Source organism: Arvicola amphibius, chromosome 8 (assembly GCF_903992535.2).
Source record: "Arvicola amphibius chromosome 8, mArvAmp1.2, whole genome shotgun sequence".
Taxonomy (NCBI): domain Eukaryota; kingdom Metazoa; phylum Chordata; class Mammalia; order Rodentia; family Cricetidae; genus Arvicola; species Arvicola amphibius.
In genome coordinates, this window is record NC_052054.1 from 53,314,570 (window position 1) to 53,458,748 (window position 144,179).

Sequence of the window (144,179 nt, forward strand, 5' to 3'; positions counted from 1 at the left end):
CAAAGTAGAGAGTGCTCACAGTAGCAGATCTGACCAGGAGCGTGCTCACAGTAGAGAGTGCTCACAGTAGCAGATATGATCAGGAGAGTGCTCTCAATAGAGAGGTACTCAGTAGAAAGTGCTCACAGTAGAGAGTGCTCACCATCGCAGATCTGAGCAGGAGAGTGCTCACAGTAACAAATCTGATCAGGAGAGTGCTCTCAGTAGAGAGGGCTCGCAGTAGAAAGTGCTCACAGTAGCAGATCTGAGCAGGAGAGTGCTCTCAGAACACTAAAGCATGAACTGAGCCCATGAAGCTTATCATCATGTGGAAATCAGACAGAAATGGAACATTTAGTGAGTCAAAGTCATAAAAGAGTAGTTAGTAAAACTGATATTTCAGTGCTTCCTGGGAACTCAGGGCTTCTCTAAACACACAGAATTTCTAAGTTTTCTGTGTATTTTTCTTTTAAGTTTTCAAAATAACTAGGTAAAGAAGCTCATTCTACAGGCTGTCAAAGCCTCTTCACCAGAGGACTCTTTTTTTTAAGAGTCTTGAATGAGGTTCTAGGGTTCAAATTTTAAAATCTGATTTTTTTGGTAAAATTAGAGGATTTGTTTTCCCAGTACTTGACTATTGAACTCAGGGCTCAGACATGGTAGGCAGGCACCCAGGAGGAACTTTATTAGACCAGGCATAGCAAACTATAAATATGGATGGACCCTAGCCTCCGTGCTTGTCATGCTGAGGCTTAACTTCAAATATAACATATGATACTTTAGAAACCCAAGAACAAGTTTAACAATGTCAATAAATAAAATGTTGGGGAGGTACAGTTCCATCAAGATACTATTTCATCAAATCTATCCGCATGATTGTGTTGTGTGTGGAACAAGGCCACAGTTGGGGTCTGAGAGCAGCAGGGGCAGCAGGGTGGCCTCCTGGGGAGCTCCGTGCCTTCATGATGACCAGGTGACCCCCTCTGCACCTTGTGCCCTGTGACAGCAGGCATGCAGTACTACCCCAGGCAGGAGACGAAGTTAACGACAGCCGACCCAGCAGAGCCCTTTCCCAGCACAGCGAGAATGAAGGAAAATCTCCCAGAGCCTGCTGCTCGGGACAGAAAAAGCCCAGCCTCTGCCCAGGTCTGACTGCTGAGACTGCCTTTTTGTCTCACTTGGCTCAGCAGTAGTGGGGCTTGTTGGAGTTGTTGAGAGCAGCGGTTCTCAACATTCCTAATGCTGTGACCCTTTAATCCAGTTCCTCATGGTGCGGTGACTCCCGACCATAAAATTATTTCATTGCTACTTCAGAACTGTAATTTTGCTGTTATGAATCATAACTATCTGATAGGCAGGATATGTGACACCCCCTCCCAAAGGGGTCAATGACACTCTGGATGAGAACCACTGGTTTAGATGCTTCTGAAAATAGGTTGCGAGCCAGTTCACTAGAATAGCTCAGAGATGCAGTTCTGAGGGCAGGTACTGGGGGCAGCCAGAGAGTGCTGAGAAGGAGCAGAAAAGCTGCATGGCTCGGAGGGAAATGCAAGCAGTTCTAAGAACCACACAGACTGGGACAAAAGCCACACACACACACATTCTAGGGTCTTGACAAAGTCCAGAGCCTCCAGCCAAGTTGACTAATGGAGATTTTTCTGTACAAAGCCAGTCTATAAACAGTGTGAGAGAGGTAAAATGAGAGCCAAAGTTACATTTTAAGTTTTAATTACTAGGCCTAAGAGATCCATCAAACAAAAAAAAAATGTTTGTGATCTGGAAAAAATGTCTGTGATCTGGAAGCCCCTGCCCAGAGACAGATAGTTCCCGAAATGCTGGAGGCTATTGTTTATGGGAGATAAGCCGTGTGTTTTTCACTCCCTTAAACAAGTTCCTTTGACCCATCTGCACTGGATGTGCTTGATCACATGTGGGTGGGAGGTTCACAGGCAGGAAATATGTCAGGATGTACACGTGCTCCTGATTGAATGTAGGTTGGAGGTAAGTTGGGATGTGTGCTTGTCTCTCATTAGACCTGATGGAAATACTTAAACCACTGTAAACCCTGATTCGGGGCCATTTTCTGGAAACCCAGAGATGGACCTGGCCAGAGCCCATCCACCTGGCCGGTACTTTTAAAAATCTGCTTCACATCTGATACTAAACTGTGGTGCTGGCTTTATTCTTCATCAGTGGAGTAACAGTGGCCTCAATCTCAACAAAAACCTACAAGGCATACAGAGGAATAGAGAACCATGTGTTAATCAATGAAATATCTTCAAGACCCTAAGAAAGTGTTTTTCAGGCTGGGCATGTTGGGGCAAGCCTTTTATCCCAGCACAGCGAGGCAGAGGAAGGCAGATCTCTGCAAGGTCTGTCTGGTCAATAGAATGAGTTCCAGGTCAACCAGAGCTACATCGTGAGACCCTGTCTGAAAAAGAAAGAAATACAGTCTGTGTCAGGTAAGTAAATCCCTTATCAGGAACTAAAACATAAAGTAGACATAGGCTGGAAAATTATTTAAATGTTAGCAGAGAAAAACTGCGCAAAAGAACCCAACAAATTCTGGAGCTGAAAAATACCAAAGTTCATGAAAAGCTTATGAGCATAGCCTGTAATCCCACTACTTGGGGGTGATGCAGGAGCACGCTGAGTAAGTCTGAGGCCAGCATGAGGGACAGAGCAGAACAATTCCTGAAAGGAAGTGGAAAATTCCCAAGAGGGATTCAACAGCAGACCGGTGAGAACTGTTTGATGAATATAAAGAACAAGTCATGTGACACCAGGTCAGAGGGAAGAAATCATAGCAACAGTGAAGGGCTTAAAGAATACCTGGACAGCATGCAGCCTGCACACATGGGAGAAGTCTGAGACAGGAACCAGAGGGACAGCACTTCAGACAAAGATGCTGGTTTGTCACCTTGAATGGCGGCGCAGAGGGCCTCGGTCACACTGAGCAACGGCTCTGCCGCTGAGCTACAGTCTTCACTTCGTCTTTCTCACTCCAAATTTGAGGAATAAAATAGATAGAATAATTTAAGAAGCTCCGTGAACTACACGGAAGGATGAAGCCACAGACCTAGTAAGGAAGCAGAGGACTTGAATACCACTGTTCAGTCAAACTATTGGGAGTTCAAAACAGACGCCTAGAAGCAGTGAGAGAAAACCACCGGCCCTAGAATGGAATCCTTCAGCTGGAAGAGAAGCCACAGGAAAGCAGTGGTATCTTCAGTTCCAGGCCACATGAAGGCAAAGTGCATCAGGGAAGGTAAAGATGAACAAATACAGCAACTTGTAGTATGTACTTCTGCTTAAACTCACTAGTAATTCTAATACAGGGCTCAAAAATGACAGGCAGGAAATAACTTGATAGGAGTTATTATTAACAACGGAGTGTGTGTTTCCCATGGTAGCCACAAAGCAAACATCTAGAATATAGAAAGAAGGGAGTGAACAGATGATAAAAGCATGCTCACTAAAACAAAAATAAACAGTGAAACATTAGGAAAGCAGAGAGAAAACCCGGGCCAAGGGGCTACAAGACCTGTGCAAGACAGCTAGCTGGAGTAAGTGCTGCCCCATCCACAGCTATAAATGGATCCACAGACAGACTGGCCAGATGGATTTTTTAAAGTATCTATATGCTGCCTATAGGGAACTATCTTTATATCTAACGGGTGCACATATTAATATTCCATGCAAATGGAAGCCAGAGCACAGAGGCTATACTAACATCGGGCAAATAGATGTCAGTCAAAACCTGTCGTCAGAGTGAAAATGAGACTTATTATGTCATTATAGAACCACAGCAGATCAATTTAACAGAAGATTCACTAATTACAAACACACACACCACCAGCAGAGCTCTAAAACATAGAAAACACTAACAAAACCTTAGAAACAGACAGCAGTAGAACAGTAACATACATGGCACCAATGCCCCGTTTTCATTAATGAGAAGAACACGGGACCAAAGGCCAAGGAGCAGCAAAAGGGCCTGAATAGCACAGGAGGCCCTGCCGCACACACAGAACACTCCCTCCAGCTACAACAGAACCCGCTCTCTCCTACATACACGTGGAACATTCCCCAGGACTGAGCGAGTTAAGCCACAGACTGACAAGGTAGACATCCTATGATGTGTATTCGGATAAGAGGAGGAAGGAGTTAGAAATCAGCAGCAGGAAAATGGGAAAACCCACAAATGCGTAAAAATTAAACACAGTGTTGAACCACAGGGCCCGAAAGAAATCAAAGGAAATTTGCAAACATCTCATTTCAAAAGAAAATGAAATATGTTCTGCCTAAACTTACTGGATGCAGTAAAATCTGTTCTAAGAGTGGAAGCTTCAATGACATCTAAAAGGAGCCACGCTGAAGGAGGAGAGCAAGGCAGGACGGTGAGGCGAAAGGAGAGAAGAAAATGAGGAGGGAACCGGAGAAGAATCAATCTCATTTCAAGAAACTACAGCAAAAACTATGTTCAAAGCAAGGAAGGAAATGACCAGGAAAATGATAATGAGTATTAAACAGTATTAAAAGTCATCCATGTAAGCTGGGCAGTGGTGGCTCATGTCTTTAATCTCAGCTCGGGAGGCAGAGGCAGGTGTGGTCTACAGAGCAAGTTTCAGGTCATCCAGGGCTACACAGAGAGACCCTATCTCAAAAAAAAAAAAAAAAAAGAAAAAGAAAATAAATCCAAGTAAGAGTTGTTTTTTGCAACTCTGAGATTCCATCTTGCACCTGTAAGAATGACCAAGATTAAAAACACTGATGACAGTTTATGCTGGAGAGGATGTGGGATAAAGGGAACACTCCTGCATTGCTGGTGGGAGTGCAAACTGGTACGGCCCCTTTAATTATCAGTGTGGCAATTTCTGAGAAAATTAGGGAACAACCTTCCTCAAGACCCAGCAATACCACTTTTGGGTATATACCCAAAGGATTCTCAGTCATACCACAAGGACATGTGCTCAACTATGTTCATAGCAGCATTATTTGCCATAACCAGAACCTGGAAACAACTTAAATGCCCCTCAACCAAAGAATGGATAAGGAAAATGTGGTACATTTACACAATGGAGTACTACACAGCGGGGAAAAATGACATCTTGAAACTTGCAGGCAAAAACATATTGAGTGAGGAACCCAGACCCAGAAAGACAAATATAATATGTACTCACTTATAAGTGGCTTTTAGACATAAAGCAAAGAAAACCATCCTACAATTTACAACCCCAGAGAACCTAGACAACCCAGAGGACCCTACATGGGAAGTGGAAAAGGACGAGATCTCCTGAGTAAACTGGGAGTGTGGGGATTATGAGAGAGGGTTAGAAGGGAAAGGGAGAAACAGGGAGGTGAGTGAGAAAATGTATAGCTTAATAAAAACAATTTTAAAAAATCAAAAAGAGGCCAGGCGGTGGTGACGCACGCCTTTAATCCCAGCACTCGGGAGGCAGAGGCAGGCGGATCTCTGAGTTCGAGGCCAGCCTGGTCTACAAGAGCTAGTTCCAGGACAGACTCTAGAAACTACAGGGAAACCCTGTCTCGAAAAAAAAAATCAAAAAGAGTTGTTTTTTGAAAAGATTAACACAATTGATAAACCTTTAGCCAGGTTAACTAAGAAAAAAATCAAAAGTGGTAAAGGCACTTGGTGCCCTGCATGAGGACGTGGACTCCATCCCTAGAAGGCACCTGGTGCCCTGCATGAGACATGAGCTCCATCCCTAGAAGACACTTGGTGCCCTGCATGAGGACATGCGCTCCATCCCTAGAAGGCACCTGGTGCCCTGCATGAGAAACGAGCTCCATCCTGAGGACTCAGATGGTAGAGGGAGAGAACCGGCTTCTTAAAGATGTCCTCTCACCTCCACAGGCGTGACGTCAGTAGGGATGGGTATGCGTGAGCGTGCAATACACAATATATGTGCAATCTATATTATACATATATAGTGAATATTATATATACACATCCATACATGATGGAATAAGGCCTGCATCAGGACTGAAGCCCTGATTTTATACTCTGCAGCCTCCAGGACTGTGAGCAGTAAATAAATGTTCGGTGTCTGTGCTTTGTCTAGAGCAAGGCATTTTGCTATCACAGACTGAACAGATGTAGACAACGTGAAAAAGTTTCATACTGGAAATTATAAAACAAGATCAGAAATTAAACCCACGAGTAAATGCCAAGTGTGTCCCTGGGTGAGGACACTATAGTGTTCCTCCACAGAAAGCAATCCGCACGTTCGGTGCCGGTACTATTAAGCCTCACTGGTATTTCTTTGCAGGAAAGAAAGCTGTATTCTAAAATTTATATTTATATTTATAAAATATTTGTTATTTATATTCTAAAATTGTATCTTTTCAATTTCTTAAGTACAGAGATGAATTCTAGGGCCTCATACGGGCGAGACAAATATCTGGGGCTCATGTGTATGCCCAGCCCTCTGTCTACTCTTTATTTTGAGATGGCCTCATCTAGTCAAGGCTAGTAGCCCAGGCTGGCTTCCTGAGCAGGCCTGTGTCACTATGTCTGGATCTAAAATTCACCTTGAATCTCAAAGGGTCTCGAATAAACCAAACAAACTTGGGGGGGGCACAAAGCCGAGGTTCTGTATAAAGTAAGATCAGGCGGGGTAACATGCCCCTCTTGTAACACCAGGACAAACCAGAGAACATTTTATGTGGGATGTTCTTCTGTATATGTGTTACTTTTATTAGCAGAGTAAAGCCAGGTGGGAAGTCAGAACAGAGATATATAGAGGGAGTAGGTGGAGTCAAAGGAGCTGCCAAAGGAGAAAAATGCTCACTGGAACCTTACTAGTAGGCCACAGATGAATACAGATTACCACTCATGGTAATACACAGATGAATAGAAATGGGTTAATTTAAGATATAAGAGTTAGCCAGGAATAAGCCTGAGTCATCAGCCAAACAGAGCTGTAATTAATATAGTTTCTGTGTGATTATTCAGGTCTGGGTGGCCAGGAAATGAATGAACAAGCAGTCTCCATCTACAAACTGGAGCAGGGAGATGCTCTGTGGAGAAGCAGAAACACATGTGAATGTACATACAGACAAATGACCCTGACAAGTGGGGCAGGACCACCCCGTGAGGGCAGGACAGCCCCTTCAACAAATGATGTTGGGCAAAGTAGAGCTACCTGGAAGGAATGAAGTTGGGCCTTCCCCTTTCACCACACACAGAAAATAACTCAAGGCCAGGAGATGGCTTCGGTGCGGAAGAGGGCTGACTACCCAGGCCCCAGGACCCGTGCCGTGGAAGGGAGAACCAACTCCTCAAAGCTGTCCTCTGACCTTCATGAACACTGTGTTGGGCACCCCCACTGGCCACACACAGAAAAATGTTAAAAAAAAGAAAAATCACCCAAGTTTTAAATGTAAGAGCTCCCTCAACCCACCAAACTCCAGAAAACACCAGGGAAACTTGATGCTGGAGTTGGTTAGGGATTTTTCTGGGACTATGACACTCAAACCACAGGAAACGGAAGAAAAAAAAAACAAAAACCGGCAGAACTACATCAGACTTTAAATATGGAAATGCTAAAGATGCCAGAGAGAAAGGCAACTGGTAAAATGGTAGAAAATGTTTGTAAATCACGTGTAATCCATGATGTACAAAAAGGACCCTAAGAAGAGCCAAAGGAGGAACTGCAGTGGCCAACACAAGAGACTTCCCCGCCTCTATGAGAGACATACTTCTGCTGTCAACCCTGACAAACTATGGTGTTTTTGTTATTATAGTCTGAATTAAGACATCACTTCTCAGTAAGTATAAAAATAATTAAATAGGACATCAAAGCAACATTTGTGCACCCAAATTCTTAGAACAATCATTCAAAACAGCCACGGTTCAGAGGCAGTGAGGTTGTCACCCAGTGGGTGGATGGGCTATGTGTGATCTCTACACATGGAAGTACAGAGGTGTGTGTGTGTGTGTGTGTGTGTGTGTGTGTGTGTACAATGGAATATGACTGAGTCTTAAGAGAAAGGGAATTAATTCTGTTGCTTGCTGTGGCAGATGGACCGTGAGGACTATACCAGATGAAATAAGCCAGCCCCAAAAGACAAATACTATATGACACCATTTATATGAGACTATCCAATGTCACCAAACTATGGAATCAGAAGGGGGGGCAGGAGGAGGTATGGAAACTGTCTAATGGGTAAAAAGTTCCAGCGTACAGGATAAGTTTCTGGAGACCTGCTGCAGAATGAGGTGCGTGTACCTCACATTACTGAAGTGCTGCTTCAAAGCACTGCCATGCTGCCCGTGAGCCGGAAGGTGCCGTGAGGGTGTCATGAGGGCAGAAAGACCCTGCCTAGAGCAGTGCTCTTTAACCTTCCCAGTGCCGTGACCCGTTAACACGTTTCCTCGTGTCACGGTCATGAACCATAATGTAAATACCTGATACGTGACCTATGAAAGGGTTGTTGGACCCCAAAGGGGTGGTGGCCCACAGGTTGAGAGTTGGTCTAGGGAGCCTAGTGGGAGAGAAGAGGGGTGAGAAAGAAGGGAAGGGCGCTGGGGAAATATGTTCAACATATTACACACACACACACACACACACACACACACACACACACACATACACATATATGGAAACTTCAAAAAGAAAACAAGATGGGGTCTGAGGAGATGGCTCTCCATCTCTTAAGAGCCAGCTCCAAGTACTGGCTGCTCTTTCAGAGGACCTAGGTTTGATTCCCAGCACACACGGTGGCTCACAACCATATATACCTGCAGGCAAAACACCCACACTCATTAACTTCATAAAAAATGAAAATAAGGGAAGATTTTATGTTTTTATTTGCTCCCCTGCCCTGAAAAAACTCACACTTGTGAACAGATGGTGGGAAACAGGACTCCACAGGGAGCTGGTAGTTACAAGTACTGAGGGAGGATCTGTTTTGAGTGCAGAAGGACTTGCTTATTTTTACTGGAAGAATATGTAGCTTTCTGTGTGTTGTAAGGAGGTTGCTTGTTTGCTCCCAGCTGCTCAGCCCTGAAATAATCACACAGAAACTATATTTAAAATGCTGCTTGGCCCATTAGCTCTAGCTTCTTATTGGCTAACTCTTACATATTAATCCAACCCATTTCTATTAATCTGTGTATCGCCACGTGGCTGTGTTTACCAGTTAAAGTTTTGTCTCCAGTGGGGTTACATGGCTTCTCTCTGACTCCATCCTTCTTTCTCCCAGCATTCAGTTTAGTTTTCCCCGCCTAGCTCTGTTCCCCTATAGCTTGCTGTAGGCCCAAAGCAGTTCCTTCATTAGCCAATGATATCACAGAATACAGAGGGGAATCCCACATCATCTGTGGATAAAACAGACTTCCATCCTTAATGCTTGAAGAAGTGCTTGCCGAGGTTAGACCCTGGAGCTTACATGGATTCCATCTGTCAGGCTGAACCTACTGCATGTTTGGATGGATTACGACTAGCCCTTCCTCTGGAAACATACCAAGGAGCCTTCAGCAACCCCTTCAGTCTGGGGTGCCTACCTTAATCCCAAGGTCACATTTGGGGTCAAAAAGAAACTTTCTGTACCTTCTTTCTCCAAGCAGAACTGCACGTCTCCATTTGACTTTTATAGGCTAACCATTACGGTCACATTGCTTTGTCTTTTTAAAGTCAGAATTTACTCAGTCAAATTTGACCCCCTTGAGGGGAGCAAACAGACCCCCTCATAATAATTACAGAGAATCTTTAAAATCCACTGACTGGATGCTTTATTCAAAACTAAACTGTGTGTTAATGATGTAGTCAATCTGGAACCAACTAAGAGACCCGCTGTGCAAGTCTGCCTGCTGGGTATTTCCTGGAAAGCTCAATTGAGGGAGGTAAACCTTCCCTCACTGAGGTCAGCCATTCTCCCCCAGGCTGCCCAGACTCAAAGAGGTCTGAGGGAAACACAGGCTTCTGCCTTCCTGCCTTCACGCTGGCTGTCAAGTCCATGCACTTGGGTTTCGCCACCCTTGCTGCTGTCTTTCATTGCTTTGGGAATCCAGCTTCTTCGTCTCCAGCATGGACTGAAGACCCGACGCTCTCCAGGAATCCTCCAGCGTGGACTGAAGAGCAGATGCTCTCCAGGAATCCTCCAGCGTGGACTGAAGACCAGACGGACACTCTCCAGGAATCCTCCAGCATGGACTGAAGAGCAGACGCTCTCCAGGAATCCTCCAGACGCTCTCCAGGAACCCTCCAGGCCTTCAGCGCCGAGGCTGCGGAAGCCTTCAGTCTTCTGGACCAATCACAGTGTCCAAAATGCAGACAGCCATAGTTGGAGTTCCCAACCAGTAAGCCAACATAAGAAACATAAGAAATCTCCTTTGATCATATATTTATATTCATCCTATTGATTCTGCTCCTCTAAGAACCCTGACTCAGGCATACACTAAAATAATTCTGTTGTATGAGCCCAAAAATTTAGTTCACTGTTTAAGGCCCCCACAGCTAGAAGCAAGCTAAGAGTCAACCAGGAATGCCGCACAGCTAAGCATGTACTTTCTTATCTGTCACATCATCCCTCTTAGACACAGTCTAACGAGAAAAGAACATTTAATCTGGCCAGTGTATTGCAAAAGAAAAGAAAGGCAAAGTACTCTTTTTCATCTGTTTTACTAATTCAAGAAGTAGGTAGAGGGAGCTGGAGAGATGGCGCAGTGGTTAAGAGCACTGGCTGCTCTTGCAGAGGACCTGAGTTTTGCTCCCGGCACCTCCATACAGGAGCTCAAAACCATCTGTAGGGCGCTCGCAGGGGCCTCCATTTTGTCGGTAAAGCAGGAGGCTGGTAGAAGGCGAACTGTGCTCTGTGAGTCGCTCGTGGGCAGTGTTTGATCCGCGAATCGTTTCTCCCTGTTAAGGGAGGGAGGTTTGGAGGTCGAGAGGGAGTCGCCGCCACCGCCCGAACTCGAAGTCGCTAGGACTTCTCTCAAACTTGTGTGCTGAGGAGACTCGATGTTGGCCTCAGCTCCTAGGCTGAAATCAGCAGATTGGCTCATGAAAACTTATGTATTGAGACAAAGGAAAGGATCTAGCAGAAAGCAACATCTCTTATCCTGGGCTTGGCAGCAAGGAAGAGGACAAGTAGTGGAGATCCTGCAATCTGAGAAGCAGACTGAAAGGTGACAAAGAAGCTCAAGATGGGTGGTGGAGAGAGGTATAACATTCCAGCCCCTCAATCTAGAAATGTTAGTAAGAGCCAACAACAGCACAACAGACAGAAGACCAAGGATCAGAATTCCCAGATGAAGATCGTTCATAAGAAAAAAGAAAGAGGACATGGGTACAGTCCATCGGCAGCTGCATGGCAGGCCATGCAGAATGGGGGAAAGAACAAGAGTCTTTCTAATGACCCAAATTGGAATGGTAGCTTAACAAGTCCAAGCTTGCTTTTTAAGTCTCAGGCTAACCAGAACTATGCTGGAGCCAAATTTAGTGAACCACCATCACCAAGTGTTCTCCCCAAGCCACCAAGCCACTGGGTTCCTGTTTCATTGAACCCTTCAGATAAGGAAATGACATTTCAACTTAAAACCCTACTTAAAGTACAGGTTTAAATCTAAGTACTAATTTTAAATTTTGTGATGTTCATATGTAGCCATCAGTTGGTTTGACTTTAGGTAATTTTTATAAAACTAATTCACAACTATAAGCAGACATCTGATTTATGTCCTATGTACACTATATTATAATAGTGTCATAATTTAAGTAGCTATTTCCACTTGGTAGTTTTGCTAACCAAATTCAAGCTTAGATTTGGAGAACAGTAACCAGCTTTTTATTGTCTAGTAGGAAAACAAAAAGGAAATCAGAAAGTAAGCATTTAGCTAAGATATAAAGGCTGCAAACAAGGCGCACACAGTTCAATTACATGTTCTAGAAGCACCCAAACCCTACCACCACAGGCATCTTTTCAAATAGCTGTCTCTTATCGGAATGAGGTGAATTAGATAGTATAGTGGTCATTTCTTATGCACTGGATAGGCATCATATACCAAATCTTTTACATTTTTATTCAGTAGCATCCTACAAAGCTTGCTTATAGCAGGGAGTTGTGTATTTTGAAAATTAAATACCTAGGGAAGAAAAGAGCCATGTAAATACATGTAATAAGCTTGTAACATATGTAAAGTTTTCCTGGCCTTTATTCTGCAAAAAACAACTTATTTTTAATGTGAATTTGCTGGTGAATATAAGACTATGAACTGTTTTTATACTATGGCCTAATTTTAAAGGTCTGCAGTTTTCAAAAGATTACCCTTGTGCTTAAGTGCCAGTGTATCGATGTAATTGGTGTGATTGTAACCCATACAAAGTGAATCTGTTGTTTTTATATTGAAAGGCTTTAAACTGCCAAGACATTTCCTGTTTTTGGTTTTTCGAGACAGGGTTTCTCTGTGGCTTTGGAGCCTGTCCTGGAACTAGCTCTGTAGACCAGGCTGGTCTCGAACTCACAGAGATCCGCCTGCCTCTGCCTCCCGAGTGCTGGGATTAAAGGCGTGTGCCACCAAAAAAAAAAAAAAAACCATCTGTAGGTCCAGCTCCAGGGGATCTGACACCCTCTTCTGAATTCAGGGGAATCCACACACAGGGTATGCTTACACAGAAACATACATTCAACATAAATTAAAAAAAAATTAAATCTAATAAAAGAGAAAGAAGGATCTGGAGAGATGGTTCAGTGGTTTAGAGCACTGGCTGCTCTTGGCAAAGGACCTGAGTTTGATTCCCAGCACCCACAAGACAGCTCACAACCATTTAGAACTCCAGTCTCAGATCCAAAGCCCTCTGCTGGCCTCCCAAGGTACTGCATGCACAGGGTGCACAGATAACATGCAGGCCAAACATCCATACAAACAGAAGAAAAATTAAACTAAAAATCTAAAAAGATAGGTGACCTAAAGCAATATTTCCCCCTACTCCCGTGCTGGGATCAAACCCAGGGCCCGGAATCTGGCAATCAAGTGCTCTGTCTCTGAGCTCCATCCCCAGCCTTCCCAGCAGTCTTCTCTCTCCAGCTTAGTCTTTCTCTAACTATGAGAACAAGAAAATACTAGTCTGAGGCAAGGAACTTATTTTTAGATGAAGCAGGAGGTGAGAAAGATGCACATGCAGTCACGTGCCTTCCTGTAGACCGTTCCTCCCATGCACAAACTAAGTCTCCATTGCCGGGTTCCTTCACTAGTGAACCGGCAAGCGCGTTCATTCCAAAGTGGTCAGATGGGGATGTTTAAGGATATTTTCTAAGTGATTTAAAGGCAAATAGAAAGAGAAGTCTTAAAAATGTGTATATTTCCATCTCACATCTCTCAAAGCAGAAAATATATATATTCATTTTTCCTAGAAAAAGAAGAAGAAATGCTTATTTCTTTCAAAATACGAAGGCTATTCACTAAAGTCAGTATTCTCTAATTCTCCACTTGTGTTAGTACTGAGGAACAGTCATGCGTTTACCACTTCCCAAGAAGGAGGGAGACCTGACTTCCCACTTCTGCCTTTAGCCGCTGTCATGTTAGGAAGAAGGGATGGGCAGGGGCTCCAGGGCCGTGTGGTGACTCTGAATTCGCTTCAGGAGCTGCTGTGCCACCGGCTTGAACTCTGTTTCCCAGTGGAGTCGATGATAGCTTTTTAGGTCCTGGTCAAAGCTGCCGTCCAGGGCCAATTCTTCATCTGCATTAGAAAAGAAAATCAAAATCAGAGCAATTCTGTGGAGCATGATCACACTGAACGGTTCCCATTGGAGTGGGTGTGGAGGGGGAGGGGGGTAGTGGGATGGGGGTGTGGCAGGCTTTTCACTACGGGTTATCTGAAATATATACCATGACTGACGTGACTCGGTGACATACGATGTGGTCTGGGACTAAAAGACATGAATATATTTATTTATTTATTTATTTGGTCTGTGTGTTTTTGAGATAAGGTCTCCTATGTAGCCTAGGCTTATGCTAATCTGTAACTCCTGAACCCACATGATTCTCCTGTTTCAAATTTCCCAGCAGAGGAGACCACAGGCTCATACCACTGTACCCTGAGAAAGAAAGCTATTTTAATGGGCACTCTTTTTTTTTTTTTTTTTTTTTTTTGGTTTTTCGAGACAGGGTTTCTCTGTAGCTTTGAAGCCTATCCTGGAACTAGCTCTTGTAGACCAGGCTGGTCTCGAACTCACAGAGATCCGCCTGCCTCTGCCTCCCGAGTGCTGGGATTAAAGGCGTGCGCCACCACCGCCCGGCTATGGGCACTCTTTTAAACTTCACAAATAGTTGAGAACAGTGTGTGTGTGTGTGTGTGTGTGTGTGTGTTTAATTTACTTGGGTCTGTTTTGGTTATTTTCATATTATTTTATTATTATCATTATTAATATCTCTGGATGTTCCCCGATTGTAAGCCTGTGTACCATGCACATGTGTGGTGTCTCTGGCGATCAGAAGAGGGGACTGGATCCCCTGGAACTGATTGTGAGTGCTGGGAATCAGGACAGTGTCTTAGAATTTCAGAACCTCAGCATTCAGCCTCTGGAGTGCTAAGTGCTGGGACTGCTAGCAAGCACCCACAGGTTCCAGCAAGCCAGCATGCACCAGACCATCCCGGCAAGCCAGCATGAACCAGACTACCCCTGCAAGCCAGCATGCACCAGCATGTCTCTGTAAGTCAGTATGCACCAGCCTACCCCTGCAAGCTAGCATGTACCAGCATGCCCCTGCAAGCAAGCATGCACCAGCACATTCTTGTAAGCCAGCATGCACCAGCCCAACCCTGCAAGCCAGCATGCACCAGCACGCCCCTGCAAGTCAGCATGCACCAGCCCACCCCTGCAAACCAGCATGCACCAGCACACCCCTGCAAACCAGCATGCACCAGCACACCCCTGCAAGCCAGCATGCACCAGCACAGCCCTGCAAGCCAGCATGCACTAGCATACTCCTGCAAAACAAGTATATTTTAGAGTCTTAATTTTAAAGAACAATAATTTGTTGTTGTTGTTTTTTTTTAAAAAAAATCCTCTTAGATTGAAGTGAGTTTTTCTTCCAATAATTTCTGAAATTTCACACATCTGTTTGCGTCCAAAAGTCAATGACAATTTCTCAAAATAAGTAAGGAATAGATGATTTCGTTATATGTGCTGTAGAAAGGTTAATTACTCCAATGATTGAAAGATAGGAATCTCTTGGGAAAGTGGGCCAATTCGATACGAAGGGCACTCCCCACCCCACACTTCCTATGAAAAAACTTGCGGATGTGGAGAATCTTAAGGACTATCTGAGTCTCCAAAGAGAACACAAAAAATGCAGAAAAGCACTTGTAAAAATAAGATGAAAAATAAAAGTTTCATTTGTTTAACATAGAGCACACTGAATTCTGTGCACACACAAGTATCTTCACCCCACAGTCCTCACTAGCCACCGCCTCTTTGCTGTTCCCACTGGCCTCACCTCACCCCCGAGGTGACATTCAGGAACGTGCACTGGCTCTAGGAACATTCCTAGCTCTCGGGCCTAAGGTAGAGAACTCACATAGTGACCACTGAGTCCCAAGACGACCACAAATCTTGCTACTTACACGATGTGCAAGCATGATACAGGAGCAATTGGAGCCCTGATACAGGGCTTGCTCTGTTTACACTTTCTGCAGCAGACATCTGTCTGTTCAGGGTGTACTTTGCACCAAGGGTGTCAGTGGCACCAGCACTAGATAAGGAGTGTAGGATCCCCGTTTGGACTGTCCCCTCCCCTCCTCGGGAACAAGGCAGAGTTATGCGGCTCTGAGATAAGTTCTATACAGACACAAACACTCCAGCCAGGCCTCCATGGAGACCTTGTAAGCAAACCTGGCCCTCTCCACCGGTGAGATGACCCAGGCCTCGAGCGGGGAGGGCGCTGCTTGTGCTCCATGCCTCCAAAGGCCTTCCTGTTTGGACAAGAAGAGCCTGCTAGACTGAGTGACTCCAGATTTCTAGAACATCTTCCTGTTTGCTCTTTTCTAGATCTTTCTGAGCACTAAACATTTGCTGGCAAATTCTGTTTTCTGTGCTTTCGTAAGGTGTGTAGGTCCTAGCAGTGGGACCCTTTACAACTCGCCTCTGCTAGAGCCATGGATAAATTTGGTGGTTTGGCATATTCTCTGTTGGAGGGAGGGGTTGTTTGGTTGTTTGGTTGATTTGGTTTTTCAAGACAGGGTATCTCTGTGTAGCCCTGGAACTCACTCTGTAGACCAGGCTGGCCTCGAACTCACAGAGATCTGTCTGCCTCTGCCTCCCGAGTGCTGGGTGTAACATGTGCCACCACTGCCAGGTCTGGTTATGGTTTTTAATCTAATGTTAGCACTCTGTTGGCCTTAAGGCCCAGCCTATATGGAAATCAGTTCATCAGTAGCCAGACCATATTAGCTCTAAGTCAGGAGAGACGAGATAAAGATAGTTAAATAGCTACCAGTAAGTAAAATGCAGAAATAAAAAGTGCACTCAAAAGTGGCGCATTACACTAGGGTTAGCGTTCTGAGTGTGTGCTGCAAGGAGTGGCAGAGGCTGATCCACTTAAATGCAGCTCCATCAAATGTCCTGCGGCCTTCAGGAAGCAGTATTTTTTGTTCCATGACTCTCTACATACTTATTTATATAAATAACAAGCAAATACTACCTTTTCTGTGTGCGATGATATATCCTGGCATCTTCTTTACCACTTCAGTTTTTAAACATGTTGGTTCTAATCGACTCAATTGATGGCATAGCCACGGTGTAAACAGCACTGATCTTGATAACCAGTCATTATGTTCTCTCTGTGCACTGCACACTTCCAAATACTAAAACTTACGGTGAAGTATTACAAAGAATCGAATGACTTAAAGCAATCAATGCTCCAGGGCCACCGTGCGCAGTGAAGCCGTGTTCAGAGAAGCAGTGCTCCAGGGCCACGGTGCTCAGAGAAGTGGTGCTCCAGGGCCACCGTGCGCATGAAGCCGTGCTCCAGTGTCATGGTGCTCAGAGAAGCGGTGCTCCAGGGTCACCGTGCGCAGTGAAGCAGTGCTCCAGTGTCACAGTGCTCAGAGAAGCGGTGCTCCAGGGTCACCGTGCGCAGTGAAGCAGTGCTCCAGGGCTACTGTGCGCAGTGAAGCAGTGCTCCAGGGCTACTGTGCGCAGTGAAGCAGTGCTCCAGGGCTACTGTGTGCAGTGAAGCGGTGCTCCAGGGCCACGGTGCTCAGAGAAGTGGTGCTCCAGGGTCACCGTGCGCAGTGAAGCAGTGCTCCAGGGCTACTGTGCGCAGTGAAGCAGTGCTCCAGGGCTACTGTGTGCAGTGAAGCGGTGCTCCAGGGCCACGGTGCTCAGAGAAGCGGTGCTCCAGGGCTACTGTGTGCAGTGAAGCGGTGCTCCAGGGCTACTGTGTGCAGTGAAGCAGTGCTCCAGGGCTACTGTGTGCAGTGAAGCAGTGCTCCAGTGCCACTGTGCGCAGTGAAGCGGTGCTCCAGGGCCACGGTGCTCAGAGAAGTGGTGCTCCAGGGTCACCGTGTGCAGTGAAGCGGTGCTCCAGGGCCACCGTGCACAGTGAAGCGGTGCTCTAATGCCATCATGCCTGGTGGCACTTTGGTATTGTCCTCATGTTGTGATTCTCCCACTGGAATGCTAGGCCCCACTGTACTCTTGTCATAAAACCTGATGCCAGGACACAAGGACCTCAGGGTGAGTGTACAGGATGGCCTGGCAGAGTCACACAACCTGAGTGTGATCCCCAGAACTCACGTCCTCCCCACCGTTGTCTTCTGATCGTCATCCGGGTACCATGACATGCTCAAGTGCACACACACTTGTGTACACACACACACACACACACACCAACCACCACCACCAACAACAACAACCCCAACCTAGTGGTATAATAAACTACACACACAACTAATTGTCTCTAATTGGTGGACCCCCAAAATAAGCACTTCAATAAGAAGTTTGTAAAAAGTGATTTTGGGAGCTGGAGAGATGGCCCAGTGGTTAAAAATGCAGAGGGCCTAAGGTCAGTTCCTAGCACTCAAATCAGGCAGCTCCCAGCCACCTTAACTCCAGATCCAGGGGATCCAGCATCCTCTTCTGGTTTCTGTGTGACCTGCACCTCTCTCTCTCCTCTCTCTCTCTCTCTCTCTCTCTCTGTCTGTCTGTCTCTCTCTCTCTCTCTCTCTCTCACACACACACACACACACGTATGTATATATACATACGTATATAAGACATGGTACTAAGGAATTTCAGACTATATGGTTATGTTGAAGATCATCACTTTCTGGGTTTTATTTTACTTAGGTAACTTTCAGAGTTCTACTTTTCTTACATATATTCTCAAAACCAACACTTCTATCTTGAAACAGGCTTCTGTGATTTAACAGCATGTAATGTTTTTAAAACAGCCAGTCTCTTTAAGCTCCTTTTAAAAGAACTGAAATTCAAGTGCCCTGTCCCACACGCCAATGTGGTACAGTCTGGCACAGCAGGCATGGCCTTGCCTGAGTTCTGAGAGTCACAGTAGTGAGACAGGTCAAGCTGCAGCCCAGGCCACACAGCCTGCAGCACCCAGGCCTTAGGATTCTAAGGAGGGCTGGGGCAGAACCGGAACACCGTCCAAATCAGCCCACCAGTATCCCAGTCCTGTGAGATTCAACCGGGACATCCTCGGAGGACACTGGAGGGTGAGGTGACTGTCAACCTGACCTTTGGGCCTCCGAGCACACACACACACATACACACACACACACACACACACACACACACACACGCACGTGTGCTCACACACACGTAGAAACCTGTGTGGTTTGACCGGTGAGCTGGCTCCCTGGTCAAACTGAACTAGTTTGCTCCTTACACCACAGCGGCCCTCTGGAGATTGCTGGAGTCACGTGTGCTGGGCACACAACAGAGGAAGACAGCTTTTGCTGCAGTATCACCTTTGGCAAGTCATGTAACCTTTCTAGACTTACTTTCTCCTAAGTGACAGTACTTGGCTAACGACCTCAAAAACACCCTGGGAGTGTAGGGTGTTAGAAAAACAATAATACAGTAGACACGCTGACACGTGGGCTGAGGTTGGAGGATGGCAGATTTGCGGTTAGCCTGGACAACTAGATGGCCTGTCGCTACACCAGTCGAAAGGAACGAACTTCAATGAAAAGTGTGTAGCGGTACTTTTAACTTAAGGTAGCCAGCACCCCTCCTAGCCAATCCACAGCTTTCACCAAGCAAGTAATTATGCAATTTCCTTCCAGGGACTCAGGGAGAAAAGAAGTAAAGCGTATAAAGCCACCAGGATGGCGAAATCACACAGGTCATGCATTATGACTGACTGCTATGTTAGCAGCCGAGGGTTCCTGTGATGAGACCGTGACTGTGGGCGCTCAGAAGCCATGAAACCTCCAAGGGGATGAACAGCAGGTGTGGGCGCCGAAGGCTGGAGGAGCTCTGTGAAACTTGGGAAAGGAGTAGTAGGTGACAGACCAACGACAACCAAAAGCCTTCGGGGGTTCTGCCCTGCCCACAGCTTTTCTGGCTGTCCTTACAGTCTGTGTGGCCCCTGACCCCTTGTTATTCAGAGCTGATTGTCCCAAGCTTACACAACAATGACAGTCTTTTAGACACACCAAAGCCTCAGACTCCCTGGTGAGTGGCTCCCTAAGCCAGCCAGGTCTCCTCCCTGAAACGTGTCAACAGCAACAAACACTGGGTGTGGAAACACGAGGCAGCAGAATACCTGAGCAAGCATGAGATTAGAGGGCGCGAGGAGAGGCAGGGGAGCTAAATTGAGGCAGGGCTGGGTCTCCAGAACAGATCCAGAGCAGGGCCAGTCTCTGGAGCTGATGGATCCCAAACAGCCCCTGGGACACTGCACTACCTGGTTTCCTGGCTTCCTCCTTCCTCCACATCCCTCTCTGAATTGTCTTCATGAGCTAGAGCAGAGGTCCCCAGCTCTGGCTCCGTACCTCAGACTCATGAATTCTCAGGCTGGGCCCTGGAACTGAGAATTGCTGAGGCTGCGCCAGGCCAGCTGTCTTAACTCCACAGCTGATGTCTGAGCTCAGGCCCCATGGGAACTGAACTCAAGCAACCTGGGCAGACGTCCCTGCTTCCTGCCACCAGAGAAACCACACACAAGGACACTTAGAACTTGAATCATTTACAGCTAGGCTCGTTCTTTTCCGTAGTCTGAATTTTAACACGGGTACACCCAAAACTGCATGCGTCCTCATGACAAACTCCTTAATGGCCAAGCAGATCGGATTCTTTCAAGTAATTCCCGAGCCTCCGTTCCTGTCCGATGATAGCCTGCCACAACCCTTAGCATTCAGAAAGTGTATCAGCCCTCCTTGGGGTCTTGCCTGGCATCAGGCACAGTACTAAACTCTCGGTGTAAGTGCATACTTATTCCTAGACACCCTGAAGAGTAGGCTTCAATCTCCTAGACTACAGGGAATAACAATAGAGCTGAAAGAGGAGTTCGGATTGAATAGGAATGGCCCCCACAGGCTCACATAGCTGAATGCTTGGTGATCAGGGAGTGGTGCTAGTTGACAGGGATTAGGAGATGTGGACTTGTGGGAGGAAGTGTGTCATGGGGATGAACTTTGAGGTTTCAAAAGTCCCTCCAGACCCAGTCTCTCTCTCTTCCTGCTGCCTGAGGATCTGCGCGTAGAACCCTCAGCTTCTTCTCCAGCACCACACCTGCCTGGTGCCATGCTCCCTGACTAAGCCTCTGAAACTGTAAGCCAGACCCAATTAAATAATTTCATATGTGAGTGCCTTGGTGGTGGTGTGTCTTCACGGCAACAGTCCAGTGACCGAGACAAGAGGCTAAGTTAAAAAATTTATAAAGGATAAAGCGAGGACGGAAATTGGGAGCCATTTGCCTGGAAGACCGTGGCTCTTCTGCGTTTCTGTGTGATGCCTGTCTGAGCCTCACAATCAACTGTCTGGGACTGCACAGGGTTCATCACACTCCCATTTTGGAGCTAGGAAGGCAGGCAATAAAAAAGAGATTCACTATTTAAATAACACCGCAAACCCGATCTGGAGGAATTCAGGCCATGGCTTCTGAGTCTTCTGGGCCTCTCTCTCCGCATTGCCCACCATAACTGGATAATCTCGGGCCCTTACCTCTCAGTAGGGAATAGAATTTGTAAAAATCATTCACTCATTAACTGATCTCAATTACTGTTTTTTTTTAGACCAAAACCAGATTGGAAAAATTCTAAAAATAGAAAAAAAGTTCAAGTAGTAAACGCTCTTTGGTGTCTGTGCTTACCACCTTTCAAGTGCAGGAGCCCACCGTAATGTTACATGGTTTCACAGACCCTTCCCCATGACATAATCCACATCACTAATTAAAATATATTCAGCTGAGAACATGCCAATTCAAAATAGCTTTTAACCATGCTTTCTTAGTTATGACAGAGTAAACAGCAGAGGCACAAGGCTGCTGGTACGTGTGTAATCTAAGACGATTAAGGGGAAGCCACAGAAGAAACTGACATTTTCAGTTCCAGGAGTTAGGAATCCATCTGTACAGACTGGAACTAGTTCTCCGTCTCTCCCAGAGACTATCTGCAAGAGTTCACATTCTGCGGCTGCGTACCCATCGCTACCGCGCCAGGTCAGGTTGGAGAACGCTATTTTCTCGCCTGTGTGGTAAAGGTCACCGATCTGCAGCGAGGGCCCTTACCTAAAAACGATGACAAGAGGACAAGGAGCGTGTTGGTGTCTTCATCTCCGAAGCACGATGATGCACTTGTGATGTTTTCACTGAAGTTCCACAAGGTCTTGCACACCAAGCAGGCCAGCTGCCAGTCGCCTGGACCAAACTCTCTTAAGCAATCCACTAGCCTGAGGGAGGGAGGCCAAACTGAACCGTCAGTGGATCAGAATTTGGCTTGCAGTTTTGCATGTTGGTATGATGGCTAGCCTTCTGGATTCCATATAATCACCGTTAAGTTCATAGCTCCAAATTGAACTGACTACAAAGTTTCCACCTGGGCACCTCTGATGTGTGGCAAGTGTCCAGTAGATTCTCAGCCCTCGCTGGACCCCCACTGCTCTAGTGGAATGATCCAAGGGCCCGACCTCCCAGGACAAACACGTCCCCAGTATCCTGAGAGCTGGGAGTCCGTGCCTTACTTACTTTTTAATGCCTCCGCCTTCTTTCAGAATGGCCCGCTTCTCTTTATCCACGGTGAGGTTTAGGAGAACCCCACAGGCCGAGAAGCAAATGTCCTGGTGCCTGGCTTCCAGCAGGGTGATCAGGAACTTGTGTACTGGGAGAGCAGAGAACAGGCACAGACTGGTCAAAGCCTGCATCCCAGCCGTGGCTTGTTTTGTAAATGGGGTGGGGTTTGGGGGGGGGGGATGAGGGACAGAGCAGGGGTGGAAAAGTGGGAAGCTGTGGCTTGCAGCACCAGATCCTTGGCTGGTGTGCTGAACTCATTCCTAAGTTTTATCTGACTCCCACTGTGGACACAGCAATGCCCGCCGCGCTTGGAGCCCGTTTCTGCCTCTCACAGCCTCTGGCATTTACTGCTATCGCTGACCAAGCGCAGTCCCTTCTCCCGGGAGTCCCCACTGGCGACATTCTCCCTACTTCTGGTTGCTCTCAAAGGCCTCCAGTTGTCACTGCACAGCCTGGGGCAGCAGCGCCGGGTCCTGAAGCTTCCAGAACAGAGAGAGGCTTAGGATGCTGGGAACTAGCCTGCACAGGCCAGGACTGCTAGCGCAGGGACTGTGCAAGCCCGGTGGGCCCATCGTTCCCCCTTACTCCAGGAGATGAAAGTAGAGACCAAGAGTCCTGCTTTCCTGTCCCCAAGTAGACGCCCACTGGAGGGATCAGGAGTGGATGAGGTGTGACCACCACCAGGCTCCATTTACGAAGCACCTGAGTGGTGGACACCCTGCTGTCCATGCGGGCCTGTTGATCGGGTTGTATAGTGGGCTTGACAATGCACCCGCAAATGCTAGCTCTCTCAGGGCATGGGGATAAGGGGTTGCATATTGCTGGTGCTGCAGCTGTATTTGCATGTCTAGCTTTACTATCACCGACATGATTAGGCATTTTGTTTGTGGGGCAGGTTTGCTTTGTTTGAGAAAGGGTCTCGAGTATTCCACTGTACTGGATAGTTTTACAGCTCATCTCAACACAAACCTGGGGGCAGGGCATCAACTGAGAAACTGAGTCCATAAGATCTAGCTGTAGGCAAGCCTGTAGGGCATTTTCGTAATTAGTGATAAAGGAGGACCCAGCACCTTGTGGGTGGGTCCACCCCTGAGCTGGTCCTTGGTCCTGGGTACTATAAGGAAGCTGAAGCAGGCCAAACAAGCTGGCCTCTACATCAGCTTCTTCTGCATTGGCTTCCCTCAACAGATTGTGATTCAGGATATGGAAACCAAATAAACCCTTTCCTCTCTAAGTTGCTTTTGATCATGGTGTTCAATAACAGCACTAGTAATCTTGAGATACCAGGGCTGGCTCCGAACTTGCTATATAGCTGAGGTGATCTTAAAGGTTTTTGCTTTGGGGTTTTGTTTTTTTCTCCCTCTCTCTCTCTCTCTCTCTCTCTCTCTCTCTCTCTCTCTCTCTCTCTCTCTCTCTCTCTCTCTCGACAGGGTCTCTTTGTGTAGCCTTGGCTCTCCTGGAACTAGCTATGTAGACCAGGCTGGCCTCATACTCACAGAAGTCTGCTTGCCTTTGCCTCCTGAGTGCTGGATTTAAAGGCAGGCGCCACCCCCACAAACTGTCCCCCCCACCTTGAAGTTTTAATCTTCCTGACTCCACCTCCCAAGCACTGGGGTTGAAGGTTTCTACCAGCACTCCAGGTTTATGCCATCAGAATCGAACCCAGAGCCTTGTGCATACTAAGCAACCACTCAACTAACAGAGATCTCCAGCCCCTAGATCAATGGTTCTCAACCTTCCTAATGCTGCAACCATTTAACCCAGTTCCTTATGTTATGGTGACACCAACCATAAAATAATAATAAATTATTAAATAATAATAATTATTGGGTTTTCAAGACAGTGTTCCTCTGTAGTTTTGGAGCCTGTCCTAGAACTAGCTCTTGTAGACCAGGCTGGCCTTGAACTCACAGAGCTCTGACTGCCTCCCAAGTGCTGGGATTAAAGGCATATGCCACCACCTCCCATCTTATAAAATTATTTTCATTGCTACTTCATAATTGTGCCTTTGATACAGTTATGAATCATAATGTAAATATTTATGTTTTCAGATAGTCTTTTGACAACCCCAAGGGGTCTTAGCCCACCTGTTGAGCACCCTACCCTGGACAGCTTTGTAAGATTATTACTCTTACATGAAGAACACGAGACAATGAACAATGGATGGTTTGTATAAACATTTGGACACCTGCCACCCAACTAGTTTAAGAACCAGACCCTTGCATCCAAAACATGTTACATTCCATCAACATATACAATTCTCATTCTTCAATTCAAGCAAATCAATGAAATGAATCCAACATTGTATTTGACCCTTCTTCCCCTCCAAATGGTAAATCCCATCTTAAATACGGAGTCAATAATTTCCAAACACCATTTATATTCTCTATCATCACCATATAAATGACAGCCCTAGCTGGCCTGGAACTCACTCTACAGACCAGGATGTCTATGAACTCACAGAGGTCCCCCTGCCTCTGCTCCCTGAGTACTGGGGGTAGGGAGGTGAGGGAGGTATTTTAAAATTTATACTGGTGACAGTATTTTCTATTTCTTACTATAACCAGCTTTTTCACTTCCATATTATGTATTTTGGGTTAATCCATGTTGACCAATGCCTATCCATGAATGTCTATAATTTATTTTAATTGTTGTAGAACATTTTGTCGTATGGACATGCATATTTGTTTGGTTGAAGCCTCCAGGTTGTCCCTGCATGGTCCTGGAAGACCTGTCCCCTGCCTCTTCTAAACCCCAACCTCTCAGAGAGTCTCTGAAAAAGGAAAGGCATCTAAAGGACCAGTGCTGCCTTCCTGGAGACCACTGCAGCTTCCTCCCTGAAGCTGCCAGTCACCCAAGTCCCCACCTAAGTGCTCAGCTTTTTACCACACTTGGGCACAAGCTCAACTTGTGGCAGACATGTCATCAGCCCTCACCTACAACCTATCAAACTTTCCTGCCCTGGCCTCGATCTCTGGGACTGGAGAACTCGCCCAGGAGTTGCGTTGCTCAATAAACCTGTTGTTATTCTTCTTCAATTCGGCTTGATCTGGCTTACTGCATCAGCCAAGAGATATTATGGGGGTGGGGGAGTGGCAGAAAAACCTAATAATATTCACAAACCATAATACATTCTATTTACTGTAGCTGTCCTTTCGATTGTTGGACACTCAGTTTGGGCAATCACAATCAAATTTTAACATATTCTAGTATGTGAATGAGAAAGATCTCCAGTCTCTCCCCAGGGGAGACATAATGAGTGCAGATTCCATTAAACACACACACGCACACATGCGCATGCATACGTTCACACACCCACGCGCGCGCACACACGCACACACCCACGCACGCACTGCCTTACCCTACCACCTAAGAGGCTTGGAGAGCGAGAACACAATCGTGGTCTATTCCGGCATCCTGAGTGGTCCCCCATATGGGACGAATGTAAAGTATGGTTCATCTCAAAACAGAAACAAACCCCACGCTGAACCGTCTAAGCTCCAAGTCACTTAGCTGACTAATGGCAAGAACAAGAACCAGGTGCTTAGGATCTCAACTGTCGCTAACCCACCGTTTTTCTGCATGAGGAAATTGCAGACGTCGTGGTCCTGGGAGAGGTTCCCGAAGACCCGCACAGCCTCCAGGATGCCGTCCATGTTGTTACTCACCAGGAGCTTTAAGAGCACTGGGTATGGTGACCAGAGAGAGAAAATGAGGAAATTAAAAATAACTTCCAAATACCATATATACTCTCCTCCATTACTACATAAATGAATATACTTAACAGTAACAGAGTAATATTGTGTATGTGAGTTTTGTTTATGTGGGCTTGTGGTTAAGCTTTGTTTGGCACATCCCTGGCTGTCCTGGAACTCACTGTATGGACCAGGCTGGCCCTAACCTCACCGAGATCCACCTGTCTCTGCTTCTGGAGCTGAGTGTCTTGCACAACTTTAAACTGACGCTGGTGACATTATTCTCTACTTCTTATTATGACCGCATTTAAAGGTAAAAGAAAACTAATCTCCTAGCACACACATAGAACTCAGCATTTATTCATGGTGCTACAATACAAACCACGGGGCATTTCTTTTTTTTTTTTTTTTTGGCTGTTTTTTTTTTTCAAGACAGGGTTTCTCTGCAGCTTTAGAGCCTGTCCTGGAGCTAGCTCTTGTAGACCAGGCTGGTCTTGAACTCACAGAGATCCACCTGTCTCTGCCTCCCGAGTGCTGGGATTAAAGGCGTGCGCCACAACCACCCGGCCAACCACGGGGCATTTCAACAAGCACTAAGAAACACATTGTTCCCACGGGCAATGTTCTCAGCCCCATGGGGCAGCTTGCACAGTAACGCCTCCAGGTGTGTTTTAGGTACTAAAATCAGGACCTTAGCTGAGTGTCAGTGAAGCCATGCCCAACCGAGCCTTACGTTCAGCAACATACAGCTTTCTGTGTTGCAGGACAGAGCTCTTCACTTGATAGAAGGACAGGTTGTTGATGGCCGCTGTGGTGTTGATCACCAGCTCCTCGCAGTCACCCAGTGACTTGGATTCTGAAACCAAGGGATGGGGGAGTCAGATACGCTTGGCCCTGCAGATCCAGGGATGCCATATGCACAGCGACAGAGGCTGGGGCTGGGGAACAAGCTGGCTGTAGGAGCTGAAGAGTCGCTGCTTGAGAAAGCTTTGCTTCCTGTGACGTGATGGCCTGCCGGGAGATGCAGCAAGGTAGGCCGTGCTACCCCATTTCCCACAGCCAGGTCCAGAAAAGGCAGGTGGGGCCCTTGGTCTGCAGTGACCTGAGATGTCCCCTGACCCAACCCACATGCCGTGGTCTTAGGGACCCAACCTGGGTAGCTTACTCTAGTTCCTACATCCTGTCTCTCAAATGAGGTCCTCAGGCCATTGTCTAGCCTTTGCCATTGGCTCTGTCTTCCAAACACAACAGATGGCTTCCTGTTTCCTCTGTCACCCCCAAACTGCCCCCCTGCCTGCCTCCCCGTCCTGGGTGCCAGACTTACGAGTACACCCACCATGCCCAGTATTTTTTTTTTGAACCTAGTACTTGAACTTTTAAGTATTTACTAGGGCTCCGAGTAAATTTACACAGGCTGGAGATGCAGCTCCACTGGCAAAGGCTTGCCCAACATGCACAGAGCCCTGGTGACATTCCTAGACTTGCATAAACTGGGGACAGTGGTGTACACTTATTCATGTGGTAGAGGCAGGAAGATCAGAAGTTCAAGGTCATCTTTAGACATATCCTTAGATAGCCAAGCCTGGGCTATATGAAAAGAAAGAATGAGGAAAAAAAACCAAACACTTGGTGAGTATGAAAACAAATGAACAGATTTTCAGCTTAATGCATAAGGGGACCTTCTGTGAGTTTCTGTCCCTCTCTCTCACTCCACCACCAGACTCAACTCTTGATGCTATGGTCACCATGCAGAGGAGGATAGAGGCAGGTATGGAGTAGTTGGTGGCTCCTAATGGTATGACACCCCAAAGGCACGAGGTGGAGAATGGGTGTCATTGTGAAGGAGAGGGAAACTTTGAGAGACCCTCAGTTTGGGGCTTTCAGAACTGGCAAGGGATTGTTGTATGGTTTGGATGTGTCTTCTCAAGGCCCTTGTGTTCACCATTTTGTTGCCAGACTGTGGTGGCCAAAAGTGAGAGGCAGAGTCTATGGGAGAAATTTATGTCACTGGGACATGCCCTTAGAAAGGGTATCGAGAGTTTTGGACCCCCTCTTCTCTTTTTTTGACCCCAAAAATAGAAAAAGAGAGACAGACAGGCTTTTCCCATCTCAACGGTAGCTCCCACTAAAGAAAAACCAGGCAAGCACCCAGTGAATGAGAAGGTACTGGCTACATCCAGAGGAGGCGCTCTCTCCAGGGCCAGGATCAGCTGCCCCATTGACTGTGAACCTCAACCTCCAGAGGTGTGAGAAATAAACTTCCCCTGTGGGAGCCTGGAGAGGTGGCCGAGCAACCCAGAGTGTTTGCTGCTCTTTCAGAGGACCAGAGTTAAGATCCCAGCACCCAGATCTGGCAGCTCGCCGCCCTCCCCTGGCCTCTGTGAGCAGCTAGACATGAGATATACAATCACAGCACATGTATACACAGACCAACAGCGATTTGTTGTGCCGGAGTAAACTAGGAAGGTGGGCTGTGAAGAAGGGGGACATAATGACAGGTAACACAAGGACTGGAAAAGGAAATGAACCTTCTTCGTGGGGACCGCTCCTGGAAAAGCATGGACGTTTAAACTTCCGGCCAGTTTTTGCTCTTTGGATTGATAAAATTGTTTTAAACTGTGATATGATTCATCAGCCATAAAACTTAACTTTTTCATGTTTTACTTACTTATCTATCTCCTGACTGTGTGCCACAGCTCAGCGTGCATGTATTGAAGTCAGGAGGTGGAAGTTGGTTCCTTCCTTCCACTACGTGGAACCTGGGCTAGAACCCAGTTGTCAGGGCTGGCCACAGGCACCTTCACCTGGTGAGCCATCACAACAGCCCCAAATTCACCCGTTTAAAGGGCGTGTTTCGGTGGCTGTGCTCTTTGGGAAAGATCTGTGTCACTGCCAGTCTTCCTGTTTTGAAATCTGGGGTGCATCAAGGCACCTCCAGGGGAAAGGTTTTGTGGTGGTCTGTTTGGTTTTGTCTCATGTAGCCCAGGCTGGCCTTTAACTTCCTGAGTGTTGGGATCACAGGCATGTGCCACCCCACACAGTATAAACAGTGCTGGAGGTTGAAGCCCAGGGTATGTGTCTGTCAGTAAAGCACCACCGAGCCAAATCCCCCAAAGCGTTTTTCCTTTCCACAGCTAAGAAGGTTCCTTCGAGTGAGCCAAAACTCCCACCACAGCCCTCCCAAGGAACTGACCCAGGGCTATGGTTCTCACCCAGCGTGGTCAGCAAGAGGCCCACCACCCGAGGGTTGGCGGCCAGCACTGGGCCGATGCGTGGGTGAATGGCTATGTTGGCCAGGACGCGGGTCAGCTTGACCAGCACATCCTCTGTCTCCGCTGGCGGCCTGGCTCCCGAGAGCTCCGACCCTGGGGACTGCTGGTCAAGTTGGTAGAAGTTCTGGAACAGTGTGAGCAGAGTCTCGATGCTCCCTCGCTCTCTGGAGAAAAGTTCCCGGGCCTGGTTATTTTTTGCTGTCAGGTTGCCAAGGATAAAAACAATGCGAATTACTAAATCCTGCAATAAACAAAAGACGGAGTGTTACAAGCACAAAAGAGCTGGAACAGTTGTTGGCAAGAATGCAGTCTTATTTAATTTATTCACAACCTAACTAATAGTAAAATGGATCACATCTGGCTTTGGCAAAAGTCTTGCAGCATGTGGGTCCCAAGACGGGTGCAAAGTGACAGAAGAGATTAGGAGTGCTTGGTGGCCCTGGAGGAATGAAAGGGGCTGATGGGAGCCTTCATCTCAAAATCTGGGTGGTCTTTTAAGAAGTTCCCTGAGAACAATTAGCTGAGTGAGCTTTGTATGTCATGTCAATCAATGAAGCTCAGATTTCTTGAGCATCCAAATCCTTTACGAAAAAAACAAAAACAAAAACAAAAACAAAAACCAACAAAATCCCCTCCCCACCCTCAACACCCATTCTCCCCACTGGAGCACTGTTCTCAACAATCAAGCACCTAATAGAAGAATGGGTCACAGCAGGGCTTCCTGATTTTCACACTGTTGACACTTGCAGCAAGCGAAGTCTGATAGTCTGTCTGAGACAGGGTCTCCTCATGTAGCCCATGCCTGTGCTGCGGAGGAACCCCATATTCAAACAATGACTGTTAATTCTGAGCATGAGTGACGACTACATAAATGAAACTTTCAAAAAAGTGTTTGCTAGTTTATACACAGGTATAAATGTACTTTTCTATAATATGTTTTATTTATTGGCTTTTCTTGAGATATGGTCTCATGTATCCCAGACTGGCCTTGAGCTTACTATGGAGCCAAGCATGGCCTTAAACTCCTGGACCTTTGCCCCCACCCTTTGAGTGCTGGGCCTGCAGGTCGGTAGGACCAAACCTCGTTTATTTGGTAGTGGAAACTGGACAAAGAGCTTTGTATATAATAGGCAAGCGTTTATCAGTGCTTTGTTGTTGTTGTTTAAAGAACAGTAAAATTTAGAATGAGAGGCTGAAGAATTTCCGTGTGTTTAAGGCCAGAATGAGCTACATGATGAATTCCACATAGCCTGGATGAGGTGAGAGAGAGAGAGAGAGAGAGAGAGAGAGAGAGAGAGAGAGAGAGAGAGAGAGAGAGAGAGAGAGAGAGAGAGAGAAAGAGAGAGAGGAAGAGTGCTTGTTCGTTTCTCAGCTGCCCAGCCCTGAAATAATCACACAGAAGCCATATTAATTAAATCACACCATGGCCCATTAGCTCTTGCTTCTTATTGGCTAACCCATCTCCATTAATCTGTGAATCACCACGAGGTTGTGGCCTACCAGCAAAGTTTCAGCACATCTGTCTCCAGCCGCGGCTCCATGGCTTTTCCCTGACTCTGCCTGCTTTCTCCCAGCACTCAGTTTAGTCCCCCCCCCCCCTTAGCTCCATTCCCTTATAGCTCTGCTACAGGGCCAAAGCAGTTCCTTTACTAACCAATGATATTCACAACATACAGAGGGGAATCCCACATGGGGGGGGGAGAAGGAGGAAGAGGAAGGAGGAGGAGAAGGAGGAGACAGAGACGGAGACGGAGACGGAGAAGGAGAAGGAGGAGAAGGAGATGGAGACGAAATTGAAGACGAAGAAGAAGAGGAGGAGGAGGAGGTGGAGGAGGAGGAGGAGGAGGAGGAAGAGAAGAAGAAGAAGAAGAAGAAGAAGAAGAAGAAGAAGAAGAAGAAGAAGAAGAAGAAGAAGAAGAAGAAGAAGAGTGAATGAGTGGATAAGGTCACAAGGAAGGAAATGATAAAGGAATCCTTGCTAAGGGCTGTCACTAGGCTGGGTGTGGTACTTAGGGTACCGGCCACAAAGCCTTTTTATACTGGGTACTGCAGGATCTGTGCAGGTCCATGGCTATCAAAGTGGCACAGATCCTGGACTCAGTGATCCTCCCACGCAGGGAGGTTTCCCTCCTCTGCCCTGCAGGCTTTGCAGACAGTTAAGGACTTAGGACACCAGCCAGGGGGATTTCCACAATTCTGGCTTTGCTAATCAGATTAGCAGCTACATCAGCCTTAAGGTAGGGGGCGGGGCCAAGGGCCAGGCATAAAGGTTAACAGATGGGATCCTGAGGTTCAGCACGGGTGTGGCGAAGAGCTGGGAAGATCCAGGGCAAAGGACACCTTTTGACAAATCTGCCAACGCCAACTTCTTCCTGCTTGTTCTTGAAGAAATGTCCCTGACGTTGGCAGAGTAGCAGCAGGGCTGCCTCTGGCTGGTGCAGCTGACAGCTACTTGCCATTGTGAAGAAGTGGCAGAGTCCAGTGCTGTGGCAAGAACTGGAACCTGTCCAGGAGGGGGCAGTCATTTTCCGAGACTGTTCAACTCCCTGCAGGCAGCAGTCACCTGAGTCCCTGCTTCTGCTCTATCCCTGGAAAGAAAAAAATCATTCCCAATGCCGCTTAGACGGGGGTGGGGCTGGGGGGTGTGCACACGGAGACAGGATGGCAGCGTTCAGGAGTGCAGGAGAAAAAATGGATGCTGAAACCTGAGAGTAGGAGTGTATACCTGGAATCCTGGCACTCGCAGGACTGTGAGTTCAAAGCCAGCCTCTAAATTGCAGGGAGTGGGGAGGGAAAGAGAGAGGAAGAAAAGAAGGGACAGATGGAGAGAGAGGGGAGAAAAAAGGAAGGGGGAAGGAGGGAGAGGGAAAAGAAAGAATGGGGGAGATGGATGGAGAGACAGAGAGAGAGAGAGAGAGGCAGGTGAGATGACTCGGGATACAGGCACTGGCTGCCAGGCTTGAGGACCCGAGTTCAATCCCCGGAACCCACAGAGTAGGTGAAGAGAAGCTACTCCCCAGAATTAGCTTCTGACCTCCACATGTGTGCCATGGCATGCCTGTGCCTGCACACGTGCTCGAACACACACACACACACACACACACACACACACACACACACACACACACAAATTTTTTGAGAAAAAAAAGAGAAAGGAAGATAGTTGGGGGAAGAAGGGAGCCCCTGAGCAGCAGAATTATCACAAAGGGCTGGGCGGTAGCAGTGCACACCTTTAATGCCAGCACTAGGGAGGCAGAGACAGGCAGATCTCTGTGAGTTCAAAGACAACGTGGTCTACAAGAGCTAGTCAGTTCCAGGACAGCTAGGACTGTTAGACAGAGAAACCCTGTCTCAAAAAATTTTTAAAAAAATTATCACAAAGAAACGTGAGATGGGCATTGAAATGCCACGGACACTGGCTGTGTCGTCCGCCGTGTGGACAGGGCTGTGTGGACACGGCGGGGGGAATCTTTAAAAGGTCTCTGTGGGCAATCTCATGGAGCCTGCGGTGAAGTCAGCATTGCTTGGTCATTTGCATTCCGCAAAGGAGCTGATGCCTGCGGGCTTTAAATCTACAGTAAGCACAGGATTTCAATCCTTTGGCAATTCCCAATGCCAAAGGCCCTGGGCTCTGGAGACAGCGTTCCCAACACCCAGGCCAGGTGCCCTAGAACAGCAGGACCGAGGGGACTGCTAAGCACTAAGATCCTTGATAGAAAACTCTGCTTCCTATTTCCCAAGCCAATGGCTGTGAGCAGAATTGCTGCGGACGCTCCCATGTGCTCTCTGACTTTACACAGGCTCTGCTTTCTGTAACGATGAATACTGACCGTAGCAGGGGTGTAAGCCATCAACACACTGGCCTCCAGATGTGCTGGCCGGGTTCCCAAGTGTTCTAGGCAGGTCCCTCTCTGTTCTGATAAACACCATGACCTAAAGCGACTTGGGAAAGGAAGGCTTTACTTGGCTTATGCTTCCTACACCATAGCCTCTGGCAGAGGGAAATCAGGGCAGGACCCTGAGGCAGGAACTGAAGCTGAGGCCATGGAGGGATGCTGCTTTCTGGCTTGCTCTCAGCTTCACACCCAGCTGCTTTTCTGACACTTTCTAGGATCACCAGCCCAGGAGTGGCACCACCTATAGTGGACTGGACCCTCCCACATCCATTACCAATTAAGAACATGCCCCACAGGCTTGCCTACAGCTCAATCTGATGGAAGCGTGTTTTTTTTTTAAACCTCTTGCCAGATAACCCTAGCTTGTGTCCAGTTGACAAAACAACAAAACTCATCTGCAAACAAGGCTTCATCGACACACATGAACCACGTCACTCGCTGGCCACTATCTTTGCCATCTGAACAAAGCTGTTCCCAGCATCTTATCCCAGACAGCAAGCTCCTCCCCCCTCCCCCATTTCCCAATAGCAGCAGTAGTTTTCCCCTGTGGTGTTGGTCCCATCCCCACAAGGGACCGTTCAATGAGGCAGCAAAGGCCTCTTGAGTGATTTAAAATGTCGTCTGGGGAATTTAGCACACAGCTTTTCATCTTGCTAAATCATTGTCAGGACTAATCCATTTACTCCGTAAATGTCAGCCGCTGCACTGGGAAGAATTCTATGTGTGCTTCTTTCTCTTCTTCCTTCCCCCTCTTCCTGGGCTCCTCTGGCCCAGGTACTTCTGCCACTCATCCCTGCTCAGCTGCCAGAAGCATTGATTCCAGAGCCTGTGAATTCACCTGGACAGCCCAAAGACAGCTTTTCCTAAAACTGTCCCTGGGCCCTTGCCACGTCTAAATAATTTTAATTCTATCATCCATGTGGGTCGTGGCATGGTGTAGATGATACAGTTCAAAGTGGTCGTAGGGCGGGAAGGGTTAATACTGTCACAGTGCCTCTCTCCCTGCCTTCAGATGGAACAGGGAGGGGGTGGTTCCTGGCAGTGGCGGTGCCAACTGAAGGATGGTATGCAAGATCAACAAATGGGGGGAGACAGATTGTGCTGTTTGCAGCACCCAGCTTCCACCAACGACTCCCTCGCTGTTTCTGTCCTTTGACTGAGGCGTCTTTTCTTCCTACCTTTCTCAAATATGTTTTCCAAGAAGCCAGGAGCACAAAAGAGGCCAAAACAGAAGCAGTCTCCTGGAAGGCTGTTCTCCCCGCCCCCCCCCCCCCCACACACACAGCTTGTGTGGGTTCTCTTCAATCCTGAGACTGGAAGCTGAGCAAAGGTTTCTGCAAGGTCGTGGCCTTGCTGTAAGTAGCCAGGGCTCTCCTTGTTCCAGCCCAGTAAAGCATCCCCACCCCCAAAACCAGACCTGCACAGAAGTTACCCACTACTTCCCAGACCAACCCACCTGAAGCACATAAAGTTTTTCTTAGCTAAATGAACAAACAAAGGAAAAACCCATAAACACCTATAGAAAGTACACCAAGAATGACAGGTCAGCTCAGAGGCCCCCAATTTGACAACAGAAAACGATCCCCTCAACATGCTGCTCTCCACCCGTTCGCTCTTTCAGGGTCTCTGAGGACAGCACTCCCAGACCGTGATTGCGTGGTTCTGAGACGGCAAAATGAAGGTGAATCAGGCGAGGCTTTCACCCATGGAGTAGGCAGATAGTATAGCCAGTTCACACGGGCTTTCCAAGTTGCTGAAAATAGAATTAATTAACAACAGCCACAGCCAGCCAGTGCACAGAGAAGCGGTTGTAGTGACCGTGAGAGGCCTGATCCTCTTCAAACCTCCCAGGCCTGTCTTCTTCAGGCCAGCATGGCATGCCCTAATGCTCAGGGCATGCACTTGCTTAGACTTTATGGGCCCCACGAATTGTAAATAAATGACTTTAGCTGGGAGGGAACACAGACGCGAGCACTGCTAATGGTCTGTGACCAGCTCCAGCCTGAGCAGCAGCTGCTGTGGGAGTTCCCTTCCATGTGAGAGATCGTGGCCTAAAGCCAACAGGAGCTTGTCACCCTTTTCACCCTTACTCGGGGTACGGAAACTGGGGCTTCCAGAGACCCCACTGGTGAGGGACAAGACAGAGCCTGAATAAGTGCCCCGTGCACGTTGGAGGACTCCAATACCTCATTCGGGACTGCCCTCATTTCCCAATCACTCAGCCGTGAGGCATGTTTTTTCGGGGAGAGGATTCGAGACAGGATCTCTATACATAGCCTTGGCTGTCCTGGAACTCACCATAAAGACAGGCTCAAACTCAAACAGAGATCCGCCTGCTTCTGCCTTCTGAGTACTGGGATTTAAAGGTATGTACCACCACACTTGGCCCCTGAGGCATCTTGAATCCTTCACCAACCACAGCAGCTCACAATCTCTCTTCTCCTATGAAAGGTGCCCCTGGAGACCTGTCTGTGTATGGCAAGGCTTGGAACCACTTCTCCCTCTGGGGAGGGAGCCGAACATTTCTCTGCTCAAAAACATCCACTGCCTGTTACCTCACCGTGAAGTGGCATCCATGTGCCATCTGCCCTGCATGACCACCGGGGCTTCACCTCACAGTGCTCCCCACCCACTGGCAGCAGGAGTGAGCACATGATTCTCTCACCCTCCCCTTGGCACCCTAAAATAGCTGCTGTGCACGCTGCTGACCACAGGAGAAGGACCGCCAACAAGCTGTGCTCTGCAGACCCCACCTACCTAGAAGACGGCTCAGCCTAGGAAAAGAGTTTGGAAAGATCTTCAATAATGGGTTAACTTTAGCCGGGAGGTGGTGGTACACACCTTTAATCCCGGCAGACACAGGGGCATCTCTGTCGATTAGAAGCCAGTCTGGTCTACAGAGTAAATTCCAGGGCAGCCAAAGCTACATATACAAAAGAAACCATACCATGCAAAAAAAAAAAAAAAAAAAAAAAAAAAAAAAAAGGAAAACAAAACCAAACAAACAAAAACAGGGTTAAACTTAAAGGAGGGCATAAACGGACTGAAAGTTTGACCTTCCATCACACCCTTAATCATAAAATTAATCAAAACGCCCCGTTTTGGTCATGTTTTTAAACTCCGGGTAAAATTTCCTGCATCTTAGAGTCCAGTGAGGATCTCCTGTTTGCTTTGTTTATCTAGCTTCCCCCCTTGAAATAAAGCCCACCCATTCTGTGAGCTTACGGGTGTCGGAAGACAAGCTGTAGTCCACTGGGGAGATGCTCACTAACCCATCAGCACCCGAGGTGGATGCCAGCTGACCAGAGCAATTAACAAATGGATACAACAGTGCAATCCGAGACACCACAGCCTCAAAACCAAGGGTTTAAGGAGATCTTTGTTAAGGCAGAGCTGGCCACTCACCCGCCCACCCTATCAGCCCCCATACTCTATGCCTCTGAATGTGGCTGCCACTCAAAACTCCCAGGGCCACAGCAGAATTTTGCTGTGCTGGGCTCCTTGGCGAGCCACAGGTGTGAAGGCGTTTGGGTTCTCTGCTGAGTCGGGAAGAGCTGGTCCCACAAGGATGGGCAGCAAGAGTTGGAAGGAGTGAGCAAGCACGGGCCCACTGTGCCTGCAGGGTCAGGGTGCAGAACAAGGGCCAGACTGAACAAGGAGCAAGCCCAGCCAAATGCTCTCCAGGCCCCCACTGGAAATGCTGGAAATGCGCCTGCAGAGAGACCGGGAAGGCAGCCAAAGGGCACACTCCTGCCAGGGAGGAGGCAGAGAGCCAGGGGGAGCAAGTTGCCACACAAAGACACCAGGGGAAGGGGTGGAGGCACCTTCCTAACCAATCCTCCACAACTGCAAAGAGGCTGGGGGTAGGGGAAGTGGGCTATCTCTGCGCTGCTGAATGCCTGGGTAGCAACGGAGCTGGATAAGTGGGAAGGCTTTGGCTTCCAGCCCCCATCTCCAGCCATTCCAGGCCTCTCTTCCCACAACACAATGCCCACGCTGTCCAAATCAGGGCTCACCCTGGTTGGAGGGACCTCTTACGAGTCTAAATGGAACTACAGGGAACAAGAGGCTGACTTTAAACAGCTCAAACAACGACCAGTCTGGTGATTGCCAACAGAGTTTGCAAAACTCCATCGGTGATCCTGCATCTGCTAGTTCTGCTTAAAAAAGAAAAAAGAAAGTCACCCCATTTAAAAGTACAAAGAGCCAGAGGGATAGTGGATTAAGGTGACTAAATACTAATGTAGACGAGGGCTATCCTCTCGGAGCTGTGCATGACCTTTGTCACAGGCGGTCACCCTTATGTAAGTCCTATTCCAGGCGTTTTACCAGATCTCCTGCCCAGCAGATATTTACAGAAGAAATGGGGAAAATCCCTTCATGTTCTTCCAAAAATCAAACCCACGCGTATTTTGCTGAGCTTCTAAATGTAGTAGCACTGACATCAGAGGCGCCTCGGAAACCAGGCCTGCTTCAGCAACACGGCTTGCTCCTTTTCCCTTTATTAAGCCCATCTGTTTGCACATTTGGTTTGTACCAAATGCAATTTACACCATAAAGCAGACAATATGTGCCTATTTCTTAAGGGAGATTTGTCATTTAATTGGACCTTGATAGGAATTCTTACCTAACTGGAAAGCGTGGCTTTCAATCCGACTGATGGCAACTCTGTTTCTGTCTGTCTGTCTTGTGCCCACTGAGACCTGATGGTGTCTCAGAGCTTGAACAGGCTAATTACACATCTCTAAGTTGAAGTACTTCCCTTGTCCCTGTGGAAGTCCATGCTGAAGGCTTGGGGGAGAGCTTTTGTAGAGATGGTTGAACCAGATGCCCCCAGGGGTAGACCATAACCATCAACTGCAGACCGCGCCCGCTTCATCCAAGGCTGGGTATAAGATGTGCCATCAACAGGAATAAAAACACAACCCTCACACATGTCTGTTTCAAAGATGGGCCTATACCTTGCTCTCCCGAAAGGGAAAATCGGCATAAACACTGGATTGTTTTAATGACAGCAGGGTCTTGTTTCCTTCACAAGTCAACAAGTGGAGGCTGTGTGGCTGACTCCATGTACCCTCCCCTGGGCAGGTCATTCTCAGGGTCCCAAGGGCCCTCCTCTCATCCCTCCTGAGTGGGCTACTCTGATTGGTACTGCATGCCTGCCAAGGATGGCAGCTGGTCCCAGGACAACTTGTTTTGACAAAAGTCTGGCAGAGAAAATTGGAAGAGTCGTCTAACATAACACAATATAACATAACATAACATCTTGTTTTCCTGAAGAAACTGTCTCTAGCTGGGGATAAGCTCCATGCTGAAGCACTTGTTTAACATGCCCCCTCCCCCGGTACACACACAGGGAGCAAACAGACCAGAAACTGTCAGCTGCCCATGCAAAGGCAAATAAGACAATCTCAGCATTTTCTGGAGATGCTCACTTGGCTGGCTCGCCACTTGCTTCCTACTTTGGCACACTCACGTATGTCAGAATGATCTGAGGAAGCCTTTGCAGACCTCTGGAGGTCTACCTAAAAGTCTCTGTGCACCCACTGAAGAATGTGTGGTAGGGAGTGACCCCCCCCCACCCGCAACCATTCATGCTGCATGTTCTCCAAGCCCCTGCAGGAGTTCCTTAGAAATGGGAACTTGTGTCTCCTCAGACCTCAATCAGAACTACCCAAGGTGGGGCCCAGAAACCTGCATTTCCAAAGCTCCCCAAGAGAGCCATTCCAAGAATAAAGCAAGCGTGGAGCCTGGGATTAAGCTGAGGAACCACTGAACACTTCTCAGCTTTAACCCCTACAGCATCGCTTTACAAAAACATATGCACTCACACGCCTATTAAATCATTCTCACAGCACAGACGTATAGGAATTACAAGTGAAATCCAGCTGGGCCGTGGTGGCGCAGGCCTTTAATCCCAGTACTCCAGAGGCGGAGGCAGAGGAAGGCAGATCTCTGAGTAAACAACACAAGACATGAAATCCTACCTCTTCTTTAACTTGCAGTACACTTAGAACCTGTTCTGAAGGATGAGCTCAGACTTAGCAATCGGGCAAACACTTGCTTTTGGGACTTTCTCATATAATTTCTCTTATTTCCCTTTAACCAGAACAACAGCAGACGCGGAAGAGGTATTTTAGATCTCCCAACAGAAGTGAGCCCCAGTTCTAAACAGGATTTCCCTCTCAGTGTGCTGTGGAAGTGGCTGGCAGCAGCTTCGGGCACAGCTCCCTGCCCCCTTGCCCTCCACCCCCGTGTGTGCAGGTGACATTCGTCAGCATGAAGCTTCTTTTTGGTGGTGGTGAGGGGTTGTCCAGGGGACTCTCTCTGTAGCTCAGGCTGGTATCTAACTCATGATCCTCCTACCTCAGTTTCCCTAGTGCTAGGACTAGAGGTGTGTGTTTTGGTTTTCAGACTGTATGGTCTTTTAAATCATAACACACACTTGTAATTCCAACACTCTGGAGGGACAGGTAGGAAGATTACCTGCTCAATGCCAGCCTGGTGGGTTCCATGCTATCGAGGCTACATAGAAAGATCACGTATCAAAAAAAAAGACTTAAGCCATGAGGTGGTGGCCCATGTTTTTAATCCTCAGCACTCAGGAGGCAGAGGCAGGCCAACCTGGTCTGTAGAAAGAGTTCTAGAACAGCCAGAGAAACCCTGTCTCAAACAATAACAAAAAAAGTAAATAAACAAATAAATAAAAAAGTAAGAAAAGAAAAAGAAAAAAGATTTAAAAGCACACACAGCTAGAACAGTTATCTTGATCCATTTTAGCATGGCTCTTGGCGACAAGCCACATCGTAGCCAGCAGTGCAGAGTGCTTCGGAAGCACAGGCGACAGGCACGCAGGGCGTTCTCAGAGCAGCTACCAAGGATTAGCTAACTGTGTGTGTGTCACAGAGAATACAGTCCTGTCCAGTCAGATGAGGGGTGCAGATAAGAAATGGACACGGACGACAAGGGCCTGGAGCTTGGCTGTCCCTGGTTCTCCCTGCTGCTTCTGAGGACAGGACTGACGCAGCACCGTTCTCACACTGGACAGCCCCTCTCCCCTGCGTCACTCCCCAGGCCCACTGCGGGTCCCTTCCTTCATTTTATTCAACGTTAATTTTTAAATTACTTTATTGTGTGTGTATGGGTGTGTGTGCCTGGTGTCTGTAAAGACCAGGAGAGGGCAGGCATCAAATCCCCTGAACCCGGAGCTAACAGACACTTATAAGCCGCTAGGTGAATGCTGGGATCCAACCCAGGTCCTCTGCAAGAGCAGTCAGTGCTCGGAACCACTGAGCCATCTCTCCAGACCCTCAATATTAGTTTTTCAATATGCAAGAAAATTCCTAATTATATTGGGCCAATTAATACTAAATTATAAGTTGTCTAAATTCATGCTGTTGGGACAGCACAAAGATCCATCCTGAAGGAAATGAAGACTGCGCATAATTTCTGATGAATCCCTTTTCACTTGATGTCTTCACGAATTTGGATTAGAATTCTTCATAGGTTAAATTAACATTTGTTTTCTTTTTCTTTTTCAAGACAGTTATTTAGACAGGGTTTCTCTGTGTAGCCCTGGCAATCTGGAATTCTCTCTGAAGACGAGGCTGGACTTGAACCCAGCAATCTGCCTCCATGGCCTCTGCTTGAGTTCCTGCCCTCACTGCTTTAGATGATGAACTGCTATGTGGAACTGTTGCTTTTGGTCATGGTCTTTCATCACAGCAATGGCAGGTTACCCTTACTTAACCCCTAGCGAAGACATGAGAACATACGAAGTTGTGGTTTGCTTCAACTTACTGGCAACGAGCTCAGGAAGCTTTTAAGTTTTATGATTTAACTGATTCAACCTAAAAAGCAATGTTTACAAGTGCATGTGATCATCACAAGACTGAAATACCGTATAAAAATAAAACTTGGATGCGCAACACAAGAGTCTCCCACAGGTTTTATTACATTTTATTTGTGTTGCTGGGGACAGACACTTGGGGCCTTTCCCACAGCAGACGAGAGCTCTACCACTTGGCCCTGCCCATTTCCAGTCCTCTTCTAAGTATTTTCTTGAGACGGGGGTCTCACTAAGTTGATAGCACTCTGCTGTGGCCCAGGCAGGCCTTGAACTTGCAATTCTCCTTGTTCAGCCTCTTGTAGTTGAGTACAATAGCCTTCAGTATAGGCCAGAGTCATCAGAACTCTCCCAGGCTGGGGTTTGTGATGGTCACTGGAACGCAGGGTTTAGGGACTAAGTTCTTTTGTATTTATTTGCTGTCAGCGTTTGATTCAGCACACTTAGTGATTACAGTGGCATATGCACGATTTCATCTTCTGTACCACATTGTACTTGGGTATCTACTGAGAAAGCAAGCTCTCCTTCAGTTATCGGACTGTTCATTTTAATGTATTATATATGTGTTCTGTTCCAATGAAGGTCAAAACTGCTTTCCCAAACCACAGGGTTTTTGGTTTTTTTGTTTGTTTGATTGGTTTTGATTTTGGTTTTTCAGAACAGAGTTTCTCTGTGTAACCCTGGCAGTACTGGAACTTACTTTGTACTAACTACAGTTTCCATCAGCACCAAGCATCACCTGGGGCTCTGTAAAGAAATAAGGGTCTCCTATCCAAATACTGATTAAGAGGAACGAATAGTGCTTAGCTTCTGAGATAAACAAGATCAGGCATAGTTGAAATATAAAATGTGGGTTTCTAGAACCCTCTGAAGGTTAATTAGATAAATTTCTTGGGAATGTCTGGTGGGGGCACCTGACATAGAACGAAACAAAACTTTAAGGTGTAGCAGACCATTTCTGACGGCAAAGCACTTGCTACCATCTCTGTTCACTAAGAGACCACAATACTTTCAAATATATTTCTACAACCCAGGTTAATCTTGCAGAAACAGCTCATACAACACTATAATCACAGTCAGTAGTGATTCTGCTTAAGCTGCCATGGGGCTGAGTTCCATTTTGAAGTTTAGACTCTCAAGAAACTGGTTTTATTATCAGGGGTGGGGTGGGAATTTGGTCCGGGCTGTTCCCTGGGGCCTGTGCTGATCTGAAGTAATTTTCAACCCACCCTTTCTGTTTTGCTGTTTTTATGTATGAGAAGAAGGGGCGGTTATTAGTATGTCCTCCTCCAAACCAGGAGGAGAACATAAATATTTAGGGAGATACTGGAGTATTAGAAAAAAAATATTTTGTAATACTTTACAGGTTCCAAAGCATCTCACAGACTCTAAACTCATTCTTTCCACACCCAGAGTCACCGGTGTGAACCTCTCTCTCTCTCTCTCTCTCTCTCTCTCTCTCTCTTTCTTTCTCTCTCTCTCTTTCTCTCTCTCTCACACACACACACACGCAGAAACACACAGAGACACATACATACACAGACACACACATACCACACACACCACACACACCACACACACAGACACACACACCACACACACGGACACATACATACACACATCACACACACACACCATACACATAGACACACATACAGACACATACATACCACACACACCACACACACAGACACACACAGACACACACACCACACACACAGACACAACACCACACACACAGATGCATACATACACAGACACACAAATACATACACACACCACACACACAGACACACACACCACACACACCACACACACAGACACATACATACACAGACACACAAATACATACACACACCACACACAGAGAGACATACACACATAGACACACAGACATCACACACAGACACAAACACACATAGGCACACAGATAACACACACACACACACACACACACACACACACACACACCACATCATGGCCTGTGTCTCCTGGGGAACTCCTGGAAGTGGGCGAGGCATCTGCATGAATGATATCCTTGGTACAAGAATTATGGGCACTTTGGTTAATGACTTGAGGAAGTAATTGAGATGCATAATTACTTCCTTGTAGCCTGACTACTCTCCCTGCTCTTTTAAAATATTTTGCCTTGGAGGAAAGTATAAATTAGGTATTTTTCTTACCAGAAAAAAAAAAGCTCAAAACTGTTACATTACAATACTCAGGTAAAGACATAATAAGGGATACTTGTGAAAAAATAAATTTCATTTTTATATTTATTTATTTCATTGTATGTGTATCAGTGTTTAGCTTACACATATGTCACCATCTATGTGCTTGGTGCCTGAGGAGGTCAGAAAGAAGCATGGGATCTCCTGGAACTGGAGCTATCGATGGTTGTGAGCCACCATGTGGGTACTGGAAATTTACCCTGGGTTTTCTGTAAGAACAGGAACTCTTAACAACTGAGTCATCTCTCTAGTCCCACAGATACATTTTCAAAAGCTAAAAACAAAGTAAAAATTATTTCTCAGCTGGGTGTGGTGGAGTACACCTGCAATGTGGAGGCAGAATGATCAGGAGTTCCAGGTAATCCTGGCTGCCCAGTAAGTTGAAGGCCAGCCTAAGCTATATGAGACCTTATCTCAAGCTCTGCCCTACCCCCCACACCTTATTTATCTCATTAATGAGGAAGCCAATGAGATAATGAAGTTGTTTCTAGGAGCAATTGAAGACCTGAGCATTTATAAGCATTTAAAAAGATATTAGTGCTAAACATGGTAGTGCACACTTCTAGTTCCAGCACTCGGGAGGAGTAAGATCATCAGGAGCACAGCAAGTTCAAGGTCAACACAACAACCACAGCTGATGTATAATTCTACTCTGTATGTTGTGAATATTACCATTGGTTAATAAGAGAGCTGCTCTGGCCTATGGAAGAACTAGGTGGGAAAACTAAACTGAATGCAGGGAGAAAGAAGGCGTAGTCCGGCAGTTGCCATGTAGCTGCTGAAGGAGAAAGATGCCAGGACCTTACCAGTAGGCCACAACTCTATGGTAATACATAGATTAATAGAAATGGGTTAATTAAAGATGTAAGAACTAACTAGAAATACATCTGAACCATCGGCCAGTGTTGCAATTAATATAGTTTCTGTGTGATTATTTGGGTCTAGACAGCCGGAAAACAAATAAGTAGTCTCTGTTTACAAACAACAAACAAAAAACAAAGCAAGAATATTACAATAAGATTTTGGGGCTAGAAACTATGGTGGTTTGAATGAGAATAACCCTCATATGTATATATTTTAAACATTTGGTCCCCACTTGAAAGAATTTTTTGGGAAGGAATGGTAGTTTGAAAGAAAATAGCCACACAGGAAGTAACTATTAAGAGGTGTTGCGGGATATTTGACCACACTGTGTGTAAATGTGTTGCTGTTTCACCTTGGCTGCCTAGGCATCTTTTGATTGGTTTAATAAAGAGCTAAACAGCCAATAGCTAGGCAGGTGAGGATAAACAGGACTTCTGGGCAGAGATAGGAACTCTGGGAAGAATCTGAGGCATGGGACTCGCCAACGAATGAGACACGGAGGGAGTCAGGCATACAGTAGAGAGGAGGTAACAAGCCGTGTGGCAGAATGTAGATTAATATAAATGGTTTAATTTAAAAAATTAAAAGAGCTAGTTGGGGCCAAGCCTAAGCTAAGGCCAGTCTTTCATAATTAATAAGAAGTCTCTGTGTCATTATTTGGGAGCTGGTGGTTCAAAGAAAGACCGGGCTCTAAGGAGGTGTGGCTTTGTTGGAGTAGGTCATGGCCTTTTGGGAGGAAGTGTGTCACTGTGGGGGTGGGCTTTTGGTGTGGGAAGTCCTTCTGTATATGTGCTACTTTTATTGGTTATTGAATAAAGAAGCTTTCGGCCAATGGCTTAACAGAACATAGTCAGGCTGGAAAAGATATATACTGAGAATAGGTGGAGTCAGGGAGATGCCATGGAGCTGCCAGAGGAGAAAAATGCAAGCTGTTAGCTGGAACCTTGCCAGTAGGCCACAAGCCTCATGGTAAAATATAAAATAATAGAAATGGGTTAACCAAAGATATAGGAGCTAGCTAGTAATTGATTAGCCAAGCGGTGATTATTTCAGGAATCTGGGTGGCCTGGAAATGAACAAGTGGCCTCCAACCACAAGTTTTGAGGTCTCCCATGCTCAAACTATGCTTAGGGTGACACACAGTTACTTCTACAGCCTTTGGATGAAGATGTGAAACCCTCAGCTCCTTCTCCAGCACTGTGTCTGCCTGCATGTCACCAAGTCCCATCACGAAGATAATGGACTAAACCTCTGAAACTGTAAGCCAGCCCCAATTAAATGTTTTCCTGCAGTCATGGTGCCTCTGCAGTAATAGAAACCCTAACTAAGACAGGAGTAGGAGGCATGGCCTTGTTAGGGAAGGTATGTCACTGGGGGTGGGCTTTGAGGTTTGTGCCTCTCTCTACCTCCTGCTTATGGATTAAAATGTGAGGTCTTTAGCTGGTTCTGCCATCATACCTCCAGTCTGCCATGATGGAGTCTAACCCTCTGAAACTGGAAGCCCAAATTAAATGCTTTCTTTTATATGTGGCTTTAGAAAGTAACTGAAATACTTTTTACACCAGAAAAACAGCTTATAAGGTAATGGACCCGTAATTGTTGCCGTGACCCTGTCTACCATCTTAGACACCTACAAGTTAGGTGCAACTTCACAATGGCTAGGCTTCAGTCAGTCAACAGCCAATTCAAAGTGAGACGGCTCTGCTCAAGACTGAGGCCATTGTCAAGCCGTGCTTTCTCCCCGCACACCTTACTGGTGAGCTTTGAAATACTTTAGCTTTTCCTGAGGTAAGACGAGTTCATCCATGGCGCAATGCACAAGCGTTGAAGCACTGCACACCGTGGAGTTCCACTGAACTCTGGGAAGTCATTTCTCTGGCTTAAGGTGGGTAGTGAAGGGAAACCCATGAAAGGCCAGTGGGTGAGGCACAGGGCAACAGGCCTGCAGTTGTCGTCTTCCCGGGTGAGGGCACAGGCTCTGTCAGTCGGAGCACAGGCGGTACCGCTCCCGGGCTCCCACTCTCACCACGTCACTGTTCGCTCTGCAATAGTGTCTTCCCTTTGTTGGTCAGTTCCTGTTCCACCTTGTCTGAAGGTCCGAGAGTTTGAGCTGATTTCTGCTCTTTCAAAGTTGCTGCCAAAGGTGTGGTGTGGCACAAAACAAGATATTCTGACCTAGGGTGTGGTTACTCGCTGTTTTGGACATTAGGATGGCCCATAGAGGTAGATTTGTTCTACTCTGACTGAAGGTCAGAGAATTCAAGCATACTTCTGCTCCTTCTTTTGAAATAGGAGGTTTGACATAGGGAGTGGCTGCCTTCAGGATACTTGGTCTAGGGTAGGTTCACTGCCCCAGACATCAACTGTTCAAGCTAAGGGCTTGATGTCCCAAGTACTGGAGTAAGTACCTGTTCTGGTTGTCCTTTGGATCATGTTAAAGCAGGCTTTTACTTTTTTCTCGCCTTTTGTATTGGGGTATAAAAGTGTATGCAAAATTAAATATGGACAAACTCAGAATTCAAAACTCGAAATTCAGTATTTAATATCCACTAAGTTGCCCTCCCAGTACATCCTGTCTCTGTGTTTCTTTCTTATCTCTGTTCCTCCTACCTAACGTTTCTAAGCCTCAGGCCCCTGCCTTGGAACATATGAATCCGCCGTGGCTAGGGCTGCAGTAGGAGTCACCCCAAAAGTGTGGCTTTGGACATATGGCAGCTGCACATGGCACAAACCACAACATGGATATAGTTCAGGGTCATGTGTATATATGTGTGTGTGTCTGTGGTGTATGTGTGTGTGTGTTATGTGTGTGTGGTGTATGTGTGTGAGTGTGTGGTATGTGTGTGTATGAGTGTGTATGTGGTATTTGTGTGAGTGTATGTGGTGGGTGTGTATGGTGGGTGTGAATGTGTGTGGTACGTATGTGTGTCTGTGAGAGAATATGTGTGTGGTGTATATGTATGAATATGTGGTATGGGTGTGTATGAGTGTGTGTGGAATGTGTGTGTGTGAGTTTGTGGTATATGTACATGGTGTATGTATGGATGGATGTCTGTGAGAGAATGTGTGAGTTGTGTGTGTGTGGCATGGTGGTGAGTGTGTGTATGCATGTTCACAAGTGTGTGCGAATGTACAGGCGCATGTGTGGGCATACATGTGAAGGCTAGAGGGTGACATCCACCATGTTCCTCAATGACTCTCCGCCTTATATACCGAGGCAGGGTCTCTCACTTGAACTCAGAGGTCACCAATTTGGCTAGTCCAGGTAACCAGATTCACCTCAGGGATTCCTGTACTGGAACTGCGGGGCCACCATGCCACTGGCTGGCTTTTATGTGGGTACTGGAGGAGCCCCAGTTCTGGCGATTGTGCGGCAAGCTCATTCTCTTATGAGCCATCATGTCCCCAGCCCGTGAAAACCTTAACACAAGGCCCAAAGGGAACTTCTCCAGCTAAGCCATCTAGGCCGCACATCCAAAGCTCTGCAGTAGCCATAACAACGATGGTAGAGTAAAGTTACAAAGACCACAAAATTCAATCACAAGACAAAGTGTAGAAGACTCTTCTAACTATAACACCTAAAAATGTTCTTTCCAGGCTATTAAAAAAAACGTATTTTCTCTTTTCTTTTTCCTTAAAAAAGAAACTCCTGGGGCTTAGAAGATGGCTCCGAGGATAACCTGCTCGCTGCGCAGGAACGACCTCAGGTTCCCTAAGTTCAGATCCCAGCACACACACACAGACAGCTGCATGAGGCGGCACACGCCTGTAATTCCAGCACTGGAGAGATCTGGGTGGTGCCATGCTGGCAACCAGCCTGGCCAATCAGTGAGCTCTAGCTTCTGTGAATTCTCCTGTCTCAAAAGGTAAGGTGGCCAGTAGGAGAGGAGGATGGCCAATCCTGACCTTTGGCCTCCTTAGGCACATATGTGGGAGTGCATTTTTCACTCTCCAAAATACAGCCCTCAGACTCCCTCAAATGCAAAAGAAAAAAGTCCAAGATAACAAGGTTTATCCTTGGATTAATTCATTGTCAAAAGGTTACAGTCAGGCCGGGCGGTGGTGGCGCACGCCTTTAATCCCAGCACTTGGGAGGCAGAGGCAGGCAGATCTCTGTGAGTTCAAGACCAGCCTGGTCTACAAGAGCTAGTTCCAGGACAGGCTCTAGAAACTACAGGAAAACCCTGTCTCGAAAAACCAAAAAAAAAAAAAAAACCAAAAAAAAAAAAAAGATTACAGTCAGATTACAAAGATAATCTCATTTATAAAATCTAAATTAAGAAATGCTTGATGCTGGGTGGTGGCGGTGTACACATTTAATCCCAGAACATGGGAGGCAGAGGCAGGTGGATCTCAGTGAGTTTGAGGCCAGCCTGGTCTACAAAGCTAGCTCCAGGACAGCCAGGGCTACACAGAGAAATCTTGTCTCGAAAAAAACCAACCAAACAAATAAATTTTTAAAAAAAAGAAAGAAAGAAAAGGGAAGGAAGGAAGGGAGAGAGGGAGGGAGGGAGGGAGGGAGGGAGGGATAAAGGAGTGCTCAGTGGACAAGTGAACAGCAGGCTGTGAAAGCTTTAAAGTAGACTAAGCAAGTTCACTTATTGTGGGAAATGAGAAACTCTCTTATCTTGAAGTCTTTTAAAGGACACAGTTTGTAGAAAATGTAAAGCACTCATGTGAAGGGCTTGCAGCTTAGATACTCAGAGGAAAACTCACGTGCAGCTCAGAGTATTGTGGCACATGCCTGTAATTCCAGCACTTGGGGGGCTGAGGCAGGAGAATCTCAAGGACGGGTCAGCCTGGATTCCGAAGTGAGGCCAGGCCAGCCTGGGCTACCAGCAAGGCTCTGCCTGCCTCTGCTGTCTGCCCTCTGCCATCTGTTTCCTGTCCCACTGACTTCTGCCCCGTCTCTCTTATATGTGTACATACACAAATAAATATTTACAGATCATTTTTTGGCATAAGAACTTACCAGGACTCTCAGCAAGGTTTTATCTTTAAGTTGAAGCAATGACAGAAATTTCTCTATCACTAAAAGCACAATAATAAGTGGCTAAAAAATTGTAAGCTGACAAATGTAGTCCTTTTCCGCAGAAGTACTTGGCTGGAAAATTCAAATTCAGTTCCATTTGGTGGCAATAGGGTGTATGTTTTAAGGGTTTTGGGCCTGACATAAAGACAAAGTTTTGGATGAATGTCACCCAGGTTAACGTGTGACCTCAGCTACTGGCCTGAAGCTGCTGCAACTTAAGAGACTTTAAGAACTTGCTATAATGAAAATAAATATGTTTGAGTTTGTGTTTAAAACGTCTCTTTGGTCATTTACAAAGGTAAATAAAAGGAGACTCTATTTAACAGATAGTCGAAATGTTAGTATTTGTACCGAGTAGAAAAACCGTATCCGAGAAAAGTCATCTGTGAGGTTTGTCTTGTTAAGGCCGTCTCACATGTAACCCAGCTTGGCCTGTAACTACTTAAATTCCTCCCTCGCCTCTCAAGTACGGGATCACAGATGTGCCACCACATCTGGCCAAACTCATCCCTGAAAACAACTATACGGTCAGCAAGAATCCTCATTGGGTTATGGAACCCGAAGATTTACTGGGTCACGGAACTTGTTATCTAACATGATCTGATCTCAATTCCTGGTCCCATCTGGTAGAAAGGTGAGAAGTGTCCTCTCACCTCCACACATTGTGTGTGTGTGTGTGTGTGTGCGCGTGTAATAAATAAGTAAATGGATAAATGTAAGTTTGGGATGTAAAAAACATATTACACACCTTTCCTGATTCATTAAAGCTCCTGCTGCGCTGACCCAGGTTCAGTTCCCAGGACCCTCATCCGATGTCCTACAACTACCTATAACTCCAGTTCTAGGGGACCCAACACCTTCTTCTGGCTTCTTAGTGTCCCTGCATGCATGTGTTACACAGACACACACTCAGGCACACATATATACACATAAATAAATAAATCTTCAGTTGTTTTATCTTGAAATTCCATATTGTAAAATATAACAGGATCAAAGAATTAGTGAATTTAAAGGCTAAAAGACTATTCAAGCTACCTCCCATGTAGAGGATCCTAAACTTGCGCCTGCTCGTTAAATACCCCGTGGTTCTTGTAAAAATGCTGATGGGCAGGCCTTCTGCCCATCCTGAAATAGCCAGCGTCCTTCATACCCACACCAGGGCAACTCATGTAGGCACTGTGTAAATCCCCAAGATGAGTGGAACTCCTGCCGTCCACACCCTAGATCAGGAACTGCCCCTAACAACCATATCTCAGGGAGGCAGCTTCTGCCTTAGATTACTCTGTGTTTGAGCCTCACACATATCCACTGCCTCCTGGGGCTATTGTACCACTCATGGAAGCTTCTGGCAGGAACCAGCATGTTAAAAGCATAAACTCACGTAACATGGGCTTCCACAAGTACACCAGTACACAGGCATTGAGGACACCAAGGGAAGAAACGCACGACTGACCTGTTTCTCCTGGTATTTGTTCAACAGACTCAGAAACAAAGCGTAGCATCTGGAATAGCTGGCCAGGGCCACACAGCAGTCACGGTAAGAGGTCAGTTTGCTGTGGGTAAGGCCAAAGGGGAAAAGAAGAGTAAATTCTATCTTCTTTCATTCAAGTGCACATGGTAAAACTCTAAATGTGGACCATGCCAGCTCATGAAAACAAGTACAGAAATGCCTCAGATGGTCCAGAGAAATGGAGTGATTCACTGTCCAAAGACGTCAGTTAGATTACAAAGATAAAGTTTAGTTTACAAAGTCCAGAGGAAACGCAGAGAGACTTACTATCTGCTCTAGACACTGGGGGACAGAGTGAACTTTTTAAAGCCCCTTCCTTAGGGGGCTGAGGATCTAACTCTGTGGTAAACACTTGTCTAGCAGACATGAGCCTCTGGGTTTGCTTCCCAAAAGGGGCAGAGCGCTGGAGAGGGCAGCGTAGTGTCCGACTTTACTTTCTATTGCTGTGATAAACACCACGACCAAGAGCAACTTGGAGAGTGAAGGGTTAACAATTGGGCGCTGGAGAGGTGGCTCAGCTGTTAAGGGCACTCACTGCAGAGATGCAGGCTCAGTTTCCAGCACCCACAAGGTGGCTCAGCCTGTAATTCCAGTTCCAGTAGAGGAAGCAGCCTCTTCCGATCTCTGAGGGCACCAGGCACACACGTGGTATAGTACATACATGTAGGCATTCACAGGATACATATAATAAATCTTCACAAAAGCTAAAAAACTAATGACAATCAAGCTATTCGCAAGACAAACAAACAAACAAACAAAAACATAAAACATCAAACTAAACATGAAAACTAAACATCAAGCTAAACATGAAAAGCATTTTTTATAACCAAGAGGCCACATAATATGGAAGTAAAAGGTGTGAATTCTAGCCGGGGCGGTGGTGGCGCACCCCTTTAATTCCAGCACTTGGGAGGCAGAGGCTGGCAGATATCTGAGTTCAAGGACAGCCTGGTTTATTGAGTGAGTTCTACAGTCAGGGCTAGACAGAGAAATCCTGTCTCAATGGAGGAGTGGAGGAGGGGGGAGGGGGAGGGGAGGAGTGTGACCTCTACAGTCAAAATGCCTGACTTGAACTGCAGCGCTATAACCTACTGATTGTACGATGTTAGGAGAAACATCTCATCTCTCTGTGCCTCAGTTTCCTCCTAGGCTGGATGGAGATGGCAATCAAGTCACCTATTTGATTAGTTCTTGCACAGCCCTTAGAAGATTGCCTAGCATACAGCAAGTAAGGTATACACAGTTGCAAACAAGTCAAATAGCAATAATAATAATAATAATAATAATAATAAAGCTATCATTAGAGACAAAACTAATTAAAATGGACGTTGATTGACTGAGGCGCTAGAAACCGAAGCTAGGGCCTCTCGCGTGTTAGGCAAGCGCTCTAGCACAGAGCTACAGGGTACAGAGTTACACACCAGATTCATTTATTTACTGAAACAGGATCTTACTCCCGCCCAGGAACCAGAGCACCAGGCTACAGGTGCATGCTGTGAAAATGCCCTCGGCCTCAGAATGGTCAAACAAAAGCCACCACTTCTGCCATGCCGGCTCTTAGTTCCCTCTTCTGTGGCCCCACCTGCTGTGGACTATTAGTTTAAGATGTGTTCAGTTCATTCACACTGTGGAATATTTGTTTGCTGATGCAAAGTTATGTTGCATTCTTTTATGTTGCATTTGGTTAACTCTGAAAAGCTGTGGTACTTTGCCTGCCTAAAACGCCTGATTGGTCTAATAGAGAGCTGAATGGCCAATGGCTAGGCAGGAGAAAGGGTAGGCGGGGCTGGCGGGCAGGGAGAATAAATAGGAGGAGAAACCTATAGAAGAGAGGAGGAGGCCAGGAGCCAGAACAGCCAGTCACAGAGTAAGAAGGAAAGAAAGATATAGAGAATAGAGAAAGGTAAAAAGCCCAGAGGCAAAACGTAGTTAAAGAGAAATGGGGATAATTTATTTAGAAAAGCTGGTTAGAAACAAGCCAAGTTAAGTCTGGGCATTCATAAGTAATAATAAGTCTCCAAGTATTTGTTTGGGGTGGCAGGTCCCCAAAGAGTTAAAGAAATCCAACTACATCTATCATGCTCTGTCTGCCTTCCTGCGGCATTAATATCCTAACGACTCCACACTCCAGCAGTCTGTCTCAGGGCCCTCCTTGGGCCCCCACCAGAGACCTTTCAAAAACAACTATTACAACTTAAACCAGATCACATCTGAATCAGCCATCTCCTTTTTGAGATAAAGCCCTTGAGTGTTATTTCCAGTATGCCAAAAATTGTGATGTGTTTTGTGGTACATCGTTCTTTGTTCCAAGGGGCGAAGAAGACATCCAAGCAAAATAATGCACCCATGAGGCTGGTTACAGCCTTCCTAAGGGAGTGGCTGGCGGCAAGCAGAGCGTGACATTACATTACACTCACACAAGGGGTCAGCCTCAACTGGGCATTTTAAATTACACTCCCTCTGTAGATGAGCACAACGTGAAACAAAGCTCCTTCCTAGTCACACACACACACTAGAGGGAACTCAAGATGCGTGTTAACGTTTGCTCCAGCTGGCTTCTCTTCCTAGTCATACACACACACTAGAGGGAACTCAAGATGCGTGTTAACGTTTGCTCCAGCTGGCTTCTCTTTGCCGAGATAACACATTGATTGACTCAGACCAACTCGGGGTAGGAAAGGGCTGGTTGAGCTCCTGTTCCCTGCCACAGGCCATCGCTGAGGGACATTCAAGCAGGAACTGAATCTGAGGCCATGGAGAATGCAGTCCAGGGCTTGCCTCCCACAGCTTGCTCACCCAACCTTCTAGAGAGCCCAGGTCCACCCGTCCAGATGTGCTTCCCACAGCGGGCTGGGCCACACCCCACGTTAATCAAGAAATGTGCCACAGACATACCCACAGGCCGATCTGCTGGCGACCATTCCTCAGCTGAGGTTTCTTCTTCCCTGGTGACCTGACTTCATACCCGGGTCACAAAGACTAACCCGTGTGGCATCTTTAGTGAGGGGTCTTCGTTGGCTTGGTCTACCTACCTGAATATTCTGGCAATGTTGGTACAGACATCCTTGTCGTCCGTGTAGTATTCCAGCACCGTGCAGAGCTGGGGGAAGGCCCCGAGGCTCAGGAGCTTGCTCCTCGTCAGGGGTGAGTCGGCCAGGTTTCTCAGCGTGGCAGTTGTCTAAGAGAACGTGAGCTGTCGTTTTATTAAAACTTAAAACCAGGGCGACCACTAGGAAACCCATGCCTCCTAGGAGTGCCCTTGGGGGCGTGGGGTGGGGGAATGGTGGTGCTGGGCACAGGTAGTTGTGAAGAATGGGAGACCACTGGTGTGGACACACGTGACTATAGTCTCAGCACGCACAAGGAAGTTGAGACACAACAGCTACAAGTTCAAGGCCAGCCTGGGCTACAAGAGGGACCCTGTCTCAAACAAACAAATACAAAAGCATGTAGATGGAATATTAATATTTTAAGTAAACCATTTACCAAACCCTCACGTTAAACAATCACCATCTTGTCTTTGACTGACCCTGTCACAGTCATGAGAGTACTCCATATTCTGCATATTAGAACCTTCCCACTCCAAATACGTTTTTTTCTAATTTTTATTACATTTATTTATTATTTATTTATTTATTTATTTATTTTGTGTGTGTGTGTGTGTGTGTGTGTGTATGTGTGTGCGCGCGCGCACGCATGCACCCTGTGGGGAGAAGTACTCATATGCTGTGGCACTCATGCAGAAGTTAAGAGCAACTGTTCTCTGTTTCTACCATGTGTGTTCCGGGGGGCAGGCTAAGGTCATGGGGCTTGGTGGCAAGTGCCTTTACCCACTGAGCCATCTCAGAAGCCCCCACATTCTCTGTTGTTGCTGCTGTTGTTTTTGAGACAGGATCCTGTGTAGCCCAGTCTGGCCTCACACTTGCTATGTAGCGTCTGATCCCCCTGCCTCTTCCTCTCCAAGGCTGAGGTTCCAGGCGTGTGTCCCCCTCTAAAGTCTTCTGAGGAACACTGAATGATGAAGCCAGTCGTTACGGAAGACTTTCGGTCTCGTTTTAGTCAAGGAGGCAGATACTGAGTTCTGACGAATTTAGCACATTTTGTTAAAAGCTTTTTTTAAAGAATACTTTTTGCTTTGGGCTTTTGTCTTAGGGTCAAGGAGAAAGCAAGTTGGAAAATCTGTGACAGTAATTTTGCTGTCTAGCAGTTTTAGTCTCAGTGTGAGCTTTCCCCACGGGACCCACGGCAAAGCACTAGTGATGGTCACTCTGTCCCCGACTCCAGCCTGGCTTGCTTCCTTGCTCTCCCACATCACCTTGGTGGGTGGCACCAACAGGCTGTCTGGTCAGTGCGAGATGAGATGAGGAATGGGATGTGTGGATGGTGTTGCTGGTGTCCACTGCACAGGGTGGCTCTGTCCCCTTACTGAAGAGCTTCTCCCAGAAGTGGGGAGGGAGCATGGACCTGCAAGATGAAACTGACTCTCCCCACTGTGGTGTGATTAGGATCGTGGCTCACTCCTCAACCTCTTACATCCTCATCTGTGGGAAGCGGAATGGGCTTCCCGTGATCACATTCTGGGTGGTGGTGTGGGTGGACTGTAGGAGATGTGGAGATGGTTTCTGTACACTGTAAGGCTCTATGCGGAAGGAAGGCAGCGCTGTAGGCACCTAGGCTTCAGCGTGCACCTGGAACCTCAGTGTTTGGGGGTGGAGATGGGTGGCTCAGTGGCTCAAAGCCAGCCTTGACTACAAAAAGAGTTTGAACTCTGCCTGAGCTAGAAGATCGTGTCTCAAAATTAAAAACACAACAACAACAACAAAAATACAAACCAAGTAAACAACAAAAATTGTAATGACTGTTGCCCTTGCTTGGCTTTTCTTTGTATCAATGAAGTGAAGCTCCTCCCATCACCACCCCCCCGCAGAAATAGCCAGGCACCTGGGCTATTTCATTAGCCTAAAAGTGGTTCTCAGCCTTCCTACAGCTCCTCACAGCATGGTGAGCCCAACCATAAAATTATTTTTGTTGCGACTTCAAAACTGCAATTTTGCTGCTGTGAATCGTAGTGTAAATACCTGTGTTTTCTGATGGTCCTAGGCAATTCCCAGGAAAGGGTTGTTTGAGGGGTTGTGACCCAGCAGTTGGGAACCTCTGGTCTAAAGAATAGTTCAGTCACTCTGATCATCCCCCCGCCCCCCAGAGACTGGAGAACCAGTGTCCCAGTGATTCCTGTCTTTCCCCAGGGCAGACAGAGCCTATGGAAGCCAGGAACACACATGCCAACCATGCTATGAGGACAATTTCCTTTCTCTGTTCTCTGTCTGCCATAGCTGAGGAACTGTGGGGGTATTATATGATGTTCAGTCACCATGCCCCCTCACCAACCTCCCAAACTTTAGGATCCCTAGGAACTATTAGTTCTTACTTAAACCCTAATTTATCCCTCCCCACTCCCTTTTCTCATCTCATTAGAAAAAGTTAAAAGTTCTTCTGCACCAAACACACATTCTTTGTAAATGACACAGTAATATAAATATGAATAATTTGCATTGGTATGGACCTTGGTTTATTGATTAAAATGTAAGGTCAATTTTGTTATATTTCTGCTCTTGATTAAGGTAGTGTTTGTACAGCTAATTTAAAAATGTAATGTATAATAAAGAAATTTAGGTTAATAGAGAATCATCTATAATAGTCAAGCTTCTAGTCATGTTAGATTTTCTAGATGTACAGAGATGTATTTCAGACAGATAGGTATTCTTCAAATCTCTCAGAGACCTTCAGAATATGACATTTAAATGTTTTAAGAAATTAGGACTTTTCATGACAATGAGATATGTCTGCTCCTGGCAGCACCAGCTACTTCAAGAGGAAGATGGGCATCAAAGAGGCTCCTTATGGAGTTTGCTAGACATTTGGGCAAGAAACTGCTCTTGCCTGGACTGCTTACCTGAGCAGGCAGGACCCGCAGAGAGATGAATGCTAAATTTGCCTAAAGGTGAGATGGTCCTTCGGGGTTCCTGCTTCATAAAAGACCCCTCTGTGTGCTGTGATTACCATTAATGGATAAAGAAACTGCTTTGGACCTATGGCAAGGCAGAACTTAGGTAGGCAGGGAAAACTAAGCTGAATGCTGGGAGGAAGAAGGGTAGAGTCGGAGAGATGCCATGGAGCTGCTGCCAGAGATATACATGCTGAAACTTTGCTGGTAAGCCACGACCTTGTGGTGATACACAGACTAATAGAAAAGGGTTATATTAAGATGTAAGAGTTAGCCAATAAGAAGCTAGAGCTAATGGGGCAGCGGTGTTTTAATTAATACAGTTTCTGTGTGGTTATTTTGGTTCTGGGCAGCCAGGACAAACAAGCAGCCTCCCAGACCCAGTGGCTGGGCATAATGTCTCACACCTGTAATTCCAACACTCCAAAGGCTGAGTCAGGGGGATTGTGAGTTGATACCAAGGTGGGCTACATAAGTTAGAGCCAGCCTGGAGTGAGATCCTATCCCCTACTCTCAAAAAGGCCCACAACAGGAGTGGAGGCACACATGAATACATTCTATGTCATATGACTTAAATCCCTGTTTCTGCATATGATGTATAGCAGGGTGTGCACACATTAGAGGGGTAATTATGATATCTTATGCAGTTCCACACTTGTCACCTGTAGTGCTGGCAGGAAAAAATGCGTTAAGCTTATACACCTGCGTGAAAACTATCTAGGAATGCCTCAGCATGTAATGTCATAAGTCTGGGTGCCCGGGTCCACAAAGTTCCCCCTGCTCTCTGCTCTCTGTCACCTGAAGCCCTGGTGACTGTGTCCATTCGTCTCAAGATAAGACTTGGTGGCCCAACCGTGACCTTGGGATCTGGTTGTTCCCGATCACTCAAACGTCACCCCTACCACTGACCCCACAAGAACTCAGCCCTAAGCTCTCGCCGGCAGTTCTCGCCGCCTGTCTACTCTGGGCCAGGAGCTTCAGGGGGCAGGTGTTGTGTTTGTATTTTTGCCACTGAGCCCCCAGGTTCAAGGCTGGTGTGAACACATACAAAAGAAAGCTCCCCTGCTCAGTGCCTGCTCTGGCTTCCACCATCTCTCCCATAACTTCATCTCCTGCCAATCTCTATAGCCCCTGAGTAGACACCATCTGCCACTGCTCTGTTCTGCTCTCCCTACGGCCACTCACTGTGGTGAGGGGCTTTCAAAAACCTCCCCTCCCTTGACCTCCCAAAGCCAAGGGTTAACATCCACACCCTCCGTGCCCTCACAATCTCAGTCCGTGCCTCTAGATTCACCTCGGGTACCTGCCTCTTTCCTTCCCCCTCCATGTACCATGCTCACCCCCTCCTGACTCCTGCCTTCCAACATTTGTCCTCACTCAGCGTGTCTTCCTCAACTACCCCTGCTCACCTGCAGGGCCCAGCTAGCTCCACTTCTTTGCACAGATGGCGTGGTGACTATTCAGTGCCTCTTTTCTGTGGCAACACCACCTTGCAAGCTTCTCCCTCTGCAACCTTTTTATATGTGTGTGTGTGTGTGTGTGTGTGTGTGTGTGTATATATATATATATATACATATTCCTTTTTTATATGTATATATAATTTATATTATAAATATATGACATATATAAATTATATATACATATATATCATACACACACACACACACAAAATCATTGCTTTTGTGTACCTCTTCTCCCATGGAGAGACCCTCTGGTATACAATCCCTCCCTCCTTCCCTCCCTCCCTTCCTCCCTCTCTTCCTAGGGTTTATTTACTTTTTATGTGTTTGAGTGTTTGTGTGCATGTACACCATGTAAGTTCCTGGTGCCCACAGAGGCCAGAGGGGCATTGGGGTCCCTGGAACTAGAGTTACAGGCTGTTATGAGCCCTCACATGGGTGCTGGGAAGTGAACCTGGGTCTTCTACAAGTGCGACAAGTGTTTTTAACTTCTGAGACATCTCTCCAATCCAATAATCCAATTCTTAAAGCTTTTCAGTGTTTAGTCATTGGCAGCTGGGAGGATGAGACCTAGAAAGAAAAGGGAATGGAGGAGGAAGGGAAGAGTGGGGAGGAGGCAAACTTCCCCCATTTAAGAGACTTATTATTATTATTATTATTATTATTACAAATTTTCACCTCCTCCCCTCCTCCCATTCCCTCCCCCTTACCTCATTTCCCCTCCCCCTCCCTCTCCAGTCCAAAGAGCAGTCAGGGTTCCCTGCCCTGTGGGAAGTCCAAGGTCCTCCCACCTCCATCCAGGTCTAGGAAGGTGAGCATCCAAACAGACTAGGTTCCCACAAAGCCAGCACATGGAGTAGAATCAAAACCCAGTGCCATTGTCCTTGGCTTCTCAGTCAGCCCTCCATGTAAGCCACGTTCAGAGAGTCTGGTTTGATCACATGCTCCATCAGACCCAGTCCAGCTGGCCTTGGTGAGTTCCCATTAGATCGGCCCCACTGTCACAGTGGGTGGGTGCATCCCTCGCGGCCCTGACTTCCTTGCTCATGTTCTCTCTCCTTCTGCTCCTCATTTGGACCTTGGGAGCTCAGTCCTGTGCTCCAGTGTGGGGCTCTGTCTCTATCTCCATCCTTTGCCAGATGAAGGTTCTATGGTGATAATCAAAATATTCATCAGTGTGGCTATAGTATAGGGCCAGTTCAGGCACCCTCTCTTCAGCTGCTCAAGGAACAAGGTGGGGACAACTCCTTGGACACCTGGGAACCCCTCTAGAGTCCGGTTTCTTGCCAACCCTCAAATGGCTCCCTTAATTAAGATATATACTTCCCTGCTCCCATATCCATTCCTCCTCCATCCCAACTGTCCCATTCTCCCAAGTTCTCCCCATCTTCTCCTTCTCACCTCTCCCTCCCCATCTCCCCTTACCCCCATCCCACCCCCATCCCCGAGCTCTCCATTTTTTCCTGGAAATCTTGTCTATTTCCAATATCCAGGAGGATAACTACATGGTTTTTTTTTGGGGGGGGGTCACCTTCCTACTTAGCTTCTCTAGGATCATGAATTATAGACTCAATGTCCTTCATTTATGGCTAGAATCCACTAATGAGTGAGTACATACCATATTCATCTTTTTGGGTCTGGGTTACTTCACTCAGGATAGTGTTCTCTATTTCCATTCATTTGCATGCAAAATTCAAGATGTCATTGTTTTTTTACCGCTGAGTAGTAGTACTCTAATGCCTATATATTCCACACTTTCTTTATCCACTCTTCTATTGAGGGGCATCTAGGTTGTTTCCAGGTTCTGGCTATTACAAATAATGCTGCTATGAACATAGTTGAACAAATGCTTTTGTAGTATGATAGGGCATCTCTTGGGTATATGCACAGGAGTGGTATTGCTTGATCCTGGGGTAGGTTGATCCCGAATTTCCTGAGAAACCTCCACACTGCTTTCTAAAGTGGTTGCACAAGTGTGCATTCCCACCAGCAATGGATGAGTGTACCCTTTACCCCACAACCTCTCCAGCATAGGCTATCATTGGTTTTTATTTTAGCCATTCTTACAGGTGTAAGATGGTATGTCAAAATTGTTTTGATTTGCATTTCCCTGATTGCTAAGGAGGTTGAGCATGACCTTAAGTGTCTTTTGGCCATTTGAACTTCTTCAGTTGAGAATTCTCTGTTCAGATCAGTACCCCATTTTTAATTGGGTTAATTAGCATTTTGAAGTCTAGTTTCTTGAGTTCTTTATATATTTTGGAGATCAGACCTTTGTCTGTTACGGGGTTGGTGAAGATCTTCTCTCAATCAGTAGGTTGCCTTTTTGTCTTAATAACAGTGTCCTTTGCTTTACAGAAGCTTCTCAGTTTTAGGAGGTCCCATTTATTCAATGTTGCCCTTATTGTCTGTGCTACAGGGGTTATACGTAGGAAGTTGTCTCCTGTGCCCATATGTTGTAGACTATATCCCACTTTCTCTTCTATCAGGTTCAGTGTGCTCAGATTGATATTGAGATCTTTAATCCATCTGGACTTGAGTTAAAGGAGAGGTTAAAGTGGGCAGCTGGGGGAGGGGCCGCAGTGATCAGAAGGGCAAGTTCCACCCCTAACTCTGACCTTCACTCCAACTCTTGAGCTCCTTCCATGGAAGTGAAACTTAAATCCATGAAAAACTCACAGTTGACTAGCAAGGCATGGAGCTGAACCAGGATAGCTCCAGACCCGAGCTCTGTGGGTGGTTATCTGCTCAGGGCAGCCCTGAAGGCTGGAGCTGAGGGAGTCCCACACTTCTCTCAGAGATGTGTTTGCTCTCCTCTTATGCTCTCCCACTTCCCGATTCTCCTTAGTTATTGTTACTTCTTGTACATAATCTCTTGAACCATCTCAAATCCTTTCTTTAGGGAAAGCAGAGGTCAAATGATGCCCATTTAGCATCTAAAGGGCTTGCAGGAGACATCCTCTCACAACTCCCAATTGCCATTTCACCGGGAAACAAAGCAGAAAGCAGGAGCTGCAGTACTTCATCTGCAGCAAGGGAGGGGGTAGGCAGAGCCAGGAGGCAGCTGTCTATAGGGAAGAAAGGAGGAGAAAGAGAAGGAGGAAGAGGAGGAGGAGAAAGAAGAGGGGAAGTAGAAGAGGGAAAGGAAATAGAAGAGGAAGAGGAAGAAGAGTTCACTGTCTCTGCTTTTGTTAGACGGTGATTGGAACAAAGAGGGTCTAAATTTTTGCAGTTTATCAAGGGAGAAACATTCCATCTTGGCCATGGCTACTTATCCACTGCAACTCTATGCTCGCGTCTCTGCTGCACCCCAAGAGCCTGGCAATGCTGCCTGTCTTGCACTGAGCTTGCTGAGTCTTGAAGTCTCACTGTGCAGTCACCGTCAGGAGACCCATTCTTATTTTACTTTACTCTTTGGTGCTGGGGACTGAACCGAGGGCCTTGTACTTGCGAGGCAAGCACTCGATCATGAAACTAAACCCTCAATCCTAGGGAACCCATTTTAATGGAGAAAACAACATTAAGAAGAGATTAGATAATTTATAAAGGCTCAGACAGCCTTTTAAATGCTATATATATATATATATATATATATATATATATATATATATATCCAGAACCCCTAAAACTTAATATACTTCTTTTTTCAAATTGACTCTTGGTATATAATTATCAATTTTAAATTGTATTTTTGACGAGCAATGAACTAGAAAAGCCTTAGCAAACCAGGGAAAACTTTGTCTTAGACTCTGAGAACCCCGGTTTCAGCCACAGCAGAGGCCCAGCAGCTGGGTCCCCCTTGTTGTCAGTCTCTGCTCCAGTGGGGAGCAAAAAAGAAAGTTATGTGGTGGGCATGAGTCCCACTTCTCGCCCAGCACCCCAACTGTCTCCTCCCAGAGTGTCTCCTCCTTTCCTCCTCCCTGGTAGACAAGTTCCGTCCTGGAACTTGAGAGAGCAACTCAGTGAACAGGAACTTTTGTTTTGGTTTGGTTTTGGTTTTCGAGACAAGGATTCTCTGTGTTATCTCTGGCTGTCCTGGAACTCACTCTGTAGACCACGCAGGCCTCAAACTCATTGAGATTCGCCTGCCTCTGCCTCCCTGAGTGCTGGGATGTGAGTCGTGTGCCACCACCACCCGCCTCCCTACTAGTCTAAAAGCAGCAGCTACCATTTGGGAATATGGGGTGCCACAAATCTGAATGGCCCTAACATCCCATCTCAGAACTCTCCCTTAGGATTTGAGGTTAAGCAAGCTGGTGAGCACCCTAGGAACTTGGCCCTCATTCAGGACACTACCATGGGAGACTGATTTCCCCAATCTAAAAAGAATCCTTCAGAGAAACTTTTGCGTGCCATATGATTAAGGAGTCTGGGAACTATACCACGTTTCCTCAACCATAGTCCGTATCAAGATTCCATTTTATTCTTTGGGGTTGAGAAAGGTTTTGTGTTTACGATCTGACAAGCTACTCCATGGTGACAAAATTGCTTGTCTGCAGCATCTCATTTGCTGCTTGGAACAACCTGGAGCAGGCAGGAAAAACACGTTCCTTGTTACCGAGCCGGGGAAACTGGTGCGGGACACATGCAAGCATCCAGGTAGCCCAGAGTCCTGGACTTCAGACTCCTTGTCCATTGCTTCACCCATCCTACTTGGCATTTGTCTTGAAACACATTTATTTCATCTGTCAGTTGTCTAGGATATCCATGCCCCAAGTCCACCAAGTTTTATTTCAACTGCCAGTTGGAGGATGGTTTGCTTCCCACTGACGCCGTGAAAACATAAACAGAGTCACCGGAGACCACAAACGAGGCCCCATGGCTGAACCGCCAAGGCTACGCTGTTGCTAACCTCAGCTGAACCCACCTCCCTCCACTAATGAAAGTACACTCAGGCTTTGGACTTCTGCCCAACGGAGACCACATATGTGCCCGAATCCAAGCCTCTGCGGTAACCCACGGGGTTTCACATTGTCTCACATAGGGTGAATACAGTCTGGCGGAAATACAAGACACCAACCACACTGTCACTGCATATACCAAACTGTCAGAGCCAGAGTTTTCCAAGAATCTCACGGAAGTCCACGAAGGCAGACGGAGAGGAAAGTTGTTCACTCACACGGCTGCTGAGGTCTGCCCCCCACATCTCCTGCCACGGGTCTTTGACTACAGCAGCAAGGGCTCCTTCCTCCCCAGCCAGCAGGAAGTACCCCGTCCTTCCCACCCACAATGTCCTATTTTGAGGCTCTAGCCTGTGCCGGTGTCCATTATTGGGTATCTCTTTACTACCTGGAGGACTTTTTGCCTTGGGGAAAAATGATTATATGGCTGATCCTTTTAGTTTTAATAATCAGACATCATTAAGAGGGAATCTGGAAGTTGTATAAATTATATAGAATGTCAGTGCATCAACATGAGGGAAGGGGGTCTGGAGAAGATGCATTAATAGCTACTGAGACAGAATGGGCGTGAAGCATGATGAATAAAAACTCAGAGACAGAAATTAGGGTCCAACCTGAAGGTTAGAAAAGCAAAACAGCCAGGCACTGGCTCTTACCTCTACCTCAGTCCGAAAATGGTGATCCTGCCTTTAGGAATCTCAGAATGAGTCTGGGACTTAGAGCTGTCTCCTCCTGTTTTATAATCGTCTCTAGGCTGGGATTAAAGGTGTGCACCACTGGGATTAAAGGCATGCTCCACCCAGTTTCTAGGGCAAACTAGTGTGGCTACTGGGATTAGAGGTGGGTGCCACCACTGCCGGGTCTGTAAGGCTGACCAGTGGGACTGTTCCACTCTCTGATCTTCAGGCAAGCTTTATTTATTAAAATATAAGTGAAATGCCACTATATGGGCATGGTTCTGGGCTGTAGTGGGGCAAGCCTTTAATCCCAGCCCTCAGGAGGGCTGTGAATTCGAGGCCAGCTTGGTCTACAGGACAGCCAGGGCTGCACAGAGAAACCCTGTCTCGAAAACAAGCAAATAAATCAAATAATGGGTATGGTGTGCGGTGGTAACTCTAGCAGCAGGGAGGCAGAGGCAGGAGCATCCTGAGTTCCAGAGATCCTATCTCAGAAGCTAAGAACTGCTAAGTGAGGAAATTTTAAAGCTGGGTTTCACAGTCTCGTGTTAAAGGCTAGTGACATTTCCTCATCGCCATAGTGAATATACTTACAGGGAAGAGGCCGGGCTCAGCGGACATGATAACGTCATGGCAAGCAAAGGGCTCTCTGCACACTGTGAGCATGGATCCTGTTTCCCCACCCTCGCCTTCCTGCCCAGTCTGTGCCCGACCTCCTTCCTGGCTGGTGGCTCTGTCCAGGCCTGGCCCTGCTTCTCCTTTCCTCTTGTAAAGGAAGCTACATCACAACATCGTATCTTCTGAAGCACCAGGGACAGACAGAGCCTGTCGCTGGGCAGGTAAAAGGCATTGGAGGACTTAGCTATAAAATTCGTTTCCTAACCATGCTGATGGGCCCCACCCTTCCACAGTTCAGACAGAACCCAAGGTATTACACGATCGGGAGAGCCAAGTCTCCCGGCATCTTCTGACCGGCTGTCCTCGGAGAATCAGAAGCAAGTGTGAGTCACCTCTGGGAAGCTGCTTCCTAAGAAAGGGCAGAGGAGAGAGAAGGGCGGGCCTAGACTCTGAATGCCTGCTCTCTTATGTCAGGGGTAAGTGACCTGGGGGATGAGGTATTGCTTTCCAGGAACAGGGACGTTCCTAATGAAAGATAGCCGTCCCATTTCAACCGACAACTAAGCCATTACAATCTGCATATCATCAAAAAATTAGAACCAACCCCCTGGGTTATGATCCCCCAAAGTTTAGTTACTTTAGGGACATTGTGCTAAGCAAAACATGCAGAGACAAAGCTGTAGTCAGGTGTAGCGTGCCCTCATCACGTCAGCTTTTGACGAGGTCCTTCCTGTTAGATAAATGTCATCACTGGAGAAGCCGGGTGGTGGGACCTCACTATGCAATTTTTACAAGTTTTAACTGCATGGTGGTGGTTCGTGCCTTTAATCCCAGCACTGGGGAGGCAGAGGCAGGTGGATCTCTGTGATTTCAGAGACAGCTTCATCTATAGAGCAAGTCCTAGGACAGCCAGGGCTACACAGAGAAACCCTGCCTCAAAAAACCAAAAAAAAAAAAAAAAGAAAAAAGAAAAGAAGAAAAAAGAGTTTTATTTATTTTTCACCTTTCAAACTCACATCTCTCCTGTCTTACCTCCCACAGGCTGAGATTATGAACACAGCAGCCTCTCCACACCCGGCAACAGGTCAGTCTCTCTGACAAAGGCCACTCCAGGACTCTCTCAGTTCTAAGGCTATGCCTTCCCAAAAATTATCCTTTACAGATAAAGATAAAGCCTTATGATAGCCACTGCTGATCAACACTGCCTAATCTATTTCTGTCTCCACTGCTCCGTTTGGGCAGGCAATTTATTATGGGCTTTAAGGGACCCGGCCTTCCAGCTAGCCTATGTTCCTCTTCCTCCGTGTACTCCTGAGTTTAACAGTTCTTAGCTTCATCTGTGCTTTCACCGACTGCCGTCTCCAGAGCACGGGTGGGCTCAGGCCTCAGAGCATCTCACACGACTGCCGTCTCCAGAGCACGGGTGGGCTCAGGCCTCAGAGCATCTCACACGACTGCCGTCTTCAGAGCACAGGAGGCCCCAGTCCTCAGAGCATCTCACACGACTGCCGTCTCCAGAGCACGGGTGGGCTCAGTCCTCAAAGCATCTCACGTTGTCAAAACACCAAAATTATATGATGCGTGTTTGTCTGCTACACAGAACAAATGGAACACTGGCCGTGTGGGAACTTAATAGGTCTTGGGTGATGTTTTCTGGTGGTAAGGATCACTGAAGAGCTGTCCCCACTGGCAGCTGTCCTGTTGACCACAGTCACCTCACCATCCAAACGTGGCATGGAGAAATCACACAAACACTTGGAAAATGATTGCTCTTGGCTTTGCTCAAGGAGCAGACAGTTCATATCAGACTTCAGAACCAGCTGTTCACACCAGACTTCGGAACCAGCTGTTCACACCAGACTTCAGAACCAGCCGCTCGCACCAGACTTCAGAACCAGCTGTTCACACCAGACTTCAAAACCAGCTGCTCACACCAGACTTCAGAACCTGCTGCTCACACCAGACTTCAGAACCAGCTGACTCCAGAACGAGGCATTTTGAAAAACAGCTTTGTTGTATATATTGGAATGTATATCACTTGAACTCTGATAACAACAAGAGGAGAGGGGAGGGGCATGACACCAGCGGGAGCCATTGGACAGTGTCTGTGCCGCTCACAACCTTGGGAGCCTCAGGAGCCTGGATGCCCTTCCAGGGCCTCTTTATCAGACATACACACTGAAGGCTCTGGACAGGTCTAACCCGTCCCGCTTCCCTAAAGTTGCCTTGTTGGAGTCCAACACATGGGAAGAGACCATCTGTTGCTGGACCCCGAGGTTTCGGAGGATTGGGGAAACTGGTGTCAAGAGAAAAGAATGCTAACTATTCAAACTGGAAATAAGTAAGGTCCTTGGGGGATTCTTTCTAGAGTGGGGGGAGAGTAAGATTCTGTGGGTGAGTGTTGGGAGGTTAGATTTGTGGCGCAGAGTGTGTCTCCTGGGTTGGACTGTAGAGAGTGGCCCAGGGGGCAGAAGGGACAGAAGAGGTCAGAACCTGGGGATGAGAGAGGCAGGACGGCGAATGTATTGCAGGACCCTGAGCATCCGTACCACAGAGCAGGGACCCCACAGCTAGCATGGTGACATCCAGACACAGTAGCCTCAGTTAAGAGACACAGACACAGGTAAGATGTAGTGGAGATGAAGGCTGGGTGTGAAGGCAGCCTCTGTCCCAGCAGATGGACTGAGGGTGCTTTGAGGCAGTCCACGGCACAGGTCTCTGAGCTGCTTCCTATGTGGGAGCACAGATCTGTGCACATGTGTTTGCATGGTCATAATTTTGTGATGGCGTCATGTTGCTTATATTTTATTATCCATAGGACACAAAGCAGTTTCTTGTCTGTTTTCTTTTTTGACTAAAAGTTATTTTTGGAGGGGGTATCTTGTTATATAGCTAGGCTGGCCTTGAATTCTACTGCGTCCCCTGGAGGAAAATGAATGGGAGGGATGACCCAGCGAGTTCATGGCTAATCCCGGAAAAGAGAAATCAAAACAAGAACAGAGGCAGCAAAGCTCTGAGCTAAATGACATAGCAGAGGTCTGATTTCTTCCTGTTTGGAAGGAGGGGTAGGGGTATGTTTATGTATTTATTTTTTGAAACAACACCCAGTTACATAGCTCAGGCTGCCCTTGAACTTAAAATCTTCTGGCTTTCAGCTCATGAGGGCTGACATTAGGGTCCTGACAATCATACCTATCTAGCGCCCCATTTCCTTTATGACATCAGCACTAACTGTTCCTTTATATCAACGGATTTTATTTTATTCTTATGATATAAAATGTTCTCACATACATATAACAAATTGGGAAAAGTTTCCTCAATGAGACAAGGATGCCCAAGCTGCTGCGACATTGAAAAATTAGAAGGGGCCAGGTGCTGAGGTACATGTCTACAACCCAGCACTCTGAAGAAAAAAATGCATGATCTTGAGGCAGGCCTGAACTATACAGAGAGACTCTGTCTCAAAACCTTCTCCTTCCCAAGTGAAAATGTTATAAGACTCTCAAGATATGCATGCTTGAGAATTTGAGGTTGTCTTGGTCACTGTTCTATTGCTGTGAAGAGACACCATGACCAAGGCAACTCATAAAATAAAGCATTTAATTGGGGGCTCGCTTACAGGTTACAGGGTTAGTCCATGATCATGTTGGCAGGACACGGGCAGGCATGGTGCTGGGGCAGTAGCTGAGAGCTATACATCCTGATCCACAGGTAGCAGGCCGAGAGAGGACTACAGTTGTGTACCACACCTAGTTCAGGTGATTTAATATTTGTATACAGATGATTATACCTCTCCTCACATTTTAACAGAAATGACCATGACTGTATAATCAGAAATAACTATGTTCGAAAGAGAAAAATAAATAAATATTCCAAAATACTGTCAACATGAAAAGAATGCTTTATGGGCTAGAGAGACGGGTCAGAGGTTAAGAGCACTGACTGCTCTTCCAGAGGTCCTGAGTTCAATTCCCAGCAACCACATAGTGGCTCACAACCATTTGTAATGAGATTTGATGCCCTCTTCTGGCCTGTAGGCAATCATGCAGGTAGAATACTGTATACATAATAAATAAAATAAATCTTAAAAAAGAAAAGAATGTTTCACAAGCCCACCTCGCCGAAATGCAGCGTGCCAGTGGATTTCTGCCTTGTTTATGATCAAAGGAGTTTTTCTTTTTACAGGCTTTTTCAAAATGGAGGACCGAAATCTAAAATTAATAATCACCATAAATATTTCAAGAATCGTGAAGTCGGGGTGTAAATCTAATTTTTATCATGCTCTCCAAATGGTTTAGCACACTCTAAAGGTTCAATCCATCCTCGTTAATTGACAAGCACATTTCAGATCCCATGAGTTATTACATCAAAGATGCTATTATTTGATATATAAATGCTATTAAGGGTAAAAATCTCATCTACAAAAGAAAATGAGAGCTAGACACGTTTTGGTGGAAATAATTTAACTGTGAAATTTAATCTGTCACAAGAGCCATAATAAAACTCTATAACTCAGAGAAAAATTTTTCTTCCTGCTCTGGCTAGATGAATTATACGTGTTTTTTTTTTTTACCTGCTTTCCTGTGGTGCCCAGAGCTGTGGCATCTGCAGAGCCTATGACAGAACTCCACCCAATATCATCAACTCCCTTGTCATTGCAAGCTGGAGATGTGGCTGTGGCTATCAGTCACAAACAGTCTTAGCGTCTGTCCTAGAAATTCTCAGCATCGCACAAACTGAGATGCAAAGAGCATACGCTTCCATCCCCCATGCCGCCATCTCCGTTACTTTTATTTCCTGTGCTGAGGATGGAAACTGGGATCTTGAGTATGTGGGGCCTTCTCCACTGACCTCCTCGTCCTTCTCCACTGACCTCCTCCTCGGCCTTCTCCACTGACCTCCTCCTCGGCCTTCTCCACTGACCTCCTCCTCGGCCTTCTCCACTGACCTCCTCTCCTCATCCTTCTCCACTGACCTCCTCCTAGGCCTTCTCTTTACTTTCTATTTTGAGGAGCCTGGATGAGGTTCAATTCTCCTGCCTCAGATTCCTGATTGGGTGGATTTGACAGGCCTGTGCCATCAGACCCAGTTCAAGTCTCACCTCCCTCGTTCCTTCCCTCCCTCCCTCCCTCCCTCCTTCCCTCTCTCCCTCCTTCCCTCCTTACTACTTCTTTCTCTCCCTTCCTTGGTCTCAAGAAGCCCAGACTGGCCTAAAACTCATTTCTTAGCTGAGAATGACCTTGGACTCTTGATCCCTGCCCCTCTCTCAAGTCCGAGTTCCAGGTGTATACCCCAAGCCTGGCTTTCAGCCTCACATTCTTTGCAGGACAGTGGGAGTGATTATCTACAAACAATACGGCAGGGTCCAAATCCATGGCATCGTCTCAACAGGGCACACACTGACTGGCCAGTGGTCACCACGTTGGATCTCTGAGACCCTGGATCCCCTCCTGCTACAGAGGCTTCTCAACTGTTCCTTTAGCACCATTTGCACCTCTAACCTCTTTACATAAACCCTTACCTGGACTAACAAGTCGCCCCAGTTGGGCAGGCATGCACCGTACTTCGTGTCCTCGTTCATTTGCTTTATCAGCGTCATCAGTATTTCTACCGCACCTTTGCCGATCATCTCAGCAAGGAACCCTGGACTCCCGGAGATGAATTTCAGAGCTCCCATACAGTATAAGAAGGCTTCGGGGTTACGTTGCAGGTCTTCGGCCCTCAGCACCTCCAATAATGACTCTGCCAAAGAGACAGATTTCTGTGAACGTCTAAGGACAACAGCAAATTAGATGTTGGCACACACTTTGTAAAATATATTCATCGGAAGCTACATGCAGATGCTCCCTGCTCCTCCTCAGGCAGCAAAGTCTCAACTATGACAAAACTCCACACTAGCCAGGAGGGCAGAAGGAGAGGCTGTTCGTATGCAAACAAGAAAGCCTTCTTTTATCTAAATGCCATTCCTTGGTTCTTAGTAATATTTACCAGAGCTTTTTTTTTTTAATTTTTTTTGTTTTTTTTCGAGACAGGGTTTCTCTGTAGCTTTGGAGCCTGTCCTGGAACTAGCTCTTGTAGACCAGGCTGGTCTCGAACTCACAGAGATCCGCCCGCCTCTGCCTCCCAAGTGCTGGGATTAAAGGTGTGCACCACCACTGCCCGGATAATACTGGATAAGCCAGAGCTTATTTTTAAGTTACAAAAATGTCAAGTTATTGTCTAATACGGGTAACAAAAGCAATCTAAGAATTAAATGTCAACAGATCGCGAGAAGGCATCTGTTGCTTCTCCTAATGGGACACGGATCTCAAGGGAACTTTAATAGCAATCTGTTACTGAAAGGATCTTTTGGGTGTAGCGCACATGCCTCCCTCCCTAAGCATGGTGACAACATCTATATTCCCAGCGTTAGGGAATCCGAGGCAGGAGGATGGCAGCAAATTTGAGCCTAACCTGTGCTACATTTAGAGCGAGACCCTGTCTCTGTAAACAAACAGGCTGAAGCTTGTGGTAGAGGGCTCATGGGCTTTGTCCTAAATTTGATTCCCACTACTGTTCCAAACAAACAAACAAAGAAACCTTAACAACAAAACCCCGCGGACTGGCCCAGATTACAGCTGATTTGAGCAAGGTCAGATGGAGACAGTGTGTTCAAGTGTAAGAATGCCAAAGAGATCATTAGATTCTGTGTTCTGATCTGTAACTCTCAGTTAAGCCATCTGATGTTGGACATTCTTTCTTTCAACCTTGGTTTCGTCCCTGTGTGCTGAGTTCTTTGTCCCTTGTTACCCAAGAAAGGACCACTTTGCTTTCCACAGCTGCCTCTTCTGCGGGAACAGCACAGCTCCTCAAGGCTTTTCTCATCACGGTAACTCTGTCTACTTAATTATTTAGAGACACGGGAATTGGGCATCATTAGCTAGGCTGTGAATGTAGGCAAATCGTCTGTAGCTCCATAGTGAACCACGTCCAGACAGCATTCTGTAAAAGTCACAACCATCTTTCCAAACCGCCCCCCCCCCCCCCGCTTATTTCTATTATATCAAGAGACTAGAATTTTTGATTATGTCAAAAATTTTTAGGTGTGTTTATTGTAACAGTAAACTCTAGACTTAGGAAATGACTTTTTTAACACAGTATTTCCTCAAGTCATACAACAATCCCTACACACATTGAAGGAGGAAAACCAAAACCCAGTCTGTCACACTAGACTCTAAACGCTGCTTTAAAGCCAGCGTGGGAAGCAGAGAAAGACAGCCGCCAGACCTCTGCATTTCCCTAGAAACTCAATTGTCTCGCTACCCTTCTCTCTCATTTCCCTCTAGGGACTTGACATCTGTGCTTGGGCGCAGCGTCCTCGCCTCCGAGCGCTGAACGAGACTCACCCGGGATGTTGTCGCTCTGCATCAGGGCGTCGTTCTCCTCGCTCCTGCTGATCTTAAATACTAGTTTGCAGACATTCAGAAGGTTCTTTCTGCTCACTTTAAGCTGCAGGGAAAGAACACGCTTGCATTTCTACGGCAGAGGTAAAGGCAGGCTCCACACCACCAAGACCTCCACACTCAGCGCAGGGAGAGGGTTTGAAACATAAGAAATGATCCAGGGAAGAAGCTAGAAAAGTTGGGACCAAGCTGTGACAGCTCTGATATCTAACGTGGTTCCAGAAACACGAACACTTTAATAACAAGAGTTTGTTTCTCACTATGAAACATTTTGCACAGATATGTAAAATGATTAGATGTTTTTTAAAGAATGTGTCAGTGAATAGAGTAATTTATTTAGAACACAACAGTGAAGGATGAAGGGTACCAAAGTCATTATTAAACTGATCTAGAATACCATCAATTGAGGATCAAGGGAAAGAAAATACAAAGGAAACCTGTCCCCTCTGTCAGTTGCATCAAAGAATTAAAACTGATACTTTGGATTAGACTGTGCTGTGCTTATTTGCAGGGCTATTTCTGGAATGCTCTGAGGTAATCATTGTTTGTACTCTCTAAACCGCACAACAAAACTAAGTCAATTAAACACAAGGCAATTTCGAAGTGCGCTTTCTTTTATCAAAATAGAGTGGCTAGCAGAACCAAGGTCTTACACTAGCTGCACTTTTACCTAAAGTAGTAAAGAATGGCCAATAATGGGGAACAGTCTAACACACCGTGAAAGGACAAAAACATTAAATTAAGTAAGCACTCCATAAACGATTACTACTTGTATTTTTTTTTTTTGTTGTTTGTTTTGCTTTGCTGAGGCAGGGTCTCACTGTGTAGGCCAGAATGGCCTTGAATTTACAAAGATTCACTTGCACTGCTTCCTGAGGGCTGGCATTAAAGGTATGTGCCACCGGGCCCACTCTTTTATTATCATTATCATCATCATTATTATCATTATTGTATTGTTTACTTGTGTATATGTATGTGTGTGATAGAAGTGTGTGCGTGTGACAGTGTGTGTGTGTGTGTGTGAGAGAGAGAGAGAGACAGAGACAGAGACAGAGAGACAGAGATAGAGAGAGAGAGTATAGAAGCCAGAAGACAGTTTGTAGGAGTTGGCTCTCTCTCTCTATCACGTGGATTCTGAGGCTCAAACCCAGCCTATCAGGCTTAAAAAGAAAAAGTCTATAATTTCTGGGTCAGGTATGGTGTGCCCTCGGCAGCAGCGTGAAAGACTGTCTGCAGGAATGGGGTCCTCTGAACAAATAAAGACTCAGTATGCAAACGATGGCACAAGGGTCATTATGTTACTATTTAAAAAGTTATCTCCAATATTTTTATTGAGTTTTCAGTTAATTTAAAAAAAGATAATAGAGTATGCCCGAGTTATGTGTTAGATCCACAAATTGCACTGAGCACTGTTCAGGGGTTGTTCCCTAAGGGAGACAACGCTGGACCTGCTGTCTGTGGCTGGTGAGGCGGAGGGAGGCAGAGGGAGGTGCACAGGTGAGCATCTTCACCTCCTGCTTCTGCTCTGGGCCTGTGCACAGTGATCTGAGAACCTTGCCCATCAGGCATCACCCCTGCTCTGCAGACCACCTGCAGAGCCGCCTCTCACTGAGTGTTCGGGGACTGCCAAGTCCCCCCCACCCAACAGCTCTCTGGTCAGAACCCACATGTTAACCAATTGTCAGAGCATTCTCAGGACATAGTAAAGATTCCTTCCCCGCTCAGGAAGAAAACAGAGATGGGAACTTCAAAACTAAGACAGTGATTACAACACGGCTTTATACCCCAGCAAATGAGCTGAGGCAATCAGAAACCCCTTCCCACATCTGGGCCAGGGCAGATGTGCTGGCAGACTCCACTGGGAGGCTGAAATCTCTGACCAGCTCATCTTCCCAGTATGTTTGGGTAGCCTGCACTCTACACCGGACAAAACGCCCCAAGAAATGAACTGAATGCAGCTCTCAGCCCCTCTTCCAGCTTCCATTTGCAGTAAAAAGGAGCAAGGAACAAAAACAAAGTCAACCAACAAAAAACCAAACAAGCGTCTCTGTTTCATCCAAGTATCACCAGTGAGGAGCACTGTGGCCAGCACTGCGGAGGTCAGAGGTGCTGGCTGAGTTCCTGTCTCCTCCTCAGAGTTCAGTGATGGATTCTGGGGGTTTGGCTGCTGTTCCCAGGGCTATGCTGAATTCCTGGGGTGCAGGGTTTCTAGGTAGGGTAGTTTTCTTCTTAAATTAAAAATGAGGCTTTTGTTTTGTTTTCAAAATTAAAGAAGTTTGAAATCATTTCTGTCCTTCCCACTATATCTAATCACAAATAACATATTGGGCATTTCTTTCTGATTCTTATCCCTCTGCAAAGGTGCTAGATTTTTTTATACTTCCAGAATATAGTTGTACTCTGATCGAATATGTTTGTGTTCTTTGAACACACTTAATACAAACTGACATATTTTCATAAGAGTTTTTAAAAATGGGTTAAAATTAAAATGGCTGCCTGGCAGATCTCTTTTGATCCAAAGAATTCAAGAAATTGGAACAACTCACACGCTTATTGCATGTTTTAAAATACTGTTAAATGTTTGAACTGTAACATCAAACTGGTGAGCAAAAAAGTAACCACAAGAAGAAGAAATCCATTGGCGTTCTGCATATCTTTAGCCTCTGTTCATTTTCCTCCACGGTTCTTAGGGTACAGTGTCTTGAGAATTTATGCAGAACTATATCCTAAAGCCTCATCGAAACTGGTCACCCCTGGCATGTTACAGGAGATCCAAGCAGCCAATAGGAAATTGCATACCATTGCTTTGACGCTCCCTTCTGACCTGGTGGCTCTATCGTGGGTAAGAAGGCACCAGCCCGGGAACTAGAGGGGATGGTTCAGTGGTTAAGAACACTGGCTGCTTTTGTGGAGGGTCCAGGTTCAGTTCCCAGCACCCACACGATGGCTCACAACCACGGGTAACTGCAGTTCCAGGGAATCCAATGCCCTCTTCTGGCCTCCACGGGACAAGGCACATACATGGCATACATGCACACGTGCAGGGGCAACACTCAGAAACATCAAATAATCAAAGAAGAAGAAAGCGGCACCAAGCCACTTAACGCTGCATCAGAACTTCACTGCACCTAGATTCCTGGGGGCAGGCAGCATTGTAACCTACTTAAGTTTCACTCCACATCCAGTTCACAAGGCCTAATTCAGTTACACTGTGACACACGCACACACACACAACTGATTTGCCCAGCATCACAGATAACAGTGCTAACATTTTCACTGCAATTAATAGTTCTGTGATTCCTTCTGTCTCCTCTTTTCTTTCTTCCCTTTTTCCTCCCTTTTTTGGTAAATTATGAAACAAAACATCTAAAATCCAGGTGAAAAGGTAAATCCAGTCCCTGAGTGCTGGCAACCTGGATCCTCCCTGGGACAACTAACTCCCTCATCAGAGCCCTAGAATGGAAACACTCTTTTAAGGGCTCATGCACTGAGTCACACGTTCCTACCTCTGAGGAGAGAATGAATAGCTTATGATGACAGCTCAGTAAGCGTGTAGTCTCTACCCACAATTACACAGAAAATGTGGCTGAATATTCTGCTTATGAAAGACTTCATTCTCGAGCTGAAATGGACGTGTTCACTGCACTATTGGGCTTTCCTTCCACTCAGCCCGTTTTCCATCTTCCTCTGCAAACGAGTGAACAGGGGTATTTTCTGTTGTTATCCATTTGTTGTTGACGCTTTCTTAGAACATTCCAGGACAGCTATGGCTTACCTTTTGGTTCTGACGGCTTGTGGCCATGACAACAAAGCTACCCATCAGGCTTTGCTCTGGGCAGAGCTGCCACAGGCTTTTATCTGATCTTGGCCTTTTCTCCTGACACTTTGCAGAGAATTTCTATGGCCACCGAGGGACCTTCCTGTGACCACACGCAGCTGGTTTCCTCTTTCACACTGGTTCACAAAGCACCTGGCCTTTGCCTTTATTTTAAATCATAAGACAATGCTGGGCTCCCAGCAGAAACCACAGGGCAAAAACAACAGACTGCACTGTCCTGGACTGCCCAATCTAGTTGTTTGAACAATTGGACTGGAAATGTTTGCTGATGTAAATTTTTTTCCTTCACTTAACTTTCCTTTTCTCTATCTTCCTTTTCAAATAAATTCTAGGCACAGTCCGGACGCAAGCTTGTTGGAATGGTCCCTATGTTCTCAGCTTTATTCCTAAGGAATCACTTTCTCGTCCAGTTCTGGGATGTGAGTTTACTTTCTTAATTTTTTCCGAGATTCTAAACAGACACAATGCATTTTTCATCATTTTGCAATATGTACAAACCCAACATTTGGCAAAGCACCGATGGTGTGCAGTCTGCTAGAACAAAAGAAAGACAAACTTACTGCTAGGATAAGTTTTGCAAGTTTAAGGCTGAGCGGGTCTGAGCCAGCATCCACTAGTTTATACAGGGTCTTCAGCAGGACTCTTCTTCCCTTAAACTTCTTCCCCAGCAAGCGCCCTTCTTCCAAGGTGTGATGGAGCTGCGTGCAAGCAGCACACGTTGCTTCAATGTCGGCTTCTGTCAGAGCAAAGAGAATGCGTTTTCAGATATGAGAGACACACATCCCCTAGACATCTCCAGATTTCCAGAAGCCAGTCTCCTTTCTCCTATCACTCCCGTCTACTTGACCGCTTTCATCTCTCCGCTCCATCTCCTAGGTTAACGTATTTACTAAACAGTCACTTGGCTTATCTAGAACAAACGCCTTCCAAAGCCTCTCTTTGGCCCCCTGCCAAAGTGCCCTCCACCTGGACTCTCTTCGGTCTCACTGAGGCATGCCATTTCCATTTCTGCCTCCATTTCTTCAAACAAGTTGCTTGACTCCAAAGGAATGAATACTGCCCTGCAGGGCTATTGATTTTTCACATGTGAATAGGCAGGTGTGCTGTGCTACGCACAGACAGATGCTGTAAGTGAGTAGGGATCCTGATGGGCACCCCTGCGTGGCAGAGCAAGGATAACATGTAGATATGGTAACTTCAAGCAAGCTTGCCTCCTGATATATCTGTTGATAACAAACAATGGTATATTCCTTTCAAAATGGCTGTCATCTGGGGGAAGAGATGTAATGACATCCACCATTATCATCAAAGATGGGGCTTTTAAAAAGATGTTAGAAAAGAGGGAGAGGAGAGCATTTTTCTTTGGAGCTGCAGTTCTGAGGGCAGTGATTTTTGAACGCAGTTTAACCAGGAAAGAAACCCCGCACTGGAAGGGAGCACAAGGGGAAAGAAAAGAACTCAAGGTACAGCGTGTTCTTTTGGTTGGGAAGTGCTGCCTCTGACAGACCCCATCATAAAACTTAGAAGTGGGAAGCCGTCTTAAATAAATACCACAGTGTGAGCTCAGACTCCGACAAGGGGGAAGTGTGCACCAGCGAGAGGAAGTGACTCAGGCCATTTTTAGCTCTTTTCAACAATAACATCTAAGAAAAAAAAGCTTAAACCTCAATAGCCAAGTACCCCCCAAAGCCTCTCTGGCGTGCTCTTGAATAGTGAACCGGTGGGAAGCGACCTAGCCCAAGCTGAGACACAGGGGGACCTGGGCTCTGCTGTGGGAAGCACTTCTGTTGTGTTGCTGCGTTTCTCTCCTCTGGCCGGCTGCCTCCTCACTAGTCCAGGCTTTGAGCTGCTCTCAGCTGCCTGGGCCCTAGTCAAGGCTGTTGTAGCTTACAGAGGAATTGGGAAGAAAAGCTCAAGGGTCAGAGCTCCAGCTACTGCTCAAGAAAGCTGTGCCGCTCAGTCAACTGGCTGTAATAGCTGTAAAAGACACCTGGAGTACTGTACTCCACAGGCTGAGGCAGGAGGATGGCCAAGTTCAAGGTCAGCCGGGACCACTTATGGAGGGTGTTTCAAGAAGCCAAAGCAAAACAAAACAGAAAAGCACGAGGCCTCAGAAGATGTTTCTATGAGCTGAAACTGGTTAAGAGTTTCCAGGTGAGACAGTAACGGGGTCACCAAGTAACTTTGCCTCCCAAGTTACTGTTTAACCACAAAGGGAAGCCCAGCAGCTACACAGAGCCGGAACCCAGCAGACACCACCTGACCCAAATGATCAAAATTCACATTTCCAGTAAAGGAAAGGTCGGCACATGGGCCTCCTGCCATGGAACACGAGGAAGTTGCTGTGTTAAGTGTGTGGCTATTCCTGCTCCAAAGGCCCGAGCTGGGTCTCAGCATGAGAAAAGAGGAGGAAAACGGATGGGTGGGATTTTTATACAATAAATGGTCGGGTTTTCTCACTTGTCTCAGGATCCTGAAAGGGCTGTGACCAATGGCTGAAACATGTGATCCAAGGGCTTTCTTTTTCTAGAAAGGAAATCATGGGAGAATAAGCAGAATGCAGGAAGATGTGTATGGTGTTGAACAGTCACTGCCAGATATGGAAGAGAACACCCTGCTTCTAGGCAGGATTTGTATGGCGTTGTATGGTCAGATGTGGGTGAGAACACCCTGCTTCTAGGCGGGATTTGTATGGTGTTGTATGTATGGTCAGATATGGAAGAGAACACCTGCTTCTAAAGCTAACAGTCAGAAAATCGAAGGCCGAAGTAGCTAAGATTTTGGGTTCTTTGTTTTCATTTTGTTTCAGTTTGAGACAAAGTCTCATTATGTAGGCTGACCCCGAAAATGTTAGCAATGTGTTCTCAAAAAGTTCTAGAAAGAAAGAAAAAAACCAGAGTGGGAGCAGAGAAGGAGGAACACATGGAGAGACTGTGAGGCAGTGCTGAGCGCCAGCACTGGGGAGTATGGGAAAGGGCACAGAAGTTTTAATTCTTCTATTAACTATTTTAACTAATGTATTAACCACTAACCACTCAGCGAATCAAAGGAACTGCACAGTGTCAGGGAAACCGGACTTCATGACGCTCGCTGGTTTTAGATTTGTCTAGGGACAAAAATGTGATTATTTCTTTGTTTTGCTTGCGAGTTCTGTTTTTTGACACAGGCTCTTGCTGTGGAGCCCAGGCCAAAATCCAGCTATGGAACACAGCTTCCCATAGGCCTGCTATCTCACACCCTAAATCTCAGCGAGGTCCTGAGTTTGCTCGATTGTAATCGGTGGGTACAGCGCTGGGCATCTACTGACAACCCCACCGAGGGAAGATCTGCCCTCCCAGCAGGCCTCCAACCTGAAGACCTCTGATGGGGTTTCTAACCCTTCTCACTTGATCTGCAGCAGCCCAGACTTCACAGGCCAAGCGAACAGGAAGGTGGAAATAGCAACGCCAGTGGGGAAATGCTGTTGCGTTCACCCCCCAGATCTGGGATGGCAAAGGGTTCCGGAGGTGATGTGGTTTGATCCATCTTTTATTCCAGAGTTTACCTGTAGCACCAAGCTCCTGCTCATAGCACCGAGGCCAGAAAACCTGCCCAGAGAACCCACCCATGGGGAGCACAGCCTAGCACAGAACCATTGTGCACACGGTACTAAGCATGGGGATTGCTCTGTGGCTCTGACCAAGAATCCAGAGGGTTCTGGTTCACCTTTCTAAATGGAATTCTGAAAAAGTTGGGCAACATCCTCTCGGCAGCTCCCCACAACCTCCCAGGAATGCCTCATTGTGGCCCTTTGGAGTGCTGGACAGGACACATCCCAGGCCACTTCTTGAGCTGTGTGAGTGGCCTCCCTGACAGAGGGACTTAGCCTCAGGAGTAGAATCAATAAAACCACAGGCACAGCTCTCGCTGTCCAGGTTGTGTGGCCCATTCAGTTCAAGAGATCTGCTTTTCCTGACCTTCTAGAATGCGAACAGTCTCCCTGAAGGGGCAGAAGTGGCGTTTCTTCAAGGAGAGGAGATGACCTGCTCAACTGGGGAGTTTGGAAGCTGGCTCTCCCAGTACATTCCGAGGATAATTTTACTCACTAACAATTTGGTTTGCATAGTATTTACTATACAGATTTACAGGGTAAGAATCCACGGTATGTTTTCAACACGGCCACAGAAACAATCGTCAAAGTGAACTGAAAAGTTCAGGGCACTGGGAACAGCAAATAAACACGAAGTTTTGATTTAAAACAAGAACTGTTGCTTTACCCTTTTCTAATTCACGCAGAATCGGTTCAATCCGTGTTTTCCAAAAGACTTCATCTACTTCTATTTCTGTCTCCTGTTCCTGTAAGCTGGCTCTTGAGGCTGCAAAGGAATCCAGAGAAGGAAAAAGCATTGTGAAAAAGGACTCATAACGGGGCACACTCAGAAGACGTTCCTCTGCGTTGCTGAAATGAATTAAGAACAGAATCAAATCTCACTTCGCCCTAAGCCCCAACTCTAAGGAGAAACATGGGTCTTCTCATCAAAGTACCCCAAAGAAAACTCGAGTGAGTTAATTCAAAAAAAGTGAACTTACAAATGGGATTAGAATACCCATAGAGCAGAATGCTTTGTAAAGGCTGCTGGCCACAGGAAAGCAAACTGGTTTAAATTACTTTTTTCTTAAAAATTTCCCTCTGTAACATATTACAGACAGCTACATGCACATATATGTATATATACACATACATACATACATATATAAAGACTAAAAGCTGAAACCACTTTATAAAAATCTTAGCCCTTTCAGAACAGACCCTATAGAGGAAGTACCACCAATGCTATGCTTTCCCCGGGGTAGGGGAGATGCCTTGTTCCCCACCCCAACTCTATCATTGACCTGTACAGTGGGTGACCTTTGTCTATCTAGCTTAGACTCTTTCCAGGCCCGTTTCCTCATCAGCAAAGGGGAGAATATTTGCTTTTAGGATTATGAAAGCTGAATGTCACAACAGAGGCAAAACTCCGCCTGAGTGCCACACGTCAGGCGACAGTGAGGATCTGTGAACTTCCTTTCCCTGGCTAAACAAATGGGTGACAGCTGGTGGGTCACCGCCGTGCCACCAAGTGCTGCACAAACTCTAGGGGCAATGCTGCCCCTGACTGCATCCTGGATGTAGAAGAGGGACTATTATGGGATGCACTTTTCTTCTGTTCCTCCTCCCTCCCTCCCCCGTCTTCTGAAACAAGGTCTCACTCTGTCCTGGATCTTACTATGTAGCCCAAGCCAGCCTTGAACACACACAGGAGTGATTCTCCTGCCTTGAGCTCCCAGGATCACAGGTGTGAGCTGGTACACCCAGCTGAGGCTGCTGTTTCGTTGTGTTTTACTTCTGAAGATGACGAAAGTGGAATCCAGGTAGAAGCTAGATCACCCTCCTAAGGTCATACAACTCCTCGCTCTTAACACTCAGCTCCACTGCAAACCAACAGATTAAAAGGCAACAATGTATGAAAGAGAATTCACAGAGAAAGTGGCAAATCAGGATTCCACCTTGTACAGCCAGTATCTCAAGTCACCAACCAGAGAGCTGGAGAGGGCACGGCTACACGGAGGCTTTCCCCAACCTCCTCTAACATCTGCCTCCTGTGCCCCTAACCTGGCACCAGAAAAATCTATACAAGCTGTTGGAAATCATAAGAGCAATCAGAAGATTCTATACACACAACCATCTTATTTTTTTATTTTTACTATTCTTGATTTACTTTCTGGACTTCAGCACTTACATATAGGCATACCCATACACAGTTACATATATAAACACATAATTAAAAATAAGTCTTAAAATAAAAGAAAACCACTGAACTCTTCTCAACCGCCTGTATAAAGCACAGAGAACTCAGGGGATAACCCACAGTGGCTTGCGTTTAAAATTTAATTTGAATTCAGCAGTGTCTGAAATGAATCTTCAAGCCACCAAACAGGAACACCCCCCCCCCCCCCCCCCCCCCAAGCACTGATATCTCCCAGGAAAGCAGGGAAGCTGTACAATTAACTCCTGCCTTCCAGTGCCCATGTCCTGCCCCCTCCAGTGCATTATGGGAATGTCTACTCTCTGCTGCAAGTGTGCTGGCTTTTTTTTAAAAAAAAAAAAAATCAAACGCAGGGCAAGCTGAGCATGGGAAAACCCTGGAGCACCAAAGCAAACCGGGAATTCTTGACAACTAGCCGGTGGTTAAATGGTAAAGATACAATGTAGTCGAAACAGGAAGACTTTGGCTAAGCTATCCAACCCATAAGCAAGACTTTATAAAACAAAACTGAATTGTATTTAGGGGCCTGAACTTCAGAAAGGGAGCAGTGTTCACAACAGGCTCTTCCTTGAGCAGTACCCTACAGCACCGTCCATGAACGCTCCCACTAACAGGACCCATAATGCAGCTCTGGTCAGGCCTGCCATTGCCACTACCTGTGTTTGAGAGATATCCCAAGTTTCAGAACGTTGAAGTTTTTCAGAACGGGAGATAAAAGGCTGTAGACCATCACCTTAGCCTTTTGGATTTTTGAATATGCCTAAACTGGATAAAACACATGTATATGATTCTGAAGTAATATTCAAGCAGTCTAAAACTACAGCTGCTCATAGTCCTAGGTAAACTAAGGTATTTAAAGGTCAGAGTATATAAACAAAATCAGCATTTACGAGTGCAAATGACAACCCAGAAGTTGATAGATAAGTCAGTATTAATAAATGTCCTTGACATATTTATGAAACACTTAAATTTACTAGGAAGGGGGCTGGGGCTGGCTTGGTGGGTAAAGTACCTGTGATTGCAAGTTTAAGCACCTGAGTTTGGATCCCCAACACTGAGAAGAAGCCAAGCATGGTGTTGTACACCTGCAACCCAGAGACAGGCAGTTCCTGGGAGCTTCCTGGTCAGTCCCGTGTAACCAAAATGTGAGCTCCAGGTACGGTGAGAGCCTCTGCCTCAAAAAAACAGGGTGCAGAGTGACAGAAAGAGATACGCGACATGGACTTGTGACATCTAGGGGAGCATGAACTTACTCCCACACACCAAAAATGACTAGAAAGTCAGGTTTTAAGTCTGTATGGTCTTCAAAAACAAGACAACAACAACAACCCAACAAACACCTGTGCGCTGTGCTCTTCCATGTACGGCCTCCTTAGGACCGACCCTTCCAGAGCCATCCAGACTCATTTGAGAAGTCAGCCACACTGTGTGGTCTTCTCTCAGGAATCCCCAGTTATGTGGTCGCGTCTGGCTCTGGTCATTGTCGCTTCTTTATCCCCATGCTGTCCCCATTGCCCCACCACCTCCATTCTAGACATTATTCCCAGTTAATTCTAGAAACAGAAGCATGTGCATGCACACATACTTTGTCTCAGTCTTGGGGAACAACTTGAAAATTTAAAAAAAAAAAACATTTTTATCTAGGCTCACAGTTTGCTAAATATAAAAATTACGATTCAACAGGAAATCGGGTAAGTCAGGCGGAAGTACTGCCTGTTTTTGAAGATTCTGCTGCCTCAGTGGTTACAGTTGCTAACCGCAGCTTTGAGTTTTGGACACAGCTTGTGTTAGGACAGGCTGCTGTTTTTAGCATGCAGATGCAAAGCCCCTGGCAACAGCTGTCTTGGGAATCAGAAGGGCTTAGATTCTTCTGAGCTCTGGATCCACTCCCTGTGACCACGAAAAGCCTCCCTCCTGAGGAGAAGCTAATTTGAAGAGAACACTCCACCCTAGTTTTATCGTCATTTTTATTTGTGTTGAGACAAAGTCTTACTGTGTTGCTCAATCCAGCCTGCAATTCATAATCCTTCTGCCTCTGACTCTAAAATGTCTAGATTACAGATGTATAATCATCCAGCCAGACATAAACTTCTGTGTGAATGAACAAAAAATAAAGAATGTAGCAAACACCTGTGCAGCCCTGACCAGCTTGGTCCAATATTGACATTGTGCCACATGTGAATCTTTTTCTTTATTTTAAGGACTTAAAACCTGGTAGCACTGAAGCCTTCTTGATGCCTACACTGTCCATATTCTTCTGCTTGGGGGGGTCACTGGCCATCAAAATGGGCGTGGCAGAACTTCGTCTCGCCAGACGTGGCACAGAGATCCCTAATTCTTGTTCCCATAACTAACGTTTCATCTGCTGCTTGTATTGACTCCAGTCAATGTTACAAAATGCCCACTGGTTCCCTTCTCACTGCCACATTTGGTTCCATTTCTAGCCCTTGGTCTATTTCCTCAAGCAGAATAAAGCTCCCAAAGGACTTTCATAGTAAAATGTTATAGTTTCACTTAAATAAACGGGCAGTGTTTTTGAACTTGAGTTACAGCAATGTCAAGTTTGGCCATCCTCCAGATATTTTCACTCTGGGATTTCTGTGAGCATCAGACCAAAGAAAGATAATAAAAACTTAGGAAACAAATGTTGGTTTCTGAGCAAGTTGGTTCTAGTTTTGAAGTTGATGAACAGAGAATTGTTAATCGAGATGCAGTGTGGTACTCTAGACCCCCCAAACAGCCTATCCCTTCCACCTGACATTTGTCTTTGAAAAGCAAGTCCTATTGGCTTAACAACATGGAGATGTTGATGGTGAAGGATGCTGAGGCTGAAAGATGCTGAGGATAAAGGATGCCAAGGGTAAAGGGTGAAGGATGTTAACAGTGAAGGATGCTGAGAGTGAAGGATGCCGAGGGTGAAGGATGCTGAGGATTAAGAATGCTGAGGGTAAAGGATGTTGAGGGCCAAGCACACAAGTATCTTACCTGATCTAGCTTCCCGCCTGCTCAGGTCTGAGCTGCTAGGACATGAGGAGGCCCTGGCATGCCGCTTCCCCTGGTCCCTAGGAGGAATGAATGAGAAAGAATGCTATTTTATTTTTATAAACTGCAATAGTTTAAGAGATGGTGTTTAATTGTCTGCTTTAATCTACCTTGTCTTCTAAGATTGCAAGAACACAAGTCTATTGACTTAACAGTATGAAATATAACACTAGAAGGAACAAAGTAATGATGATGATGATGATGATGATAATGATAATAATAGTAATAATAATAATAAAATGCAAAGTTGACTAGGGAAAATCATTAAGGATATAGACCACAAGAGGGCGCTGTTACAACATGAAACAGAGCTGGAAAACAGTGAAGCCAGCCCAGTGTGCCCAAGGTCACACACAGGGTCAGCTCTGGAATGCAGAGCTTCTAATTTTCAACCCACTATTCTTCCCATTGCATCGTGGTATGTCCCAGTCCCACTTTAAAACTTAATTCAATTAATATTCTCTAAAAATATTCATAAAAATATTTGAAATGTTAAAACAAATTAGAAAGTATATTTAGGCAATCCTTAGATGAGAAATATTTTGAGTTCCAAGCAAAAGCGCCCTGGCTTGTCATGGAGGTGCCTGACTTTGTGCTTGGTTGCCTGGCTGCAACTTTCTCAGCTATAGTTGACTTGAGGGTATTATCTTTTTCTCTATCTGTATAAGGTGTGGGAGGGGACAAGAGAGGGCGAAGGAGGCGAAATGACAAAGATACATCAGATACAGCTGTCGGGGCCACGGGACCCATTGTTATCTATGATTAATATATGCAAATAGAAACAGGGCTGGTGAGATGGCCCAAAGGGAAGCGGTGCTTGCCCTGCAAGTCGGGTGACCTAGGCTCGATTCCCGAGTCCATGTAGAGGTGGAAGGGAAGACCCGACTCCACAGTTTACCCTCTGGCCTCCACATGTGTGCTACGATCTACGCTCACACCCATCCTAATGCATAAAACCTTAAAATTTAAAAAAAAAAACCCTTCAATGGGATAGAAAACCAAGGGATTTACTGTATTTTTCATTTCTAGCTATAGCCTGAAGTTTCAATATCAAGAGTTTCACATATATGATGTATGTGTGTATACAAGTGTTTGCATATATGTCTCTGTGTGTGTGTATGTGTGTGTTCTGAACACACACCGAAATAATCAAGACAGTCTGCAGCTTACACACTGCCCCCGAGTACCTGTCCAGTCTCTCCGACTCATGGCCTGGGGTGAGGTTGGCTCCATGACGCCTCATCTGTGCGGCCTCATGCTTAGAAAAGTAGAGCATTGAGAGCAGTCTGCATGCGCACATGCTTGGCAGTCCTGTGCCCCAGCTCCCCCAAAGAGAGAGGTGCTGGACTCACCACCACCACGCATGGTCATCACTGTGGGTAGACACTGAGTGGATGGACGCCTTCCCCAGTTTAAGTTCACATCCTGGGTCAACAGTCACAGCCTCATGACCTTGGAAACCTACTTGGCTCAGGGCTCCCTGACCTTAAACAAAGGCAAGACTTCTGCGTAGGATGTCAGGTGGCACACCAAAGGAACTTAGCAGGTTGTCTGTATTATTTTTGTTTTTCTTTGAGTCTACAGGCACCTAGAGGAACAATCAGTGTCTGATGCCAGGTGGGACAAAGACGTGGACATCAGAAAGGGTTCCAAGTGGCACACGGGACCAGAGTCACGGAAGAGTAGTTGTGAGCCAGAGACCCAGACAACCAGGATGCTCCCGTGCGAGGACACAGGCATCAGGAGGAGGGAAGAAATGGACGTTTGTGTAGTTGGTCCACTCCTGGAAAGAGGACCTAACGGAGGATGGGGTCACCAAGGAAAGAGGTGCTGTCTGGCCAGGCAAACAGCTGTGTGTCCGCAGCTGCTAAAGTTCTGCACAGGCGTGAGCAAGAAAGACGGGCACCAAGAGAAAGTTAGAGCTGCACGGGCTGGACGGCTTAGGAGGTGGCATCAGGGTGTCGGTGAGTTCAAGGTGAGCTGTGTTTCCTGTCTCACAGAGAGGGAGAGAGTGGGGGAAGGGAAACCCCTCCTTCACTGAGGAGAAGCAGATGACCCTGTGTGCACCACAAAACTTGCATGGCTGATGGGAACAAACTTGTATCCCCCATCCCCAGACACCCTTTAAATACTTGAAAAATCTGGAGCTGCTGCCCTCGTCCCTGTGGCTTACACCCCCTCGACAGCTGTAGGTTTCCTCATCTGTACTGAAGGGGGAAGGGGGAAATCGTGGTGCTCCCACCAGGAGGCTGCAGAAGGACAAAGGATGGAATGATCTCTGCTAGTTAACTGCTCACTATTCAGTCCTAAGCCCTTCAAATGCCGCTCCCCACGGGGTCGATCTTCACACCTTCGCCACACCATTTGTTTACAGTCCGCCTGCTTAGGTCCCTGGGAAAGGGACCCTCGCTCGGAGCAGCCATTTCAGTGCTGCAGCCTGACACCTCCACAGCAGCCATGCTGGTCGCACCCCACCGTTAGATCAGTCAACTCCTCTGCCGATATGTGCAGCCAAGGCGGACGTCCCCATGCAGTTCCGACCTCTGCACGTTATTAAATTCCACCACCGTATCGGCAGTGATTTCCTGCCTATCAGATGTATTTATGTCCGCACTCAGTCATCCAGAGTAACTGTTCTTCCCAGCTTCCTGCTCCATGTTATTAAATAGCATTATTAAATTTTTCACAATGATTTTTTTTTGATGTGCCCAAATAAAACAATCCTGGAAATTAGTCACTGGGCTCTTCCATGACATTCTTTGCAGAAGAAGAAAGCCACCATTTCATTAGTTGGGACATCAGTCTACATGTGGAAACTGAATTCCGAAGCCCTTGAATCAGTGGCACTCACTGGCTGACACGACCTAACGGAACTCCGCACTGGGGGCTTTAAGAAAGGTGTCATCAGGGTTTGGGCTGCCCGTCTCAGCAATGCTCTCAGCTGCTGCCTGGCTATAGGTTAAAGTCCTGGTGAAAACAGAAATTTCCGCATGGTTTTCCTGGGGCCTCTCCTCTGCAGCTGCCGTGTTTCAGGAGGCAAAGTCTCCTGGCCCCTGTCATTGACACAGGTCTTATGTTTTACTTGAACTATCAGTACTAACTGTAACAGGCAAATCTGACGGCATTCCTGTAGCCCATGGATGGCACAATCAATCATCCCGACCACATCCACTGCGGGACCATAAATACCCCAAGGAAATAAAATAATAGCTCTTTAAAATATTTCAAAAGTATAGATTTTGCTATAATTCAAGACCGTTCTTCTAGTTATGATGACAGTTCTTCAGTTAAGGATCAGCAAATGTTTTCTTAAAGGAACAGCTAGTGTTTTATACATTTATAATTTGGGGGCTAAGTGGCAAAGTCAAGGATAAATTATACATGTGTGTGTATATATGTATATATAATCCTTTAATATTTAAAAATTTTTAAAATATTTAAACCATTTTTCACTCAAAGACTGTATAAAATAATTTAAAACATATAGACGAACTGTAGGGCCCGGGTCTGCCCTTGTCCCTGGGGCTCATCTTGAGGACAGTTTCTGGTCAGTTGACTAAGCATCCTGTTTGTTCCTGTGCTCCCTCTGCCCCGCCTGGTGATTTGCTGTTGGGCATTGTTGACTCTATTGTTGGTATGGTAATTTCCCACCTGCCTAGGTGGAAGTCCTTGTGCAGCAGTTAGATATGGTAATTTCCCACCTGCCTGGGTGGAATTCCTTGGGCAGGAGTGGGGTACCTAAGATTTTCCCCAAGGCTAAATAAATGGCATTTGGCTGATCTCCTTCCGAATGACCCAGGTCTCTTTGTGTGTTCTTTCAATCTCCAGGCCCTTGTCCGACTCGCGTAAGGTACAGTGGCGCGCGAACTGTACCAAGGGGGTAACACAGAATCGGGTGTTACAACGAACAGATTTGGCTCCTTGGCTGTAACAGTAATAAAATAACATGGGTAATAATAACTAGTTAGATTTTGGTTGTTTTTGATTTTGTTTTGCTTTTTCAAAACAGGGATTCTTCATGTAGCCAAAGCTGTCACTCTGTAGACCAGGCTGGCCTCAAACTCAGAGATCTGCCTGCCTCTGCCTCCTGAGTGCTGGGATTAATGGCATGAGCCACCACTGCCAGGCTACTAATTAGATTTAGAATTAAGAAAAAAGTCCATTTAAGGAAAAGTTCCATCTATAGAAAGTGAAAAGGGAAATTTAAAGAATGATTAGAAGGAAAGGCAAATGCGCAAACTTTGAACAGAAATTTTCTTTGTCTTAAGAAAAAGACATTTAATTTTTAATACTGGCTCCAGCATGATACTGAAGTCGGAAGGCAAATGTCTAGACTTTGCCAGTCACAGAGAGTCAGCTCCGCTGCTGCTGAGGGACCCCAGCCGCAGACAGTATGCTAATGCAAGAGTCCAGCTGGGTTCCAACAAACCTCACCCTCAAAAGACTTTGGTTTACTACTCACTCTGCTAAACCTTGCAGACTACACTTTGACTACAATTCTGGAAAGTTGTCATCAGGGGGTGCTAGTCCCTTCCTCTTCTGACTCAAACTCAGTGACAGGGGGTGGGTCTGGGCTTGGGGGTCTGGGCTTCTTTGTGCACCTAGGGCCACACTTAAGCAACAAGTGTGGGGAGACACACCTGGAGGTGCCTCAAGGCCAGGCTTGTCACCCCAGGACACTCACATAGCAAGTGGGAAGTGACAAGCATGGCAGCTGCAGAACCATTATGCCCCCCCCCATGCCTGTCTTCCCTCCATGGAAACATCTTCAGCCATTTCAGTCACATTACCCCTCTTTCTTCAAAGAATAATGACTTCATTTCTTTTGTGTGTGTGATATAAATAAAATAACATCTATTATTTGGAAAAGATCCAGTAGTAATCTAAAGTACAAAGAAATCTTTAAAAAATCCTCCCAGATCCCACTAGCCAGAAATAAGTCATTATTATATGGTAAATATTGTTCCAGGTACATTTTGCATGCACGCACACACATGAAGGAAAGAACAGAAGTGTAACCAGAAGGGAGGGTAGGGATGGACACAATCATACCATACATTATTCTAATGAAAACACCTAGACAGAGAAGCGAGAAGTTCATGTGAAACTGCAGGAACCGCAGGGCTCCAGAGGAAATGAACCTTCCCAAGAGACGTTAGTTTTTAAAAGATCTCTCTAAAGTTAAGAAAAAATAACGAAGAACATTAGGATGCTGAAAGCATCACTGTGAAACTATTTCAACGTCAGTCTGAGAAACCTGCTTCTCAACCAAGTGGAGAGATTCACAGTCACACTTCCTCCCACACGGGGTTTGGGTGCTCGTATCTGACCACACTGCTAAGGTTTCTGCTCTGAAACCATCACGGTTTGTTCTGGCTTCACAATGTGAAAATAAACTCACCACGGATGCTTTTACCAAATCCTTTTCAATGTGAAGTCTTGAATTCTGACTCATCATTCCAACATCTAAGAATTTTCTAGAAAGTGCATGAATACTCTTCCCAGCCTGCTGCCCTTTGAAGGAAGGACAGATGACTGCCAATACAATCCTGCTCTCTCTCCTGGCACCGAGAGATGCTCAGCTCAAGCTGGAGGGCGATTTGTGCTTCTCTCCTTTCCTGTGGCCCTGAGTGGTCACCGGACGCTTTCTCCACCCAACCAAGAACTACAGAGTGTATCTAGTGCGAGCACTGCTGGAAATGGCATATTGTCAATTTTTCCATATCAGATTCCGTTGGGACGCCAATTGTCTATTTGTGTTTAAGTCTTTACTATAGAAAGTTATCTTTTGATGTATCTTAATTTTTCGTTTCTTTGTTTATTAGCTCTGACTTTCCATGGGTTGTTGCAAACTTTGAGGAAATACGTAGATAACTTGGAAGAGTGCCTGGTCCCCAGTTCCAAGCGAGTCCGTGCTAGGAAGGGACCTAGAGGAGATGGGTGTTCTCTTCCAAAACACAAGTTTCCTCCTTCTCCCTTGCTCTCAGTCCCCCCATTCATTCTCTCGGCTTTATTCTTTCCGATTTCTTCCTGTGGTTTCTTCTGGCTTGCCCCAGCACCGCTCACTCTGCTAGCTCCTTCTATTCTAATTGTTAAGTGTCTTTCTTTCCTCTCCCTGTTCATACATTTCTCTTTCATTTCTTTTTTGAGCTCTGCCTTTTTTGTTGTTTGTTTGTTTGTTTGTTTGTTTGTTGATCTTGAGGGTTTATAAGCTCTAATTTAATTTTCTGGAACCCACAGAGCCCCCTTCCTAAAGAGAGAACAATCCAGCCACCCGTGAACTTCCCGTGAACACTTGAGACTCTCAGGGGCCTTTCTTCCGGGATGCATTTTCTTCCTCTCTCTTTATGTTCCTGATGAAGCTCGAGTCCTAGGAGACTTCTTATCCTTATATTATTTGTCTTATATTATTATAAACATTCTTATATTATCATATGTCTTTACTTGTTGAGGCTGAATATAATCCAGAAAAAGCAAGAGCTGAAACCCTGAACAGCCGGTCCATTCCTTTGTAGACTTGGGAAGCTGTACACCCCTGGTGTGTGCAGAGCAACCACTGTCGTGCATGCAAGTCCTCTTACATGACAGACAGCATCTTTGCATTCTAATTTGTTAAAGCAGCTTGACATACAAGAGAGACCAGCCTTGATCCTCCATCTCCATTCGCCCACTCCCTCCCCTCCCCACTCTGCTCACAGGCGTTGAAAGGAGTATGTCACCCTGAGATCCACCCCGCCCTCTGGTCTGGTCATTTCATGATCTGTATCTTGAGTGGAGTCTCCCACGGGGGTGTTTCTCACTTATCTTGAGGCGCGCCCACATCCTTACATCCCCTCTCTCTCATCACCAGCAACTCGGTGAAGAAACAGACTGACTTCTAAGGAAACTTTCTCAGAGGCTGAGGAGGTGTGTAGCACCCCTCAATCTTTCTGAGCAAATGGGTTATCCCCCTACCTCATAATAAGTATAAAGTTAAACTCCAGGGCATCCCGAAGGTTTGAATTATCTATATTTTAAATTAACAGCACACAAATCAATGCAAGTTTGCTGAAATAAACGGTTCTATCCTTGCCTGAATCAGAGAAGCCTGAAGGACCCCAAGTGGGGAGCCAGCAAGTTGTCCATACAGTCTGGAAAGTTAACTAGACTTTCAGACTGTTAAGTTCCAGGGAAAAACCTAGTCTGGAATACGTAAACCGCCCCTCACCCCAGACCTAAGAAAAGAAGGAAGGAAAAAAAAGAGAAAGGACATCTTGGCTGCGACAACGGCTCTCTCTCGGGTAGAGCTGGGTCTAGAAGTTTCCCAGTCACTGAGCTTGACGGCTGTCTCCATCCTTGGCTCTGTTTGCTCCAGTAGGACTTCCCTTTCCACGGTAGTGAAAGGGTCGTCTTAAGCTGTAGGGCACATGATCTTCCCAACTTGAGGGTCTGGAGAGAGGCCACTCTCCTCAAAAGCCTTGGTGTAGCCCAGGGAGTCCGGACAGCCTGGATTACTTAGACTGTGTGCTCTGTTCTGAATCTCTGCGCTAGCCGGGCACTGGTGGACCCTGCTAGCTGCTGGCCCTGGAAAGGCAGGTCAGAGAGGAATGAGCAGCCTTCACTCAAACAAAACCGGAGCATTTACCATCTCAAAGGAAGCAGGCTAGTTCCCAGTAGGGAAGCTGAAGTCCACGTTTAATAGTTCGGGGTTATTTCCTCCCTGCTTCACTGACATTTTAAATCTTTGCTGCTGTTACTTTTTTTTTGCATGCTTTGTTTGTTTTAACCAGGCACCTTTCCTTCCTTCCTTTTATTTCTTTCTCTTTCTCTTCCTTTGTTCTTTCTCCCTTTCACTGCTTTTGGAGACCGGGTTTTAAATGGCCTGGGATGACCTCCAGCTTGACAGACAAGGGAGACTAGCCTTGCTCCCGGGCCTCCTGCTTCTACTTCCCTGAGATCAGTGTTTGCTGCCACACGGGCTCTTAGGCTGCGTTCCCACCACACCAAAGGCCCTTGACATCTTACAGTTAAGGCTCTCAAGCCTCAATCACCATCCCACAGCCTGCAGCGGAGGCCTGAAGGAGGAGGGAGAAGATGGGCAGTCATTTCCATCAAATACAAAACAGAGCCCTTGGGAGTGTCCGGTGACATGGAGAGACCCTGGAACCCGGCTCCCAGTGACAGCCAGCACTGGCCACAGCCATTCACCACCCACGCTGACTGGAACACACTTACACACTTAAGTACTTATGCGTTACATAAAGGGGCTCATGGCTGCACCCATAGGTGGGTGGACGGATGGATGGGTGGAGACAGGCAGCACACTTTTACAAAATGCCAGCTCTCCTGAGCTCAATCCCTGTGGTGACAGAGTAGGAGATCATGGAGTGTAGGCGAGAACAGACCTCTAAACCTCCAAACAAAGTCTAAGAGGCACGTGCAGACTGTAGAAACCGGCACACACAGATGACGACAGCCTCCTGAGTGTGCGTGAGCAACTTCTCTGTCAGGGTTTCGTCACTTCCTTTCTGATGCTACCTTGCTGAGCAAATGGGTTACCCTCCTACCCCATAATAAGTATAAAGTATAAAGTATAAAGTCCAGGGCATCCCGAAGGCCTGAATTATCTGTATTTTAAATTAACAGCACACAAATCAATGCAAGTTTGCTGTAATAATGGTTCTTTCCTCGCCTGAACTGGAAAAGCCTGGAGGACCCCAAGTGGGGAGCCAGCATGTCTTCCTTTGCTAGGTCCTTCCATGAGCTCACATTGCTCCTCAGCCCATACTCATCGCCAGCCCTCAGCTACCTACTCCCCCAGTTACCCCCTCTCCCTGCTCCCCTACTCCCCTTCTCCCCCACTCCCTGCCCACTCTCCGCCCCCAAACCCCCGATCCCCCCACCCTCCACCCTGTCTACCAGCTCCTGACAGCTCATCTTACTGACGAGACTCTTCATGTTTCTATTTTACAGTCTCAGGATTAGGATCAAAACAAAACAAAAATTGTGCTAATTGAGGAGAGGATGCACACAGCAAAAGTGGGAATACTCCACTGCTTAGTGGAGGCCATTTCTTGGAATTACAGTCACTCAAATGTTTACAAGAAACAATTATTGAATGTCCCGGACTGATTCACAAATGTAATTAATGAGAGAATTGCTAAGAGTTTCCATTTTCTCGTTTGCTTTCACCCCACTATATAAACTTTTCTGTTGGCATTTCTTCAGAAAATTCCATGCAGTGCCGGACGGAGGCAGAGGCTGATTCAGGCTGCAGAAACATCACGAGAGCAAACTCCAAACTCCACACAACCATCCCACGAGACAAAAGGAGAATAATTAGAGATGCTGCCAGCGCCTGTGCATTTTGAACAGACAGAAGGAAGGACCTGCCCGGGCCCCTAGTGGCTTTGTCCTTTGCTGTTTGTAAGATAAAGTATGTCACTAAAATGCCCCTGCTGTCCCAGAGAGACAAGGCATAACGAACCCTGGCGTGTCTGATTGTTTCACAACATCTGAAGTTTCATGGGCATAAACAAACAAATGGCTTCGCTCTTGTCTGCCTGTCTCTAGTCAATTTGCATTACTGTAAGGATGGGTGCAGGGGAGAAATGGTCTTCCTGTGGGGGTCAAGCCCTGCTGCTTCTCCTGCTGGGGTGACCCAGAGTTCCACAGCCAGCACATCTTTCACCAATGGGAAAGGAACTGCCTGCCTGTGAGGGCCCCTTTGATGCCTCCTGATCGGCTCCCAGAGTCCTAATTTGAAGTTGTTCTCTTCCACTTAAGGCGATATGTCATCTTTTCCTTAATTTGAAAAATGTCCTGAATGCCAAACAACATCACAAGGACTTCTAGGTTGCCTACTATAAATTCTCTGTGCAACACTTTAGGCTGTGTCAGCCGACAAGGTCGGCCCAGCTACACTAACGAGCTGCCAGTGGCCACTTTGTGGTGGGGGTGGGGTGGTCCGTGTGGAAGAGCCAGCATCAGAGCCAGAATCTAAAACGAGAGGAACAGGGACTCGGGGCTCAAATGGCCAGTGGAATTTAATTTTGTTAAACAAATTTGAACTGGGCATTTGTCCATGATGACCCAATGGAAAGTTCTAGAAAAAAAAAGGATCTTTAACTGAGTAAGCCTGCTTATCTTAGCATCAGTACTGACCAGGGCCCGGACACAGCCTGTCCTCTGTTCTCTCTGCTTCTCCAATCTCTAGACCTAAGGTTTTAGTAAATCACCATGGTAGGAATGAGCATGAAGCCCATACAAGGCTTCTCTCTCCACTACCCCTCAGTGTGGTAGGAAAGAGCTTCTGGGAAGCCCTATATAAGAATGATACATAAAATACACTCCCCACCATTCAGGTATGAGGGGCAAACCCATCCCTTGGTGTGTTCCTGTGTTAGCCACTAGTTAGCAAAATAAATATTTAAACCAAGTGTCTACTGGAGAATAACACAAGTGCCCACTCTTGTGGAATTTACAACAGTGGACTAAAGCAAAAGGTGGTCGGGGGGGGGGGACCCCAGGCCCAGCAAGAACCCCAAATAGTACAGAGACAGAAACCTTCTTTACTCATCTGTCACCCAGGGCCTAGCTGAAACCATCCAACTTCACCTTCATCTGAGAGCCCTGGGGTGCATCATCCTGGCTGTTACTCATAGCAGGGTTTCAAGGATGAAATTGGGAATAAGGGAAAGCCAACCCTATTCTGCCATGAGGAGAAAAAGCCCACTCCTATCATGCATTAACTAAAAACCATGCCTATAGAAGAGGGCTGGAACAAATCCATCTGCACCAGACAGAGCCAGTTGACTGACAACAGCTACCCTCCCCCCAAAATCCACAGCAGAGATACTGACCCTCGGCTGAGGAGATGAGACGGGAGGCATGGTTCCTTGGGTGCTGCTTGCTCTTTGGTTTCTCTGAAACCTTGGTCATAAGTAAGTCGGACTGGATGGCTCTTTAAATGGCCCGTGGAATGTGACACTGTTAAATAGGTCCCATTTATTTTTGCTGTAGACGTCCCCGCGGTAACAGTCTCCGTGGATTCCTCCGTGGTCTCTGCTGAAATAGCAAAGAGATGTTTTCTCAGCACATTTCTTACTTCAGGAATTGCTGCCTCCTGATGCTTTTTTTTTTGTAGTCTATGGATTTGTATAAAAGTTACCCATGACTTGTAATCAAGTCGGGAGGTTTTATAGTCAAGAGCTCTCTGAACATAATATAAATACTCTACTACAATTTTTAGTCTTGGCACCATCGTTTCTGTGGATAAAAAATGAACAGGATTATTAACTCTACTGGCTTGACGTCTACTTGAAAGAAAACACAGGCACTTAAGTTTATGAACTACGAGTCTCCCGAAGGACTGCTAGGCTCCATAACAATAGTCCTCCCTAAACACAATGTTAGTCGTCTTCCATTTGGAAATAATTGATGGCGGAATGTGGTGGCAGACACCTGTAATCTCAGCCAATCGGGAGGAAGAGGGAAGAAGTTAACAAGTCCAAAACTAGCCTTTACTACATAGTAAGTTCTAGGCTAATCTAGCTCACAAGAGATTTAGTATCAAAAACAAACAAACAAAAAAAAAATACAGCCAGAGCTGTTACACAGAGAAACCCTATCTCAAAAAAACAAATAAAACCAACCAAACAACAAAAACCCGAATATAATTAATAGAGTATTAAATGCAAGTGTCACAATCAGCGGTGGAGGCTTCCTTATTCACAGGACATACTTGGGCCTTTTTATAAGGAGCACACAGTGACAGAGTGCACAGTGCGTTTAATAGGGGCAAGCGACAAGCAGAAGAGAAGTGGAAATGGCCTAAGGGGACCGAGGAGACCGAAAGCATCTTTAATGGGGGCTGGAGAGTGTTAGAGAAGGAAGGTGAACACCCACGCCCACGAGAGGAAGACAGTGTTGGGAGCAGGGTGACCAGCTTGTGCAGGGGCTCGGAGGCAGGAGAATGCCCAGGGTGGTGGAAGAAGAACTGCAGACAGACAGGAGGAGGGCCGGCCTCAAGATCGCAGGGTCCCAGGTCCCAGAGCCGTAAAAACATGACCTACTGAGAAGGCTTCCTGAAGAGGGGCAGATAGGCTAGCAAGATCTCAGCCCACCTCCAAGACCGAAAGCATGCTGAGCTTAGGAACACAGAATCTTATACCAAAAACATAACTATCAGGAACCAGACGTCAGGAGTAGCTTGTCATCCACCTGCCCCAGCCGAGTCTGAGTCAAAAGGGAGGCGAGGATAAATCTCCCTGAGTGGGTGAGGGTTGGGAAGAAGCGAGCTTCACATAGGAAAACAATTCCGAGTTTTTCCGTCTTACTTAGGAATCAGCAAACAAGGCAAGTGAATGACGACTGAAGCCCCCCTCCACCTACCCCTGCTTTCCAACATCGCGGGTGGAAGTCATAAGGAGCCACAAAGATTGGCTGAAACGAGGAAATGAAGACCTGAAAACTGATGTTAAGTGACCCACGGGAATGAGAGCAAGAATGGAGCCTCCGGGTCACCAGGCACAGCTGCCTGACTCAGGGCTCCGTTTCAAGGGCAACCACCTGAGCGTCTGCTGAGCCGTGTTCATCTCTCTCAATTCCCCCACCTTCTCCAGCCCCCTCCATATCGGGCACAGGGTAAGAATGATCTGATAGGGCCTAGAACAGTGACACGTACGGTGTTGGCTCACTCAGAAGATGAGGGTAGTGTTACTCCCGGAAGCCAAGAGCCCCTCCTCTGGCCTGTGCCTATCTCCCACACCACCTTAACCAGCCGCGCTTCCAATTTTCCAGGCACGCGGGTTTAGATTATAAACCACTTCAGTCTCTCACTGGCTCCCGCATTTTCTTCACTCACTAACATACCTACGAAGGTACACTACGTGGCAGGTGCTGCCCACATGACCGTAGCCCACGTGACCTAGGTCATTGATCGTCCAGAGGAGACCACAACAGTATTGCAGGTGGAGGAGCCGCACCTTCTGCCCTCACAATGACACACTGAACATTACTCCCAAAGCAGAGCTGGCCCGACACTCGCTCCGACTCCAGATGGGGAGCCAGAAGCCGAGCACAGCCAGTCACAGAGGTGTACACGTATAATCTTAGCACTCAGGAGGCGGGGGGCAGGAGGGTGGCTTAAAGTTCAAGGCTAGCCTGGTCTATGTACGCGGTTTGAGGACAGCCAGGACTATAATACATGACCCTGTCTCAGAAAACAAACAGGCAGGACTGGAGAGATGGCTCAGTGGTTATGAGCACTTACTGCTCTTCCAGAGGACCTGGGTTTGATTTCCAGCTCATACACGGGGCTCATACTTCTCTGCAACTTCAGTTCCAGAAGACCGGACACTCATATCTGGGCTCCAAAGACAGTAGGCACATAGGAAAAATCCATAAAAATAAAGTAAAATAACATATGTGCATACATATATTTTAAAAACCAAGCAAACAAACCCAAATCGGGAAAACCAACGGAACTCCTCAGCATACACAATGATTCTCATGCCCCCTAGACACATGTGCGACATCAGATGTCCACTGCGGACCTCGGGCAAACTTCCGGAGGGGACAGAACCCTCCCTTCAGTGCGGTGACACAGAAACAGCTCTGTCTCAGACACGCCGCACGGCTACAGACCACACACAACACAGCAGAGCGCTCTGAAGCTGCTTGATCTAGTAGGGGTGACAGCGAGGCAGAGGTGTCGCTCGCTATACATGCAGTCCTGCGGTCTAGACCAAGGTGACAGAGTGAGAAGTGACGGGCCGGGAATCGATCCGGGAAAAACGCAGAGAGGAGATGAGGTGCCAGAAGCATCCGGAAGGGTCAACAGGAAGCAAACAGCCTTTTTAAAAAGGAGAGGTAGAAAAGCCCAGAGTTGAGGCCAGCTTCCACACGCAGGAGCTGTAGTGGTGCCTTGCTCGTTTAGTGTTCTGCTGTTGTCACCTTGAAACTGTTGATTTTTAAACAAAGTTCTCCAAATTTGTCTTTTGCACTGAGCCCAGCACATAACACAATGGCACCATCTGGGGTGCACTGTTGGGGCTGGAAGGGGTGCCTGAAAGCTTGGCTCGCCCCTGGCGGTACTGCTTAGGAAAGCTGTGGAACTCTGGGCGGGCCGCGTCTAGCAGAGAGACTTGGGTTGCTGGTGGACAGGCTTCGAGGTTCACTGCTCCTAGGATGCAGGAGGACGGGCGAGGACCTGGGATGTATTAGGCTGGAGCCAGCTCACAACAGCTGTGCTTGCAAAGGAATTGGGACTCCAGCCCCTTAGGCAGGAAATATGCTCTGTCTCGTGTTTTATAATAACTTGCAAAATAAAGATGGTATTTTATAATTTTGGATGGGTGGGGTGGGGTGGGCTGGGGGAGAACCAAGTGAACAATGATATAAGGTATGAAAATCGGTCGTCATAAATCAGCAATGGCTACTTCTACACTACAGTGGCAGAGTTGAACATACTGGATGGAGATGGAATGGACCATCAGGGCCTAAAATATTTACCATCCAGGCCTTTATGAAAAAGGGTTTCTGCCGTCTAGAACAGCTAGTATTTGCCCTGAGTTCTTGAGAGGTTCCACGGTCAGGTCAAGTGGAGGAACACAGACTGAATGGACCATGTGTGGCTTTCTGCCCTGTCCAGAATAGCTTTCTCCCACTCTAGAGAGCACAGCGGCCAGGATGAGCAGCACCTCCCTGATTTGCCTGAACTCTGGAACATTTCCACGGAACAGCTATTAACGCTTCGCCAGCAGCATCCTCTGGAATTTTCTGGAACTCAGTGTGATCATCATTCTTGGAGGCACAGAGGTCCTTTGAAGGATTTGAACCAGGGGTAATGCTATCTGATGTGTCCCTTCCGAGCCTCTTAATGCTCTATGGGACAAAGAACTTGTACATTTCTCATGGTCCTCGGGCTTAAAGGGGTAGGGTGTCTGCTGGCAGCACAGTCATGAGGATTTTGACATCTCCCTGCCCTGCTGACACTTTCCAAGGTCTTGTGTTGAAATCCTGCAACCCCCTGAAGGGCTGAGGACAAATCTAAAGGGAGAAAGGCAGGGGTGAGGCAAGAGGTGGTAAAGGCTTTGGGAGTGGCAGAAAAGGAGGACACAGACTCGGTCCATGGGCTTGGTGATGGAAAATGTGACAGGGACTGGGATACAGTGGCGTCTGCCCCGAGGCCTCTGGTTTGGATAACTGAGGGTGTGGGGATGGGAGGAGTCAGCTATTCTTCACCACTTCTAGATTCAAACCTGCCTTCTACACTAAGTGTACCCAGGAGGGTGACCACATAGGACTCTGTCCCTTTCATAGGCTCAACCCAAGAATTCTAAGTCATCACACCCAAGCCCCACCCACGGGGTGTCGGCTACAAAAGACCACACCCAGGGAAAGGCACACCCCAGGTCTCCAGGCTCAGATGGCTTTGGGGCCTCAGTGACCCTACAAAGCACCTTTTCTAGACCATAGAGAGTATGGCTCCTACATAAATGACAGGATTCCAGGGTGGGGCAGCTCCAGTTAATTTTTAAAAATTGATATGTGCTTTTAAGTGACAATGGCTTTTTACTGTCATTATTTCCTGAGTATAGACACAGAAGTCAAAGATATGGGCCGCGGCCAAACAGAACGGGTAAAGAGCTGGAAGGAAGACCCACTGAATGTGTTGGGAGGCGCTGGCTTCCAGCCAGTGACTGGGCCACTGTGGCCTTCAAGCCAGGGCCGGGATGCACAGCAGGGCGGGGCGGGAAGCAGGGCGGGGCGGGAAGCAGGGCGGGGCGGGAAGCAGGGCGGGGCGGGAAGCAGGGAAGGGGAAAGCACTGAGGACAAGGACAGTGGGAAGCCTTCTCTCCCTTGTCCCCTTCACACCAGCAGGAAGACACGAGCAGGCAGTGAACTCAGGCACAGACATGTTCACTTGGAAGACACCCCGAGCTCCCGAGTCCCTTCTCATATTGGCAAGGCACTTCCTTTTGCAGTCACCCATCCCTTCTGGTCTGACGACCCTGACCCTGGACCCAAGAAGCAGGATGATGGAACGAGTCCCCAGAAAGACTCCATTTTCGGGATCATTTCTATGCTTTAGCCTGAAGTTCTCGCCCAGTTAATTCTCCCACGCAGTTACAGCTGAGATCTGCTGCTCAGCTAAAACCAGAGGCCATGTTGTCACTGTCTTGATTGGTGTTCTGGCCACTCACGGCAGGCAGAATCAAGTCAGGGCCACTTGTCCACATTCCCAGGCTCTGCACGGCCCTCCAGCCCCAGCTCCCCAACCTTTCCCATGGCTGACCATCTTCTGCTCCTGAGCTCACCCCCGGATAGGGCCTTTCTGTCTGCCTGTCTTTTCACCATGGACACTCTGACCACAGGTTGTCCGTGGCTGCCTCAGTGCCATTCAAGGCACCTTCACGCGGCCCCTGAGCTGAAGGAAGTGCAGTCACTCCCTACCCTGCTATGCTCTTTATTCTCCTCGCAGCCTGGGAGGACCCCTCGGTCTCACTCCTTTGTTCTAACATCATTTCTCTACCATCCCTAACTGAGGATACTCTGAGGACAGGACTTGCTGGCCTAGAACGGTACACTGCACTCCGTAATAAGCCCAAGCAGTAACAGACTGAGTGACTGTCTCAGAACAGAGACAAAGGGGGACATCAAGCTGCCAAAAATACACAATCTACTTGGTTATGGCATCCTGGTATGATGCCCGCCCCCACCCTTCCTCATAGATTTTACCTCTCCCTCCATAACCACCACCAATGGGGAAATACCTGACGGGAGCTGGGGCACATGTGACCTGCTGATCGTATCCCAGGCTATCTCTGAGCTCCGACCATTCTCTACGGAAGACATAGTCACTCCAGATCTGGTTTTTACAAGAAGACATAAACCTGGCTCCTCCTCCTCCATCCTGCTACCATCTACATGTTGGCAGTGAAAATAAAAGATTCCAATCCAAACAAGTAGAATGCTCAGATGGAAGTGTGTAGCCCGGATGGATGCTTTTGACCACCTGGGTCATGGTGGTCCAACCCCTCTTCATGGGTCCCTAATGAGGAAGGCCTGGTTCAATCCACTTAAGGTGAAACAGCTCTCTACTCTGCTGAGCACGGGCAGTAAGAAACAGCTTACAGCAGGACTGCACTCACTCAAAAACTGGACTCTTTTGACCCAGTCCTTGGCCTGCATCCTACAGATCCTGAGGGCTCTCATTACTTCTGTTCTTCTTCTTTTCCACATTAGAGTTATCCACCAGGTTTCTTACCATCCCACCAATCATTCCTCCCGTCCCTGCCCTTGGAAGCCTGCAGTGTGCCTGGGGAGAGTCTGATCCACATTCCTTACATGGTGGCATCTTTGCCCTCCACTTGTGGGTCTGGGCACACAGCCAGCGCTGGTACAGCAAGAACAAAAGTCCCATTCAACTCAAGTCCACATCTTCACAAGGATCAGAAAGCAATTAACGCTGGCGCTGGCGTGCAGCACGAGACTCATAATCCTCACTCGTTTCTTTGAACTATTTTTTATATTTTGATGTATTTACAGTGTGTGCACACACTCAGGGGGTCAGGGCACAGGTGTGGAGGTCAGAGGACACCACCGGGAGTCGGTTCTCTCCATCCACCACTTGGGTTCCGGGGATTAAACCCTGTTTGATAGGCTAGGTGGGAGGGACTTTTACCCACTGAGCCACTTCAGTGCCCAATTCTCATTAATTTCTAATGAAATGAACAACATTTTAAAAACTCTACCCTAGGCCAGATGGAGGTGGTGCACATCTTTAATCCCAGTCCTTCGGAGGCAGAGGCAGGTGGATCTCGGTAAGGCCAGCCTGGTTTACAGAACGAATTCTAGTACAAGCTCCAAAGCTACACGGAGAAACTTTATCTTGAAAACCCAAAACCAAAACCAAACCAAAATAAAACAAAAATTCTACCCTAAAAATTATTTCTTTTTTCTATGTGAGCCATTCATTTGAAAACACCTACTCTAATAGTCTCTTCATACGGGAGTAATGTTTGTGTTTCAAAGTGGTGACTCTAGATATTCTTTACACATCACTGGAGAGAAATACATAAAACATTTTCTTAGCTGCTATGTGGCCAATATTAACAAAGTCTAAGTTTATGTAAGAATCTAGGGGCAGGAAAAATTATATAAAAAATAGCTTTTCTGTGCAAATTCAAGCAGGATGCCTGTCTGAGTCTGCAGGATGTCACACAGCCTTACAGTGGGCGACAGCATGGGATCTGTCAGGCAGGAGCGTTCCCTGGGATGCAGCCCTGTAGAAGCGTGCACGCGCACCGCTTATTCTTCTTATCTTGGCAGGGTCTGGTGGAGGTTTAGGGAAGGAGAGGCGGGTATCCTCCTCTGAGGTGGGAGATGCTGGAGCTCTGGGTTTCTGCAAAGAGAGTTTTGAACACTGGCATGAGTCTCTTCTGTCTTAAATAAGACTTACCATCGTCACCCTGGAGCTGACCCTGCCTCTGCTAGCCAGTGCTTGACTGCAGTGTAGCCTCTGGGCCTACAATCTCATTGGTCCATCTTACTTAACATCATATGTACACAAACACACACGTATACATGCACACACATGCACACAGACTTACATATACACATGCACATAAACATACATCCACACACATCCGCACATATGCACACATACATACATGTAGACATATACATACAGATACACTCACACATACACAGATACACACATATAAACACACACGCGCGCAAGCACACGCACACACACACACACACACACACACACACACTTTTTGGTTTTACCAGTGTATCCTATGGTTTGTTCTACTACACAGCTTAACATATTTGATTTATAAAATCCAAGCTGCCTATGCTAGCACACAGCTATCTGTGCAAGAGACTGTAATGGTAAATATAATGCATTCAGCATGCTTTGCAATGTATTATGTAATGAATATTTTTCTGTCCTGCCAGCCATCTCCCAAATAACAACACAGAGACTTCTTATTAATTATGAAAGTTTGGCCTATAGCTTAGGCTTGTTCCTAACTAGCTCTTACAACTTAAATTAAATCATTTATATTTATCTATGTTCTATCACATAGTCTTCTCTCTTGCACCTCCTGTTTCCTCTCCACATCCTCTGGTGTCTCCCGTGAGCCTAGATTTTCCTCTTCTTCTTTTCTCTCCCGGAAATCCCACCTATACCTCCTGCCTACCTACTGGCTGTTCAGCTTTTCTTACACCAATCACAGCGAATGTATCTTAGCGCAGCCTGCAGAGATCCCACAACAGCATTGTGCTCAATTTAGCTCAGAAAATGCTTGTTGGACTATATGTGGAAACTCAGCTCTGTTACTGAGCAGTTGGAACACTCTGCAGGAGGATTCAAGTTTGGGGCCAGCCTGAGCTACAGAGAAAGACCCTTTTTATAAAACAAAACAAAACAAAAAAGAAAAGAAAAACATTTATTGGCATTTATTGGGCACTGATGTGTACTCTAAGCACTGAACACACAATGGACTCCACAAAAGCATGTTGTAAGGATACCTAAATTTTTGATTCATAAAGAATGACAAAGCATAGAAAATTTATATTATACTTCTTTTTTTAGATTTATTTATTTATTATGCATTCTGCCTCGATGTATGCCCACATGCCAGAGGAGGGCGCCAGATCTCAGTGCAGATGGTTGTGAGCCACCATCTGGTTACTGGGAATTGAACTCAGGACCTCCGAAAGAGCAGCCAGTGCTCTTAACCTCTGAGCCATCTCTCCAGCCCCCTATATTATACTTCTTATATAAAAATGCTTTTATGTCTCAAGAATGCTGATGCAGATACCCTCCAGAAAATCAACAGTATTGTCAACATTGCAACCCCTTTTAGGAGTTTTTGCTTGTCCGTGTGTGTGTGTGTGTGTGTGTGTGTGTGTGTGTGTGTATTGTGTGTGTGTATGTGCATGAGGACATTCATCCATGTGAGGACAAAAGGAGGCCAGAGGTTGATCTCAAGATGTCTTCCTCAGTTGCTGTGTGATAATGCTCTTGTACATTGTAAAGATTTGTAACTCATATTAGTTTAATAAAACGCTGATTGGCCAGTAGCCAGGCAGGAAATATAGGCAGGGATTAAGACTAAGAGAATTCTGGGAAGAGAAAAGACAGAGTCACAAGCCAGATATAGTCACAAGCTAGATACAGAGGAAGCAAGATGCAAATGCCTTACTGAGACAAGGCATCAAGCCATGTGTCTAGACATATGATGTGGGATAGTCTTCTGTTTGTGTTGATTTCATTGGTTAATAAAGAAACTGCCTTGGCCCATTTGATAGACCAGCCCTTAGGTAGGTGGAGTAGACAGAACAGAATGCTGGGAAGAAGGGAAGTGAGACAGATATGAAGGGGAAGCCCAGCCAATCACCTTGTTTCTAAGGCGTGTCCCCCTTAGGCCAATATTTACTTATAAAATCTTGCTGGTGTGCATCCCGCTTCCTCTTTGTTTTCCTGTGCTCCTCGCTGGAACCTTGGCTTTTGTAAGTTCCCTTTTCTTTCCTTCATTAAAGTTGAATATTTTATAATAAAGCTGGTCTGGTTAATCATAACTGCCAATTGAACACGCCCCTTCATTTTGGTGCCCAACATGGGGCTCGAAACCATGACCCTGAGATTAAGAGTCTTTTGCTCTACCGACTGAGGTAGCTGGGCGGCCAGGAGCCAGGCAGGAATGCAGCCCGCCGCTCCCATCACTACAGAGTGGCGCCCAACGTGGGGCCAGGAGCCGGGCAGCAGGAACACAGCCTGCCGCTCCTCACTACAGACATAGACAAGAATTATGGGTAAATTTAAGTAGTAAGAACTAGTTAGTAATAAGCCTGAGCTAACAGGACAAACAATTTATCATTAATATAAGCCTCTGTGTGTTTCTTTGGGGCTGTATGGCAATGGGGCTCGGTGGGACAGAAACTTCTGTCTATATTCACTCAGTTTTCCACATTACTTTTTTGAGACAGGGACTCTCACTGATGCTAGAGCTCAATTTGGCTAGGCTGGCTGTCGAGCAAGCCCTGGAGATCTGCCTATCTCTGCCCCACAGTGCTGGGTCTACAGCAGGGGTTGCCAATCCTGGCTTTACATGGGGCTAGAGATCAGGACACAGGTCTTCACACTTATGCAATAGCGTTCTGTCCATTTGCCCATCTGCCCAGCTCTTTTGTGTCCTATTATTTATTTTTTGAGACAGAATTTCACAAATTTTCCTTCTGCTCCATGGGCCAAGTACTGGGTTTATAGGCATGTGTCACCCTCCCCGTCTACCTCTTTTTTAAATATCTTTAAGATATGTTTTTATCAAGCTCTGACAGTCACAGCTCCCTGTTGTCAAACCCCCACAGGTCTATGGTTTCCATCTAAAGCCGGAAGCTCCCAGCGTCAGTGTGGCCTGATCGCCCTGTTGACCCTGCTTCCAATATTATCTGCCTAGGAAGAGCAGCCATGCAGCAGCAAGGGCCTCTAAACCCCAGCCAGAAACACTGGAGGGAGACAGCTCAGTCACTTCTGCAAGACATGAAAGAAAAACTTCTACTCAGCCGGGCGGTGGTGGCGCACGCCTTTAATCCCAGCACTCGGGAGGCAGAGGCAGGCAGATCTCTGTGAGTTCGAGACCAGCCTGGTCTACAAGAGCTAGTTCCAGGACAAGCTCTAAAGCTGCAGAGAAACCCTGTCTCGAAAAAAAACCAAAAACCAAAACAAAACAAAAAAAAAAACTTCTACTCAAGAAGTTAATCAGCAAATCTTTTTTAAAAACCCAGTGGGAATTCCTTATCAGATAATTTGGGGGTAAGGATGGCTGAGGTCACACATCATCGCAAATACTCATACAAGCAGAGCATAGGAACTCATAGTATGAGTTCTGCTAAGAATGTATTTCAACATTAAGCTGGGCAGTGGGGGTACTCATCTTTAATCCCAGCACTCAGGAGGCAGAGGCAGGCGGATCTCTGTGAATTTGAGGCCAGCCTGATCTACAGAGTGAGTTCCAGGACAGTCAGGGCTACACAGAGAAACTATGTCTTGAAAAGCAACCCAATGAAACAAAACAAACAAAAAAATGATGACATTTGTCAAAATGTTTCCTATTTCCTCTTGTCCCTTTGCATCCAGAATCGGTTTACAAACCAGAACAAAGTAAAAATGAGTCAAATGATTTCAGAAAAAGGAACTATTTTAAAGGCAGGGAGAAGGGTAAATAAGATATCCGGCATGGCGGACAAGGCCAGTCAGGGAACAGGGCTTCTTCACTGGCTTTGTGAACTAGGAGGCCATTACCTCTGAGTTTATTCAGCTGTGACTCAGCAGGAGCCTACCCTACACACAAACCCCTAGCTCCTACAGCAGGGGTTGCCAAGCCTGGCTTTACATGGGGCTAGCTCCCAACAGGAATTAAGAGCTCGTTAAGGCTACTCCGTTCCTGTGTGTGCTGCTCCTGCCTAATATGGCACTAGCTCCCATTTGCTCTTAATGATTCTCCAAAGCCAAGTCAAGGTCTAGCCTGAGCAAAGACTCGGCCTCCGAGGGTCTAGTCTGAGGAATCTCACTCATTCATCCACACCAATAGTGCGTACTCATGTAGGGGGCTGCCCATTAACGTTTTAGTATCTCCAGTCCATTGCAAAATTATACTAAGCATGCAACTCGTGTGGGAAGCTGGTGGTATGAGACAGTAGAGATGAATTCAGGAAATGAGCGCTCCATGTATAAACAGGAAAGACATAACTCGGTGCTGAAGGTCAGTATGTAGTCTTTTTGTCTCAAAAGACCCGGACACCTTTTGGAGGCGTGGTCAACCTGCCTGCTGACTTCATCAGAGTGAAAAGCACTCAGAAGGTGATCCTCTGGCTGTGCCTGTGAGACTGGAAAACCCGTCCTGAATATGGGTGGCATCACCCCTCAGGCCAGGGGCCCTGGCTAGCATAGGTGGGCTCCTTCTCAGTCTCTTGTTGGCAATGAAGAGAGCACGTTCCTCTGCCATGTACCTCCCGTCGGGATGTTCGGCTTCAGCCTGGCCCAGAAGCAATAGAGCCAAGTGACTGTGGACTGAGAACTCCGAAACTGTGAGCTGAAAGAAACTCTCTCTTTAGCTGTGTTGCTTGGGGATTTTGCAAGGGCAACTGATAATTGCCTGACCCTTGAGGCTCAAACCGGGCATGGCCTTGTTGTGTCACTAGAGAGGTGGGCTTTGAGGTTTCATATCTGCTCAAGCCACACTCAGAATCTCAGTTCTACTTCCTGTTGCCTGTGCAAGATGTAGAACTCTCAGCTCCTTCTCAGCACCATGTCTGCCTGCAGGGCATCATGTCCCGCCATGACGATAATGGGCTAAACCTCTGAACTGTAAGCCAGCCCCAGTTAAATGTTTTCCTTTATAAGAGTTGTTGTGGTCATGGCGTCTCTTCACGGGAACAGAAAACCTAACTAAGACAGTTCTGGATGATTCAGTCCTCTGAATGAGGACTCACAAGCTAGTTCCCCTGAGCAACCCAAGAGCCACAGGAGACACAGTCAGCAGAGTGTCTAAGGGTTCTGGCTGGCCATCACTCACCCTAGCCTCATTCCTGACCAACTTCTGCCCTGACTTCTCAGATCCCCAAACAAAAGGCAGGGTCTGCCCTACCTTACATGAAGACAGGAAAGAGGTCGGTGAGATCCCACTTCAGAAAGTTTTTCATGATGCAACTTGTAAGGCATGAACACACACACACACACACACACACACACACACGTATGCATACACACTACAAGACCTTTGAAAATTAGAAAGCAATTCTATCTCTAAGTTCCCAATCTTCTTTGGGATGTGATGACTTTGTGTGCATTTTTGCCCCTGTAACTTTCCCCATAGGTTCCTGGGACTCTCCTGTCACTCGACACACTGTGACCGTGACGATAACGTTACCGTGCATTTCAGAAGTGGAGAAAGAAAAAGACTGTGCAACATACATTGCGTGTTCCCTGTCCTGGATTGTCTGTTTCCCAGGGCACACTGGGGTCCTGTCTTTTTTTTTTTTTTCCTTTTTTCTTTTTTTGGTTTTTCGAGACAGGGTTTCTCTGCAGCTTTTTTAGAGCCTGGCCTGGAACTAGCTCTTGTAGACCAGGCTGGCCTCGAACTCACAGAGATCCGCCTGCCTCTGCCTCCCGAGTGCTGGGATTAAAGGCGTGCGCCACCACCGCCCGGCTGGTCCTGTCTTTTTAAATACACTAAGTTTTGTTTTGCTCTCCCAACACATGGACCTTGGTTCTTGTCAAATACTGAAGACAAAGTCATCTATGCTGGCAGAAGAGAGCATGGTCCTGCCCCGGGGGTGAGGGCAGTGACTGGGGTTCCTGACCATGCACTGCCTTTGATGGTGTTAGCAGTGTCTGCTTCATCCTTTAGATGTCTGGCTGCTGAGTGCTAATTAGTGTACAGTGCATTAGCTGCGCTTCCACGATGTCTGTCTTTTCTCTGTGTCAATACAAAACTGATTAAGAATACTTAGAGCCGAAATGACTGGGCTTTGTATGTTTAGGAGGTAGGAGGACAGTGGCTACGGTGGTGAGGATGTTAGGGACACAGTTTCCCATGTGTTCCTGCGATCACGGCTCCACTGAAGGAGCAGTTACTTCTGCGTGTGCAAACTGGAAAGCCAGTGACTGGAGAAGGATAAGAAGAGGAGGAAATTCTCCCCAGTTTCCCCAGGGCTGCTGCAGAAGCAGAGAGCTGCTGAGCCAGGTAAAGATGGAGCCGGGTTTCGACACAGCAGGCAGGTGTGACCATTAATGGAAGCTGCAACAAATTATAATGCTTTCCCTGTCCTAGAAGATTACAGGTGCTGACGGGAACCCTCCCGAGCCAGTCAGGTCAGTGCCAAAGCCTGGGCGCCCCAGCCCAACAATGCCAGCTTAGGTCATTCCCAGAGCCTGGGCTGTTTCGATTCTGAGCATCCCCTGGTTTTCTGGAGGGTATGGTGGGGGCATAGGCCAGCCAGGAGAGAAGAAATAAAGGATTCAAGAGCTTTGGTGATGTGGTCAGTGCAGAAGTTCAAGCAGCAGGCTTCTCAGGTCTCTCCTCACCGACTGCTAGGTATTTTTTAATGAAGTATTAGATGGCTGAGCGTTTGAGAAAGTCTCCAAACCCAGAAGGGGATTGCTTCATTCTTTCCAGATACTTTCAGCAAAGATGCTCCTTAGCTACGGGGTGCTCTCCTTCCTCTTCCTCCCTCTCGCCAGGAGTTTCTTCCTCCCCATGCCGTCGCCTGACACTCTGATTTCTCAGTCTACTCCTGTCCTCATCAACGGAGCAGTTACTACAGGCAAATGTTCTTTTGAAAAGGTGCAGTGACGCAGAGAAAGGAGGCGGAGGGCAGGGAGCGCAAGGTCATTTCAGGACGTTCTGACTGGCAACTTCAAATGTTTTCATTACCGTTTAAGCTGAAAACGGCCTTCATAAAATCTATACATTCCACGCTTTTAAAAAAAACTTAATGTGGAAATTTCTTAGACTATTTTTCCTTTGAAAAACATTCTGCAAAAGAGAAATGGGATCTCACAGACCCAGAACAGAGGCAGATACCAATCTCATCTAGTCTAGCCCCTCATCCTGTAGCCCCATGATAGTGCCGGTGTAAAAAGTGCTATGTTCAAGAGACATGTAGGAACAAGCGTACTCCAATTGAGTGACTTCTCCAAGTCAACAGCAATATGTCCAACTGCCTTCCAAGACCGCAGGTATCAGAGTCATGGATCAAGAGCAGCTGGCAAACAACTTCTGAGATCCTATTTTATCTTCTGCAACATAAGAAAACTATGATCTTCCTCAGGGATATTCCAATTGGTATTTTAAAAATTCAAGGTATATTTCGAGACAACTGGGGCCATTTGGAGACAGGCTGATGATACAGTGGAGGGATAATGTGTTTTCTGAGCTGGGGTGTCAGATCACAGTTAGGAGGAGACTGCCCAGGATTCTCACGAGATGCGCACCCACGCACATCTCTATGGATGAAGCATCGTGATGGCTGCACCTTACTTTCTAACAGTCTAGCAACACAAATATACCCACAAGAAGACACACATGTACACACAAACACACACACACACACACACACAGAGTGATAGAAACTGAGAAGCAATTTGACCAAGGCCCCATCTCCATGAAAGTCTAAGACGCTGGCAGAGGTCTGTGGAAAAGCTTCCTGAAAGACAGGGGATTGGCTGAGGTTTTCTGTAACACCATCTCCCTGCCCTGCCAATGCTGGCAGGCATTCAGGAGGCGTGCTTACTGTCTAGAGAGGCTGAAACTCGGCCTCTCCAACTGGGTCAGTAAGTAAGGGTCCTCTAAAATAGGCCCTGATTGTTAAGTATCAGGAACTTACTATAAACTGAGTTTTCCTTTCTTATTTACGTATTTTTGAAGCACTGTCTATGTTGAACAGGCTAGTCTCCAGTGTGCTATGTATGTGCTGGAATGAACTTAGAAGCCTCCTGTTTTTACCTCCCAAACCCTAGGATTCCAGGACTAGAATGCCACGCCCCACTGGCATGACTATCAACTGAGTATTGACATACTAAATGCTGAGAGTCTCTACCTTCTTTCTCCACTGGCCTCTGAGCATCAGCAACCAGACTTTCCCATCTTGAACAGAGCCTGGCGAAGAGCTGGGCCCTAATCAACAACATGACCCAGCCAGACTGCCTTAGTGGCAGGGTTGGCTAATACCGCCTTTCGAGCAAATTCTAGCCATATGCCAAAACCCAGCACCAGGCACCAGAAGTGTCTCTAACATGAAAGCCAGAGACCAAAACAAACTAGACCTGCTGCAGGGGCTATACAGGGAGAGCTGAGTTGAAAACCACCAAATTATATCTAAAGTTCTGCACCCATGAAACAACAGAATACTACCTAAAAATACAAATTAAAGGTTGGGGGAAGTGAGCTTTTGGAAATTAAATATAGGAAAACAGAAATGAAAAGAACCCAGTAAGTGGGTTATAAACTACCGGCCACGCAGCAGCATGAGGCCCGGGCACACAGAACAATGCTACGGCTTCACCCCAGAACACTTGCCTTGGGTGGACAGAGATCACAAGCCTGCCCACAACAGGCAGTTGGGCAACATTATGGTGATGAGTATATGGTGGGGAAATGAGAGAGAGAGAGAGAGAGAGAGAGAGAGAGAGAGAGAGAGGTGGAAGAGGCCATAGAGAGCAAGCTGGCGAGCGTCAATCCTCAGGGTCTCTGCTTCAGTTCCTGCTTCCAGGTTCCTGCCTTGGCTTCCTCTGATGACATAACTTGTAAGCTAAATAAACCCTTTCTTCCCTAAGCAGGGCTTTATCATAGCAATAAAAAGCAAATCAGAAAAACTGGGGACAAGGAGGAAAATCCTACCAACTTTCAATAAAGAAAACCAGGAATCGAGTGTTGTGTCATTTACTCTCCACAACCCTTTCTATGGGAAGAATGCTCAACCCAGAGCAGGGCCAACACCACAGAGAAGGGATGTAGGAGACAGGAGAGCTCCCACAAAGGGAAGAGGTGCCTCCCAGGATGATGGTGAAGGAGAGCAGGACCAGGCACCCAGAGCGAGGGAGGAGACAGCACATCTGGAGAGCAGGACCAGGCACCCAGAGCAAGGGAGGAGACAGCACATCTGGAGAGCAGGACCAGGTACCCAGAGCGAGGGAGAAGACAACACATCTGGAGAGCAGGACCAGGTACCCAGAGTGAGGGAGCAGACAGCACATCTGGAGATGTGAGATGACTTGACAGGATGCCCATGTCTCCAAACACAAAAAGATGATTTGGATGAGTGGGGGAGAGTTTGAGGTTGAAATAGCATGAATCCAAAACTAAAGATGCAAGGTAGCTGTTATCAAGAAGGAAGCACAGACTGATACAGGCAAGATGAAGCAAGTATCATCAGTTAACTTATTAACTATTAGCTCAAGGTCAGCTTATTAGCCCTTATTGACTCAAGGGTCAGCTGTCAATGGGTTGATATAACCATTATCCAAGAAAGCTGGACTAAGCAAACCCACAGTGCATCTGTGTGGGAATAGTAGTAGGGTGGGAACAGGGGGTGCGTCTGATGAATGGTGGCAGAAGCACAAACCACTTTAGTCTTCTTGGGAAGTTCTCCCTAAGAGCAGCTGACGAAGTGGTCTAGGAAGCGCCAGAAGAAACCCACGAGGCCAAGGACAATGAAGAATAGGGGAATAAAAAGATACTATTTTTAGTGACTTTTGTATGGTTGGGTTTTTTGGTCTCTCTCTCTCTCTCTCTCTCTCTCTCTCTCCCTCTCTTAAAATATATAAATTCATATGTATAATTTACATTTTTAAAGTACCTGCATATATGTGTGTGTATGGCTATATAAAGTACATATATACACTTAAAATATAAATATATAATTTTGTTATAGATAATTATTAAGATAAAATGACAACTTTTTAAAGAACAAAAATATGAAATATTGTTTAGTAAATGACTTTAGTTCTTCTTTACTACAAAATTACAGGTACGCTACAGGGGCATTTCATTAGATATTAAGCATTATATTTAAAAATGTAAAGGCATCAGCACTCACATTAAATTATTAGTACACTTGGGTCTACATGATAATATCCTTAGGGACACAAGTGCTGACTCCTAGTATTTGCGGCCAAATTCATGTCTTAACGGTGGTGGTGACAGAAAGTACTCACCAGCTCGAGGGGACTGAGACGGGTGCCAGAGATAGGCCTGGAATCTGCTAACTCAAAGCTGGAGGCGTGAAGGCTAGCAGAAGAGATAGTGGAGAGGGTTAGTCTGTGAAGGACTTCTGCTTCTAGTCTATGCTAGTACACTCTAGCTGGAAAACAATGCAGAAACGTTGAGAAAAGGCAGTTTAAGCGGGTTCTAACACTCAAAACTGCTAATGACTTTCCTACTAATTTTAGGAAGACTTAAACTACTGAATAATGAGCCAGACATGGTGGCACACGTCTGTAACCCCAGTACTCAGAACACAGAAGCAAGATAATGAGCACAAGTCTAGCCTGAAATATATGATGAGACTTGGTCTTACATGAAATTTTTAAATGATGCAAAGAGGGACAGCAATGCAGCTCAGTGCATAGAGTGCTCAGTGCATAGAGTGCTCAGCGTGTAGAGTGCTCAGTGTGTAGAGTGCTCAGTGCGTAGAGTGCTCAGTGCATAGAGTGCTCAGTGCGTAGAGTGCTCAGCGTGTAGAGTGCTCAGAGCGTAGAGTGCTCAATGTGGAGAGTGCTCAGTGCGTAGAGTGCTCAGCGTGTAGAGTGCTCAGTGTGTAGAGTGCTCAGAGCGTAGAGTGCTCAATGTGGAGAGTGCTCAGTGCATAGAGTGCTCATTCCGTAGAGTGCTCAGTGTGGAGAGTGCTCAGCGTGTAGAGTGCTCAGAGCGTAGAGTGCTCAATGTGGAGAGTGCTCAGTGCATAGAGTGCTCATTCCGTAGAGTGCTCAGTGTGGAGAGTGCTCAGCGTGTAGAGTGCTCAGAGCGTAGAGTGCTCAATGTGGAGAGTGCTCAGTGTGTAGAGTGCTCAGCGTGTAGAGTGCTCAGCGTGTAGAGTGCTCAGTGCATAGAGTGCTCAGCGTGTAGAGTGCTCAGTGTGTAGAGTGCTCAGCGTGTAGAGAGCTTGTCTGGCATGCCAAATCCTTGGGTTCAGTTCCAGCACTGCCTAAACCTGAATGTATGGCAGACATTTGTAATCCCAGCACTCAGAAGGTTGAGGCAGGAGGATCATTAGTTCAAAGTCATTATTGACTACACAGAAAGTTGTAGGTTAGCAGGGTTACCTGATGCTTTGTCCAAATAATAATAATTGAAATATATATACTTTAAGGCTGTTTTGTTGTAACTTTATAAACTTGATATGACAGTCACTATTAACTATTTCATTTCAAAGTAAGTTTCTTTACTCAGTGTCTAAAATTATCTTTAGGAATCTTGGTCAAAAATCAAACTCTAAAAAAATTGTCTTGAAAAATCAATAAATATAATCTATCATATTAACAAATTGAAGAAAAATCCTCTGATTCTATCATTAAACACACACACACACACCTAGAAAAGAAGGGGAATTCTCTACCTTGATAAAAAGTATCCACAAACATTCCAATTCACAGCTGCTTTTCAACAGTATCCAGAAGTCACAGTTATTTCAGAAAGGCAGGAAAAGGAAATAAAAGGCAGATAGATCGGGAATGAAGAAACAAAAAAAAAAAAAAACAAAAAAAAACAAAAAAAACAAAAAAAACTTTGTTTGTAGAAAGCATTATCTTCTCTGCAAGAAGGAATACAGAACTGACAAGATCCGACCTCCCTGGAATAAAGGGTTGCAGCATACAAGATTAACACAAGTCAGTTTCCCTACATGGATAGACAGGTAGCAACCGAGATGAAAATGCAATACAAGTGCTTGATTGTAAATGTACCAAAGCATACATTATCTGTGAGGAAAATAGAAACTCAATGAGAGTAACTAAAGGAGCACTAACCAGCTGGAGAGACAGACCATTCTTGCCGATAGAACACATAATATTGTTGCATTGTTACCTTTTTTGCAACATTATTTATAATGAAGTTTTTAAGGTGTTGCTTCCAACTTTCAACTTACACACAGAATCAATGCAATCTTAAAGTCCCAGCAAGTTATTTTGTATCAACAAATTGAACCGGAAGTGTATATGCAGAGGCAAAAGACCCAGAATAATCAATAGTAACAGTAAAAGAGAGCGAAGGTAGAAGGGACACAGTCTGCCTTCAAAGCACACCATAATGCCAGCAACAGGGCGGTGTTAGAAGCATCATCAGAAACAGACCTGCAAGCATACAGCTAAATGGGTGGCCACTGGCGGAGCAAAGAATGCAGATACTCCCGGGTTTGAGAGATGTGAGAGACCTACAAACCTCTTAAGTTGAAATTTTTGTTAAGTCAGATGTACTTAGCTCACCTAATCTCCCGATATCAGAGCGCATCAAGGCCGCAGACAACAGGCTGAGTTGCTTACTCTCAGGACCTGGTGACCCATCTGAAGCTGCAGCTTGCTACCGTTGCCCCGCACAGTAAGAGTGCATCCCACTGCACTGGGGAGCCCAGGAGAATATCAAAGTCAAAGTCTAGTTTCTCCTGAGTACCCAGCACTTCCACATCATCATAAAGTGGAACCTTATACATTGAACCATTGTAAGTTAGTGACTTTGTGCAGTGCAGAGAGATAATTGTTCTAAAACACACACACACACACACACACACACACACAATGGGAAGGCATGACTTCACATCCACCTCAGAAATGAGCTCAAACTCAATTTCAGAGCCAAATGTAAGACTCAAAACTACGAAACCTCTACAAGCTAGCAAAGAAGAGAGTCAGGCTACACTTGGGTCAGCTGGTGACTTTTCAATGCTGCAGTGACGTCATGCTCCAGGACAGAAAACTGATCAGCTAAACTATGCTAAAATTAAAAACATCTGCTCAGAGAAGACAGTCAAGAGAGTAAGAAGCCCAAGTCTGGTAGGAAAAAAGACTTGCAAAAGATGGATAACCGAAAAGATTGCTATCCAGGCTACTCAAAGAATGCTTAAATCTCAACAAGCACACAAACAACCCAATTTAGAAACTGGGCCACAGACTTGAACAGATGCCTGACCAAAGAAGACACACAGATGGCGAGCAGGCGCATGAAAAGATGCTCTGCATCACGTCACCGGGGGAAGATGCAAATCACCTCCCGAAGAGTCAGGGTCCAGGTAGCCTGGAATGCGGCAGACTGGCAATGCTCACTTAACACTCATGGAAACGCACAGTGGAGAGCCGCTGTGGAAGGCGGGTTGGTGCTTTCTATAAGACCAAACATATTCTCACCATCTGCCCCTGCCGTGGGGTCCTTGGCAACTCCCCAAAGAATCTGCGAACTTGCACCTACCCAAAAGCATGCACGTGGGGAGCGAGAGCATTGATGGACATGGAATGTGGAAACAGAACTTCCATCGGAAGAAACTGAAGGGTGTGACTATGGTGCAATCAGATGATGCAACTTTATTAGGTGCTAAAAAGAAATGAGCTTCCAAGCCATGAAAAACCATTGGGGAAGCATACATTTGAATCCCTCAGTGAGAGCAGCCAATTAGAAAGGGCGCTCACAGGCAGGATGCCTGCTACATGACGTCCTGGGAACATAGGGCTTTAGAGACAGCAAGATGATCAAGCACTGGCAGGCATCAAGGGGGAGAAGGATAGAGAGAATGTAATCTGGTGGCCTAAATGTACCTGAAGGAGGAGGGAGGCCTGTTTTCCGGGGTCCTGGATGAGGCAGGCCCAAACAGTTTCCTCTGGTCTTCCCGGGGTGTGAACGGCCTTTGGGTTCTAACTGCTCTTAAGGCATTCCGCGCTTCGCTTATGATCTCCGCGCTGGTCTTCTGCTTGGACATCAAAGGTCGATGAAAGGGATCCAGCTTTTCTAACTTCTGATCACTGGATGACAACATCTTTCCTTTCAAATGAAAATGGTCTTCAGACACACGCCCTGCAGATATATGATACAAGAAACACACGATATTTTTTTTAACCTGGTACTTTAAACAGAAAAGCACCCATCCATATACTAAGCTATTCCTCTATACACGCCTGAAAATAAACACGAACAGGAGCTGGGGAGGTGTCTCGGTGAATTAAGTGCTGGCTGAGCAAGCAGGGGGAACCAAGTTCAGATCCCCAGGACTGACTTAAAAAGCTGGGAATGCAGCTGTGCCTGTTGCTCCAGCACTGGAAGGCAGAGGCCAGCCAACCCCAGCTCTCCAGTCAGCCAGGCTCCCCCAAACAGCAATCTCTAGGTTCAGTGAGAGACCTGATCTCAAAAAGTAGCGTGCAGAAATGATTGATATTTTCATGTCAACTCCCTGACTTACACATGCCCCACAGGTAAGTGTACCTGCACACAGATGTGCATATACGCATGTAGCACACACACACACACACACACACACACACACACACACACACACACACGAAAGGACCAAAGAAGCCAAGGACTACTGTTGCCAGGCAAATGTTCCTCTACTGAGACTGGACCCTGCCTCAGCCCTGCCCCAACCTTGCCTCAGTCCCACCCCAGCCTCAGACTTCATCTCATATCCATAAACCTACCTGAAAGCATTGGGAGTTGTGTTAAAAGTTTTAACTAAGCTTTTCCCCCTTCCCTACCACCCCTACACAAAGGGCTTATAGAAGTTAAATTGGAGCCTAGGGGAATCCAAACAGGATTTGTTTTCCCAACAAACCCTCAAGAATGGTTCATTCCCATACTGTCCATTATTTTTCCCTAATGAATCAATTCAAATCATCTTCAATTACAATATTGTCCATGGTGGATAAATACCAAACATTAATATCTAGTATTCTTTTCCCAGCCTATCAAATACTTACAACCATGCAGCAGGGCCATGAGACAGTAGATCCTTCTCAAAGGGCAATGTGACCAACAGTGATCAGCCTAACCCAACAATGGCCCATTGTGGCCCACAGAGACCAACCTAACACAACAATGTTCCAATGTGGCCCACAGAGACCAACCCAACCTAACAATGGCACAATATGGCCCATAGAGACCAACATAACCCAACAATGATACAGTATGACCCACAGAGACCATCCTAACCCAACAATGGTCCAGTGTGCTCACAGATACCAATATAACTCAACAATGGTCCAATATGGTCCATAGAGACCAGCCTACCTCGATAAAGGTCCAGTGTTACCTACCGAGTCCAGCCTAACCTAACAATGGTCCAGATTTTTAAGAACATATTCTAAGTTATATACGGTATCAACATATTCATTATTTTAGCAAAACTTTTCATCCGAAAAAATAAAAACTAACCCCAATCCTAAAAAATAAAAATATCAACCTTATACAAATATGCTTTCAGAGACAGAAGCCTATACATTATTCAGGTATCTCAGCCATCCAACTTCAGAATGGCTTCATCTAAAAAGAAAATGTTTTGTGACCCGTGCAAAGAGACAGAAAAGATCCTGTTTTCATAAGCAACTGATTCCTTAGACAGAGAAATTTGCTACATGTGACCCTTCCCCTTGAGCTTTTGCACAGCAACAGACAGGAACATTCGGTTAGCTCTACTCGGCTCCACCCCCCAAGTTTCTGAAAATACAATGTCGTTCTGCACATAAAAAGCACCAGGCACTTCACTGAAGAGACAGCCACCGTCTGAGCAATTCTCCTCTGGAGGCTCTCCTAGTCAAGATTTTGAGTTTAAACAAGGACTCCAGAATTATGCGTGTATATGTGCGTATGCGCATGTGTATGTATATATATTAACAAAACTACCAATAACTATGTCAGGCCTAAGACATTTTACTTCTAACACTTCTGACAAGGTTAGATTATCAATAACTTTTAATGAGATTTGTTTCAAAATATATAAAATGCCTTAGGTGCACGTACACCTGCGTACTGTTTTATTTCATGTATATTAATGTATAGTTTTGACATATAAATTCAGCCTCACAACATACAACTTAAGTGATCTTGGCAGTTGGCTGGATTTAGAGAGATTCTTTGAAAGGCCTGGAGTGTGGTACAGTGATGGTCCGTGCACTTAGACCATGAAAAGTCCTGATTCTGACCCTCACCACCCACAAAAGGAAGCAAAAGGCTATGGTGACTTGAAATCGTGTGATTTAGAAGTTTCTATACAATAAAAAGGCTTTTTTCTAGACACTAAGTCAAGCTGTCTATGCTTTCGGCCTCGCGTAGCACTAGCGAGTCCCGCAATGCCCAAAGGGAGTCGGGCAAAACAAATACAGGCTCAACAGAGAGCTCTGGGCATCTTGTTCCTGACCCACACTCCTCTCTGCTAGTTTTCAGTTAGCATCCAAAAGTACACAGCGCAATGGAGCAAGAACTCAGGCAGTTTTCTAAGTGTTTTACAAAATATTTGGATCCACAGGTAATTAGACTGACCAAATATCTGTGGGATATTTTTTTAATATCCCACAGGTTTTAAAGGGGGGGGGGGGCTGTTCAGCAGCTAAGAGCACTGGCTGATCTTCCAGAAGACCTGTGTTTGGGTTCCAGCACCCATACAGTATATCACAAATGTTTGCAACGCTAGTCCCAGGTTATCCAAGGCCATCTTCTGGCCTGCTTGGGTACTGCACACACACAGTGGACAGATATACATGCAGGCAAAACATCCATGCACATGAAAATAATAATTTTAAAACCGTGTATAAATGGTCACAGTTTTCTCCATCTCCTCCCCAGTGCTGCTATAATATGACCTGTACCATTTATCTCTGGTTATTATATCAATGCTAACAAATTATTAGCTAAATCAAACTTAGAAATGTTTTACTAGTATGAATAAATGGGTGACAATTATGGTTCTTTTGATAAAGATAATGTTTTGGTTTGTTTTTTTTTCTTTACAGTGGTTGAGTTACAAGTTGTTATCTGTTAAGTTGTAAGTTATCAGTGAGCTTGGTCAATGTGAAAAATAGTTACAAAGAGTGTGATCATCTATTTTCAACAAAGCATGCCAGGCCATAATGTAATCACACTACAGAAATCTTAATTTACCCAGCCTTTCTGGCAATGGGAGCAGGTTCATTCTACTAGAGTGATCAACTGACACAAGGTAAAGACCTCCACCTAGATCTCTGGAACCACAAAGAATAATGAAACTCTGCCTCTGTGCTAAGCTAGCTAGACCGCTAATGTCAGGGAAGCATTTACTTTAATACTACTAAACAGTGGGCCAAGTCCTCTTGAGTACATCGCCTCCACAGATCTTGAGACACTCCTGTGAGGTACATTGAAGGGAAAGCTATGCTATGTGCCAGGACTGTTGGCCAAAGCTATTCTAGATTTAGAAGGGTGGTTGGAGGCCATGTCTGGAGGCTGGGGGTTGCAATACTTGCCTATTGGCATAAAAACACTTGAGATGTTTTCCCTACCAGGGAAGCCTTCTCAGTAGGTGCCAACCAAGTATCAACCTTATTTATATCCAAACGATTTCAATACAAAGAAGAAACTGAGGGGACAATGAAAACTGACACAAATGGCCATGCAATTGCCCAACAGGAGATGAAATGGTTTCCAACTAGGAGAGAGCGCCTGGCAGCTTATGGGGGAGGAAGTGCTGGAGCTGGGGTCTGGAAAATGGGCTGACTCTGAGCAGGTGGCAGTGGCCTCAGAGGAGAGAACTGTGGGTCAAGAAAGAGCATCCGGAGCGCGTGTGGCTGTGCACGGCCCAGCAGCGCTCCAGGGATGAAGCCTGGATGGGGACCAGAGGGAGAGCGACATGGCAGGGAGAGACAAGGCACGAGCTGAAGCATGGACTGAAGACCTTGAAGGTTGGTGTGGCTTGTGGCTTGGCAAGGGTGGGCGGGAAGGAGACAAGGGAGAAAAGCAAAACTGGGCAGTTCTTACGCCTCCCACCCTACCTGAGAATCACTTCCGCAAGGACCCTTCCTGGGCATGCTTTTCCCACACTTTTAGACTGAGTTTAGTGGCCTTTAAACAGACTCCACGGGGTCCCTAATTGTCTCTGTCTTATGTATTTCCAGTATTAGAACTAACTGCTCATCATCTGGGGTTGTTCCCTACCCTGGGACCCTGAACTCCAACCCTCCAGAGTGGCACAACTGAAGACTATGCACGCCTGAGCTAAAAATTCCCAGAATGAAGGTTACATGGCTTCTTTAATCGGAGATATCCACTGTGGTAGATGATAAAGGTATATTGGTGTTCACACTGGCATCTGATTTGTGAGGCTCTGTGGCAACGTAAGTTCAAATATAGCTCCTTCTCTCTTTCCAGTTGCCCTAAAGAACCGGACTGGACAAATGCTACAGTCAATGAGCCCTGTATGGAAGTCTGAGATTCAGGAGTGGCAGTGACCTCAAGGTGAGAACAACAATGGGCACTGAGAACAGAAGGAATAGGCACGTGAGAAGACAGGAAGAAGCTAAAGGCAACATGGGGTAGGCGGACCTACAAGGGTCAGAGAGAGGCTAGGAGCCCTTCCAGAAGAAGCCAAGGGAGAAGAGGGAAGCTAAATTCTGTTTCACATCACACTGTCTTCAGTCTGTGGTATCCAATGGGATCCTGAAAGGATGAACATCATCTACAGAAGGAAAACTGAAACAGAGAAACTGGTTGTTGCTGTTGTTTTAATGTGTATGGGTAGTTTGCCTGTAATTATGTCAATGCACCCCATGCACACAGTGCCCACTGGAGCCAGAAGAGAACACTGGATTCCCTGGAACTGGGTTTACAAGTGGTTGTGAGCCACCATATAGATGCTGGTGAGCAAACCCTGGTCCTCAGAAAGAGCAACCAGTGCTCTTAACCACTGAGCCATCTCTCCAGCCCAGTGTGTTATTTTTAAAAACAAAATATTTCTTATTGATGTGAAAGAAATTCAAAGTCATTACTTACATAGTTTTATACCTAAATTATAAAAACTTACATGGCAGCAATTCCAGTTCCAGGGAATCTGATATCCTCTCCTGGCCTCAGAGGACGCTGCATGCACACAGTGCACATACATACATACAGGCAAACACTCATGCACATAAAACAAGAATATATATAGATGTATATATATTAAAAACCCTATCTTTATTTTTGCTACTAATAGCACCTAAACCAGATATTTCATGCTAAGCATGGCGATATCCTATCAACATTGCCAAAATCAGTGTGTGTGAGTTCACTCCCTTTCCCCAGCAAATCAAACACTCAGGACCCTTTCCCTGATGGAATTACTTTGGTGTTAACATGAGTATCCAAACAGGTATGAGAAAAGCGCTTAGAAGTCAGGGCAAGTGTTTAAGTCCTCTGACGATCCACAGCGCTGTGACCTTGGACAGGGTATTGAGCATCTCCACGCTTGTGTCCTTGTCTGTAAAAACCACAGTGACTGCCTCTTAATGTGGTTTTTAGCGTCACATGAGATGGCCCATATGCTTTAGCACAGTGTTTAGTCCTTGGAAAAGTTAAGATCTACTGTCCAGGGGCTATGTGATAAAGAGAAGCCAGGAAAACTTCCTTGTGAGTGAATATATTCACTAGTAAGAGAAACCACAAAATAGAATGGCATTTGCCCAGTGTTTTCGTGTATATCATAAATTTAAATTTTCAAGTAGAGAGTACTGCCCTTGATAAAAACAGACAGCTTTTACTAATGGCTTTACTGAATGTCAGATATACCAAATTAACACCAACTGTGAGTTAGAACCTTAGAGATTCACAAAATGGGATGCAAATCGTGTGACTTGCTTTTATACCAAGTTAAAAGAATTTGAAGTCGGGATGGGATGGAAGAACATGCTGTAGTATTTGTGGCATGGGTCGTAAGAGGCATTCTGTACACATAGGATGTAATTTAATATTGTTCCACTTTCTTGAGGACACATCTGCTACCTAGAAAAGTCCAAGTTTGCTCTGTATAACCTTGGCTACGTCTCCTGCCTACACAAAACCCCTTAGTCTACCACTCTCTTCTCATTCAACCAGTGTTACTGAACTCCTGTTATTAAGTCCCAGGCGGCTGCTAAGTATTACAGAATGAGACATCTGTGCGGACCTGAGAGTATGCAGCAGCACCACTCGACCCTATCGGGAGACAGAAGACCAAACAACAGCAGGAGGGGTCCCTGGTGGACCTGCGGGGGACTCCTCACCTCCCGCTCTCACAGCGGTTCTCTCACTCCGGGCAAAGCCCGCTCCTCCATCGGTCCAGGTTAGGGCCGAGCGCCTCAGCATCCTCACCTCGGCCTCCCGCCCTCCCGCGCACTGCCTTTGCCAGGCAGGCTAGCGTCTCCATGGTAACCGTACACAAACCACCTTGTGCTGCAGGCGGGGCGGTCAGCGCGCGGAGAGATGTGGAACACGCTGGAGTTGGTGCTGAGAAGGGGACTCCGAGATCCACTCAAAGCATCCGAGCCCAGCGCTGGAAACAGACCCCAGCCGGCCGAGGGAGATCAGCTAGTCCTCGTGCATCCGCAGGGCACCGGTGACCGAAGCAGGGAGGGGCGGGGCGACCCTACCCCACTCTCCACCACTGAGCCTGCGCCAATCCCGCTGCGCATGCGTGGCAGTGCCGAGGCGAGATGAAGGCGTGTGCGGGTGTACCCGCGGGACGATACCCCCAGGGAAAAGACGAGGGTAGGGGGAGGGGAGTCTTCTTTGACTTTAACAATGTATTCAACCAGTTTGCTTCTACACGCATGATCTCCGAACCTTCATTATCAACAGGCAGAGGAACAATTTAATGTTTGGGGGAAAGAGTCGGTTTCTGATTATGGATGTCAACATCCACCTGGTCCCGGTTCCTTAACCTCCCCTCCATTATACACATAAGTGTGTGTGTGTGTGGGGGGGGGTGCTACCCTGTGTTTGGCTGAAGCTTGGGCTGTGACATTTTAAAATAAGTATAAAGCGCTGTAGCAATGAGTGCTAACCTGTTGGATGTTTTTAACTCCATGCATTTGTGCAGCACTCAACAGTTTACAGGGCAAGCGCACAACAGAGCAACTAGGGACCCGAGGTCAGATCTGGTGAGTGCCAGAACGATTCAAATTTAGGGTTGCTGGGGCCAGTCACTATGGCCAGACCCAAAGGGGGAGGGGTGTAAAAGAGTCCCGTGTTTATGGTTTTAGTTGGAATTCTGTTTTCTACTATCATTAGGTGATCTTGTGAAAGACAAGCAAGGCATAAGCTCTAGGTTTACACAATGGTTTTAAATATAGGGATTAGCAGAGCAGGTGTTGTCGACACTGGAAAACTGCCGTATTCCGCGGTGCCATGACGAGCTTGCATCCGTTTGGCAAACAGTACACATGATGAGAAATGACACCTGGAACTAAAGAAAAAAATGTTTTCCGAGAGCTGAATAGGATTTCCCACGCCACGGACAATGAAAGCTCAGTAGATGATAAAATTTAGGACCCCAAACGAAACATTCATGTTCTTTGGGATTGAAGTCCCCAACAGCGATTCAACAGGGCTTGTCCTATGAAGTCCCGTTTACCAGTCACCAGACTCAGATGTGCGAAAGGACATTGCCTGCTGCATGGGAAGCCGCAACTAGTGTTTTGACTTCATAGTTTGTGAGATGTGGTAAAATATAGCTCCATTTGGGTCTCTTGGTGGCCTTTTTTTTTTTTTTTGGTTTTTCGAGACAGGGTTTCTCTGTGGCTTTGGAGCCTGTCCTGGAACTAGCTCTTGTAGACCAGGCTGGTCTCGAACTCACAGAGATCCGCCTGCCTCTGCCTCCCGAGTGCTTCTTGGTGGCCTTTTAAAATACAGTGCTGTTTAGCTGACCCCAGGTGGAGAGAAGTAGGGGTTCTAACTTTTCTGCTATTAAATGACTGGTAATCTGATAGTAACTCAACCTCAGCGTCTTTCTAGATGATGTCAGGTGAAAAACTTGAAATGTATCAAACTACAATAGCCAGTTGAAATTCACTTTTCATCTCCCTAGCCCTCACCTCAGATTTGGGGTCTACCATGGCCTTCCCAAAAGTTGCAGTAAGCTGACTAACTATAAAGTTACCATTTCTAAGCCAGGCAGTGGTGGCACACGCCTTTGATCTCAGCACTCAAGAGGCAAAGACAAGCAGATCTCTGAGTTTGCGGCTAGGCTGGTCTACAGAGCAAGCTAGAGCTATGCAGAGAAATTTTGTCTCGGAAAACAAAACAAACAAAATTATCATCTCCACTGAAACATCATCTTAAAAACCTGTAAACTAGACACGACCCAGCCCTTGGAAAACTTAGGCAGGAGGATTACCACAAGTTCAAGACTAACCTGGACTACAGAGGGAGACTTTTCCTCAAAAGACAAAACAAATAAATCAACGAAAACAAGCTGGTTATATCAACTTAGCTCTAGTCTTTTTTTAAGATTTATTTATTATGTATACAGCATTTCTTCCATGTGTGCCCGCAGGCCAGAAGAGGGCACCACATCTCATTATAGATGACTGTGAGCCACCATGTGGTTGCTGGGAATTGAACTCATGACCTCTAGAAGAGCAGTCAGTGCTCTTAACCTCTGAGCCATCTCTCCAGCACCCTTAGGTCTAGTCTTGTGTCTAGGATGCTGGTTCAAACTAGACCGTGTAGGCACACCATTGAAATATGAAGCTAGTCAACCCTGCAGGCCAGGTGTCAATCAAATGAATTAGATTAACTGAAAGAATGACAAAGGCAGAATTATAGGAACAATTAGTTGAAGAAATAATGCCATATATCTTACTTTACTGTAAAATAGTGCATGGAAAAATATTTAGGTTACCGCAGTAGAGGCCTGTGTGGCTGACGTAGCTGCTCCTCCAGGTATCTGGTGGCTGTTTAACGGGAGTCTACACAGCTACCAATATGTTTTATAGTCCTTAAGGAGAAATGATTAAGTGTAAGTATATGACATTTATAGAATACTTCATAGTTTCCAAATTGATTTCCATTGGAACATTTCATTCTGTCATCTCGTTCAGAGTTTACGATAATCCTGAAAAGTTAATCCAGGGATTATCATTTGCATTCGAAATCGGAGCTTCAGAAGGTTAGGTAATCTGCTCACAAGCATACAGCCAGTAAAAGGGCATGTGATCTGGTGTTCTTGGTGTCAGAGTCCAGTCAGCTGCCCTGTCATGGTATAGGCATGAATGTAGGCTTTGAGGCCAGTGCCTCTCCTCCACAGAAATGGGAGGTGCTCCCTAGGTAGGTGCGGTGGGCTCTGCACATCAAAAGGAACTTGAGAATCTTCACCTGGAAATGCTCCCCTGGCCTTCTGGATTTTGAGTTACCAAGAGGATTATGTAAGTGGTAAATTAACAATGTAATATTGTGAAGTCTCTGATATGAAAATGAGAGGAGGGCTGGAGAGATGCCCAGCAGTTAAGAGTGCTTGATGCTCTTGCAGAACATCAGAGTTTGGTCCCCAGTACCCACACAGCATGGCTCACTACCACCTCCAACTCCAGTTTGAGGGAACAGGCACGTGTACTCTAGCACACTCACTCACACACACACACACACACACACACACACACTCACACACACTCACTGCAAGAGAATATAAACTTATGTGCAGACACTTGTTATGGGAATATTTGTACACTGTGTGGAACTGTATTGTTGTGATTGGTGCAATAAAAAGCTGAATGGCCAATAACTAGGAAGAGATATAGAGAGTCATAGGAAAACAGTTTAAAAATAATAAAGCCTTTAAAGAGAGAGTAAAGTAATGTAAAGAAAAAACCCTCATAAAGGTGGGAAAGACACGGAGTGTCTGAATCGTCTGAATCCTCTTTGTTGACTTTGAATTTTTTAAATGCTAATGAACAAAAAACTATAGCCTGCAGAGAGACACTGGATAGTAGGGAAAACCTGCTGAATTAAACCACTTCAAAATGGAAGTCAGAAAACACATTGCGTTGGGGACAAGTTATGCCTTTCTTTCCACAAGAAACAAGGAGATACGGTTCTCTTCGAAGTTAATACCAATCAGATTTGATTGGGGGAGACCTGAAAATCTGTCTACAGATGCTAATGAGATTTTACAGCTTAGAGTTCACACCACACACACCTGGTACTTAATATCTAGTTCTTATTTTGACTTCTCTAGTAGGCACATCCTTGAAAAGACATAAATTAAATAAATAGTTCATTAACATTCAAGTTCCTTCCTTGCCATAGTTTCATGACTTCAACAGAGATGGGACTCTCAGGAACGAAATGCTTCTGGCAAGGAATAAAGACTGCCAACTTAGAATTCTAGTACTAGCGTGAAGATGTTCAGTCATTTAATTGTATTTATCACACAGTCCCCGTAAAGAATTCATCAAACTGATAGCCCGCACAATCCTCGCATACAAACTCAGAAGCGCAAACACATTCAAATGAAATTGGACAGAACTGGAAGTGCGGCGAAACATGAGTCCATGGAACTTGATGGACAGAAAGCCAGAGCTGACTGAAAGCATCCGCTCTGACAGTTACAAGACAAACCTCATTTAATGGGGCTCAGCGTTCGCCGGTGCATCCGAGAATCACTTCGGTTTCCCACCATGGCGCGTTGCCTCGGCCAGCCCCGACCACATGCGCACAGTGTTCCAACAGTTGGCAACAATACTAATGAGGAAGGGTGCATTCCGTGGCCACGCGAGTACAAAGGATGTAACTAATCCATGTTTCATTGGAGGGAGGGGGTACCAATGTTTGGGGAGTCGGGAGGGCTCCATGAAAAGCTTCATCCTATGAGCTGGCTGCAGTGCCTCAGCCAGGTTAAAAGAAGTCTTTGAAGACAAGCAGAAGACAGCTGTCTGTCCAACTCCCCTGCGAGACATGACTGCTGATTGCTGGATCTTTTCAAAATGTCCACCTGCAAATAACACACAGTTCTGCCCAAAGGAGCTTAACCACCAAGCCCATGGTGTACTAATTCATTAGCAGGAATGTGGAAGCAGACGGGTTCAGTGTGGGTCCTGCAGCTCAGAGATCAGCACGTGCCCCTCGCAGCTCTCTACACGGTCACAGAAGGCTGTGGCATCACTGAGCTGTACACTTTCAATCTTTAGCATCCAGAATCAGGGAAGAGAGGTAGATGGACCCTCTTCATCTACATCAGGACAATAGGAAGGAAAACATCCCATGGTGCTGAAGGAGCTCTTCCCTACTGGGCATAAGACCCTGAATTCATTCAGTCTCCAACAACACACACATACATGCACACGCACGCGTACACACATACAAATACACACACACGCAGGAACACGCACACATACACGTAGGCACATGCATGCACACACACACACGCACAACTTCCCAGAAGCTCCCCTCAGCACTATTCTCATCTTTCATTGGCCAGAGTCACATGCCCACATGCCAGCCGCTGGCACACATTAATGAGGTTTCAGTTTATATGACTGATTTCTTATGATGATTGCATTATCTTTCTGACACTGTGACGAATAACTGAGACAACTTGGAGGGAAAGGTTTTTTTTTTTAAAGACTGACAGGTTCCATGATCACTTGGCCCTGTGGCTTTGGGCTTGCACAGTACATCATGGTGGGAGCACATGGCAAAGGAGGCCTGCTCACCCCATGATGGCCAGGAGGCAGAGAGAGACAGAAAGATGGGAATTCGTGGCAGAGGAGGCCTGTTCGCCCCGTGATGGCCAGGAAGCAAAGGGGACCGGGATGAAGAGAAGGTCCTTATATCCCATTCAAGAGTATAGACCCTACTTACTTACTCCTCTAGGCCCTACTTCCATCCAACATCAGCACAGACCCTTGGGGGACATTCAAGATGTAAACTATGGCAGTCAAGGTCCTTAGTTTTGCGTATTTGTTTTTTGAGACAGTCTCATGCATCCCAGGCTGACTCTGAACTATGTAGCCAAGGATGACCTTGAACTCCTGATCCTTCTGCCTTCCAACTCCCTAGTGCTGGGCTAACAGGCACACACCACATTTTGTTCGTATGTGCTGGGGACAGGACCCAGGGCTTCTTGTGTGCTAGGCAAGCATTCTGCCAACTGAGCCACTGCTCCAGGCCCCAGCCCTGGGTTTGAGGGAAGAGGCCACAATTCTATTACATCTTGCTGCTGTAGCCTGTGGCAAGCTGGAGATCTCTTCAGTGGGACAACGGGGTACCAGGTGTGATACGGACTGCAATGACCGTGACCATGGTCTGGGGGAACTGAGGAGGGCCTCCAGTTCTCTTAGAGATTCCAGTGGCGCTCATTCTGATGGGAACAGACCTTTAAAAGGCATGTGGCAAGTCATGGCTCTCTGGTCTAACTCTGACTCCAGAGGAAATACCATGGTCACTGGTCTCCTGGCATCCAGCACTGGCTGCTGTAGAAACATATGTGTGCAGTACCCACCCTGGCGTTCTGATTTAGTTTTGGTGGGGGGGGGAGGTAGAGAAGGGGGGCGTGGCTTTTCTCTAGAGCTGCTGAGGAAAGAGCCTGCAAGGAGAACCCTGGGATCCCGAGCCTTTTAAAGCAGAGCTGTTGAGAGAACCTTAGCTTCCAGAGCAGAGGGAACAGAGAGGGACTCAACTTTGCAGGACTCGGGGACGAAGACCCCATTTTAGAGTTGTGGTGCAATCCTTGGTGAACAGCCTACCCCAGCCATCTCTTTCCTCTGCCCTCTCTCTCCAAGGCCAGCCTGTGCCCAGTTCTCCACACCTTTCCCAAGAGTGCTCTGTGTTGGCCTTTGAGCACCCAATCAAATCTCCGATTCCTTGTCCCCAAAGCTGGCATGACAGACTACATTTCCCTCTTATTATAATAGCGAATGTTTCTTGGGGGCTTGTATGCAATAGGCCACATGGCAAGACTTTCGTTTACTTTCAATCAGTAATTTTCCAACCCTAAACTACCACTATTGCCACTTCATGTGCCTAGAAGCAGATTTAGTTTCTTCATTTGTTGGCCACACACGTGGGAAAAGTAGCAGACCCGGGCTTCATGCCTGGCTTAGTGATGCTATGATCCTAGGAGCACGAAGTTTGCCCAGACGAGGCCATTGCCATTCCCTGACCCCTCCCTGCATCTCCCCAACTGCATGCCATGGTTTTGGGTGATCCCATACTCAGGAAACTCAGGACCTTGGCTTGCCATTGGTCATTTGGTAGGGTGGCAGGAAGGAACTTACCCCAACTAGCCTGCAGGAAGAGAAAGTGCAGGGTCAGCCACGTTCTGACCTGCCTCCAATTTCCCACTGCACCTGGTTGGTCCACCCCACGCCTGCTTTTTGTGGTTTCCTGTATCAAGAGAACAGAAGTCATAGAGGGTGAGGGGGTCTGGCAATGGCCAAAAATAATCTGAACGTATAAGCCACTGGGCTGGGTTGGAAGAAGAAGTAAAGTGAGAAGCAGGGTGGCCTGGAGGAGGCTGGAGGGGGCTGGAGGAGCCTGGGTGGGCTGGAGGGGGCTGGAGGAGTCTGGGGGGGGGGCTAGAGGGGACTGGAAGAGACTGGAGGAATCTGGAGGAGCCTTGAGAGGGCTGGAGGGGGCTGGAGGAGGCTGGAGAGAGCTGGAGGAGGCTGGAGGGGGCTAGAGGGGATGGAGGGGGCTGGAGGGAATGGAGGGGGCTGGAGGGGGCTGCGAAAGGCTGTACTAGGGTACAGAGCTGAGTTGACAAGGAAAGAACCAGTGGAAAGCATCATGGGCTGGGAGGCAGGAGACCTTGAGTCCAGTGCAGCCCGTAGGCTTATGCTTGAGAGCTCATAGCAGCTGCAGCTATGATGAGATCTGGAGGGTGAACTAAGTGGCCGGCACAGTGTGGCTGAGTGCTGGGATCTGATTGGAGGGGGTTTTAAGTTGGAGCAGGGCTTGAAGGCTAGTAGGTTTGGAGGTGGCTCAATGTGGGAACCAGATCTGGCCAGATCTTCTCCTGGAAAACGTAGTGGCTTAATGAGGCCAGAAGTGGGACCAAACAAGAGGGAACAGGAGGAGGGAAAGCTTGACCATCGGGCTACACTGGAAGACAGAAGACCCCTGTGCTGAGTAAATGGTGCCAGTGTGCAGAATGACCTGTGGGAACTACCTTCTAATACCTGGCAAGAAGTACAGAAGAAGCTGCAGCCCCCAGGCTTGAAGCTGCAGAGTACGTGTCCATCGGTACTCCTGAGTGAAGACAGTCATACTGTCCCTAGAGGACTCCCCAAGAAGACTGCACTCATGGTTTAGAGGTTACCAAGGACACTTTGCCTCTGCTTGGCATGTTCACATTCAGCCCAGTGTCCTAGTATGTTCCAACTGTCAAATGACAGAGGCGAGAGGGAAGAAGGAAACTCACTGAGAACGACCTTGATCAGATTAGCTTGTGGGTCTGTCTGTGTGACATCTTGTTGATGGATGTGGGGAGAGCACAGCCGACCCTGAGCAGCTGGCCCTGGGTTGTGGGAGGAAGCAACTGAGCCTGAGCAGGAGGAAGCAAGGCAGGGACCAGGGCTCCTCCCTGGTCTCTGCTTCAGTTGCTGCTGAAGTTCCTAACCTGACTCCCCTCGGTGATGAAGTGTCCCCTAGACGTGTCAGATAAACCATCGCCCCACCCAATTGTGTGCCTCAGAGTGTTTATCACAGAGCAGAAAAGCAAACCAGAACGCCTAAGAATGTCTCAACAACGTGGCAAGAGGGTGCATTAATTCAAGAAAAGGAAGATTATATTTAGCTGTTATCACTAGACATTGTAGTCCAGCTGGAGGTGTAGGCAATGTTAGTAGATCCCAGGTCAGAGATGTAAAGCGACTAAACACATCGTCAAAGACATAAGAGCCATGTAACATTTTGTATTATTTGAATAAAAGGTATTAGCTAAATAGGGCATCATATCACCTACAGGAAGACACAAATAGCAAATCCTCTCTATCAGCACTGAAGTGATTGGCAGAGGACTTTCTCCCCAGCAGAGCGCAGAGCGGCTCATGTCCACAGAACTAAACACACACTTAATGCGCACGAAACAGAGAAACCCCAGACCTAGCGAGGAATCGATATGCTGCTGGCTGTGAGTGCATCGGAGCCCTGTAAGCCTTTACCATAGGGGAACCAGACAAATGGAGGATGGGGCCTCTTGGGACCTCTGTCTATTCTTTCTTACAACTGCACAGGAGTCTACCGCGATCTCAAAATACACAGTTTAAAATAAGCCTGTCTCACTTCCCATGTCAGCGAAGTTGTGATGCAGACACAGCGCAGTCATCACAGAAAGAAACCGGACGCCTATTCACCATGGGGTGTGAAGAAAACAGTTCCTCTCGGAGCCTTGAAAGCCAATTGTCTGGCCCGAACTGCAGAGAGAAAGTGAATTTCAGCACAGAGAGTCATTCAGGGAGCCGAGGCTTTCTAGGCACCTCCCCCCGCCCCCCACACACTTGGAGGTTGCTAAAATGAATAGTGGCTCTGACACATTTTATTAGGTCAGGAAAGGAAACAGAAAGTTGTCTCAGCTTTTGTTTTGATGTTGAGAGCTCAAACTCAAACTTCGAAAAGGATCTCTTGGTATCATTGCATAGTTAGTGCAGGAATGGTGACTCCTTTGGGGTCCTGCCCCTCTCTGGTCAGGGTCTGCAGCTCACCTTCCCCACAACCATGGAACCTCCTTTCTCTGACCTCTAACTAAGTGGAAAGGCCAGGTTCTTGCTGGACCCTTTGTCCATCCCATAACATGCCCCCTCTCAGTTCAGCCAGCATCCAGTTTAAAAGCTTGCCAGGCTAGGAGCTAAGTGGCTTATGCTCTTGGAAGCTGGACTGCATCTTAGAGCAGCTGGTTTCCTTCACAGGTCCAGACAGCAGCTGCTGCAGGTCCACCCTGACCGAGGTCATGGTCAGCGATGGGCAAGATGCTGAATGGGACAGTGCCCCGTTGGAGGACCTTCCCAGAAGCTCAGGCTACGATTTCGGGACTCTCCCCAAACTGGGTGTGGTTGTGCACACCTGTAATCCCAGCAGATGGGAAGGTCAGTTTAAGGTCATACTCCTTATAAAACATGAGGGTATCCCAAGAAAACAAAAATCAAACAAGCCTTTCACTGAGAGGAAGGAGAAATGGCCCCGTGGGCAGCACCACATCCCTTTGCCTACCCCATCTCTGTAGTTTTTCCTGGCAATGCCAATCACATGGCCTCCACAGGACATGTGTGCTCAGTTGGTCCCCACCTTCTAACGGTTACCATCTCTACAGTTCCTCTCTGCCTCTCCGGTGGCTGTCCTTCCTTGGACTTCTCTACTGTCTGCTCCTCAGTGGGAGGGGATGTTCTCCTGAGCCTGAAGATACCTTATAGATCCTGCGCAGACCCTTACATGGATAATCGTCAAACTGGGCGCCCAGCCTCTTGCTGCGCGGGTGTGCACCTGTGCTCGCAGACACACAGGGAAGCCAAAGGAGGACATCCAGTATACTGTTCTATCATGCTCTGTTTCGTTCTCCTGATGCAAGGTCTCTCACTGAGCCAGGAAACTGCAGCTGGGAAGCCCACGGTCCACAAGATGACATCCCTTTTACCCACTAATCCAGCTCTCACTTCATTTTTCCCCCTAAAACAGAATCTGGCTTTGGAACATGGATGACTGTGGAAGGTGATTGAACCAAAGGGGTGTGGCCTAATGCATCAGGAGACCCTCAGGCCTGCGTGCGCCTGCGCGGATCCTTCTCAGACTTCCTGGGCGGCATATCTTCATCGAGAACATAACGGGAGACTCACAACCAATAAACAGAGAAGATATTTGGAGGAATTCTTGTTTTGTTGTTCTTTTGCTTTGAGAGAGGTTCTCTCTGTGTAGCCCAGGCTAGCCTTTAACTTGTAGTTTCCCTGCCTCCACCTTCTCAGTGCTGGATACATGTGCGTCTCACTACTCCTGACCATTCTCAACATGACGTTTTCAATTGCATTTATTTGTGCATTTCTGAATATATGTGGAGGGGACACCCAAGTGCCACAGTGGGCACTGTGGAGATCAGAGGACAAAACAGGAGTCACTTCTCCACTTCTACCACGTGGGTTCCAGGAAATCGAATTCACCTCCGCCAACCAAACCATCTTGCCAGCCCTGTACTTAGCCTTTTTAGGAGCCATCAAGCGCTTCTCCAAAGTAGTGCACATTTTACATTCTTTGTTTGTTTTTCAAGACAGGGTTTCTCTGTGTAGCTCTGGCTGTCCTGGAACTCACTCTGTAGACCAAGCTGGCCTCGAACTCAGAGATTCACCTGCCTCTGCCCTCACCCCAGGTGTTGGAATTAAAGGTTTGCACTACCACCATCCCGCACATTTTACATTCTTATCAGCAAGGAATGAATGTTACAACTTTTCCATATTTTGGACAGGACTTTCTAATTCCCGGTGTTGATTATAACCGACCCAGTAAGTGTGAAGGTGGTTTTCGCTTCCATTTCCATTGTGAGCAGAGATATTCAGCGTCCCTTCTTATCATGTCAGCATATGCATCTTCTTTGGAGAAATGTGAAACCAAGTGCTTTGGTATTTTAAAATTTTAGTTGTTTTCCTTTGTTATTGAGAAATTAAAATTCTTTATATATTGTGGACCTTGGACCCCTTGTACATATTATATATCTTTCTGCTTCAAATTGAAACATTCCCTCCTGGAGAGAGGAGGGAAGAGAGAGGCTCAAAGGCTTAGAAAGCGTCTGAAAGTTACAGGAAGCTTAGAAAGCTTTAAGACTAACACACATTCCTCCACAGTGATGTTAACATTGAGCAAGAGCCCCGGAGAGGAGGCTCTTTGGTGGTACTGCCTATAAGTCAGGCTGCAGGCTCCAGGATGCAGCCTAACTATCCTGATGGCTGCTATAGGGGACTTTGGGGGAATGCAACTGTCCTGGGGGGAATGATCTCTTTAGTAGTCCTTAGTGTCCCATCTGGAATGGACAGATATTTGGCCACCCCTCGCCCCGGGAAGTCACCCAGCATCATATGTGCAATCTGCTGAGTCTCCCATTCTGTAGTTTGTATGTCCTTTGATGTTACAGGGTCTTACTTCTCTAAGGCCTAATTTATCCCCGCCCGTGTGCATTGCTTATGCTTTTGACCCCAGACCCAAGACTCCATTGCCTCAGAGTCACAAGGCTCTTCTGCGTTCTTCTCCAGGTTTTGCTGTTTCCGCTCTGACCTGTAAGCCGGTGATGCGGTTTGCATTCCCTCTTACACGTGGCGTGGCAGCTCAGCTTCCTCCTTTGGTTTGGGTCTATCTATCTAGTCTCCACTGCTGAAAACTATAGAAATATTTTCTGAGGCAGTGACATGCCGGAGAATCAGAGCAGTTCTCAAGGAAAGAGGCCATCAGGTTCCCCGTGTGTCGGCTACCGAGAGTGGAGGCACAGCTGTTGCTGTGTGCTTAGAAAACAAACCCACTCCCCTCCGCTGGAGCAGTGTCTGCAGACACCTGGATCACAAGGTGGGTGAAAGATGACTCTAGATACAGCCCATCAAGGTCCAATTTTGCTGAGGCAGCAGCCGTGGTGGCTAAGGCCACCAGAGGGCACCGCGGAGACGGGTACCCAGAAGGAGCACATTAAATGGCCTCTTGGGTTCACCTGGTAGCCAGAGAACCTGCTTGCTAGGCTGGGGGGGTGGGGGGGAGGGGAAGGCCGTGGTGTCAACATCTTCATGATGCCTGCCCGGAGCCCCAGAATATTTCTGTGACTTCTTCTCCTCTCCCACAAGGCACCGTCTGAGAGAGCAAGAGTTACAATTAATTCCCTTTCCCAAACGCAGCTCAAAAAAAAAGCACATTCTGTCTCCAGGTCCTCAGCCTTCTGTGAGAAACTAAACCGGCCCTGAAAACTAAGCTACGTTTGCCAGCCATAAATAGTCTTTGAGTGACTACTTTTTTAAGTTACTGACCGTACTTTCGGCAGAGAAAATACAGGGAAAAGGAGGAATTCTCCGCTTAAAATCCAGGGACGTCACAGACGCTGACGAGCGGCTGTAAGGCTCATCTGTCTCACAGTTTGCAAATGTCAAGACGACAGCTCACACGGACGTGCACAGATTTGGTGGCCATTTTCCTCTCGCAGCCATCGTAAGCTTTGAACTAAAGTGTTCGGCAGTTTTCAGATGAAGGAAGAAATCCCCACCCTCAGGTCTTCCGGTCACATAATTAGGACAACCGAGTATAATAACCCTCTAAAGGGATTCACTTTGTCTAAAAAAACAGTCCCCTGAGAAGGCACACAGTGGGTGCTTTCTGGAACATCCCTGATAATGTGTACAACTCTGTGTGTTACCCTCTCACCCCCACATCAAGGTCTGGTGCCAGCTCTGAATGGCAGAGAAACAGGGGGTCAATACTTGACAGTATTGGAAGAGAGAGTGTTCACAGCCGGAACCACAGGAAAGCCTCAATATCTAAGCTCTACAAAATGAAGCAGCGGTTAGGTGCATGTCCCTTCTTTTAAAGACATATCAAGCATGCCCCACTGCCGGCAACGGGAGGGATTCGCTGGCAGCATCAACACAGTGATCCGAGCCTGAGACGCTGTTACAGGCATCAGTCAACCCATGATCTAAAAGCAGGATGTTTTGTGTCTGTTAAATACAACAGAGATCTTAGAATGTTTGTAAACCAGAGGCCTCCTGCATAGCTAGCAAGGCAGGTGGCTTAAGCGTAGTCTATTATATCCACCTTATGAGCCGAGACAGTAAATAATGGAAGGTTCAGGGGGACCCACCAGTAGCTTTGTTGACGACGAAGAAGCGTAGAATCAGAAATGAAGTTTTTCTTCCATTCTTTAAAGCAGCATTAATGTTGCCATGTTTTCTGTTTGATAAAATGTTGGGTAAACTGCAGGGACAGGACATTCCCTCTTAGTTACCTGTAAGAGGAGACAAATTCGAATACATTCAGCCTTTGCACTGGAAAACTTTTCAATTTAGGTTTAACCACATGGGTCTGGGATTCCCCCCAAAACAATATTAAATTACCAGGTCCACATCCAGTGGTCTGTCTAACAACAAAATGATATTAAATTGCATCTATTATGGGGTGTACGCTGTTTGCATGTGCCCAGGTATTCGGTGGAAATAACTGGGGAGAGAGGGGCAGGGAGGGCAGGCTTCCAGAGAAAGGGTGTTGGAGCCGGCAGAGGGAGGAAGCTGACTTTGGCCCCAGGCAACAGCTTCGGGGAAGCCGTCATATTCCGTTCTCTGTCAGTGGTATACTGCGGTGTACCACGGAGAACACGCACCGTCGGCATTTTGTTGACGCCCACAGCTGATCCTCTTCAGCTGGAAACACAACGTTCCTCACTTTGCCTTGCAGAACTCCTAATGATGAACAAAAGAATCCACCCGGGTTAGTGGAAACCGGAAGGAGATTTGTTTGAAACCGGAAGGAGATTTGTTCGGGGGACGGGAAGCTTTAAATCCCGTAGAAGACTGGAAAATGGGCTCAATGCCTGGATAAACTGACACTGTACCCAAACTCCCCCAGAGGAGGTGTGAGCTCTTCGCTCCTTGCAGCCTAGCTGCTGTGCGCAGGGCAGCACGACTCTCGGACTGACTTTCTGCAATGCTCCTCCACGGTCACCAGCGAGAGTCCTCTGCCTGGCACCCAACGCCTCATTTTGGCTGGGTTTTGTGTCTGACTGGTGAAGTCCAACACTCCACACGGAGCTTGCCTCCATTCACTTGGAAGGCTCTGAGACTTGTTTCCATCTTTGGCGAACGAGATTCATAACATGCCCTCAAATATAGATAACCACAAAAACGACAAATGCCAATTATTTGCTAACAAAACCTCACCCAACTGTGTCTGGTTTACCATTTGTGGCCATGAGCTTTTAGGGAGGCTGGCTCTATTTCTAGCTGTCTTGATTAAATCAGCTATGGAAATTCCCTTTTCCTTGATGGTAACTCATGAAAGAAGCATGAAGCCCAATTCTGACCAATGAGTCATGCAGACACATCACTGAGGGATTTCCTGGAAAAGTTTCTTAGTTATGAAAAAGAGACATCAAGACACAATAACCACTTTGTTCTCCTCTGGATGGTGATATGTGGGGACTTCAAGCCCAGGCAGCTATTGACTGGCAGGGAGACAACGGCAGAGCAGAAAGATGAAACTGATCTGGAGTTTCTCTTTTTGACACAGAATCTCTCTACATAGCCCTGGCTATCCTGGAACCTACTATGTAGACCAGGCTGGCTGCAAACTCACAGAGGTCTACCTGCCTCTGCTTCCCAAGCACTGGGATTAAAGAAAGGCATGTGCCACCACACCTGGCTGCTCTGGGTATTGGATGGCATTCCTTGGCCACACACTCAGCCACCTTGTGTCCCTCCTACCTAGGCATTAGTTATGGGGACCAATGCATTTCTGAGCTCAAGTTTCCTTGAGCAACGTGCAGAACAACGCATGCAGTCTTGCCCATTCCAGGTTCAGTCCTGCAAATACAGTTGTGTTAGGAACAGAAAGCGGAGCATCTTCTTGGGCCAGAGGAGACTCACCTTCATTATAAGTGAGAAAAAAAATGGAGGGAAAATGGGCTCCGTGTGGAACACCCCCTGGAACTGTTCTCTCTCGTATTAGCTTTTTATTTTCTCCATTGGGTTCACGGGTGAGGACATGCCCTTTCCCTGACAAGGACGATGCAGGACGCTGTGCTAGCAGATACTTCTTGATCCCCTGGAGCAGACAGGCCCAGGCCAGTGAGATGGCTTACCAGACAAAGAAAGGCACTTGCTACCAAACTGACAACCTGAGTCCCATTTCCAGGACATACACACACAGTAGAAGGTGAGAAGTGACTCTTGCAAGTTGTCCTCTGACCTCCACATAAAAATCCATGGTGTGTGTGTGTGTGTGTGTGTGTGTGTGTGTGTGTGTGTGTTTGTGCGTGTGCGTGCACACACGTGATAAAGAAGTAAGCATATTTAAAAATAAAAAGACACGAGTTCAGTCATTTCCAACTCTGGGGCTCAAGGATAAAAAACAGGGGTGTCAGGCCTGGAGTGTAACTCACCGGTAGACACTTGTTTAGTGAGCATGAAGCCTTGGGTTCAAATCGTAGCACCCCCTGTACTCACAGAAGAAAATAGTGGTGCCTATTCATCACAGAACACTTTGTTGTGGCGGAATACCCAACTGACCCGCTGGTTGCTTCAGACGTCTGGTGCCAGAAACTGCCCTGCGGCATCTTGGCTCTTATTCTAAAGCCACCAAGTTCTTAGCAACCAGAAATTTCAAAACACTGCCACAGCAGTCCGGCCAGAGACGGTCCAGGATAGACGCTCATAGCCCCGAAGAAAACCTCAGTTAGAATCTTGTGACGATTTGATCCTAAGATTCCACCTTTCTCTCAGGATCATTTCAGTTCATTTATACTGAAGTATTTTTTATTAAGCATAAAGTTCATCCTGTTTCTTCTTGCTGACCCTTCCATTGAAACTGAGGTGTTTAAATTACAGAGTTAAAAGGTTGATAGAAAACAAGCTGTTTGGTGAGTTGGCGGTGGGGCACGCCTTTAATCCTACAACTCGGAAGACAGAAGCAGGTGAATCTCTGAGGCCAGCCTGGTCTACAGGGTGAGTTCCGGGGCCACACAGAGAAACCCTGTCTCAAACAAACAAACAAAACAATTAAACTCTGAGATGTTTACAGATGAACCACCTGTTCACAAAACTTGTCTTTGTGGACGTGAAGGAAGGTTGGTGGCTGGGTTGTTGCTTCCTAGGAACTTGGGGACAATCATTTGAAATATGGTTTCGAGGTATTGTATTTCGGGGAACTACAATAATGGGTATAATGTGGCATGCTGGGGCAAGGGAAATAAATATTGGGATGTGGGAGAACATGCCTCATTCCTTCATCTGGGAGTTTATGTTGCTTATATATTTTTAAAATTTGAAAGATTTCTTTTTTTAATTTGTGTGTGTATGTGGGGGGTGTGGGTAAATGGGGGTATGGGTAGGTGGGGGCATGTGTGTGTTGGGGGTATGAGTAGGTGGGGATTATAGGTAGGTGGGGGTATGGGTAGGTGGGGTATGAATAGGTGATGGAGTGTGGGTATGGGGACTATGGGTAGCTGAGGGGGTTTTGGGTAGGTGGGGGGTATGGGTAAGTACATGTGAAAGCAGGTATCTATAGAAACCAAAGCATCAGATTCCCCTGGGACTGGAGTTGAAAACAACTGTGAGACACCCAACATGGGTGCTAGGATTTGAACTCTGGTCCTCTTCAAGGACATTCTTAACTAGGGAGTCCCCCTCCAGCACATACCTACGCTTTATATATTGTGGTAAAACATACAAAAATATAAAAATTACTCATTTATAAACGTGCAGCTAAGTTTGTTTTTAAATCAGGCAATGTAATGCTTTTGGATATAAAATTATTCTTATGCAATCTGCTAACATTAAGTGCTTATGAATTTTCAAATTAAAAAATTCTTTATTTTTCTGAAGAAGCACAAGTTATCAGGCTCAAGACCGAGCCCACATTACAGTGCTGACCTCTTCCACTTCTGAAGACTTTCAAATGAAAGCTATCCAAGAAACAAGGAGAGACTCGGCAGCCAGATTCATGGCATGAGCCGCTTAATTTCTCATTTTTAACCTAGAGCCAATAAAGGATATTAGATAATGTTCCATGAGTCTTGTTGTACTCAAAAGGAATTATGGATTGGCAATTATAGTTTAAAAGCTTTCACTATAGAAAATTCTCAGTGCATACAAAGAGAATAGAAGAGATAATGAACCACCCTGGCCTGACCCCAGCATTAACAATTCCAGTATCCTCCATTTCTGTCTGATCCATATCTGCACACTCCCACTTGCAGTGATTACACATCCTCCCTATTATACATCTACTCCCGAAGACGTATGAATCTTAATGCAAATCTGACAAATGAACACTTCCGTGTAGCCCATACCCCACTGCAATATAGAACACCTCTATTTCTCCACAAAGTTCCCTCGTGTTTCTTCCTACTCGTGGCTCACGAAGAGGCAGCTTCTATTTTCAGTTTTTCACGTTGGTTACCTTTCACTTTTAGACCTTTACAGAAATGGATCATCTGTGTATTTTTTGGAGTCTGTGGATTTAAAATGCAGCGGGAGGTATCCCTTGTATACACATCCACCAGAATAGCCAAGGGTCAGAGGATAAAGCTTCGTTTTGTAAGGCTGTGGAGTGACTTGAATTATTGGATGACGAAGCACAATGTTGAAGGTAAACATTGGATTGTAAGCTGTCTGACCACTTTGGCGAATGGTTTGGTAGCCTAGTGGCTACATTTTATCACCGTGACAAGAACCCCTGGGAAAGACTACTTAATGAACGAAAGCATCATCTTGTTGACAGCTTCAAAGGGCTTGTTCCATCGTGGCAAGAAGGGCACCGCAGGACAGAGCTGCACAGCCGGGTGGCCCATGTGGAGCTGGATGAGGTGCTCTGCTGGCTTTCTCCCCCCACTTCATTCCGTTCGGGCCTCCAGCAGATGGGGTGGTCCCCTTCAATCTGTTAACTCTCTGGAAATGCGTTCACAGACATACCTAGAGGTGTGCCTCCATCTCCTAAGTACTTCTGAACCTAGTCAAGTTGACAGTAAAGATTAACCATCACAGACATTGTCTAATACAACTAAACAAACTACACCCAATTTAGCAATTCTATTCCTAGGAATTTGTTCAGAAAAAATGAAAACTTATACCCAAAGTAAAACTCACACACATGCACACACACACACACACACACACACACACACACACACACACACACTACACATAACATTTTCCCACAAAAGTCAAAAGCTGGAAAAGCTCAGTATCTAGCAACCGGAGAATGAATAATTGTAGCACCACCAACCCTCAATTTCCATGGGTTCTGCATCTGCGGGTTTAATACAGCAAGGATCAAAAACATTTAGGAGGGGCTGTAGAGATGGCTCATCAGTTAAGAGCACTTGCTGCTCTTGCAGAGGACCTGAGTTTGCTTCCCAATATCCACACCTGGCAGCTATAACTCCAGCTCCAGGGGAATCTCACACACTCTTCTGGCTTTTGAGGGCACCTGCATTCACATGGACATATCCACACATATACATAATTAAAAATAAGTTCTTCAATTAGGAAAAAAATGTATCTATACTGAATATAACCAGACCTTTCTCTTGTCATTATTTTCTAACAATGCAATATAGGAACTGCATAGTATTTACACTGTTTTAGGTATTATACATACTGTAGAGATGACGTCAGGCATATGGGTGAGAGTGCTCATGGGTTAGACATAAATACTATGGCATCTAATAAGGGATTTAAATGTTTTGGGCTTTAGTATCAATGGGTGTGCATATGGAGGTGTTATATCCTGGAACCAATCCCACAAGGAATTATGAGGGTGACTATGCCTTATCTATATTCTCGTCATCTTCTCCATCTCCTCTACCTTTTTGTTAATAGGGTCTTTCTCTCTGTGTAGTCCTGACTAGCCTGGAACTTATTATGTAGACCAGGCTGTCCTCAGACTCACAGAGGTCTTCCTGCCTCTGCTTCCCAAGAGCTAGGATTAAAGGTGTGTGCCACAGACCCGTTCCAACTATGTATTCTTAACATGGAGGGATACTACTCTGCAATAATGGGCGAAGAATGATTCACCAGCCTTACAGTCTCTGTTGCTGTGAGGAGACACCATGATCACAGCAACTCTTAGAAAGGAAAGGATTGAACTGGGGCTGGCTTACCATTAAGAGCTTTAGTCATACGTTATGATCATGGCAGGAAACATGGCAGTGTGCAGGCAGACATGGTGCTGGAGAAGGAGCTGAGAGTTCTACATCCAGATTGGCAAGCAACCGGAAGTGAACTGTCTTGAACTTCTGAGACCTCAAAGCCCACCACCCCGACAGTGACACACTTTCTCCAACAAGACCACACCTGCTGCAATAAGGGCACACCTACCTATGGACCAAGCATTCAAACAGACAAGTCTATGGGGCCATACCTATTCAAACCACCACAGACAGTGTAGATGAACCTCACAAATCCTGTACCCAGCAAGAGAAGGCGCAGTTTTGGCATCAACACAAGGGAGCTTGTAGACTCTTTGAGTTTAGAATGGGCTTTCCTTTGACTGCTGCTGAATGACACAGGACAGAGCATGGCCACGTCATCAGGGCGAAGATGCCCACAGCTCCTTGGCACAGCTGCTTATCCACAGGCTGACGGCTTTAATTATGAAAAGGCACCAATAGGCAAGCTCAGTGCAGAAGGCAAACAGTGGAGCAACATTCTAGGCGCTGCTCTGGGCTTCCCAGAAAGACAGCTTTGCTATAGGCAGGGTGGGCAGAAACATCCTTTCATGAAACATATGATTTCAAGCATGCAATGAGTAGTTATATTTGATAAGGGGTTGAGAAAGCAAGGGTGAGTGGGAAGGAGAGAAGAGAAAATATCCCTGTCTGCCGATTGCTTTCACCTCCTTGTTCCTCGTTATAAACTAAATTCAAGGCTCAAAGAGCAAACCCTAAGTGGTTCCAGTGTGTTCTGTAAAGAAGAGGGCAAAGGTTGTGCACTTCTAGAAGTTGGAGGTCAAGTCACTAAATCTTTGGCATCTGATGGATGGCAAAGCGGTTACTAAATGGCATTCAGGGGACACAGAGGCAGTACAATGGTCTGAGCATCTTTGACTCCACTCTGCACACAATCTATTAATCAATCAGTCCTCGGGTCAGTTAATTAGAGTTTTAAGTAGGTTGAAAAATCACTCATAAGAAATAGAGCCTGTCCCTGGGAGGCTTGGCTATCAGCCATGCACATGTGATGGTGATGGTTTAGCTCCTAGCTTTCCATGACTGCCACTTAAGAAACAAGTGTGTCATCCTTGGGGGTTGGGAGCCTGAGGCTCTTGGAAAAGGAGTCTAGTGAAGCCAAATGGGGTCTTAGGCATTGGGGAGCATCTTGGTTTCTGGCAATCAGATGGGGTGGATGTTTATTGTGCAGAGTAGTGGACTGTTCTGCCTTTTTAGACTTTTCCATGGTCTTTGTAGTGGCAACTCACACTGTCGTGTCCACGAGTAAATCTTTGCACGGATGCTGCCGTGGTGAAGGGGCAGTCTCCTCCTGAGTAACACGGAAAGGCCTTCTGGGTTGACTCAACAAAAGAACAGGCCTTGGTCTTACAAGATGCAGGGCCTGGTTCAGCTGAGGAGTCCCTCAATACATAGACTAAACCCCCTCCACAAAGGGAACTGCTGAGATCCAGTGTGACTCTGACACACAGGCCTGAGGAACTAGATCTTCAGTCCCAGCATGAAATGCGTAGCCAATCACA

The 144,179-nt window shown here is 46.5% G+C and overlaps 2 protein-coding genes and 1 long non-coding RNA gene across 3 annotated transcripts; 1 reads left to right on the forward strand and 2 right to left on the reverse strand.

Moving 5' to 3' along the window:
• The first annotated feature begins 10,767 nt into the window (after positions 1-10,767).
• Positions 10,768-11,819, forward strand: LOC119821277 (proline-rich nuclear receptor coactivator 2-like). Its single transcript, XM_038340226.1, has one exon. It carries the CDS (start codon positions 11,153-11,155, stop codon positions 11,567-11,569), a length of 417 nt encoding a protein of 138 aa, XP_038196154.1. The 5' UTR covers positions 10,768-11,152; the 3' UTR covers positions 11,570-11,819.
• Positions 11,820-13,524: 1,705 nt separating this feature from the next.
• Armc2 (armadillo repeat containing 2) lies at positions 13,525-116,829 on the reverse strand. The gene is made up of 17 exons (XM_038340847.1): positions 116,612-116,829; positions 113,027-113,099; positions 102,529-102,700; positions 95,154-95,358; positions 84,256-84,332; positions 79,741-79,839; positions 76,045-76,220; positions 71,590-71,692; positions 69,726-69,946; positions 53,577-53,722; positions 50,488-50,587; positions 29,106-29,406; positions 26,627-26,749; positions 25,770-25,883; positions 22,154-22,286; positions 21,698-21,858; positions 13,525-13,682 (listed from the first exon to the last, which is right to left on the reverse strand). The coding sequence occupies exons 1-17, from the start codon at positions 116,827-116,829 to the stop codon at positions 13,525-13,527; spliced, it is 2,580 nt and encodes an 859-aa protein (XP_038196775.1).
• Positions 116,830-132,057: 15,228 nt separating this feature from the next.
• Positions 132,058-137,222, reverse strand: LOC119820327. Its single transcript, XR_005286483.1, has 3 exons — positions 137,095-137,222; positions 136,579-136,722; positions 132,058-132,181 (listed from the first exon to the last, which is right to left on the reverse strand). It is a non-coding gene; the product is annotated as an uncharacterized LOC119820327 (long non-coding RNA).
• Between the last annotated feature and the right edge of the window lie 6,957 nt (positions 137,223-144,179).

Excerpts from the sequence above, each read along its gene's own strand:
- LOC119821277 (XM_038340226.1), top strand. The coding sequence starts at position 11,153 with ATGGGTGGTGGAGAGAGGTATAACATTCCAGCCCCTCAATCTAGAAAT.
- Armc2 (XM_038340847.1), bottom strand. The coding sequence starts at position 116,829 with ATGTTGTCATCCAGTGATCAGAAGTTAGAAAAGCTGGATCCCTTTCAT. Across the intron at positions 79,840-84,255 it reads CAGGCGGGAAGCTAGATCAG|CCTCAAGAGCCAGCTTACAG; the intron begins GTAAGATACTTG and ends ATTCCTTTGCAG. Across the intron at positions 50,588-53,576 it reads AACATTGCCAGAATATTCAG|CAAACTGACCTCTTACCGTG; the intron begins GTAGGTAGACCA and ends CCTTACCCACAG.